We start from the raw sequence: 114,567 nt of genomic DNA on the forward strand, positions 1-114,567 counted from the left end.
CAGCTAAAACTTCCCCGAGGATTCAAACACTGGCATGGTCTCTGGGGCTGGGAGTAGCTTGGCCTATTGGAGAAACTGGAAAAAAGATGCGGGCTCTGAAAGAGTACAGTGACAACGAAGAGGCGTGTATTCAGGGGCATACCAACAGGGCCATCAGAGGAATGGGGAGTACGGGGAAGGGCATAATTAGATCTGCATTTCTGGGAGATCACAGACGAGGGTGGTGTCACTGTGACGCCGGGCTGGGGTTGGGGCGGCTGCGCGCAGCACGCAGGATTCCAGACAAGGCGCGCGTGCAGGCGAGGCAAGGCCAGAAGTGGGGCTGTGAGCTTCATCAGGAAAGGGAGCTGCAGGTGGAGGCCGGGAGGCGGGCGTCGGGAAGGCCTCTGCAGGCACGGTCTGCAGCAGCTCGCAGCCGGCTGAGCTTCCCCAGAAAGGTGTTCAAGCCAGACGTCAGGAACTACGCGTTCCAACAGCGCCTCTCCATTCCCGGCTGCGCAGTCCCGGGCCCTCCGGGCCTGTTTCCTCACCACTGGGTGAGAAGGCTGGCGGCTAGTTACCACCCCCACTACCGGGACGAAAGAGGATTGCTGTAAGACGGGCTACCCGGTCCACCGGCGCAGAAACAAACCACAACTCCGAGCCCGGGAGTCTGCCCAGGTAGCCGGGGGCGGAGTGGGCGTGCCCCTCGTCACGCGGCCCGGTCATCACACGCCCCGCCCCGCGGCGCGCACGCACGCGCTCGCGCACGCGCAGCTCTGGGCCGCGCTCCGAGCCGCCCTTTGGCGCCGACTTGCCGCGGCGGCCGCACGGCGTCGCGCACGCCTGGGCGGGGCCGAGGGAGCTTCCTCGGATCCGCGGCTTCGACGCCGCAGCTGGGTCCAAGATGGATCTCCCGGCACTGCTTGGCGCTCCCACCCCGCGCGGAGCCCAGCAAAGCGGCGACGGCGGTCCCGGCCCACTTCGCCGAGGTCCGGGGCCGCCGCCAAGCCCGGGCCCCGCGCGACGCCGCCTCCTGCTGGTGCGGAATCCCGAAGATGGCGGGTCGGGGCCGCGGCGAGGGGAGGCCCGGGCGGCGGCGGCGGCGGCAGCGGCGGCAGCGGCGGGCCCCGAGCCGAACCCGCCGCCCTTCGAGGACGGCGGCGACTCCTTCGTGGTGCTGCTGGAAGTGCCGCGCGGCGCCGCGGCCGAGGCCTCCGGGCCACGGGAGGCTGTGTCCGGCGCCGGCGCGACTCCAGCCAGCCGCCCGGAGCAGAGCTCCCGCGGCGCGGCCGCCGCCCCCGGGCCCGGCGCTGCCCTCGCGGACACCGTGACCATCAGCAGCCAGGACTTGCTCGTGCGCTTCGACCACGGCGTCTTCACGCTGGCCGCCGCGCAGCCGCCGCCGCCTCCCGGCCCGCCGCCCCGGGTCCCACCCGCGCAGCCCGGCGAGGAGGCCGCGAGCCCGGCCGAGGGCCGCCGCGGGCCCCCGGGCCCTGGCGCGCTCGGCTACCGGTGCCCGGAGCCGCATTGCGCGCTGTCCTTCGCTAAGAAGCACCAGCTGAAGGTGCACCTGCTGACGCACGGCAGCAGCCAGAGCCGGCGGCCCTTCAAGTGCCCCCTGGACGGCTGCGGCTGGGCCTTCACCACCTCCTATAAGCTCAAGCGGCACCTGCAGTCGCACGACAAGCTGCGGCCTTTCGGCTGCCCGGTGGATGGCTGCGGCAAGAAGTTCACCACCGTGTACAACCTCAAAGCGCACATGAAGGGCCACGAGCAGGAGAACTTGTTCAAGTGCGAGGTGTGCGCGGAGCGCTTCCCCACGCAGGCCAAGCTCAGCTCCCACCAGCGCAGCCACTTTGAGCCCGAGCGGCCCTACAAGTGTGATTTTCCCGGTAACCCAGGGGCTGCGGGCAGGCTGCGGGGGGGTGAGGCTTCCGGGCCCCCGGCCCAAAATCGGTAGCTCAGGGTGGGTCGGTGGCGCCCTGCCTCCGGCTGCTGGGTTGGGCAGGGTTTAAACTCGGTGGGCCGAGCATGAGGGGCGGGAACGGAAGGGCTCCGGTGTTTGGGGTTTGTGTTTTCCCTGGGTACCTGAACCCTGCAATGCTGTGGGGTTTCTACACCGAGGGAGTGGAGGTGATCACAGCTGTCCTTACCCACAGCGGAGGCCGCAGATCTCTCTGAAGTTGCTTCTGGTTAATGAAAGAAAGAAAAGAATGTATTTTCCCAGAGACTTGCTATGAGAGGCTTTATTTTCTTTGGCCTTATCATTTAGAAATATTCACTCCTCGGATAGTATGGGGCACACACTCGGGGCAGAAGGAAAACAGATGAGTGGCCAGATGTAAAAGCTTAAAATGGGGTAGGACAGATTTTGTGTCTTTGGATACTTTTCTGTGGATTTCACAGTTTTATGAAGTTCCTAAAATTATCCTCATTTTACTGATGAAGCAAATGAGGCCGAGCATTGTGGAAGAAAATCCAGTCGTGTTCTTTCTCCACAGAGATGATCTGCAGCAGTGGGGAAAAAGACTTCAGCCCAGCGAACTCTTTACCAGGATAGGAGGGTTTTAGGTGAGAGACAGTGCCTCCAGGGAGTTAGAGAAGACCCTCCCTGGGAAGGAGTTGGCTTGGAGAAGTAGGGTAGGAGGCATTGTGGTGGGTAAACCTGCAGATCCGAGGCAGGAGTGTGGGCTGCAGGGGGCCAAGCAGAAGGTAAAGGACCTCCCATAGCCGGTTCTTGAAAACAAAAAGGCAAGCGTGCCCCGAGCACGAGCCTTACGTGTGCGTTGGCATCTTATATACAGTCAGTGCTCTCCTAATGTATATGTTGTAAAATATACTCAAGTCTAGGGTTTTGAAAGAATGAAGTGAAAAATACAAACAGGTTCTAGTGTTTTCTTCCCACATGCTGTGAATTGTTTTGTGTGCTCTCTTTCATGGAGAACATGGCTCTAAGCCACTGATTGGAAACCTTTTTCAGTCATACACTCTGGGACTCTTGACAGTGATTTTAAGATTGCTTTAAGTAAAATGCACAGAAAGCATGTTTCTGAGTATAACAGTAGGAAAATCAGGGACCCAGCCAGCATTAGGGCATGAGGTCTTCCTACGGGTTTTGTGCTAGATGATCAGTGGCGTGTCCGTGTTCAAGATGTGTAAAAGCAGGAGAGGAATTAGTGAAGCCCCCAGAAATGTTCCAGATATGAGTGTCCGGAGGACTGATCTAGACAGTGGCAGTGGGAATGGCGAGGCGACTCCAGGTGCAGAGGCAAAGTCAAAGGGCTGGGTTGCGGAGGAGGAGTGGTGGTGGTGGATTGTCCTCATGTAGACAGAGATTCAGCATGCTCAGATTTACCTGGCCAAGTGTATCACCACACCAAAGCCCCAAGCAGGGAAATGGGGGGTTGGGGCATGGAGTGGATTTATGGCAAAGAGGTTGATTTTCCCAGTTCATTGTTGCCAAGAAGAACAGGGTTCCTTGGGCCAATATTTTTAAGTGGTGTTGTGCATTTTTATCTGTTGGGTAGTTTACAGGCATTGTGGTAGCATGTTAAAGGTTTTGGGAAGAGCTGCAATGAAGATACCTGATAAGCTTCTTACATCCGGCTATTTTCCACCCTATTTGAGCTCTGAATGTTTTTGTCAAAAGAGAACTATTGGTGGAAAGTCTGGGAATTGCTCCTTTAGCTGGTGGCTCAACTGGGGGCTGAAGATGGAGGTGATGAAAAGACAATGTGATTGAAGATGACCCTAGTAACCTTTGACAGAGCAGGGAGCCCTGATGAAATGGGCAAAAGGAAAAAGAGAAGCAAGGTGGCAGAGGTGGGGGCTACCAGTTGCTGAGGATGTCAGGGAGGACTTTTATGATGTAGAGCAGCGGTAGTCAACCTGGTCCCTACCGCCCACTAGGGGGCGCTCCAGCTTTCATGGTGGGCGGTAGCAGAGCAACCAAAGTATAATATAAATAAAAAGATAGATTTAACTATAGTAAGTTGTTTTATAAAGATTTATTCTGCCAAACTTAGTGAAAATCTGACATAAAGTACTTGGTAAGTAATTATTATCATATGCTTTAACTTGCTGTAACTCTGCTTTATAAATTTTATAAAGTTACTTCCCTACTTTATAAATCACCATTACTGTGGAACTGATGGGCGGTTAGAAAATTTTACTACTAACAGATACAAAAGTGGGCGGTAGGTATAAAAAGGTTGACTCCCCCTGATGTAGAGGATGGAGCATTACCCCAAGAGATTAAAAAGTCTTGGCTGTTATGATGGTCTGTGGTCCTTCCAACCTCAACACTAACAGAGAACATCTTGTTCCTTAGTATCTAATTTCTCTCATTGTATTTTCTTGGGTCTCACACCTGCAGCATTGACATTTGAGTTCACAAAATGTATGCAAGATTTGTGCCACAGAAGTGGGAGCAGATGTCTGTGATTGAAGACTTTCCCTTGATCAGGTCCTTTCTTAGTCACATTAAAACAGGTGACTTGCATGTGACAGTTGGCTGCCCTTAGCCACCCTTGCTGTAGCTATTACAAATGTCAGTGGTCGTATCTTTGCAGAGGTGCTTCGGACTCATTTTCTCCCTTGTCCTCCTCAGTGCCAGCAGTGTGGGCGGTGGCTAGGGCAGCTGAGTTCTGTGATTTTTGCCACACCAGTGAGCAGGTTTGTGTTTTCTCTGTTCAGGCTGTGAGAAGACCTTCATCACGGTGAGTGCCCTGTTTTCTCATAACCGTGCCCACTTCAGAGAGCAGGAGCTCTTTTCCTGCTCCTTTCCTGGCTGCAACAAACAGTATGACAAAGCCTGCCGCCTGAAAATTCACCTAAGGAGTCATACAGGTAATGAGCTAGAGACTGCGGTGTCACTGGGACCCAAGATTTATAGTAGCTCACATTTATAATGATGTGGTGTAATTTTTTCTCTTCTAAGGTGAAAGACCTTTTATTTGTGACTCTGACAGTTGTGGCTGGACCTTTACCAGCATGTCTAAACTCCTGAGACACAAAAGGTAATCTACAAATTGGTTGAATTATAATATAAGTTTTGGAAATGAATGGTTTCTTAGTAACAAGCCTCTGGATAAAATGTCTGTAGATTTTTTTAAGCTATAAGAAAAGCCAAATGGGCCCCGGCCGGTTGGCTCAGTGGTAGAGTGTTGGCCTGGTGTGCAGAAGTCCGGGGTTCGATTCCCGGCCAGGGCACACAGGAGAAGCGCCCATCTGCTTCTCCACCCCTCCCCCTCTCCTTCCTCTCTGCCTCTCTCTTCCCCTCCTGCAGCCGAGGCTCCATTGGAGCAAAAATGGCCCGGGCGCTGGGGATGGCTCCTTGGCCTCTGCCCCAGGCGCTAAAGTGGCTCTGGTCGCAACAGAGCGACGCCCCGGAGGGGCAGAGCATCGCCCCCTGGTGGGCAGAGCGTCGCCCCTGGTGGGCGTGCTGGGTGGATCCCGGTCGGGCGCACGCGGGAGTCTGTCTGACTGTCTCTCCCCGTTTCCAGCTTCAGAAAAATACAAAAAATAAATAAATAAAAAAATAGAAAAGCCAAATGTAGGTAATTTGGAAAATTTAGAAAGCTATAAGAAAAAAACAGTTGAGAATTTGATCATCTGAAGTCATTATTTTGGATATATACTTGTTTTTAAGTTTAATTGAGCCCTGGCCGGATACTTGGTTGGGTGGTGTATTGTCTGGACATGCAGGTTGCTGGTTTGATTCCTGGTCAGGGCACATACAGGAACAGCTCTAAAAAATTTTTTTTAATTGATACCCTTTATATACAATTCAGTATTTTCAAGAAAGTTAACATGTGGAATAAACTTTCCTTATGTCAATACAGACTTTCCACGGTGGTGACAGCCGTGGAGGGCTGAGCCTCCAGAAGGTGATGCTCAGTGTGTGTGCATCTTACTGACTCTTGACAACAAGCCTGCTGTTCTTATTCTTCCTGTTTGGCATTGAGACTCAAGAGTTGAGTGCTTCGTCCATGGTTGCACAGCTGGGTTTTGAGGGATTTAACTTAAAAAATGTTCCTCAGGAACAGACAGTGTTTTTGTGGGGGCTTTAGAAAGTCCTAGCATTGCAGTGGGTTTTCTGTGCACACTGCTCGTTGCCCTCTGTGGGTTTGAAAGCTTGCTTACTGTCCGGATTCCTAAACAGTGGGAGTAGCGTTATCAGTGCATTGGGACTCAGCTGTTTCTAGATTGAACAGCACTGACTGTTCTGTGTCTGGAGTCCACTGTGTCATTGAAGTAGAATTTGCAGATACCGGGTGGTTAAACTGTACATCTGCCCTTTAAGCTGGAGACACAGTTAAGATTTCCTGAAATATACAGATTATTTTTTTTAAATGCAGAGGGTTTGGAGGTGCCTCCAGGTTGTGTTGAGTAATCGGTGTCATGATTTTCTGTTCTGGCAGGAAACATGATGATGACCGGAGGTTCACCTGCCCCGTGGAGGGCTGTGGGAAGTCATTCACGCGGGCGGAGCATCTGAAAGGCCACAGCATCACCCACCTGGGCACAAAGCCGTTCGAGTGTCCTGTGGAAGGTACGTTTTAATGTGTTACTTTGAGCTATAAACTAGCACCACATCCGCATTGATGTAGTAATTTTTAGCTATTTAAAGGTAAGTTTTGGTTGCTTATAGACAAGATGAGTGTGTTATAGCATTAAATATTTTGTAGTTTATTGCTGTATTTTGGGAGCAGTATTTTGGGAGGAACAGACTTCAGAATCAGACCTGGTTTGACTCTTGGCCCTGCAGTGCACTCACTAGATACGTGACTAATTAGTTACCTGTTTGATTTGGTGGTTGTGAGGATTAGGTGAAATAACATGGAAAATGCCAGTTCTGGTCTCTGGCACACATCCTGGACTCAGTCAGTGAACGTTCTTCCCACTGCGATCACATAGCAGTAAAGCGAGGCTGGCTTTCTTAAGATGGTGTTGAGATTTTTTTCCTCTAAAATCTGAAAGTATGATTCATTCACCGAAAGTCTGCTGTGTGGCTCGGCTGTGCAGACCTCATTCTGGCGCTGCAGAGGCCCTGGGGGGTGGCCTGCCTGGTCAGTATGGCCGTGAACTCCGGTCCTGGCTCTGCCCTTCCCTGAGTGACCTCGGGCAAACTTCTCTAGACTTCAGTTTCTTTATCTGGTTTATCTGGAAACGGAGTTAATAAAGACTCATTTGTAGCTGAGGATAAGTCCTACAAGGTAATCAGTACAATACAGATGGTGTAACCAAGACAGTGTTTTCTTCATCAGAGCTTACTTGGGGTATGACAGGTAACCTGAGGGTGCGGTGGGCACAGAGGTGGTCACCCAGACTGTTCCTGGGGCTTGGAGCTGAAGAGGGAGGAGGAGCTAGCACCTGGGGTGGGGGTGGCAGGAGGCCAGTGTGGGGTCTCCCAGTGCTGCCAGATTAGCAGCTCTTGAGTGCTTAGGGCAGGGGAGGGATGGGGTCATACTGAGTTGAGGCTTGCTCTGGATTCCTGGGGAGACGACCCTGGACTGGGATTTGGGGACAGGAAGGGAGAGAAGGCATAGATGGAAGAGAGAGGAGTTAGAGTTAACAGTGCTTGCTGAGGGATTTGGAAGATGGGGGTTGTGAAAGATGTTGGAGTCAGCATCTCAGTTCAGAGGGAGACACAGGGCAGGTGGTTAGAGGAAGAGGAGTTCGCATTGGTCATGCTGCACTTGAGGTACCCGTGGGCTTTGCAGGTTCAGGTGTTCAGAGGGCAGGGCTCTGTATTGCTGTGGCTTGGTGAGTAGTAGGCTGGTGTGAGGCAGACAACACACCAGTAATCATTTAAACCGTGGAAATGGATGTAATTCTCAAGGAACAGTGTACAGTTAACCCTTGAATGCCATGGGTCTGAGCTACGCGAGCCCACTTACATGCAGTTGTTTTTTCAGTGAACTGCAGTTCAGTTGGCCAGCATAATTCAAACCCATGTTGTCCAAGGGTCATTTCTGTGGTTGGGAATATGCACGGGTTTTCGACTGGGCAGGAAGTCAAGCCCACCTAACCCCTGCATTGTCAGGGTAAACTCTAAATCAGAGAGAAGCAGTGCAGTAATTGAGAGTTACTGCTAGGGTCACACTGCCTAGAGCCAAATCCCGGGTCTTCCCGTAAGTAGCTCTGTGACCTTGGACAAGCAGCTCAAGCTTTCGTTGCCTCTTCTCTTCATCTGTAAAGTGGTAATAAAACCTCCTAGAGTTGTGAGGGTTTGATTAGTTAATGAATTTAGTTAAGGCACATATAAACTGTCAGAAAAGGTCACCTGCGGTTGTTGCAGTGACTGTTAACAAAAGAAGGCCTAGGACAAAACCCTGGGACTGCCTCAGATTCAGGTGGTAAAGAAGAAGGGGGCCCTGGGAGGAGCCCGAGAAGGAGTATCAGCAGTGATAGAGTTGCTGGACCTGAGGCCAAGAGGAGGGTGTTTGAGTGCCGAGTGCTGAGGTGTGGTGGGCTGGTGCGGATGTGCAGGGACTCTGGCAGGCAGGCTCCCCAGGTCTCCCTGCTTACTGTGTGAGGTGTGAGGTTCAGTGGAGTAGCTGAGGCAGAGCCCTGGGCCCTGAGAGCTGAGCTGAGATGAGGCTGGAGATGCTTGCGCCGTTCTTTTCTAGAAGTGGTTGCAGATAATGGAGAGAGGGTGACGGGCAGTGGCTGGTTGATAGTGCTTTTAGGGAGTGACAGTGAAGGCAGGAACTTGGGGGAGGGGTCCCAGAGCCTGCTTTCATTTTTGGTAAGTATTGATAATTCTTGAGTCTGGGTGACTGTACCATTTTTTTTGTAGCTGGTCTAGGATAAAAACTGTCTGTCCTCCATGGAAACAGGAGGAGGGAGAGGATGGAGGGCCATCAGTAGTAAGCATGTTTGAAGGAGGACAGGTGCGAGACTGAGGACATTGTGTAACAGAGTGGGAGCTTCTCCAGGGCACAGGTGCTGGCGTCTCTGTCCCAGAGCATCTCACAGGGGTCAGGCTTGGTAGATCCTTGTGTGGTCACTGTGCAGATGATGCAAGCTGAGCAGATGCCTGTGGAGTTCGGGGCTTGGCGGGGAGCTGTCACAGGGACTCAAGTGGCACCTGGGTGCGGTTGTTTGGTATAAAGGTGGGTTGATATTTATTAGTATATCTGATTTGTAAAGAACTGACACAAGTCTTAATAGATAATGGTGAAATTAGGAAAGAGAGCTGTTAACACATGAAAAATCTGTCATACTTCTGGTTATCAAAGGAAATAAAAATTCACTGCTGGCAAGAGTGTAGCAGACGGCCTCACTGTGGTTGACCTCTGTCCTAGGGAAAGCAGTGTGATGAGAAGTAGATTCAGCACCCTGCTCTGCGAGCTCCCTCCAGAAGTCTGTGCTGTGGGCTCCCAGCTAGGAAGGGGTCGGGAACACGGCAGACGGTGTTTCCCTGAACCACCGGAGGGAGCACAGTAGGCACCATAGACAGGGCCTGGGCGCGAGCCTGCAGCACCTCTTCTCTGTTGTGTTTGCCAAATGTTCTTTCATGAGCTGGACTGGGAAACAAGTTTGAAGCTTTGTGTGAAAATGAAATAAGTTCAAAACTCCTCTCAGAGGCAGCCGAAATCCTTCCTTGTCTGGTCATATCCTATCTTAGCCTCTTTTCCTAAAATAGTCCTCCTCCTCGCTCTGGACTCCAGCAGCCCACCTCACCGCCTCGCGAGTTCCCACAGTGTCACGTGCTCCTTTCCACTTTGCTGTGCACTGTGTGAGGGCGCTGTGGGTTGGTGTTGGCTCCTGTTGTTTCCATAGCCGCTGGGAGGTTGGTGCCATTCCTACTGACAGAAGAGAAGGGAGATTCCAAAAGGATAAGTAAGGCCACACACTAGTAGGGTGCTGAGCGAGTTAGGATCCAGTCCTGCCAGCTGCAGAGCAGGCTCTGCCCACCTTGTCCAGCTACCCCTCACAGTGCCCATGCCTTACTGTGCAGCTCCTCCGCCGGATGCCCTTCACGCTGCTGCAGCTGGCATTGTTGAGGCCCAGTCCCTTCGTGTGCTGTCTGCCTCCTGAAACTTTCCTCATCCTCAGGAGCTGTGCGGTTTCCTCAGCTTCCAGCACACATCATGGCACTGGAGGTGGTTTCATACTGCTCTTTATTATGCAGCTGGTTGTTTACCTGTCCCTCCAGGTCACAGTCGCCAAGACTGCCACTTCCTCTTCTGTCCCCATGGTGCTGAGTTCCAACATTGGACAATCAGGGCATGAAGAAAGGTGGCTATATTTTTGAAGCTGTGTTTTCTCTCTAACCTGCATGTGGGTCTGTGTTCTTAATGTCTTGCTGAATAGTCAACAAGACAGTACCAGCTCCAGGCTCCGCTCAGGCCCCCAACTTGGGCCATTTGCTTGGTCCCTCTGAGTATCAGTTTCCAGTGGTAAAATGAGAGGAATTGGCCTTGCTGATCTGCTGAGATAGTTTCTAACTGTGAATATTATAGGATTATGGTTGTTTTCATAGTATAGTGTATTAGCTTAGTAGAGATGATTAGTATAAAGTTTTAGCAATTAAACATTTAACTTTTACTACTTAATATAACTTAATCTTTCCAGCAGCCCTGGGTGAAGAAACAGGCTCACAGTTAATTTGTCCAAGGTCACACATCTTCTGCTCAAATGATGTGGGACTTCAAATCCCCTTTTAAAACAGTTTGCTTTCAAATTTAATTCCTTATGATGCTGCTCCAGGGAGTCTTCAGTGTATGTCTCTCGCCAGTGGCTGAAGCATGGACATGCGTTGTCTCATGACTGATGAGATGAGGAAATGGCAGCATTGTTCCTTGGTAATTCACAGGTTTAACACTCATCATTCCTTTTGTTCCAGGGTGCTGTGCCAGGTTCTCCGCTCGTAGCAGTCTCTACATTCACTCCAAGAAACACCTGCAGGACGTGGGTGCTCCAAAAAGCCGCTGCCCGGTCTCCAGCTGTAATAGGCTCTTCAGCTCCAAGCACAGCATGAAGGCGCATGTGGTCAGGCAGCACAGCCGGCGCCCAGGTCTGCTCGGTTATGACCCAGCTCGGCCTGTGTCAGAGAAGCAGAAGTGGGCCATTGCTTTCTTAGCTCCTTTCAGAAATCGGCCGAGTCCTAGGTTAGGGGAATTGGGGGCAGTAATGTCTTACCAGCCCAGGGAGCATGGCTGCTAAGCCTGGGGCCCCGTTTGGACTCTCCGGCCACTCTTGCCTCTGCTTCCCTAATCTCTCCTTGTCTGAAGTGCTTACCTCGAAGAACATTCAGTCTTCTACTTTGGTGGCTTTTCCTAGCATGTGTCTCCTAAATCTGTATCTTCTGTGACCTCTGTCCTCAGCTCTGAGCCTGCTCCTCCACCATTTCTAATTCCGCTCTTCTTGCTAAGTTCTTAGGTTCTTTCTGAGCATGTCCTTCTCTCTCCTCTTCTCCGTCCTGCTGCTGAAGAAAGTCCTTGAAGACGAGAACAGAGTTACTTCAGGGCAGGGATGGGAGCAGAGGCATGAGCACAGAGGGAACCACAGGCGTTCTCTAGAGCAGGGGTCTGGACACATGAGGACTTGTTCCTTTGGCCACCTGGTGGCATGGAACTGAGAATTCTGCCTCTTGAGGCTGCATACACAGACCTACGGTCACTATGTTGAGGGGCCTGGGAGGAGGCCAGGGAGCTGCATCCCCTTGAGCACTCATGTCACCCTGCTGTCTGGGTGTGGTCAGGTGGCTGCGCCTGGCAGGTCCTGGCTGGTGAAATCCTAGCCAGCTATAGAGTTACCTGAGTTTGTTGCTAACCAGGCCCTGCTCCTTGCCAACTGTGTAGCAGGTAGCACCAGCCTTAGGGCGCACCCACTTCCCGTCTGTCCTGGGCAGGGCACAGGTCTGCTAGCCTTGGTGGTCCCATCTGTTTTCTTTTTTTTTTAAATTTAGTGAGAGGTGGGGAGGCAGAGACAGACTCCTGCATGCAGCCCTACTGGGATCCACCTGGCATGCCCACTAGGGGGTGATGCTCTGCCCATCTGGGGCGTTGCTCAGTCTGGCTATTTCAGCGCCTGAGTTGGAGGCCATGGAGCCATCTCAGCGCCCACAGGCCAAATTGCTTGAGCCATGGCTGGGGGAGGGGGGGGTAGAGAGAGAGGTGGAGAAGCAGATGGGTGCTTCTCCTGTGTGCTCTGACTGGAAATCGAATCAGGGACTTCCACATGCCTGGTACCAACTGGCCAGGGCCTTTTTTCTTTTCTTGTTAAAGATTTTATTTATTGATTTTATAGAGATGAGAGAGAAGTGGGGTATAGCAAGAAGTATCACCTTGTAGTTGTTTTACTCTGATTGTTCACTGATTGTTGTATGTGCCTTGACCAGGCAAGCCCAGGGTCTCGAACTGGTGACCTCAGCGTTCTAGGTCAATGTTTTATCCTCTCCGCCACCTCAGGCCAGGCATCCATCTTTCAGCTATGGAACTTGGTTCTCAGAATGAAACGTTCTGTTAAAGTGCCTAGAGCAGAGCTTGATGGGAGTTGTTTCAGTGAGTGAGTGTGCCCTTCCTCTGGCTTCTGGTCCTGTTTAATGTGTCTCTTCTTTCCTCCTTTGGCTAAAACAGTAATTGCTATTCATCTTTGTATTTAACAAGTCTGTCCCTGACACTAGGTGTCTTGAGGATTCATGTTAGAGGCTGTCACCACAGTTCACAGAGGCCAGTCAAGTTTCTTACACTGGCATTCAGTGATTGATCAGGTTCCTGCCTCTGTTTCTAAAACTTAACCTGCCTCGCCCGTCTCTGAGCTGGTCTGTGAGGCCGTGTGTGCCTGGTCTTTCTGCTCCTTCCCCTTTCCTAGCCCGGCTCATTCCCAAGTCAGCAGTGCCCCCACTTATTCTCAGGTGTGAGGGCCTCTCAGGTGCCTCCACAGTGCCTCTTTTCCAGGCTCCCTATTGATTTCTTTTTATTTTTATTTTTTTTCAGGCTTCATATTTATGATGTGACGTTGACTTAACTTGTTTGTCGTTCTTCCCTGCCACATGTTAGGGATAGATAGGCCAGTGCTCGCCTCATGAGAAATAGCTGCTTAGAAATATCCATATATTGTGGACTGACTTTGCCAGGGGCTCTGCAGTCCCGGGATTAGCTGTTTGAGTTCCTCCTCATAGGTGGTCCTGGGATGGGGGGTCCTCACCACTGTGTCACTGACAGAGAAGCTGAGGTGGAAACGAGAATTTGCCCGAGGTGTGTAGGCAAGGAAGGGCTGGAGCTAGGTCATCATTGTAATTTTATGCTAGATGCTCTATTGTTTATTTAATGATTTTTGAATATTGGCTTTTGCACATAGCAAGTCTCCAGTAAATATCTTCGGAATTAGTAAAGTGCTAAAAAGGAAATTTATGAGCAAATTGAAATCTTTTTTTTTTTTTTTTTTGTATTTTTCCGAAGCTGGAAACGGGGAGAGACAGTCAGACAGACTCCCGCAGGCACCCGACTGGGATCCACCTGGCACGCCCACCAGGGGGCGACGCTCTGCCCCTCCGGGGCGTAGCTCTGTTGCGACCAGAGCCACTCTAGCGCCTGGGGCAGAGGCCAAGGAGCCATCCCCAGCTCCCGGGCCATCTTTGCTCCAATGGAGCCTTGGCTGCAGGAGGGGAAGAGAGAGACAGAGAGGAAGGAGGGGGGGAGGGGTAGAGAAGCAGATGGGCGCTTCTCCTGTGTGCCCTGGCCGGGAATCGAACCCGGGACTTCTGCACGCCAGGCCGACGCTCTACCACTGAGCCAACCGGCCAGGGCCTTTATGATTTTTTTTTTTTTTGAAATCTATTTTGCATTAAGATTATTATTAATTTTTTCATAGGGTGCTGGATCCTTAAGATTGTCAGTGGAATTTTTGGGAAGTTTTAATAAAGTGACAGTTTTTGCCTGACCAGGTGGTGGCACAATGGAGATAGAGTGTCGGACTGGGATGCGGAGGACCCAGGTTTGAGACCCCGAGGTCGCCAGCTTGAGCGCGGACTCATCCGGTTTGAGCAAAAGCTCACCAGTTTGGACCCAAGGTCGCTGGCTTGAGCATGGGGTTACTTGGTCTGCTGTAGCCCGCGGTCAAGGCACATATGAGAAAGCAATCAATGAACAACTAAGGTGTCGCAACGAAAAACTGATGATTGATGCTTCTCATCACTCTGTTCCTGTCTGTCCCTATCTATCCCTCTCTCTGACTCTCTCTGTAAAAAAAAACAAAAACAAAAAAACCAAAGTGACAGTTTTCATTTTAATTTCTCCAAAGAATCACCACCATTTTTTTTTAAGATGTTTCATTGGTACTAAGAGATACTTAATGAAGTAGCAATAATATACTGATCCTATTTTTAAACTTTGAAGTAATATGAAAACTAAAGAAGATATATTCCAAATTTGGTTATTTTTAAATTTAGGGGATTCTAAAATAGATTCTTTCATAGGTTTGCATGAGAAATGTAATAAGCATTCTTGACATGGTGTCCACAACCAGAAACTATGTACTGGTTTGGGATTACACGTAGTCCCTGGGTTACAGATGAGAGAGGTTCTCTAGGTTTGCTCTTTAGTTGAATTTGTACGTAAGTTGGAACAGGTACATTTACCTATTAAATGCAACTTAAACAGATGTTGTCTTAATATATTGTAGTATTTATTTTTACTTTTCTGTGCATATACTATAAATACTTAAACATTTTCAAACACAGCCTTAAACAGTCTTGGGTGCTGCAGAAGATGATGGGCTTGTTGGAGAGGGTGGGACTGGTGATAGAGAGTCGGTCTGACTCTGCTGCTGGAGGCAGTTTCTTGAAGCAGCATCAGGGAGGTTTGTGCAGAGCTTTCCTTTGTCCCATCATAAAGGGCCCAGTAGCATCTCAGACCCTCAGTAACTGTTCGGTAAACTCTGGTGAGCCTCTCTGTGTCAGGATCCTGCTCCTCTAACTTTGCCATTCCCGCTTCAATGAGATGAAAAGCATCAGCTGACTCGTTTCTGGAGTTTCTAGGTCCCTGTTTTCTTTCCTAATTGCTGTCATCTGCTCTTGTTCCATAAGGTCTTCATTGGTTAGTTCTTCGCCATAGGAATCGAGTAACTCTATGATACCATTTTTCACTGATGTCCAGCTGCAGTTAATTACCAGTAGTCCTTGTGGTTCTCTGTTCTTAAGTACGAGTTCTATGTAAGTTGGCTGTTTGTAACTCGGGGGCTAACTGTAGCAGATGGTTGGTGTGGGAAGAGACCTGGGAGCTGAAAGCCTTTCCCTCTTGCTGGGCCTTAGCACAGTCTAGAAACTGCAGGGAGGAATTTCCTAAGAAAGAGTAGCATCAGGTCCTTGTTTGGCCCTGGCTTTGGCATGATTGGGTATATTTGTGTATAAACCCCCAACTTGATGAATATTCATTGAAGTTTTTAAAAATTATGCTAATGTTCATTATTCCCCTGAGGGTGTTATGATTATTTAAGTGAGTTAATTGGATAACATATAATCAAATAATTAAAGAGTATTGGGACCAGTAAGTAAGACTGAATGAAGAGAGATCTACTAGAATTGGTTTTGGTCTTATTAAATGCTGCTTGAGGGCCAGGCACTGTGGCTGGTGCTGAGAGAAAGACGGTCAGACTCCACCCTCAAAGTGGTCCTAGCGGGGACGACGGGAGTGTGTGATGGGCTGGGAACAGAGTGGTGGCAGGTGAGGAGAGTCCATCTCTAGAGAGCCAGGGGCCGTGATCTCAGGTCTCTGCGGCTCTAGAGCTGAGGCCACAGGCCAGTCTTTCCGCTGATTCCCCCAGATGACTCCCGTGTGTTGTGCAGTGGCGGTTAGTTGTGGAGTGAGGCATAGAGTATGATGAGACATGAGCTGATACGAGCCAATTCCAAAAATACCCTCAGAACCAGAGTTCACCTCGTGTCTGACTCTGAAGATTGGTGTGCCGTGGAGTTTCAGTCTTCTTGTGGGTAGCTATTGTGGTATAGCAGAAAGAGCACAGGATTTGATGCCAGGAAGATTCAAGTCCTGTTACTAATTAACGGGACTTTAGAAAACATGATTTAGATGCTTGAGTCATTTCCTTCATCTGGAGAAATCCTTGTCAGCTCGAGGACTTGGGACAACACATGTGAAATTCCTGACATGTCATCATGCTGCCATGGTTCCGTGTGGCCGCTTTTGACCTGCCAGGCAGCAGTGTCAGGAAGAAGGCAGTAGATGTTGCCTCTGGGTCACCGGACATCTTGAGTACAAATAAAACTTTTTAGTCTTCAAAGGGCATGATGTAACTGGAGTATTCCTTTTTCCCCCAGATCTCTTCCCTCCGCTCGGAGCTCCGAGTTCTCTTGCGCTCGGCAGTGAGCTTGGCAGCCCAGGCCAGAGCGAGCTCAACAACCTAGACCTGGCGGCGCTCTTCTCTGACGCACCTGCTGATGGCACCGGTGCAGCTGGGGCCTCAGATGAGGCGCTGACCTCTGGAATCCTGACTATTGATGTGAATTCTGTGAGCTCCTCTCTCAGAGGGAGCCTCCCCAATAGTAGTACCTTGGGGCCAATGGACCCACTGGTCTTGGTGACTCACAGTGACGTTCCTTCAAGCCCGGACAGCCCTCTTGTTCTTGGGACAGCAGCCACAGTTCTTCAGCAAAGCAGTTTCAGTATGGATGATGTGCAGACTGTAAGTGCAGGAGCATTAGGCTGTCTGGTAGCTCTGCCTGTGAAGACCTTGAGCCAGGACCCACAGGCTCGGACATCCAGCAGCAGTTTAGCAGCGGACACCACCACACTGACCTCTTCGAGCGCCCCCTTGGGAAATACCAGCGTCCCGGGACTGCTGACTTCAATCAAAGTGGAACCAGACTCGCCTCCTGGCTCCGGAGCCGCCAGGCAGGAAGAAGGAAGCAGAGAGCTGTCCCCACCTGTGTTCTCCAGCCCCCCGGAAGAGCACAGGCCTCAGAAAGACGAAGGGCTCAGTGCAGGGCCGGGCAGCTTCTATTTGGTATGAAGTGCTCTATTTAGTCACTGCCACATAGGTCACTTCTCTTATACTCAGTTTGAGGGTGTTCTAGGTGAATCTCTTATGTGCAGACATTTCTTACTCTGTGCAGAGAGGCTTGGAGCCCTGGACGACAAGTTTGGAAATCTGAATTCTGGTCCTGAGTCTGAACTGACTGGTTTTTATGACCTTGAGCAAATTACTTAACTTGTCTGAGCCTTAAATTCTCTTTTTTAAAATGAGGGGGATTGGCTAGATCTGTGATTGTGTGATAGTGTTTCTTTTCTTAAAAAAAAAATGGGAGTGTTTCATAATGTTGAAATACTCTGCCTTTTTGCTTTTCACTTAATAACAAGCCCTTAGACTTATAATAACCTGAGGAAGAGGAATTGTGATGTCACCTGTCTTTACAGTTTTAATGGAAACTTTAAAATCGTGCAAAACATTTTTTTTTTAAATAGTAGAATTAAGGGGGTGAAGGGAGTAGTTTGTGAACATTTGTTTTTGGAGGGTTATGAGTAGTTATCCAATTTTGATACTCAACAGTTAATATAATTTATATTTATGTCAGTTATACATTTAATATAATTTAACTTAAAAATAATTTAAAGATTTTGGGGTAGTATGACTTTCCTCAGGCTCACATGGGAAAGATATCAGATAGGTTTTTTCTTTATGGCACAAGTTAAATTTGATGGTGATATTGTTAAAAGTGTTAAATCTTATTTTACCACAATTTTTAAAAAATGTTTAGTCCTTTGAACTAGGATCAGTTTTGAGGACTGAGGTAACTCATCTGCCACGGAGCCAACTTTTATGTCTTTGAGACCGAGAGAAGCTCCGTCTCTGTCAGGCTTCTGGTGTCTCGTTTGTTGTGGGCCCATCACCGCATGTGCTAACCTGCTTCGGCGGCTGCAGCAGCTGCCAGGTGTGCGGGTGCCTTGGCCTGGAGGAGAGATGGCCAAGGCTTAGAGATTTGTGGGCAGTCAGTGCCTAGGGAAACAGCAGTTCTCTGCTCCAACTGCATCATCGCAGAGGCCTTACTGTGGGTGGAGGCCAGTGGAGCCACCATGACCTTGATCCTGCCCCTTGTTCATTTTCTTGCTCGCTATGTGACATTGTGCTGCCTCGATTCTCTGAGCACAGATGGGGGAGGGGGGTGAATGGGCTCCAGGTATGCCTTGTTTAGGGTGGTTCTTTCTGCTTTTGTAGTGATAAGTATTAAACTATTTGTCTTATAAAACGTTCACAAATTTACAACAGTTGAAGTTCTGTTTAAATACTTCTTGGATCCCTCAGTAGACTTCCTGAATTCATAACCAATATGGTTTTGGTCTGTAAGACGTGAGTTGAGTGCCTGCCGCCAGCGCGGCCCCCGCAGTGGGTATACGAAGCAGGACTCCCCAGTTTGCCCTGTGGGTGTTCTGGCGTGTGTGGAAACGTTGGGATGTGCTGCAGTGAATAAGCCTGAGTCTGAGGGAAGCTGGTTATTTGTTTCAGACAGCAGAGAAGTATGTAATTTATTTTTTAATGTAACTTAGTTTCTGTATAAAATGTTTCAATGTTTTAGACTTTGGAGGAATAAACTTTGCTTCTCTGGTTAATAAAATGATGGATATTCCACTTCTGATTTCATTCAGCTACCACTGTAACTGGACAGAGCATTCTCAGAGCTCTGCACTTCACTCTGGTCAGGAAGCAGACTTGTTACGTGTCAGTGTTCCCTTGCTAGCCTCCCATTGCTGTTTGGGTCAGTGACTGACACACTTTTCTTTGATCTCAGGAAAGTGGGGGCTCAGCAAGAACTGATTCCCGAGCCATTCAACTAGCCAAGGAAAAAAAGCAGAAAGGAACGGGGAACAACGCAGGTGAGGCTGTGTGTACTGCAGTGCTGGGAGGGTTCCGACAGTGACCTTGGGCTAATGAGGGACAGAAGACAAACAAGATGGGTGTTCCTGTGTTCTCTGTGTTACTTTTCTGTTCAGAATGCCCTTTCAGCAACTCCTTAGTTTTATGTGAATTTAAGAAAAAATAAGTTACCAGGAAAATTCCTGGCATCAGTGTGGACATGTTTTATTTACTCAAGAAAAGCTGAGTGAAAGGCGGTGCTTGCAGACTTCGGTGTCTGTTGTCTGGTAGGCAGGTGAAAGGCGGTGGTTGCAGACTTCAGTGCCTGTTACCTGGTAGGCAGGGAGGTAACGAGCAAAGCAGACCAGGTGTCAGGAAAGTAGAGGTGGAGATCTGGTGCTGCTGCTCCCAGCCCATGCACTTGTTTTTGGGAGACCCTGAGGACAGGCTGCCACTGTCCCTAGAGCCAGCCTCTGGTTGGCATGACGCTTTATGGGTACCCAGTTGAGAGTTATGTTGAAAGCCTCTAATTTTAAAATGTCAGCAACTTTTTTTGAATTTTTGTTTTGTTTTGTTTTGTTTGTATTTTTCTGAAGCTGGAAATGGGGAGGCAGTCAGACAGACTCCGCATGCACCCGACCAGGATCCACCCGGCATGCCCACCAGGGGGCGATGCTCTGCCCATCTTGGGGCATCGCTCTGCCGCAATCAGAGCCATTCTAGCGCCTGAGGCAGAGGCCACAGAGCCATCCTCAGTGCCCGGGCAAACTTTGCTCCAATGGAGCCTTGGCTGCAGGAGGGGAAGAGAGAGACAGAGGAAGGAGAGGGGGAGGGGTGGAGAAGCAGATGGGCGCTTCTCTTGTGGACCCTGGCCAGGAATCGAACCCGGGACTTCTGCACGCCAGGCCGACGCTCTACCACTGAGCCAACCGGCCAGGGCACTTTTTTGAATTTTTAAAAACACTAAGTGGACCCAACAAAACCTGCCGTTTTGTGGCCTTATGCATCCTTCCATCTGTCCATCCTGAAAATAGAATGGTAGACACAGTGCTTAAAGGGAACCATGATGAAATCTTTTGTGAAGGGAACAGTGAATTATTTTTAATATTATTATTTTGTATGTTTCTTTTGCCTTTTATACTTTTATATCTAAAATATATTTTAAAAATATCAGTGAGTATATAGGATTAGCAATGTATTTTTATATCTTTCTGTTCTTAACAACGTAGGACTTTTTCTTTAAAATGACAACTTCCTATTTTCTGCTGATCAGTTTTCTTAAAGCAAATATTTGCCCTGTAAGAAGTGTTGTACATCTCAGTGCTCATTGTGACTGAGGAAGTGTTACCTCCATAGTTCACGAAGTACCCAAATGGGACTTTCAGAGATGATAAAGTATGGTGGGGGTGATATATAGAATGAAAGAATCAGCACATATTAGGCAGAGTTGATGAAGAAAACCAAATGTCTTTATTTAACCTGTTAACCTCACCTTGAAGGAAAAAAAGTCACTACAAACATTCAGGTGTATAATACATGGTACATACATTCCGTTGCTTTGGAGTAGCATCTATAGATGGGATTTTATATTTTTATTACTGTTTTTTAGAATATTGTAGCATCTTAAAAAATATCAACACTATAAAAACATAGCTACATATTAATCATATTGCCTCGTTACATATCAACACTATTTTCTTTATATTTAGTAAGTGTTCAAATTTTAATTGTCTTAAATCCCATTTTTTTTTTTTTTTAGCTAAATAGAGATGAGAAGCATCAACTCATAGTTGTAGCATCTTAGTTGTTCACTGATTGCTTTCTCATATGTGCCTTGACCAGGAGCTCCAGCTGAGCCATTGACCCTTGGACTCAAGCCAGCGACCTTGGGGTCATGTGTAGGACCCCTCACTCAAACTGGATGAGCCTGCACTCAAACCAGCAGCTCATGGTTTCGAACCTGGGTCCTCAGCATCCCAGGCTGTTCTCTATTCATTGTGCCACCGCCGGTCAGGCCCCATAAATGCTTTTTATAACTGCTTGGGTCAGAATCCAAATAAGGCTCATATATTTCTATGAGTTGACATGTTTCTACGTTTCATTTACATGATAGGATAGGTTTCTCCTTCCAGATGTCTCCTGCGTGTTTGTTGAAGAATCTGGCAGTGTGGGCGTTGCTGATTGTATCTCTGTGGTGTAGCTTAACAGGTTTCTGTCTATTACGTTTCCTATAAATTAGTAATTAGACCTATAGGTTTGATCTGATTGACGTTTGGTTTTTGGGGGGAGCAGTAAGGTGGGGGTGCCCTGACTTTTGGCGGTCTATCCTGTGTTGATCAGAGAGGTTCTGTCGTTCCTTTCTTGTTAATTAGCTAGACTACTACTGGAAAGAGCAACTTCTCATCAATTTTTTTTGCCCTGATATAGTTCATACAGGAAAGTCAGGATAAATGCCTGAATCTTTCTGTTCATCAGTTTTAAAAATAATGAGCAGGTTTCTTACCATCTTCCAAGAGTGGTCAAAGTGTTTTTTTTTTTGTTTTTTTGGTTTTTTTTTTGTATTTTTCTGAAGCTGGAAACGGGGAGAGACAGTCAGACAGACTCCCGCATGCGCCCGACCGGGATCCACCCGGCACGCCCACCAGGGGCGACGCTCTGCCCACCAGGGGGCGATGCTCTGGCCCTCCGGGGCGTCGCTCTGCCACGACCAGAGCCACTCTAGCACCTGGGGCAGCGGCCAAGGAACCATCCCCAGCGCCCGGGCCATCTTTGCTCCAATGGAGCCTTGGCTGCGGGAGGGGAAGAGAGAGACAGAGAGGAAGGAGGGGTAGGGGTGGAGAAGCAAATGGGCGCTTCTCCTATGTGCCCTGGCCAGGAATCGAACCTGGGTCCCCCGCACGCCAGGCCGACGCTCTACCACTGAGCCAACCGGCCAGGGCCAAAGTGTTTTTTATACATGCTTTTTTTTTTTTTTTTTTTTTTTTTTTTTTTTGTATTTTTCCGAAGCTGGAAACGAGGAGAGACAGTCAGACTCCCGCATGTGCCCGACCGGGATCCACCTGGCACACCCACCAGGGGGCGATGGTCTGCCCCTCCGGGGCGTCACTCTATCGCGACCAGAGCCACTCTAGCGCCTGGGGCAGAGGCCAAGGAGCCATCCCCAGCACCTGGGCCATCTTTGCTCCAATGGAGCCTCGCTGCGGGAGGGGAAGAGAGAGACAGAGAGGAAGGAGAGGGAGGGGGAGGGGTGGAGAAGCAGATGGGTGCTTCTCCTGTGTGCCCTGGCCAGGAATTGAACCTGGGACCCCTGCACGCCGACGCTCTACCACTGAGCCAACCGGCCAGGGCCATATACATGCTTTTTTTTACTGTTGATTTTTATTTATTTATTTAGTTTTAACTTTTAACTTACTGTGTTGACATGATTTCAAGTGTCCCACTCAGTATAAGATCATCTACACCCTGCATTATCTCCTCACACGTATACATGCATTGATTACACATTTTATATAGACTTTGATGGGAAATAGAAAACTGGAATCTGGCAAGTATTCTGCCTTCATATGTGAAGGCAGTAGAAGAATTTTCTTGTAAGTGCAAAGGCTCTAATTTTGCCACCCACATACCAACCTTGGAAAGCCATCTTGCTTTAGTTTAACTGGCCAAGAGAGAGGGGACTGTAAATATAGGCTCACAGTCCTTTTTCTAAAACCCTTGGGGCTAGGCCTTGGCCGGTTGGCTCAATGGTAGAGTGTCGGCCTGGCGTGCAGGAGTCCCAGGTTCGATTCCCAGCCAGGGCACACAGGAGAAGCGCCCATCTGCTTCTCCACCCCTCCCCCTCTTCTTCCTCTCTGTCTCTCTCTTCCCCTCCTGCAGCCAAGGCTCCACTGGAGCAAAGTTGGCCCGGGCGCTGAGGATGGCTCTGTGGCCTCTGCCTCAGGCGCTAGAATGGCTCTGGTTGCAACAGAGCGATGCCCCAGATGGGCAGAGCATCACCCCCTGGTGGGCATGCCGGGTGGATCCTGGTCGGGCGCATGCGGGAGTCTGTCTGACTGCCTCCCCGTTTCCAACTTCAGAAAAACACACAAAAAAACCCCAAAACCCCTTGGGGCTAACGGTACCCCCCTCCCACCACCATTTTGTTTTTTGGAATTTTAGGGTTGCAGAAAAATGCGTTCTTTGGCAGATTGCATACACAGTGTCACCTGTTTGTGTCCTCCATTTGTGGTGTTCTCTACCCAGTTGCATCTCCCACAATCATGGCTCATTTGCCTAGCTCATGATCCCGGCTGCCACTGCTGTTCTGTTACGTGGACTGCAGGCTTTATTTGGATTTGACCAGTTTCCCAGTAGTGTCTTTTCTGTTCCAGGATCTCACATTGCATTTGGTTGTCATGACTCTTTAGTCTCTTCCTGTCTTTGTCTGTCCCTCAACCCTTCCTTGCCTTTTATGATGCCTGTGAAGAATGCGGGTGTCTTAGTCTGGAATATTCACCTGTTTGGGCCTGTCTGATGCTTTTCCTTGACTCGACTGAAGTAATGAGCCTTTTGGAGCCAAAGTGAGGTATCCTCGTTGCATCATATCGAGGTATCAATATATTATTATTACAGGTGATGCTAACCTTGATCATTGGGTTAAGGTATTATCTGACAGATTTTCCCATTGTGAAGTTACTCTTTTTCCCTTTGTAATTAGTAAATATTTATTTTGAGGTAGATACTTTGAGATGTGAGCATCTGTTAAGGGTCTGTAAGATAACCCTCACTTTTTACAACCAGCTGCAAGTTTGATGGTTTTCAAAAGACTACTCTTTTCTCTTTTAAACAAGAGAGAGACACAGAGAGAGGGACAGACAAGCAGGAAGGGAGAGAGATGAGAAGCGTCAGTTATTCGTTGTGGCACTTTAGTTGTTCATTGATTGCTCTCATAAGCTTTTTTTTTTTTTTTAAAGAGATCTTTTGTTGTTGTTTGTTTGTTTTTTATTTATTAATTTTTAGAGAGGAGAGAGAGAGGGAGAGAGAGGAGAGAGAGAGAGAGAGAGAAGGGGGGAGGAGCTGGAAGCATCAACTCCCATATGTGCCTTGACCAGGCAAGCCCAGGGTTTCGAACTGGCGACCTCAGCATTTCCAGGTCAACGCTTTATCCACTGCGCCACCACAGGTCAGGCCTTTCTCATAAGCTTTGACCAGGGGGCTACGGCAGAACGAGTGACCCCTTGCTCTAACCAGCAACCTTGGGCTCAAGCCAGTGTCCTTGGGCTTCAAGCCAGCAACCTTTGGGCTCAAGCCAGTGAGCCTGTGCTCAGGCTGGCAGCCTTGGGAACTCGAACCCAGTTCCTCTGCGTCCCAGTCCGAAGCTCTATCCACTGCGCCCCTGCCTGGTCAGGCCAAAAGACTGTTCTCAGTTCAGTAATTTTCTAGAAGGACTCAGAACTCATGGCTATGGTTTATCTGGTGAAAGGATACAGAAGGCGGCCAGCCAGGGAAATTGGGGTGTAAGGCAGGGTGCAGGAGGCTTCCTGGAGTGAAGTGCCCCGTGGGCCTTTCCCTGGAGTTGTGGACAGGATTGCTTTCTCCCACTGTGTGTTAACGTGACGCAGGGTATTGCCAACCAGAGACTTCACCTGAGTCGTGCTCTCCAGCCTTTCATCAGGGCTCCTGGGTAAACAAACAGCAAACACCTACACCAGGAAGGACATTACAAGGACCTGCGGGTCATTCTTACACACTGCTGGTATCTTGTTTTACCCTCAGCTTCACTGATTCAGCACTCAAGGGCGGATTTGCCAGCGGTATTATTACTGTGATATTAAGGTGATTTTCTGTTTCCTTCATTTCTTACACATTTATTAATTAGAGTTCTTCTCTAATGAAGAATTGTTCCTTCTCTCCCATTTATTTATTCAGTTAAATTAGGATGCAAAGATACTTATTTTATCCTTTGAAAACCACTGACCAGTTTGTGGACTGGTGTTGGTCCACCAGATATTTCGTGGCAGTCTGCGAAAGAGTTAACCCCCCGATGTTGTATGAAGATTTTAGACCCAGTGACTAAACATCAGGGTGGTTGACTTCTTTTGTGAACCAGCATGAAATTTTTTGGCAGACTGCACTGGAAGAACAGGTTATTATAATCAATATTATATTATTATCAGTATTTATTTTGCAGCCCAAATTGTTCCAGCTTTGGCCATCAGGTATTTTGATTGTATTCTTGTGTCTTTTGACGTGCTCTCATGCTGTTGTTTTGGGAAGACACTTCATTGTTAGGCACTACCAACAGAGAGAGGGACAGACAGACAGAAAGGGAGAGATGAGAAGCATCAATTCTTCATTGTGGCACCTTAGTTGTTCACTGATTACTTTGTCATATGTGCCTTGACTGGGGGGCTACAGCAGACCGAGTAACCCCTTGCTCAAGCCAGCGACCTTGGGCTCAAGCTGGTGAGCTTTGCTCAAACCAAATGAGCCCGCACTAAAGCTGGTAACCTCGGGGTCTCAAACCTGGGTTCTCTGCATCCCAGGCCGACGCTCTATCCGCTGCGCCACCACCTGGTCAGGCGAGCCTGTCCCTCTTATTGGAAAGTGACACCAGAAACAGGTCTGGGCTGAGGGTGTGCTCGTTGCTCCCTGCTACCAAGGTATAATTGCATCAAGGCTCTCAGCAGAGGGTGCTGAGAAGTGATTTATTACATTATGTACCAATAGACTATACTAAACCACCCTAGCTATGTTTGAATACAGAATTATTTCACATTTTAGAATGGAATATGGTGCGTATGTTCTATATTTGTTAACATGCCTAGTTACTGCATTGGCACATTTCATTGAAATTAATTCACTTAAGTGGGATCAACTAATACTAAATAGCTTTAAAAAAAAAGACTAGCTTCGAGTTCAGGCCAGGTGTTACTGGAAAATTAGTTTTGTCACCAATTTTAGGGCAGGGCAAAGGTAGGTTTTGAAGCTTTCTAGGTTTTGGGACTGTGATGAAGGGATTGTGGTGTAAGTCCAAGAAGAGTGAGGTTGCAGGGCAATAGGGCTATTAATGAGTTAAGTAATTTAAACAGAGATTGGATTTCATATTGTCAGTGCAGTAAAGTCCAAAACACATGCCGATTCTTAGAAAATGTATGATCTGAATGATTTGAAAAATGAGTTATAGGGTCTAAAATCTAAGACCCTTCCTAGGGTTGCTGTTGAGTATAAGAAATATTTTTTTTTCTTTTTTATTAAGTGGAGGCAGGGAGGCAGAGAGAAAGGCTTCCACATGTGTTCTGACCAATATTTACCTGGCGAGCTCCCTACCAGGTGATGCTCTGCCTATCTGGGGCTTCTGCTCTGTTGCTCAGCAACTGAGCTATTTTAGTGCCTGAGGTGAGGCCATGGAGCCATCCTCAGCGCACAAGGCCAATTTACTCGAACCATTTGAGCCACAGCTGCGGGAGAGGAAGAGGGGAGATTGGGGGAGGGCTGGAGAAGCAGCTGGTCACTTCTCCTGTGTTCCCTGACCAGGAATTGAGCCCAGGACTTCCATATGCCATGCTGACACTCTATTGCTGCACAAACTGGCCAGAGCCAATTACCACTTTCTTTGTCTTTAGTATTGACGTCTCTCTCTTAAAATAAACCAACAATAGTTTTTCAGTGTAAAAAATAAGAGAAACTTTTATTCTTGAAGTGAATAGTTAGCAAAATAAGCTTTAAAAAAATCGTAACCAATTTCAGAACTATAACAAATGTCTATTTTTCTGCTCTCCAGGGCAGGGGAAAGGGAAGAAAATACAGTACTTACTGATCAAGATAGTAAACAACAAACAAAGGTATCAGGGGAGTCACACTCATTCGCTTTTACTGTAAATGAATGTGACTTGCCTGAGAGCAAAATCCCAACTACATGTTGTCTGGAGGAGGCACATTCTAGACAGATATTGAGGAAAGTTAAAATTAAGAAAAGAAGAAAAACAAGCAAAAATTACAAAGCAGTGATTTCTACGACTAGTATTAAAAGCATTCAATTTACAGAAGAACACTTGGGGCAGAGAAGATTTTTTCTGTTTTGGGTTGATGTTCACATATAATCAGAACTCTTAAGACTTGTGACCATTTATATGAATATGTATGTGAAGGCTTACAATATCAAACATTAGGAAGTAAAAACTGATCTAGAATTGGGTAAAAACCTAGCAATATCCACAGTGGTTAACTTAACTCATTTGCAGAAAAATACACAGAAGATGTTTACAATGAGTAATAAAGTTGACTCAATAGATCCTACTCCATGACCATGGAATATTAATGGAAATTAAACTGAACAAATTTGGCCATCAGGAAAAGCATTACTAAGTCTTTAGGAAAAAATACCGCATCCTGAGACTATATGTCTTTTACCATAATGTGGTAAAATCGGAAGTAAAAATTACTTGGAAAACAATAGATAACCTACCAAACTCTTGAATAAAAGATGAAATAAAAGTTAATTACAAATAGTTAATAGAAGAAATGGATAGCCACGTGGTTATAAGTTTGGAATCTGGGTAAGCAGTTTCTCTGTGCTTCAGTTTTCTTTGTAAAATGGTAACGGTAGCAGCTCTATTGGATTCTTGTGGTGAAGTGAGATAATGTAGGTCAAGTGCTTATAAGCACTTGGAATCTCAGCTACTTCTGCTGTCAAGGATGAAAGGTAAGGGACATGGCTGACGCAAGGTGCAGTTTATGCTGTGGATACCTTCCTATTAAATAAGAGAAAGAAAGCTAAGTGAAATAAAACTCATGTCAAGATGGGAAAAGAACAAATCTAAGAAGAATCAGAAATCTGGATTTTGATCTTGAGTGTGACAACCTGTTCAGATTTTTAAAAATCTGGGCGTGCCGCCAGGTGGGTCCTGGTTGGGCGCATACAGGAGTCTGTCTGTCTGCCTCCCCCCTGCTTCTCACTTTGGAAATAGACAAAAAAACAAACTCATTCTGTGTGAGCCAAACAAAACATCTTTATGTGAATACAGCACCTAGCTTATAAGTTTCTACCTCTAAGCAGTTTTACCAAGAAAAAATTTTTTTTCACAGATTCAATGGAAAATAAGTATCATGTAAACTCTTAAAAGAAATTGGAATGTTTACAACAAAATGCATATTGTTCAGGGAAACAAATCATCATTACTCAGAAATGGTCAACAGATGTGGAAGAGGTTGCTATCCCAGAGCCTCATGCTTGCCCGTTGGTTCTGCAGCATCCACCAACCCAGGGGACATGTGGGAGAGCTGTTGCTCTAGCTTTGTGGGAAACGGGAGGCTCCCCAGAATCTGAATGCCGAGTCCTGGCAAGGATACCCCCCAAAAGGAAAACTGTAGGTTGATGATTTATGAAAATGGATGGAATGTTCTTAAACACAGGGTCTGGCATACATTTAATATTCTGATCAGTAGGGTTCAGTTCCATAGCTTCAAGATGGTTTAATGTCACTTGGTTTATCACAGTAGGTTGGTGAAGAACTTTTTCTCAACAGTCTGTTTTTATCTTAAAAATTGATACCCATTACTGATGGAAATAGAATGTAATAAAGATTCCATAGCCCAAACAGAGCCAACTGAATGGTGCGTTACCAGAGGCATTCTACATGCACACAAGAATTAATTTTTTTACTATTATTACCCTTGGTATTATTTTGTTCTAGAGAGTCTTGCTATTGAAATAAAGCAAGAAAGAAAAATAAAGTAGCTATAGGGAGTAGATTTAGGTATGATTTGGTTGTTTACTGAAAAATCCAAAAGAAGCAACTGAAGGATGAATAAAACTTAAAAGATATTTAAGTGTCCAATTATAAATGTATAACCATCTGGAGTTTCTGTGTGGTAACAATAGCTAATTAGGAAATACAATGGAGAAAACACCTCACAATAGCAACGAAAGTTGCAAAATTTCCAAGAGGAAGTGTCACAAGTGTGCGGGTCTGACTGGAGGAGTGTGAAAGGACCTGGAAAGAGCACGGTGACTCCTTCCTTCCGACAGTTCCCTGTGCCCGGAACAACACACTACCACTGCTTGCGTTCCAGTGCGTGGGCGGGCGGGAGCTTCTGATAAACAACAGAAACAGTCATCAGATGGTGAATGTGAACAAAACAAGGAAAGGGGTCTGATGGTTTCCGGTTTTAAAAAGTTGGGGGCCAGCCCTAGTCGGTTAGCTAATTCAGGATGAGCGTTGTCCCAAAATGCCAGCGTTGTGGGTTTGATCCCCAGTTGGGCCACATGGAAATCAGTGACTGCAACTAAGTGGAACAACGAATGTCCCCCCCCCATCTCTAAAAATCATTAGATAATTTTTTTAAAAATTAAAAAGGTAGAGGCCTCACAGAGAAAGTGCCGTGCAAAAGATGGGGGGGGGGGGGGAGAGCTTGGACAGCTGTGGGTGAAGGACCCTGGGGGCACCTGAGGCTGGAGGGGCTGTTGGTGGAGAGGCCTTTGGTGGCAGAGCTGTGTAGCCCTTGAGGTCTTTGTCAGAACTTACTCTTCTTTTTTTTTTTTTTTAACTATTTTTTAAATTTTATTCATTTTTAGAGAGGAGAGAGACAGAGAGGGAGAGAGACAGAGAGAGAGAAGGGGGAGGAGCTGGAAGCATCAACTCCCATATGTGCCTTGACCAGGCAAGCCCAGGGTTTCGATCCGGCGACCTCAGCATTTCCAGGTCGATGCTTTATCCACTGCGCCACCACAGGTCAGGCAGAACTTGACTTTTCACTCAATCAGATGGGGAAACATTAAAGGCATGATTAGAAAAATGACATTTTTAAAAAGGATTATTCCAGTTGCTCTTCTGAAAAAAAGGGCAGAGGAGAGCAGAGCAGGTAGAGGTGTCTTGTGGCCCTCAGGCAAGAAATGAAAGTAGCTGAGATGGGAGTGGGTCTGAGCAGAGGGTAGAGGTGGGTAAATTCTGGGCCTGTCTTGAAGGTGGAGCCAGCTGAAAGTTGCTGGGAGATGTGAGTTTCCAGAGAGAAGCCACTGCAGACATGCTAACTTCCCGCAGTATTTTAATGCCTTTCCATTAGAAGTTCCTGAGAGGTTTCAGAGTAGTTGTGTAAGGAACATGGAAAAACTATCCTAGAAGATTAGCACTGTGCTTGCTAAAACATCTCACAAGCTACATCAAAACGGGGTGCTGGTACCCTGTAGGCAGGCCAGGACACCAGTGACACACACCGCAACAAACCTGAAACCACACTGTAAAGGTGGCTCCAATTATTGGCAAATGAGTGATGGCCTTTTAGGGAAGGGACCAAAGGCTGGGTATGTTGATAGGTTTGTGTCTGTTTGTGTGTAGAAACAAGTGGTAGAACATATTAATGTGTGGATAGTGTTGTTTTTCTGACAAGTTTGTGGATTTTTCAATCACTTTTATTTTTTGTATTAAGTGTACAGTAATTATGTAATTTAAAAGTGAATATCAATGCCCCTCCCCATTTAAATGTGAGAAATAGAGCAGCAGTGGTCCCTGGATGGAGCACCGGTGGAGGTTTCTTTTGTATTTTTCTGAAGTTAGAAGCCAGGAGGCAGAGAGACAGACTTCTGCATATGCCCGACCGGGATCCACCCAACAAGCCCACTAGGGGGCGATGCTCTGCCCATCTGGGGCGTTGCTATGCTGCGGCTGGAGCCATTCTAGAGCCTGAGGCAGAGGCTATGCAGCCATCCTCAGCACCTGGGCCAACTTTGTTCCAGTGGAGCCTTGGCTGCAGGAGAGGGAGAAACAGAGAGAAAGGAGAGGGGAAGGGGTGGAGAAGCAGATGGGCTCTTCTCCTGTGTGTCCTGGCTGGGAATCAAACCCAGGACTTCTACACACTGGGCTAACGCTCTACCACTGAGCCAACTGGCCAGGGTCCTGTGGAGGTTTCTTAAGTTGTAGTGGGGCACCTGTCAGCTAAGATGTTTGGCCTGGATTCAATTTTCCTTCCTAGGAGAGGGTGAGGGGAGAGCTGGAGGAAGCAGGCCAGGGCCTGGCAATATGGGTCTAGGCAGCTCTGTGGTTCCTGCCTTGAACACAGGTCAGCTTGTCAGACACGAACATGGGCAGATGGTGAGGTGATGCTGCTGTGCTCGGTGCTACTGGTCAGTCTGCGCTGCTGGCATGTTGGAATGAAGAATCGGGTTGAATTGAGCCCTGAAATTAATTTTCACGTGAAAACAAAAATCTTTGGGCATGTGAGTCCCAAGGCGCTTCTTCCTGTGGCTGCCTTGACAGCAGAGGACCACACTGAGTGGGCTGGGGAGGTGCTGCTTGCTCAGCTAACTAGGCCGGTACAGGAAGCAGTTGTGACTTTTCTGTAGAAGAGGATTCTAGTAACCTTCATATGGACACTGAACTTGAAAGCCCAATGGATAGTGAAGCCCTGGGTGAGTCTGGATGGGGGGAGCCTTGGCTACATTTGGAGAAACACTGCCTGGTGGTGTAGAGGGGGCTTTTCATATCCTGTGGACCTCATTTAGGCTCCCTGGGGCAGAAGGTGATGGGGAAGGACGGTGGCCTTTGGCCTTTTGCTGACGTGAGTTGGGGGCCTCTGCTCTGGTCTTTGTTTTACACGAGGGCTGAATTTGTTCCACCTGTCACAGTAGTTCTCCGTGCTGAGCTCCACCTGCCCAGGTTAGAGTCCTTCAGGTCAGGGAAAGCCTTGGAAAGCTACCCGTAAAGTGAGCCTCTTGCAGCACACTCATGGGCAACACCGCAGTCCTCTCTGGAATTGTTCCTTGGGCCCAGGGTTTGTTTCTGTCCCTGAACTCAAGTCGTAGTTTTGAAGGCTGGCATAATTGGAAATCTCGTGAACCAAGGTAGCAGTTTGGTGGCAGTGACCTTCCTGTTGTTCTAGTGAAGAATTATGACTCCTGTTCCTGAAAGGCTGTGAATTGAGCTGTCCTGTACCTGTACCATGAGCGATGACAAGGGTTCTCACAGTCTTGCTCAGACAGGTCTGTCTGCTGGCGGAGCCGCCACTGAACTTGTTTCTGTTAGCCGTATGCCTGCCTGTGGTCTCTTGTGCGCATCCTGGCCCTCTTGTCTCCTGTAGACACCCATGTTTCCTTCTGGTCCTCCAACCTTGCTGCCTAGGGACTGACTGAGCATGTAAGTCTACCTGGCAGCCTGCTAGAAAGCCCTTTTTAGCAGGTCTCTCACTCTTGTAAGGAGGAGCCTCTGTTCAACTAAAAAGCTGTCCATGTGCATTCGATGACGTGGGTCAGGGTGACGGTGCCAAGCGGCAGTGTCTGGGGACTCAGAGCACCAGTTCTGGAGTCAGGAGTGAGGGCTGCGGGCTGCGTTACTGGTTGCAGTGGCCGTGGGTTCAGCCTCTGACTGCAGCATCCTCTGTGAAAGAAGGACAATACGGGAGCTGCCCTTGTAGGTGGTTGAGTCACGTGCATAGATTCTTTCAAAATCCTTGATCCGGGGCTGCTGGGAGCCCCAGTGACGAATCCAATTAAATATGTTTTGTTTATCACATCTCCTTCTGTGCATTCATTTAATGTTTGTGTTGGAGCGAAACAAGGAAGACATTGGCAGTGCTGTGTGTGTTTTCAGGTCCCTGACCCTGGGAGCCCAGCTGACAAAACTGGGTCCCATGCCCGTGGGCAGAACCCTCGCTCCATGTAGGCGTGCTCTCCCTGTTCCCTGTCCCACCTCCTGCCAGACGTGCTCTGGTGGTCTTGATATACCTGATGGTCCTGGTGGTCCTGATGGCGCCTGGCTTTGCACTCCGCCCTGGGCCAGCCCTGGCGTCTCTGTTTGCTCTGGGAGTTTCTGTTCAGCCTTTCTCTGTGGGTTGCTATCAATAGATTGGCCTGTCCCAGCTGTGCCATTGGACTTTCCCATCCTTGGCGCCTCCTTCCCAGGCTCTTCCCAGGGTTGGGCAGTGGGGGTGCTGGTAGATAGGCAGTTGGGGGAAGGGAACCAGGCCCTGTCTGTGCTCTGCTTTGGTAGGGGTTTTATAATAATGTCACCTCTCCCGTGGTCCCAGTTCTTGCTGGGTGGCCCCTGATGTAGTTCTGGTTACTGTACACTGTTCTTTCTGGACTCTAGTGTGGTGGTGCCTTCTTGCTATACCCACCTGTTTTCTCCTCAGGGCATCATCGCTGCTATGCCCTGTGTATGAAGTCCCTCTGGATGTAATAACCTAGAGTGTTCCTGGGGTCCTGATGGACACTGGCAGATTCCCCAACTATTGATAAAAACAGTTTGTCAAGAGCAATGACTGCATTGTGACTGCAGTATACCCAAACCCTGCCCCAGGCTCTAGGCAGTAACCCCTCCTGGTCCCAAGGGTGCCCTGTATTCCTTTACCATTGCCTTTTGATTATAAGCTTGTCTGTATCTCCCTGAAAAACACACACATTTGCACTTAGCGCACGCCAGCCCTGGAAGCCCCATGGTGACTTGTCATACATAGCCCAATATCCAAGTAGTGAAGTCCAGTCAGGATTCGCGAGAAGAACATGAATAGCAGATTTTCCTTTGTCCTTTTATTTTTTTAAGTCTGTTTTTATGAAACCAATGAAGTGATGATTTTTGTAAAGGAAGCTGGGCAGAAATAGCCTGAAGGATGGTGTGACAGCCAGTTAGCGTGCGCCGAGGTGCCCGTTGGCGGGCTGTGGCAGCCTGCTTACTGCCCTCTCCCTTTCCGTGGCTCCGCCGCGGGCAGTCATTGGCTTGCTCAGTGGCCCGAGAGCGCATGCCTGGACCTGCTGGACTCGGAGGGTAAGAACGGGCGGCTGGGTCTGACTGCTGTGTGTCCAGGAGACATGTATGGTGTATGTGTTAACCATTTTCCTGTTTCTTCTCCTCTTACCTTTTGATAACCCCTGTTTGGTGATTTTAATGTTGCAGGACTGTGCAGAGTGACAGGTCCTGGGAAGGCTGTCTCCCCCAGAGTGTGGCCTCTGTGCAGGCAGGGACCTAAAAGTGCAATGTTCAGTGCATTGTTGGTTTGTTTCATTTTAGGACCCTCAGGGTCTACTCAGAGAAAAGTGAAAAGTGGCAAAGTCAGTCCTGCTCACTGGTGTGCAAGCCAGAGCAGTTGGTTGTATGGGAGCCTTGTGGTCCCCGGCGGAGACCCTCCAGGACCTCCAGCAGCGGCGGTGCAGTGTGGCCAGGACCAGTTACTGCAGGTAAGAGCCATCTAGTTGGGAGGAGACGGGCTACAGAGTGTCCCGGTGAGAGCTGTGGGCACGGCCTCAAGCTGTATGTCCCTGCGTGCTCCTTCCTGTCAGTGGAGGGCCCTTCCCCAGCCCTGCTTCTGAATTGTTGCCAGTCCTGTTTTATATTCTATACGATCTCTCTGTAAACCCCGTTTCTGTCTTCTTCCTGGCCGTTGTACTACATTTGTTCAAGCTTTCATCCCCATTGGGATCGACACTTCGAGTCAGAATGCTCTCTGTGTGTTTGGTCCCCCTCCCATGCGGCCTGTCTTTGTACCTCACCGGGAGTCCTGTGACATGTAGACACGCCCCTGCTCCATCCCTGTAGCTGTCTTGCAGCTGCTTGGGCTGCCCGAGGCTGTCCACAGACGGGCACTTCCCCTGTGGGTGCCCTGTGGCCCCGGCTCCTCGCGCAGCCTGCCCTTCCCAGACCTCCTTTCAGGGCTGGGGTCAAGGGGCAGCCTCAGGCAGCGCTGGTCACCTCCATCTTTGGGTTCCTTGCCACAGTGTAGCACACCAGAGGCTGTAGCTTTTATATATTTAAGGTGCTAGCTTTTTCTTTCCCTGTTTTCTTCTTTACCAAACTGAGCTGTTCAGTCAAGGCGAGCCACCTCTTAGGCTAAGCCCAGGGCCCAGCAGATGATCTGCAGTTGGCAGCTGCTGAGTGGTAGACACATTTACTGCCACACCTGTGTGTACACTGTTATTTCTAGTCTCGTTTTTGAGGGGTCAGGATAGGGAAGTAAGGTACTTTGGGTTCTAGGACAGAAGAGATTGAAAAGCTGAGGATACGTCCCTCTGACCTGACCCGGTCACATACTAGCTCTTCTGTGTCCTGGGTACTCTGGGGCCAAGGAGCACCGTGTGGGAGGGGGCGCAGCTAGAGATTTCGTAGGACATCTGAGTCCTGAGCCGATCTGGAGGGAGGCTTGGGTTGTCTTTGGGGGCTCAGGAAGGAGAGCAGAGTCTGCAGGGTGCGGACAGGTGAGGGAGTGAAGCGAATGGCCTGGGCAGAGCCCGGAGGCCTGGGAGACAGGCCCAGGGAGCCGCCATGCTGCTCACACAGAAGCTGGTGTGAGGGTTTCATGGGGGTGGGACTTGTCCGTGCAGCGATGTAAGATTCTCCCCAGATAGAGGGAGTGGAGGGGGTCCGGCCCGGGCCTGCTGGACGTGGTTCAGGCCAGCAGGTCAGACGTGAAGAAGGCAGGACCCGCGGTTCAGCAGTGGAGACTGCAGGGAGCTAGTGGGAGGGACAGGAGCAGAAGCAGAGTAGCGGCTATTTTTCTAAGAGACGTCCAATCAAAAATGTCAGCTTTGAGGTGGAGAAACCTGGCTTTTAATCTTTTCTCTTTCCCTCACTGGCCAGTGTAGTCCTGGGCAAGCTACTTAACCATGCCAGGCCTGCGTGTTCTCACATACAAGATGAGAGGGACACCGCTCAGGGCTGGCACAGCCGCCTTGCAGTGTGCGGGGGAGGGAGGAGGGAGCTTTGGTGGGAGGGCTGTGGATGGCCCTGTGCTGGACGTGCACGGAAAGACCGGTGAAGTGTGAAGCCGTGTCCCTTTTCTGATCTGGATGCTTAGGCACCTGGTAGCCTCCCCCTCTTGGGAAGACCTTTCATCTCTAGTTCCTTCCAGCTTGTCTGTGGGCTGGGTCCAGGACAGAGGTAGCCTGCCTGTGAGGTCTGAGAAGGCTGCTGGGCAGCAGTGAGGACCCTCGGGGAGGGATGCCGGCAGCCTTTGCCAGAGCTCAGTAACCCGCAGGACAGAAACTGGCACTTGCCCGGAGGGGAGGTGTTTGAGCGTGGGAGAGGACGGGAAGTTCCAGAGGGGCTTGGCAGGGAGGAGCAGCCAGACGGCAGGTGGTTCAGGCCAGCTCAGCCTGCTGGCCTCGGGCTGGGGTCAGGGTGAGAGAGTGAGGACCACAGGGCGGGCAAGCGGCCTCCCGTCCTGATGCCAGTTCCTGTTGGGTTCTCAGGCCTTTCCTGGGTCCAGGTCGTGCCCCGCCTAGAATACAGTCAGGTGGGGCCAGCTCGACGGCAGAGCAGTGACAGAGCTCCTGGCTGAGGTGAGGGGTGCTGCTGTGCCCAGTTAATACAACGTGTGCTGTTGCCTCCCCAGGACGACCCCTCAAGTGAAGGAGTCTCGCCGTTGGTGCTCAGTCCGCAGCCGTCCGCCTTCCGCCCCCTGTTTGCCATCCTTGTGCCCACCTGTGTCCACCAGGTCTGCTTCCTAACACCCTTGGGGTCTGTGGGTAGGACTGTCATGAGGCGTCCAGCTTCTGAGGCATGTCACTCAAGTGAGCCTTGGGTAGAGTCATTGGGTTGGTTTTCAGATTGTGCCCCTCTTTCTAGGAAAGGTAAGTAAATGGCCAAGAAATAAAAGGCTAAGACTAAAGCTCAAATTTGCTGTCATTATAGCTCCTACTTGTAAATAAGATGAAACCACTCTTTAAAATATTTTATGTTTTGGAATTCTAGTCATTTTCTTCTATGGGAAGTTAATTTTTAACCTGTCGGACAATAGACCCAGGTGAATTAAATAGTTTGCTTAAGCAGGTGGTCAAGCTGGGCACAGGTGGCTGTAGGGAATTCAGATTTAGATGTGGAATAATGAAAGTATCAGCTTACTAGGTTTCTAACAGTTAAGCTTAAATATGTATTTAAAATCCATACAAATAGTAATTTTGGCTTTCTTGTATTCAAATAGGGCTAGTAAACATTTCCCTTAATGTCAAAAATATATATTGGATAAAGCAAAGCACTGGTGTGATATGGGGTGGGGGTGGGGGTCCGGACTGCTGGAATGGGATAAACTGGAGGTGGTTTCGTACCACAATCCGGCAAGCCTTGTGAGTTGTCTGCTGCTTCTACCTGGTGTTCCCACTCACAAGATCCCTCCTACAGAAGTCAGGAGGATGCAGATAGCCAAAAGCTGGTCATCATGGCTTTGAATCTAATGATGCAGAAATGTTTCTCTGGCAGGAAGAGGTGGATTAGATGGGTGATGATTGTGCAGCTGTGGGCCTGGTCAGCCACTGATGACACAGGTGGACACCTGTTGTAACTGTGAAACCTTCCCCTCCCCCTCCCCTTCCCCCTTCCCCTCCCCCTCCCCCTTCCCCTTCCCCCTCCCCTTCCCCTTCCCTGATACAGGCAGAGGTAGAGAGAGAAATGAGAAGCATCAAGTTGTAGCTGCAGCATTTTAGTTTAGGTGTTCATTGATTGTATCTCATGCGTGCCTTGACCAGGGGCCTCCAGCTGAGCCAGTGACCCCTTGCTCAAGCCAGCAACCTTGGGCTTCAAATCAGGGACTTTTGGGCTCAAGCCAGTGGCCATAGAGTTTCAAACCTGAGTCCTCAGCATCCCAGGTCGACACTCTCCACTGCGCTCCACCAGTCAGGCGGACAGTTTTATTTTTGAGAAAACCTATAACACAGTATTGAGTTTATTTTTCCTGATTTTTGTTTATATTTAAATTTCTTTCTTAAAGGAACATATGTTTAAAATAAGGGGAAAACAAGTCCTTTCTGAGGAAAGTCAGAAGCACCCTATTGGCTAGCCCACAGGTCCTGCTGCCAGCTGTTGGTGGCTGTGTGGTGGCCTCTGAGGTGGTCCTTCCCCGCCCAGCTGTCCACTCTGCCCTCATTACTCTGTTTGGTTTTGCAGGAAGTGCCTCCTGCAGCGGGAGGGGCTGCTGGCCCTGAGGACACACAGCACACGGGCATCGCCGCCGGCCTGCAGGACCCGCAGTGAAGCAGCCTCCCTGGGGGCCTGGGCAGCGCCGCCGGTCTGCGAGGCTCTGGCTCATGGCCTTGCAGGCCGGGGTGAGAACCCACTGGTTCTGCTCAGGCCAGCCTCGTTCTTCAGAGACTTTTGGGAACACTTATTGAAAATGTTTTTCTTACAGTCTATCAGGAACCAGTTTGGGGCTGTACTGTTTGAAACTGCCTTCTCCAAGCAGAGTGCACCGTGAGGCAAGCATTGCCTTCCTCAGAGAGCACGCACCTCTTCGTATTTGCCTGTGTGCGTGCGTCCCTTGTCCCGTTTGGTCTGAGCCATGAAGCACCAGCTGCATGTATAACGACGGACTGTGCAGGGAATAGAGTACAGGTACCCTAGTCAACTTCATCCGGAGTGAAACCAGGTGGATGAGGTCTTTCAGCTTGGGTATTAAAGCATCTGCCCTGAGAGAGAACAATTTCCATTTGGCCCAGCCCCTTGGATGGTGCTCATAGTTGGGTTAATTTTGTCACCCTGTGGGGTAGAAGTGGGGTTGTTGTCACAGAATGCCAAATTCTGATCTGTGTTCTGGCAGACCAGGCAGGCGCTAGTGTGAGAAGAGAATACTGAGGGTGAAGTGGGCACATCGGGGGCCCTGTTAGCGAGCCCTCTGTGTAGACTGAATTTTGAGCTCCTAGTTTGGGGATGGTAGAGTTAAAACATTCAAAATAATTTTTCTAAATTCTGTATTTGGCTACTAATGTTTAATAGTAACTTGACAATGGTGTATAATGTTCTGAATGCTATAAATTATGTGCAAGACTGGGGTAATGGCATGTATATGTTTTTGTAGAGGTTGAGGATGTACATATCATGTTTCACCATATATTTCACAGAGGAAGTTCTGTCTTGCGGAAGGAAACAAGTTGATAACCTTGCACATATTTATTTGTTAATTGGTTAGTGGACTGGACATGCTCACTCAAAATGCTGTTTTTGCCTCGTGCTTTTTGAAGTGTTTATTCACATGCTGTTTTGGTTCTCAGACTAGAATCATTCAAACACTGCCCAGTCTGTGTCCTTTTGTTTCTTGAGTGTTTGGACTTGGGCTTTTGGAAGTGACCCCAGCGTTCAGGATTCCTCTCTGTCCTGTTCTGGGGTGCCTCCTGCTCCTGCTCCTGTCAGTGCTGCCCCACCCAAAGGAAACTAGGCCCCGTTGGCAAATGGTTCATGCAGAGCTCTGTGCTGCATCGCAGCTCAGGTCTGTGCCCCCGGCACCTGCGTCTCCAGGCCCTCCGAACCCCTCTGCCTCTCCAGGAGCCAGGCTGTCTGCCACGTGGCCGTGCCCCGGCCTCCTGCAGGAGGATGGACCGCTGGACCTCTTCCCACACATCCCCCGGGGAACGGCCACTACAAATGGTTGACACTGGCTGTCAGTTTTCTGGGCAGTGAGGTTCCCTGCTGTCAGTGGACCCAAACAAATGAATAAAAGTGTTTGTATAGTTATGTACTGAAGGTTTCGCTTGGCTTAATTTAAGGACTTGTGTATGGTGCTGCACTCACTCTTCCTCGTCAGTAGTAACCATCCCTCCACCTGCCCAGCTGGAGGCTCACTCTTCTCAGTGTTGGGGCTGGCCCTTACTGTATACACCCCGCAGGGACCTGGCTTTGCTCTCTCAAAGCAGTTGTAGACGGGAGCAGATGCGCTCCTTCCCTCAAGCATTCGCTTAGGGTTCGATGATGAAAAAGAGGCACATTTGGGAATAGGGTCTGCCTTCTTAGGCCATAAACACCAGTCATGGGGTTTATTTCATGTGAGTAAGGAGCTGTACAGCAGGAGGCCATAGGGGCACGGTAGTGGCCGCGTACGGGTCCTGACAGCCCAGGTCGCTGCGTACTGCGGTCTTCCCTGCGCCCGCGCAGGCTTAGGTGAAGAAGAATAGCTGCTCCTCCTTTTCCTTGTCCAGCAGCTCGAACTCGGGCTCCTTAGATTTCATGGCGGGGGGCTTTGAGCAGCACACCAACCTCCTGCCTCTCTGTATAGGAAGAGGACTCAGTGACCGTTTGCCTGTGGCCTTAGCACACCAGAAGTGCTGCCTAACTGCTGAAGTCACACCCCGCTGGGAGGCTGCGGAGCTGGAGCTGTGGGGCCTCTGGGCACTGGGTCCAGCTGTCAGCTGAGGGCTGGAGTTGCCCAGCTGACTCGGGAGTGTGTCTGTTCAGCACTAAAGCCTGTGCCCTGAGGTGTCAGCCCCTACATGTGTGGGGGTGGGATACCTGGAAACACGGATGGCAAACACCAGGCTAAACAGACCCATCTCTTGCTGCAGGGATTACGGGGACTCTCCGCTGTGCACCATTCCTCATGGGACAGAGGAAGGAGTGCTGGTCTATTCTGGGAAGCCTGATCGGCCTTGTTTGTCCATTAGGTTCAGGCTCGGGGCTGCGTTATAGACCACACCTCCTGTTGCCAGGACCAAAGCAACAGGCTGCTCCTGCTCGTTCTTTGTGGGTGGATGCCTTGGGACGCAGCAGTCAAGGGGACCCTAGTGCTAGGTGACAAGCTTGACCTGAGTGCAGGTTGTGTAGTGGGACTCTGGGCAGCTAAGCTGTTCGTGCTGGCGCTCTGAGCCTAGGGCTCGCTCCTGGGCAGAGCTGGTCGGGCATGACCAGGCCAGTCACTGACGAGGAGTGTGTGCAGGAGAGCTAGTAGCCCAGGGGAGGCGCCCTGGGGGTCGACAGCAATGGGAGACTGCCGTTCCCTGGCCTTGCTCTCCTGGCCCTAGGGCCCCTGCAGCAGTGTCTGCAGAGGGTTCAGGAGAGCAGGCTCGGCTGCAGGCCCTATGCTTCCCCAGCCCTGCTGTGCCTGTCGTGGGACTCTTCCCCGGCAGTAGCTCCCCAGAGCCTCCCTGCTCACCTTCTTCTTGATCTCGGCCTGGGCGCGGGCCTGGGCCCGTTGGAGACGCTCCTCTTGCAGCTGCTTCTGCACCCTGGCTTTCTCCTCCCTGAGTCTGGATGGCGATGGCAGCAAGAGATGGATTAAGGACTAGAGGGCCCAAGGGAGGCTCTCCAATCCCCTTCCACCTCCTTCTTCCACAGCTCTCGGGCCATGCCTGCCCTCTTCTGAGACGACTTCCCACTGTCTCCACCCTTCCTTTCCAGGGCAGGCCTTGTTTCTGCCCCTGCTCCTGGGAAGCTTCCCAGCTCTGGGCTCCTCTGCGAGACAATCTAAGGGTCATCATCTCATGCCCTCTGGAAGCCCAGGTTCCTAGGTCCTCATCCCTGGTCACATCCATAACTTATGTGCCTATGGCTTCCCTGTCATGACCCTTGAAGGCCTGGACTCCAGCAAGGTTAGTAGTTTTGCCTCATTTCTGTGCTTTGGTCCTGAAACCTTTGCCCAGTGTGTGCCCTGAGCAAGGTACCGGGGACACAGAAGACGAGCACTTTTGCTCATGGGAGAGAGAGATGGCTGTCCATAGGTGGTGTGTCTTGAGGCTCTGCCCAGGAGTGAGTGAACCAGGTAGCCGCCGGGCAGAGGAGGCCTGGCCCAGAACTCACCTGTACCCCGCTGGGTCTCTGAGCAGTTCCCCAGGCCTCCCCTCAGAGGCTGGGCCCATGCCCCCCACGTTGTGTTCTGACACCACCAGTTCTGCCCGTCTGTTCCTGCCAGTGGACTGTGGGCTTCCCCCAACTGCTGCCATCGTCTCTGCCTTTTCCCTGCCCTGGGCTCTGGCGGTGCTATCCTCTTTCCCTCCAATCCAGTCAGGAAAACGTCCCCTGGCCTTGGTGGCGAGGCTGTGCTAGCCATCCCTTCCTTTGGCTCCTGGGCTCCCTGACTGCACGACATCCCCTTCTCCACCAGAGGGGCTTCCCTCCCTGGGGCTGAGCCGGGTGTCTCCTCCACCAGAGGGGCTTCCCTCCCTGGGGCTGAGCCTGGTGTCTCCTCCACCAGAGGGGCTTCCCTCCCTGGGGCTGAGCCTGGTGTCTCCTCCACCAGAGGGGCTTCCCTCCCTGGGGCTGAGCCTGGTGTCTCCTCCACCAGAGGGGCTTCCCTCCCTGGGGCTGAGCCGGGTGTCTCCTCCACCAGAGGGGCTTCCCTCCCTGGGGCTGAGCCTGGTGTCTCCTCCACCAGAGGGGCTTCCCTCCCTGGGGCTGAGCCTGGTGTCTCCTCCACTTCCCCCCCGGAACCCTGGCATGGCGAACCAGGGTCCTGTCCCCTGGGCTCAGGAGTTCTTGGAAGGCAGGCCAGCAGGGCCTGTCCAAAGCGGGAGCAGGGGTGTGGGGGGCAGCTTGCGCGCTCACCTCTGGCGCCGCTCCTTCTCCTTGGCCTTCTCGGCCTGCTCGATCTTGACCTGGGGCACACGCTCCAGGTTCTCCAGCAGCTCGTCCAGCTGGTGCTCGATGATGGTCAGCATCTGCACGGTGCCCAGGTTGGACTCCTGCTGGAGGCCGGCACACTGCCGGTACACGTCCAGCACCTTCTGGTTGAGGCTCTCCAGCAGCTTGTCCTACGAGTGGGCATCACACCCGTGGGTTCCCCCTGGTCCCCGCTGGGTCTGCCCCCAGTCCGTGGTCTGCCCTGTAGGCTTGGCACATGTCCCAGGGCCCTGCTCGGCGCTGTGAGCACTTGGGAAGTGTGGGGAAAACAGAACTTGGACACCTGGACTTGCATGGCCAGAGCTGTGACCCCCTTGCTGTTTTGTTGTCAGCTACATCTTAGGTTCCAGTGCCCCGGGGGGCTCATGCCTGTGGCTTGGCACCTCTGTCCTCCCCACGGGACCGCATCCTGTGACCTACTTTCTGTGTGGTCTTGGCCTGATGCACTCCCCTCTCTGAGCCTGTTCTGGCATTCAGAAAACAGCCCCCCCCCCCACAGCTGACACACAGGTGTGCCTAAGGACTAAATTAGGAATAGCAGGCAGAAAGACCTGTGCAGGCACAGGGCAGAGCCAGTGTGCACTGACAGCCAGCAGGGGGTAGGGCACATGGGCCTGTTCATCGCAGCTTCATGGACCTGGCCCCAGGCCAGGCATGCAGTAGGAGCTTACTAGGAATCTGGGTGAATTAGGGAACGGGCTACTCAAGAAGGATGTGTGCCACATCCTGGTCCCACTGCCTGGAACGTCCCTGGCTTTCTGTGCCCTTGGAATTCACATTCTCCCAGCCGAGCCTGTGGACGGCCCGTCTTCCTCCAAGCAGGGTCACTGGCTGGGCACATTGTACATATTTAAGAAACACATATTTGTTGAATGAAAGAAGGAATGGAGAAGGGGTTTTGGGCAGCTGACCAGTCATTGGTGCAGAAAAACACAGGTTGCCTGGGGTTTGGGACCCAAGGGCCTTCTCTAGCCAATGCACTAGAGAAGGTCAGGCTGACAGAGCCTAGAGGGGGTGATGAGCTACGGCAGCCCCAGAGCACAGCTGAACTGCAAGCGTGCTCTCCCACTGTCAGAGTTCCAGGCACTGGACCTCCTAGCAGATGCCTGTAGTAGCCCCCTCACTCCCGGTGCCAGCCTGTGGCCACCGGCAGAGGCAGATTAAGGTTGGTTGAGGCCCCGGACGCAGAAGAAAAGATTGGGCCCCTTAAAAAAAAGAGGGAAAATAAAAATACATGTTAATCGCCCTGGCCGGTTGGCTCAGTGGTACAGCGTCGGCCTGGCGTGCGGAAGTCCCGGGTTCAATTCCCGGCCAGGGCACACAGGAAAAGCACCCATCTGCTTCTCCACCCCTCCCCCTCTCCTTCCTCTCTGTCTCTCTCTTCCCCTCCCGCAGCCAAGGCTCCATTGGAGCAAAGATGGCCCAGGCGCTGGGGATGGCTCCTTGGCCTCTGCCCCAGGTGCTAGAGTGGCTCTAGTCGCAACAGAGCAATGCCCCGGAGGGGCAGAGCATCACCCCCTGGTGGGCAGAGCGTCACCCCCTGGTGGGCGTGCCGGGTGGATCCTGGTCGGGCGCATGCGGGAGTCTGTCTGACTATCTCTCCCAGTTTCTAGCTTCAGAAAAATACAAAAAAAAAAACAAAAAAAACCCATGTTTACCATATTTTTAAATAAAAAATATTATGTACTCTTAATGTTAAAATTGCACATATGAAACCAAACTTGGTGGCATTAGAAAAAGTGTAAAGTTGGGGTTTTGCGGGCCCCTTCAGATGTCGGGGCCCAGGGCGCGTGCCCAGTGTGCCCGCCATTAACTCCGCCTCTGGCCACCTGCACTCCTTCCACACCCACTGCCTGCTGGCTGCGGTCTGGGGGCCTACCTCCTGAGCGCCCTTGTACTCGCCGAAATGGAAGACTCGGGCTTTGAGCTCCAGCTCAGCAGCTGTCTCCTCCTCCTTGGCGATGGCCATCGTCAGTGTGGTGACCAGCTGCTTCAGCTGGGTGACCTCCCTGTCCCTGGATGGGAAACCAGGAGGGCCCTGCTCACTCAGTGGCCCAGACTATGACTGCTCCCGCCACTGTCCCAGGGCTAAGGGACCATGAATGTCAATTGTCTGCATGCCCGAGGGTCAAAGGAGCTGGGAGATGCAGGGATAGACTTTAAGATCTTTAACAATTGACATTAAGGACAAAGTTTAGTATATTCACACAACTGCACAATCATTGCCATAACCTAATTTCAGAAGATTTTTATCACGCAGAGAGAAAGCCAGTATCCATTAGTGGTCACGCCCTATTCTTGACCCCCACTTGATGTCTCTTTCCTGGACAATTGTATAAACGGACTCATATGCATGTGGCCTTTTGTGTCTGGCTCTTTCATTCAGTACAGTGTTTGCAAGGTCCACCGATGTGCCATGTGTCAGAACTTCCTTCCTTATGACCTCATATAAGTAGTTCATTGTGCAGACAGACTACGCTCTGCTGACCCACTCATCTGTTGAAGGACACGTGGTTTCTGCCCTTTGAGTCGAGGGAATAATACTGCTATGCACATGCACAGACAGGTGTTTGTAGTTCTCTTGGGTGTACATTTAGGAATGGAATTAAAACAATTTTTAAGTGATATAAGAAAAAATTTAAAAATAAAAATCTTTCACAATCATGGCAGACTGACCATTATACAGGAATGGGTAAAGTAGGTTTGCACTTATATGGAAAAAGGCATGCAGGTTACAGTTATAATACAGGAATAAACTCTGTTTCATGTACTCACAACTGTAAGTCTACATTTTTTTTTTTTTTTTTTTTTTTACCAGAGACACAAAGAAGGAAAGACAGGGACAGACAGACAGTAAGGGAGAGGGATGAGAAGCATCCACTTGTAGCTGTGGCACCTTAGTAGTTCATTGGTTGCTTCTTATATGTGCCTTGACCAGGGGACTGCAACTGAGCCAGTGACTCCTTGCTCAAGCCAGTGACCTTGAGCTTAAGCCAGCGACCATGGGGTCATGTCTATGATCCCACGCTCAAGTCGGAAACACCGCACTCAAGCCGGATGAGCTCGCGCTCAAGCTGGTGACCTTGGGGTTTTGCACCTGTGTCCTCAGCATCCCAGGTCGGCGCTCTGTCCACGGCACCACCACGTGGTCGGCTGTGAGTCTACTTCTGCCCACCCTGAATGCTGAGGTTTCCCAATCTGGAATCCCAGCGCTTAGTAAGGCTGGCATGGCTTCACCCAATGCAGGCAGCAGCATGCAATTCCTGGTCACAGTGACTGCGTGGACATCAGGCCACTTCACCAGCAGTGCCTGGGTGGCCCAAAGCTGACCCCCTACTCCCATAATGATTTTGTGGCTGTGTCTCAATTTGTTCATAGAACCTACTGGCATTTTCTTGGTCTTAAGCAAAGTGCCATAGGCTGCTGCTCTTTTTTTTTTTTTTTTTTGTATTTTTCTGAAGCTAGAAACGGGGAGAGACAGTCAGACAGACTCCTGCATGTGCCCGACCAGGATCCACCCGGCACGCCCACCAGGGGGCGATGCTCTGCCCATTCTGGGCGTCGCTATGCTGCGACCAGAGCCACTCTAGCGCCTGAGGCAGAGGCCACAGAGCCATCCCCAGCGCCCGGGCCATCTTTGCTCCAATGGAGCCTTGGCTGCGGGAGGGGAAGAGAGAGACAGAGGGGAAGGAGAGGGGGAGGGGTGGAGAAGCAGATGGGCGCTTCTCCTGTGTGCCCTGGCTGGGAATCGAACCCGGGACTTCTGCACGCCAGACCGACGCTCTACCACTGAGCCAAACCGGCCAGGGCACTGCTGCTCTTTTGCCCACTAGGGGTCCCAAGGTCTGTCACCTGTACTGCCATAGGGCCACAGCCCCACAGCAGTCCCCAGACTGCATTTCCCAGCTGTGGGGACAACGCTGAGTCCAGAAGACTGAGCGTGAGGGTTACTGAGCTGGTCTGGCTGGTTCTCTTGGGCTGAGTCTCAGAGGTCGTGTCCAGAAAGGCCATATGCAGCTCACAGACACCCCATCTGTCAGGGTGCTGGTGGAGCGCAAACAGGTCACCTGGGGTGACAGCAGAGAGCACCTTCTGGCATCAGGTCCTGCTTTGCCCCAACCCCGAGCGCCCGCTGCAGGGATGGGTGCTTTGGGATCAGTAGTATGTCTCCTAAAGGATACATGATTGCATTTGGCTTTAACCTGGGGTTTAATACTTCCTTCACTTTTAATGCCTTAACTGGTCAGTGTGCTGTCATCCTACAGATCCTACCATCCGACCGGTGTTGCTCCTCTACCATCCTTGTTATCTGAATATGGTGGAGGTGACTGGGATCATTTCTCCCTACTAGTTCTCTTTAAATGTAAAATTCTTAGGTCACAATCTTTTTTTTCTCAACTAGATTCCCTCCTCTAATTTACAGGAAATGCAGAGGCACAAGGGCCACACTGTTCGTTGTTGCTCCTCAGACTGGTGTGGGCATCACCTGCATGTTTGACAAAGATGCAGAGTCCTGGCCTCAACCAGGACCTGCCCAGGCAGAGACTTCGTTTGACAAGGTTCCCAGGGGAGTCCAGTACCCACAGAGTCACAGGAGGACTTTGCTGCCAGAAAAGTTACCTGAGTTCTCCTCCACACATGGACTGCAGGGGGACAGTCGGATGGAGAGGGAGCCTGGAGATCTAAAGGGTTTAAGGACAGCCAGCTGAGGAGTGGGAGCTTAGCTTGGATTCTGATTCAAATTACCAGCTTAAAAAATGCAATCACATATGGATTATGGGTATTAAATATTGAAGATTGCTGGGGTTTTTTTTGTTTGTTTGTTTTTTTCAGGGACAGAGAGAGAGTCAGAGAGAGGGATAGATAGGGACAGACAGATAGGAACGGAGAGAGATGAGAAGCATCAATCATCAGTCTTTCATTGCGGCACCTTAGCTGTTCATTGATTGCTTTCTCATATGAGCCTTGACCGCGGGCCTTCAGCAGACCGAGTAACCCCTTGCTTGAGCCAGCGACCTTGGGTCCAAGCTGGTGAGCTTTGTTCAAACCAGATGAGCCCGCACTCAAGCTGGCGACCTCGAGGTCTCGAACCTGGGTCCTCTGCATCCCAGTCCAACGCTCTATCCACTGCGCCACCGCAGATTGCTGGTTTTGTAAAGATAAGATGATGGTATTGATGTTATGTTAAAGAGCCCTATCTTTTTAGAAATATTTAATATTTACAGATGAAATAATGTAATGCCAGGAATTTGTTTAAAAATAATAAGGAAGATGGAGAAGTGGATGGGGTCTAGTTGGAAGGAGATTGGCAGTGAGCTGATCACTGTTGAAGCTGGTGGTGGGACTGGAACTCATACTATTTAATATATACATTTGAAATTTCCTTAAAGTTATTGGGCTGAATTGGAGAAGTTATAGGAAGTTTTTTTAAAATAACAAGAAAGAGGATTCCTTTATAAATATATACTTGGGAACAATCTGACCAGGTGGTGGCACAGTGGATAGAGCATTGGACTTGGATGCAGAGGACCCAGGTTCAAAACTCTGAGGTTATTGGCTTGAGTGTGGACTCATCTGGCTTGAGCGCGGGCTCCCCAGCTTGAGCGTGGGGTCACTGGTTTGAGCGTGAGATCATAAACATGACCCCATGGTCTCTGGCTTGAGTCCGAAGGTTGCTGACTTGAGTCCAAGGTCACTGGCTTGAGCAAGGGGTTACTTGCTCTGCTGGAGCCCCTTGGTCAAGGCACAAATGAGAAAGCAATCACTGAACAACTAAGGTGCCACAACAAAGAATTGATGCTTCTCATCTCTTTCCCTTCCTGCCTGTCTGTCCCTATCTGTTTGTCTGTCTCTCTTACTAAAAAAGAAAGAAAGAAAGAAAGAAAGAAAGAAAGAAAGAAAGAAGAAAAGAAAGAAAGAAAGAAAGAAAGAAAGAAAGAAAGAAAGAAAGAAAGAAGAAAGAAAGAAAGAAAGAAAGAAAGAAAGAAAGAAAGAAAGAAAGAAAGAAAGAAAGAAAGAAAGAAAGAAAGAAAGAAGAAAGAAAGATGTGGGGACATATAACCAGAAAGTTTAGTAGACTGGTAGTATTTAAAAAAAAGAAAAAAAAAGGAAAAAAGAGTTAGCATCTTTCTGCGGAAATAGAGGGAGAAGCACTAGGAATCTGTCTCCCACCCGGACAATAACTGCACAGGCAGAATCCGATGAAGCCATTTGGAATTCTGGGGTGTCGAAGCTTGCAACTTCTAGGGGAAGCCTGGACAGTAATTGCAATTAATTTCAGCAAATTTCAACTCAGAGCATAGTAGCAACTATCCAGCCTTTGTTCAGAACCACTGGCAGGCACCTGTGTACGTTTCCTGGCGCGCTTGCATGGCCTGTGGGAGCTAGCTAGGGTGGGCAAAAGGATCCTGTCCAAATATTGGACATCTGAGCTCTGATCACTGATTGGTACTTTTTTTTCTTTTTTTGGTTTTATTTTTATCTTTTTAATTAAAAATTTTAATTTATTGTACTAATACGGATTCAAGTGTCCCACTCAAAATAACACCCTCACCCCCCAACTACGTGTCCCCCATTACACCCTTTCTGCCCCCCTGCCCCTAACTCCCTCCTCCCTTCCCTCCATTCCCTCTGGGATTTGCTGTCCTGTTACCTGTATCTATGTGTTACATATATATAATTTCACTAATCCCGTCACCTCCTAGTGGTTTTAATTTGCATTTCTCTGATTGGTGACATTGAACATTTATTCATATGCCTATTGGCCATCTGTATGTCCTCTTTGGAGAAGTGTCTATTCAGTTCTTTTGCCCAGTTTTTAATTGGATTGTTTACCTTCCTGGTGTTGAGTTTTACAAGTTCTTTATAAATTTTGGTTATTAACCCCTTATCAGACGTATCAGTGAATATATTCTCCCATTTTGTGGGTTGTCTTTTTATATTGCTAATGGTGTCTTTTGCTGTGCAAAAGATTTTTAGTTTGATACAGTCCCATTTGTTTATTTTGTCCTTTATTTCACTTGTCCATGGAGATATATATATATGGGCAAAAATATTGCTATGAGAGATATCAGAGTTTACTGCCTAAGTTTTCTTCCAAGATGTTTATGGTTTCATGCCTTATATTTAAGTCTTTTATCCATTTTGAGTTTATTTTTGTGAATGCTGTATGTTGGTAGTCTACTTTCTTTTTTTTGCATGTACCTGTCCAATTTTCCCAACACCATTTATTAGACTGTCACTACTTCACTGTATGCTCTTTCTTTGTCAAATATCAATTGTCCATAAAGACGTGGGTTTATTTCTGGGTTCTCTGTTCTGTTCCATTGATCTGTATGCCTGTTCTTATGCCAGTACCAAGCTGTTTTGAATTCAATGGCCTTGTAGTATAACTTGATATCAGGAAGTGTGATACCTCTGGCTTTATTCTTTATTTTTAAGATTGCTGAGACTATTCATGTTGTTTTTCGGTTCCGTATAAACTTTTGAAATATTCTATATCTTTGAAGAATGCCACTGATATTTTAATAGGAATTGCATTAAATCTATAGATTACTTTGGGTAGTATAGACATTTTAATGATGTTTATTCCTATCCATGGACACAGTATATGCTTCCACTTGTTTGTATCTTCCTTGATTTCTTTTTTCAATGTCTTATAATTTTCCAAGTACAAGTCTTTTACCTTCTTGGTTAAATTTATTCTTAGGTACTTTATTTTTTTTTTGGTGTAGTAGTGAAGGGGATTGTTTCCTCAATATCTCTTTCTGACAGCTTATTGTTGGTGTATAAAAATGCCACTAATTTCTGAATATTAATTTTATATCCTGCCACCTTGCCAAATTCATTTATCAGGTCTAGTAGTTTTTTGACTGAAACTTTAGGATACTCTATATACAGTATCATGTCATTAGCAAATAATGACAGTTTTACTTTTTCTTTTCCAATTTGGATGCCGTTTATTTCTTCTTCTTGTCTGATTGCTGTGGCTAGGACTTCCAGAACTATGGTGAATAAAAGTGGTGAAAGGGGGCACCTCTGCCTTGTTCCTGATCTGAAGGGGATTGTTTTTAATTTTAACACATTGAGTATGATGTTGGCTGTCGGTTTGTCATAGATGACCTTTATCATGTTGAGGTATGTTCCCTGTATTTCCAGATTGCTGAGAGTTTTGTTCATAAATGGGTGCTGAATTTTAACAAATGCTTTTTCTGCATCTAGTGATGTAATTGTGTGATTTTTATCTTTCATTTTCTTCATGTGATGAATCACATTTGTGAATTCATGATTTGTGAATATTGTACCAACCTTGCCTACCCGGAACAAATCTCACTTGATCATGATGTATGATCCTTTTACTGTGTTGCTGGATTCAGTTTGCTAATATTTTGTTGAGAATTTTAGCATCTAAGTTCATCAGGAATATTGGTCTATAGTTTTCTTTCTTTGTAGTGTCTTTACCTGGTTTTGGAATGAGGATAATGCTTGCCTCATAAAATAAGCTTGGAAATCTTCCCTCCTTGAATTTTTTGGAATAGCTTAAGAAGGATAGGTGTTAGGTTTTTTTTTTTTTTTTGAATATTTGGTAAAATTCGCCTGTGAAGCCCTCTGTTCCAGGACTTTTGTTTGCTGGGAGTTTTTTGATAACTGTTTCAATTTCATTTGTTGTAGTCAGTCTGTTTAGATTTTCTGATTCTCCCAGATTGAATTTTGGAAGATTGTATGTTTATAGGAATTCATCCATTTCACCTAGGTTGTCCAATTTTTGGCATATAGATCTTCATAGTATTTTCTTACAATCCTTGTATTTCTGTGGTTTCAGTTGTTACTTCTCCACTTTCATTTCTAATTTTATTTATTTGAGTCCCTCTTTATTTCTTGATGAGTCTGGTTAAAGGTTCATCAATCTTGTTTACCTTTTCAAAGAACCAGCTCTTGATTTCAATGATCTTTTGTTTTTATTTTTAGCCTCTATGTCATTTATTTATTCTCTGATTTTTATTATTTCCTTCTGTCTACTTCCTCTGGGCTTTATTTGTTATTCTTTTTCTAGTTCTTTTAGGTACAGGGCTAGGTTATTTTTTTTGAGTTTTTTCTTGCTTCTTAAGGTATGCCTATAATGCTATGAACTTCCCTCTTGGGACTGCTTTTGCTGTGTCCCATAGATTTTGGGTTGTTGTATGTTCATTTTCTTTTGTTTCAAGGAAATTTTTTATTTCTTCCTTAATCTCATTGTTAACTCATTCATTATTTAATAACATACTATTTAGCCTCCAAGTGTTTGAATGTTTTTCAATTTTTCTATTGTAATTGATTTTTAGTTTCATGCCATTGTGATCAGAGAAGATGCTTGATGTGATTTCAATCTTCTTAAATTTATTGAGACTTGTTTTGTGTCCTAACATGTGGTCTCAAAAAAAAAAGTGTAGAAAATGTATCATGTATTAGAAAATGTATCATGACCACTTGAAAATAATGTATATTCTGTTGCTTTGGGGAGAAAAGTTCTGAAGATATCTATTAGATCCAATTGATCTAGTTTGTCATTTAAGGCTGCTGTTTCTTTGTTAATTTTCTGTCTGGAGGATCTATCCATTGATGTTAGTGAAGTATTAAAACCCCCACTATGGTATTGCTGTCAATCTCACCCTTTATGTCCATGAAAATCTGCTTTATATACATTTAGGTGTTCCTATATTGAGTGCATAAATATTTAAATGGCTATATCCTCCTGTTGGATTGCTCCCTTTATCACTATGTAGTGACCTTCTTTATCCCTTACTACAGCCTTTGTTTTAAAGCCTATTTGTCAGATAGAAGTATTGCTATCCTAGCTTTTTTTCATTTCCATTTGCCTGAAATAGTATAATATTTTCCATTCCTTCACTTTCAGTCTATGTGTATCTTTTGTTCTGAGGTAGGTCTCTAGTAAACAGCATATATGTCAGTCCTGTTTTCTTATCCATGCAGCTACCCTATGTCTTTTGATTGGAACATTTAATCCATTAAGTTAAAGATTATTATTGATATGTACTTATTTATTGCCATTTTATTCTTTGAACTAGAGTCCTCCTACTCTCGATTTTTTTTACCCTTTGCTCTTTTCATAGCAGGCTCCCTAACATTTCCTGCAGTACTAGTTTGTTGGTAATGAATTTCTTGAGCACTTTTTTGTCTGGGAAACTTTTTATGTCTCCTTCAATTTTAAATGATAGCCTTGCTGGATCAAGTAGTCTTGGTTGTAGTAGGTTCTTGTTTTGCATCACTATTTCTTGCCAATCTCTTCTGGCCTCAAGTGTTTCTGTTGAGAAGTCAGATGTCATCCTTATGGGGGCTCCTCTGTAGGTAATTATTGCTTTTCTCTTGCAGCTTTTAGTAGTCTTTCTTTGTCTCTTAACTTTGGCATTTTAATTATGATGTGTCTTGGTGTAGGCATCCTTGGTTCCTCTTTAATGGGACTCTCTGTGCTTCTCGTAGTTGTGTGACTTTTTCTTTCTTTCATCAATTTATGGAAATTTGCAGCTATGATTTCTTCAAACAGGTTCTTTAGCCCTTGTTCACTCTCTTCTCCTTCAGGAACCCCTATGATGCAGATGTTGTTTTCTTCATGTTGTTGTAGAGGTCTCTTACTGTTTCCTAAGCCTTTTTGAGCCTCTCTCCTTTTTCTGCTCTGCTTATGTACTTATGTTTATCTTTTCCTCTGAATTGCTGATTTGATCCTCCATTCAGCCTCCTTCTGTTTCCTTCTAGTGCAGTCTTCAGTTCTGATATTTGTCATTTCTGACTGGTTATTTTTGTATGATTTCAATGTCTTCTTTGATGCTTGCTATCTTTTTAAGTTCTCATTGTGATCATTCATTGTTGTTCTAAGATCCTTAAGCATCCTAAAAATCTTTTTTTTTTTGGTAGCAGAGACAGAGTCAGAGAGAGGGACAGATAGGGACAGACAGAGAGGAAGGGAGAGAGATGAGAAACATCAGTTCTTCATTGCAGTTCTTTAGCTTTTCATTGATTGCTTTTTCATATGTGCCTTGACCAGGGGGCTACAGCAGACTGAGTGACCCCTTGCTCGAGCCAGCGACCTTGGGCTCAAGCTGGTGAGCCTTGCTCAAACCCGATGAGCCCATGCTCAAGCTGGCGACCTTGGGGTCTCAAACCCGGGTCCTCTGTGTCCCAGTCCGACGCTCTATCCACTGTGCCACTGCCACTGGTCAGGCTATTATTTTTTAAAATTTTAAGATTTTATTTAGAAAATTAACTTTAACATGGTGACATTGATCAATAAGAGTACATAGGTTTCAGGTAAACATTTTTATGGCATTTGAACTGTTAATTATGTTGTATACCCATCACCAAAGAGAAATTATTTTCCATCACCTTATATCGGTCTCTCTTTATACTCCTCCCCCCAACCCCCTCTAACCCCTTCCCCCACGTACCTGTCCCCTGGTAAGCACTTCACTTTTATCTATGTCCATGAGTCTTCAGTTATATATCCCACATATGTGTGAAATTATACAGTTCTTAGCTTTTTCTGATTTCACTCAGTATAATGTTCTCAAGTTCCATCCATGTTGTCATAAATGTCACTATGTCATCATTTCTTATGGCTGAGTAGTATTCCATTGTATATATGTACCACTTCTTCTTTATCCAATCTTCTATCAAGGGACATTTTGGCTGTTTCCATGTCTTGGACACTGAATAATGCTGCGGTGAACACGGGGGTTCATGTGTCTTTTTTATTTTCTGATCGATTAAATTTAACAGAGTGATGTTGGTTACAGGGTAAAAGTCATAGTTAACATTGTTCAACTAGAGTCCATAGATTTTTGGGCAAACATCTCCACATCATTTGGACAGTCGATTATGCTGTATACCCATCACCCAAAGTCAAATCATCCTCCGTCACCTTATATTTGTCCCTCTTTATGTCAATCTCTTCCCACTTCCTCTAATAACCACTGCACTCCTATTTCTGTCCAGGAGTCTTAATTTTATGTCTCACCTATGTATGGAATCATACAGTTCTTAGCTTTTTCTGATTTACTAACTTCACTCAGTATAATATTTTCAAGGTCCATCCATGTTGTTGTAACTGATACTATGTCATCGTTTCTTATGGCTGAGCTGTATTCCATTGTACATATGTACCACATCTTCTTTATCCAATCCTCTAGTGAAGGGCACTTTGGTTGTTTCCATGTCTTGGCTACTGTGAATAATGCTGTGATGAACATGGGGGTGCATGTTTTTGAGTTTTGGGGGTATATACCCAGTAGAGGAATTGCTGGGTCATATGGTAGTTCCATTCTTAATTTTTTTAGGAACCACCATACTTTCTTCCATAGTGTTTGTACTACTTTACATTCCTACTAATAGTCGATGAGGGTTCCTTTTTCTCCACAGACTCTCCAACACTTATTACCTGTCTTGTTGATAACAGCTAATCTAACAGGTGTGAGGTGGTATCTCATTGTAGTTTTGATTTGCATTTCTCTGATAGCTAGTGAAGATGAGCATCTTTTCATAAATCTATTGGCCATTTGTATTTCTTCTTGGGAGAAGTGTCTATTCATGTCCTTTCCCTATTTTTAATTGGATTGTTTGTTGCTGAGTTTTGTGAGTTCTTTATATATTTTGGATATTAGCCCCTTATCTGAGCTGTTGTTTTCAAATATTATCTCCCATTTAGTTGCCTGTTTGTTTTGTTGTCAGTTTCTTTTGCTGTGCAAAAACTTCTTAGTTTGATATAGTCCCATTTATTTATATTTATCTTTGCCTTTACTTCTTTTGCCTTTGGGGTCAGATTCATAAAATGTTCTGTACAGCCAAGGTCATGAATTTACTACCTATGTTTTCTTCTATGTAATTTATTGCTTCAGGTCTTATATTTAGGTCTTTGATCCATTTTGAATTAATTTTTGTGCAAGGGGACAAACTGTAGTCAAGTTTCATTCTTTTGCATGTGGCTTTCCAATTTTCCCAGCACTATTTATTGAAGAGTCTTTCTTTTCTCCATTGTGTGTTTTTGACTCCTTTATCAAAGATGATTTGCCCATATATATGTGGTTTTATTTCTGAGCTCTCGATTCTGTTCCATTAGTTTCTGTGTCTCTTTTTCTGCTGATACCACACTGTTTTGATTATTGTATCTCTGTAGTATAATTTAAAGTCAGGTATTGTAATACCTCCATCTTTGTCTTTTTTTCTCAGAATTACTTTTGATTATTTGGGGTTTTTTATGGTTCCATACAAACCTGATGACTTTTTTGTTCCATTTCTTTACAAAAAGACATTGGAATTTTGATGAGAATTGCATTAAAATTTGTATATTGCTTTGGGTAATATAGCCATTTTAACTATATTTATTCTTCCTATCCAAGAACATGGGATATTTTCCCATTTCATTGTGTCTTGTTTGATTTTCTCTAATAATGCTTTGTAGTTTTCCATATATAGGTCCTTTTTATCAGGAAAGGAGAGAGATGAGAAGCATAAACTCATAGTGGCAGCACCTCGGTTGTTCACTGATTGCTTTCTCATATGTGCCTTGACTGGGGGGCTCCAACTGAGCCAGTGACACCTTGCTGGGCTCAAGCCAGTGACCGTGGGGTTATGTCTAGGATCCCATGCTCAAACCATTGAGCCTGTGCTCAAGCCGGTGAGCCTGCACTCAAGCTCGATGAGTCCATGCTCAAGCCGGCAACCTTGGGGGTTTGAACCTGGATCCTCAGCATCCCAGGCTGACGCTCTATCCACTGCACCACCACCTGATCAGGCATGCATGGTTAGATTTTAATCAAATGCTTTTTCTGCATCTATTGATATGATCATGTAAATTTTTTCCCTTTAGCTTGAAGATTGCTTTTCAAATTGATTTTCAAATGCAGAACCAGCCTAGCATAACATACCTGGGGAAAACCTCACTTGGTCATGGTATTTAATTCTTTTTATATATTGTTGAATTCAGTATTTTGTTGAGGATTTTTATATCTCTGTTCATGAGAGATACTGGTCTGTAGTTTTCTTGTAATATTTTTGTCTGGTTTTGGTATTAGGGTAATACTGGTCATATAAAATGAGGATGTGTTCTATTGCCTGGAAGAGAATGTACAGAATTGGTATAATTTCTTCCTTAAATATTTGCTAGAATTCATCTTTGAAGACATCTGGATATGATGCTTCCTGTTTTGGAAACTTACTAATTGTTAATTCAATTTCCTCAATAGATAGGTCTGTTTAGATGGTGTGTGTGTGTGTGTGTGTGTGTGTGTGTGTGTGTGTGTGTGTGTCAGAGACAGAGAAATAGAGAGGGACAGATAGGGACAGACAGGAAGGGAGAGATGAGAAACATCAATTCTTCATTGTGGCTCCTTAGTTGTTCATTCATGATTGCGCTCTCCTATGTGCCTTGGGAGCCATCGCAGAGCAAGTGACCCTTTGCTCAAGCCAGCGACCTTGAAGTCAAGCCAGCGACCTTGGGCTTCAAACCAGTGATCCTTGGGCTCAAACCAGCGACCATGGGGTTATGTCTGTGATCCCATGCTCAAGCCAGAGACTCCGTGCTCAAGCTGGATGAGCCCGTGCTCAAGCTGGCTACCTTGGGGTTTTGAACTTGTGTCCTCTGCGTCCCAGTCTGACGCTCTGTCTACTGCACCACTGCCTGGTCAGGCTGTTGTATATATTTTTTAACTTTATTTTTCCTTAGGGAGGTTAGTAGAGTTCATGGAAGTTAAAAGCATACATGCTGTGACTCCTCTGTAAATAAAGTGTTGGTGCTCTCGTGATGGCTCAGCTGTGGGGGTGGTTCAGTTGGCCAAAGCCCAGTTACTAGACAGCACCTCCAGGAGTCTGCGAGATATGTGTGAATACGTGTGTACTCTCACCAGGTTCTTGGAATCTGGGAGGCTGGCTCTCTCCAGCTCATCTCTGTGTGTGTCTCTGCTGCCTCCCAGCTTTTTAGGAAACACAATCTTTCCTGAGAGCTGGTGGTTTCATATAACTGTGGAGACTTCCAGCAGGAGTTTCTTTGTGGCAGGACATGGGCCAACAATACATGGGTATTCAGGAACATGGTTTCTCCATGAGACAGCAAAGCCTTGAGCTGGCTTCTACCTCAGGGCCTTTGCACTTGATTTTCCTCTGCCTGGCACCCTTTTCCCAGATCACTGTCTCGTTGGCCATCACTCAGGAAGTGCCTGGCTCAAATGACATCTTCCCCTGGAAGCCTTCCCTGCCCTCCTCAATCTGTGCCACTGTCCACTTAGCCCAGGGGTCCCCAAACTTTTTACACAGGGGGCCAGTTCACTGTCCCTCAGACCATTGGGGGGCCAGACTATAAAAAAAAAACCCTATGAATAAATCCCTATGCACACTACACATATCTTATTTTAAAGTAAAAAAACCAAAACGGGAACAAATACAATATTTAAAGTAAAGAACAAGTAAATTTAAATCAACAAACTGACCAGTATTTCAATGGGAACTATGCTCCTCTCACTGACCACCAATGAAAGAGCTGCCCCTTCCGGAAGTGCGGCGGGGCCGGATAAATGGCCTCAGGGGGCCACATGCGACCCACGGGCCGTAGTTTGGGGACGCCTGATTTAGCCCCTTCTCATACCAGTCTCTTAATTTTCTTTCAAGCCTGTGTCAGTATCTACAAGTCAAATCTGTGGGCCTGTCTGTTGTTTTTGGCCTCCACGGAATGTTAGCTCCATGAGGCAAGGCCTTACCTTATCCTTGGAGGACTTAGACCCAAGACTGACCCAGAACAGGTGCTCAGACTGTGTTTGGGAGTGAATCCCTTGCTCCGAACAGGCCTCATGTAGTGCCCCAGCCTGATCCTGCCCAGCCCAGCTCTCCTGGGCTTGCCATCAGCAGAATTCACCTGGGGTGGGTAATAGGTCCTTAAAGATGTCCCTTCTGGCTGCAGATCGCTCCAGTTTGGTGTGGCTCCACCTACGTGACCTACTCCCAGGCTGATCCTGGGTCTCCATGCCCTCAGCGTCCCTGCCCAATAGGACACGTGACCTCACCAGAGCCAGGCACAGACTTCAAATGGAGTTTTCCAGAGCACAGAGATCAGGGCAAGGCCAGGGCTGGAACAAGGAGGGTGAGGGGGTGCACACCGTCTGGCTCCCAGTGGTTGTGGGTGGCACAGGATGACAGCCGGCCAGAGAGCCCACTGCTCACTGGCCTGGGCAGCCCCTCTCGAGACTTACATGCGGGCCTGGGTGTTTTTCAGGGAGAAGCTCAACTCCTCCAAGGTCTCCTCCATCTCCTGCGTGTTCTGGATCAGTGAGAGGTTCTGCTCCTCCAGCTCCGTGAACACGTCCAGGAGCTGCTGGGGCTCCGTGAAGTACAGCTCCAGTGCCTGCAACCAGAGCTGTGGGTGGGTGTGCAGAGGCAGCGCGCTGGCTCCCGCAGGCCCTGCCCCTGTGGGGCCACTGACCTCCTCCTCGCCGTCCGGGTCCTCTTGCACAGGGACAGCCGAGCTGGGCCTGTGGAGAGAGGGGAACGCAGGGCCCCGGGCTCAGCCTGGGCTGTGGTGCCCACCCCGGTGGTGAGGACTGCAGCATTTCTACAGAGTCTCTCCACCCCCAGACCCTTTGTCCCTTGTCCACTTCACCAGTGCCCAGGTGGTGGCACCAGCTTCCTCTTGGTCCCCCAGCTCTTACACCACAGGTAAGGGGATATTTTCAGGTTTCAAAGAACTTATGTCCCTCCAGTTAGAATAAAAGTAGGCCTCCACCCGGGAGCTGCCACCCTCCCCACCCTCGCCTCACCCAGAGCCCGAGGTTACTCTGCTCCTGCCCTACAAGCACCTTTCTTGTCTCTGTAGGTGCTAACCCTGCCTCAGGGCCTTGGCACTGTGGCTCCCACTGCTGGGGCTGTTCCTCTCTATTTGCTATCCTGCTTTAAGAAACCACTGGCACGGGCTTTTCTGTCTATCTCCCTATAAGGCCAGGAGCCGCCATCATGGCCATTCACATGCAGGTTCCCATTGGATTCGGACAGACGGTAATGAAACAACGGAGCCAATAACTGGTGGGCCATCAACTTTAATCCTAGCTTGCACCCGACGGGCAAGTAAAAACACACACTAGGCTCCAAAACCCACTCATTCAGTGCTCACAAAGCTACTGACTTATCCGAGTTTCCTAGAATCAAAGGTTTCTAGCTCACCAGCCTTATTCACCTCTGCAGCCTGCTAGCTTGCCCACAAATTGCATGAGCCAATCAAACTCTTTCTCTGCCCTGGCTTCAGGCCTGCCAGCCACCTGCCCAGGCTCCCACGCGGCTCTCCAGGCCCTCACCCCGCTGGCCCAAGGCGGTCCAGACTCCACGGGGCAGGTGAGCACCCTGGCGGTAGCCCTGGCACTGTGAAGGCAAATGCCAGGCGACCATGAGATGCTGTGGTCAGTGCCCTGTCCCATATTCACATCTTGTGAAGCTTACTCCAGCAAGCATCGAGAGGCCAGGGGTTAGACAGGCGTGAGCCCTGGCTACAGGACTGCCCGGGACCCCCTGGCACTGTTGCTGATGGAGAGAGAGTGCGGTGGGTAGAGTCAGCTCCCTTGTGAAAGGAAGGGTGGGCATAAGAAAATCGCCTCTGCTTATGTTGAGGTTGAATCATAAACACATGCCAGTACACCTTTGCCCTACACAGCCACCTCGTGTGATTTAACATGCTGTTTACTTAAAAAGAGCTGGAAGGCCACGCGGGAAATAATGAAACTCCTCACAATGCTGCCCAGGGTTCCCTGGGCCGGCAACCTGGAAGGAGGTGCGCAGGGACTGGGGTTAAGACTCCTTAGCGTATTCCTTCTATAGAACTGTAATCTGTGAACATTCCAGTGAGAAAGGAGTGACCGGGTGACCCAGCAGCTAGCTAGCCACGTGTCTGTCCGTCCTATGAAGCAGGTGGGGGGGGGGGGACAGCTCTGGCTGCAAGCGGAAGGCTGGAGGGACAGGTTTGCACCGGCCCAGGGATCTGCTGGGGGTTTCTGTTTGTCCCTCACCATGTTTTTAGAAGATTTGAAAGTAACTGTCACACTTAAATCTGGGTAATTTTATAAAGAAGCCTTAGACTTCCGGCTTCTCTTGAATGGCTCTGGCCTGTTCCCGCCTGGGGCAGCACCCCCTGGCCACAGAGGGCTGGTGGAGGACACGTGCCATCCTGCTCCGTGTGCCCACCTGGCTGCCCTTACCTGTTCCTATTTGACTAGTCGATCAGCACCCAAGTGGGCCACCCCAGGCTTAAGTTTCCCGAATCGCACAAAAACAAACCTTTCTTAAGTCAGACTATATACTCGCCAGGCTGGCAACAGCCCTTCCTCACACTCACCCCTTCGGGGAGTCTAGGCCCCTTCTGGGCGCCTCTGTCTTGGAGCCACCAGGGGACACCCCCCACCACCCCCCAGCCACCTTGGCAGCTCCCCCAAGCCCACTCACCCATTGGGCTGACTCTCCTGGTCGAGGCCGATGGCGCTAGACAGGATCCTCCCTGCCCGTATCACCTGCAGCACTTTCCAGAGTTTCTTTGGGCCTTGCCCCATTGGAGGAAGAAGGGGAAGAGTTTCTATGTGCCCCCACCCAGGGTGGGGCCCCTCCAGCCTGGGGTGACCACATACCTTTGGAGCTTGTCTTGTACCTGATCCCTGGTCCTATAAGAAGCAAAGAAAGGTCCCAGATGGCCATGGCTGCAGCCAGGCCTACAGCCACACTGCTCGGGACCCCTCAGGAACAGAAAGAGAGGCGCGTAGGATGAAAGCCCCTTGGGTTTGAGTCGAAAGCCAGCCCCGCTTCCCCAAGCAGGTGCGTGGGCTGAGCCACGAGTGGCTAAGGGGCAGCTGCTGCCCCAGCTAGGGGTCTGCAGAGCATGGAAAGAGCCACATCCACAGCCTGGACACCTCCAGGGCTTTTGCTAGCTGGGCACAAGGTGTAGGGGGACCAAGGGGTCTGTCTTCTCTTTTCGACTACCTCTGTCCCCTTGTGTGGAGATGACACTGTTCTCTTTGGGGACCTTGGCTGCCTCCTTGGCCTGTTTGAGAGCCAGTTGCTTCTTCTCTTGTCCTTCCAGCCACTCCTTGGGTGACAGCTTGTACAGGAAATCCTTGTAGACCTTGAAATGATGCAGAGTGTCTTCAAGTTTGGAGATTTCACTAAGCCGGGGAAGGGGACGAGTCAAGTCAGGCTCGCCCACTGGGAGGCCCTTCCAGGGGGGACCGCAATGCTCCCTGCCTAAGAGGGGCAGGCACAGAAACACCGCTGTGCCAGGGAGAGGATGCCCACCCTGCAGGGACCAATGTGGGTTGTACCTCGCAGAGTGACAGCCCTCCCGGGGCTGAACCTGGGGGCCTTAAAGCCATGTGAGCCTTGTGTCTTGGCGGTGTGGCTTTGGGCAAGTCACTGGACTTCTGGCCTTAGTCACCTCGTTTGTAAGATGGGTAGCAGCTTGGCAGGGCTTGGAAGCCCTGAGATGTTTAGGGTTCCGTGTTAAAATGATGAGTGGATGAGTGTGTGTTGTGAGGGGCCCCTTGGACTAGGGAAGACGTGATGGAGGAAAGTGTGGGCAGGCCAGGCCAAGCCCAGCCTGCCTCTGACCTCACCTTTTCATGTTCATGATCTGGGTGGTCAGGCCTCGGATTTCGGTGACCTTCTCCAACTTCAGTTTGGTCTCCTTCTCTGCCCTGGAGGGTGGGGTGGGGGCAAGAAGCCAGTCTCAGATTGTCAGAAAAGGGATGTCCACACTGTCCTGCGGCTGGCTGGAGGTGGGGAGCTCCCAGGGACCTGGCGTCAGGGGCAGAGGGGAGACGAGGGCTGGGGCCGGGTCCAGGCTAGGCTGGGGGGGGGAGCTCCCAGGGACCTGGCGTCAGGGGCGGAGGGGAGACGAGGGCTGGGGCCGGGTCCAGGCTAGGCTGGGGGGGGGGTCCCAGGGACCTGGCGTCAGGGGCGGAGGGGAGACGAGGGCTGGGGCCGGGTCCAGGCTAGGCTGGGGGGGGGGGGTCCCTGGGACCTGGCGTCAGGGGCGGAGGTGGAGACGAGGGCTGGGGCCGGGTCCAGGCTAGGCTGGGGGGGGGGGAGCTCCCAGGGACCTGGCGTCAGGGGCGGAGGTGGAGACGAGGGCTGGGGCCGGGTCCAGGCTAGGCTGGGGGGGGGGAGCTCCCAGGGTCCTGGCGTCAGGGGTGGAGGGGAGACGAGGGCTGGGGCTGGGTCCAGGCTAGGCTGGGGGGGGGGTGTCCCTGGGACCTGGCGTCAGGGGCGGAGGTGGAGATGAGGGCTGGGGCCGGGTCCAGGCTAGGCTGGGGGGGGGGGGGGGTCCCAGGGACCTGGCGTCAGGGGCGGAGGTGGAGATGAGGGCTGAGGCTGGGTCCAGGCTAGGCTGGGGGGGGTCCCTGGGCAGACGGTGTGCGGCCAGCCAGCCCCTCTGGCCGCAGGCTCACGCTCTCAGGGACCTGGCGTCAGGGGCGGAGGGGAGACGAGGGCTGGGGCCGGGTCCAGGCTAGGCTGGGGGGGTCCCTGGGCAGACGGTGTGCGGCCAGCCAGCCCCTCTGGCCGCAGGCTCACGCTCTCAGGGACCTGGCGTCAGGGGCGGAGGTGGAGATGAGGGCTGGGGCCGGGTCCAGGCTAGGCTGGGGGGGACCCTGGGTAGACGCTGTGCGGCCAGCCAGCCCCTCTGGCCGCAGGCTCACGCTCTCAGGGACCTGGCGTCAGGGGCGGAGGTGGAGACGAGGGCTGGGGCCGGGTCCAGGCTAGGCTGGGGGGGGGGGTCCCTGGGACCTGGCGTCAGGGGCGGAGGTGGAGACGAGGGCTGGGGCCGGGTCCAGGCTAGGCTGGGGGGGCCCCTGGGCAGACGGTGTGCGGCCAGCCAGCCCCTCTGGCCGCAGGCTCACGCTCTCAGGGCCTGCACCGAGTTGCGGTCATTCTCCCTGAGGAACTCATCAAACAGGGCCGAGTCCTTCTCCAGGGACTTCTCAGCCCTCTCCAGCTTCGCCTCCTCCTCGGCCTCCAGGAGTGCCAGTCGCTGGATGTCACTCTGCTTCATATTCAGGGCACGCTGAGGGCCACAGAGCAGGGGTCACTGTCCTCACTGGGGTAGCCCACCCGGGTCCCCTTCACGGGAGCAGATGGGCCTACCTGGAGGAGGAACATCTGTCGTTTCTGGCTGATGTACTTGTGTATGCTGTCGGACTCCCATTTTCTGTCTGCAGTGAGAGAAAGGAGACATCTGGGGGGTAGGCAGGCAGTGGGAGGGGACCAGGCTCGTGGCTGAGGCTGGAGAAGGTATCGTGAGAAGTGAGGAGCCAGCCAGCTGCTCCTGGACCAGTGCCGTGAACGGGAGAGCGAGCGCTGTCTCCAGCAAAGGGAGAGAAGGCTCTGGGCTGTGTCACAGCTCCCCGTCTGGAGACAGGACCAGGTGGGAAGAGCCTCTCTTGAGGTCGCACTTCCCTCACCTGGAAGAAGACTCTGGACACTTTGCCCTGGAGGCTTCACCCAGCTGAACTTAACAGAATGCCTATTGCTCAGGAGCCGAGAGCAAAGGGGAGCAGCAGCATCTCTAGCTGGGGTACCCAGCTTGGGCAGAGTCAAGTCTACACCGCCGGGGGAAGCCAGGTGCGAGGAAATGAAGGAGGGCGCCTGGAGGACCTTCCAAAGAACAAGCAGGGAGGCAGCTCCAGGGCCGTGGGGCCCCCTCCTTGGCCTTTCTGGAGAGGAAGACCTAGACACTCCCCACCTTTGAAGAGCTCAGGGACTGTAGAAGGGACTGCAGAAGCACGCGACGCTCTCACCTTAGTTGTCTCTCAAGTCCTCTTTTCTAAGAGAAGCCGATGAGGCACAGGAGTCCCGATTTAAGGCTGGATGCCTGGCAGTGAGCCCAGCAGACCCCTGTCCGCCTCCTCGGCCTACCCTGGGCAAGGCCCTGTCCTGAAGGAGACCCAGTTCTTCCCTGAGAACCAAGGCTGGAACACTGACAAGTCTGTGTCCAAACCCCCTGGGTCCAGCCTTCCCCACCCAGTGCCACCTGCCTCTCCTGGGTCTCGGGAGTGGAGGCTGGGGGGGGGGGGGAACAGCTGTGCCGCTCCCCCCATGCAGCGCGTGGCACACCTTCATCAGAGCAAGTACAGGGCTCCCACCCGAAGAACAAACCGCGCGTGTCCGGGGAGGCTAGCAGCTTCCTTACGTCTCTATTCACATTCACTACACCTGTAGTCCCGGGGGTTCCAGGGCTCCGGTCCCAACTTCTTCTTGCTAGCTTTGTGATACACTTTATCCTGTGTACTTGCTAGCTTCGTGATATACTTTATCCTGTGTTCTTGCTAGCTTCGTGATATACTTTATCATGTGGTTGCTAGAGTATTAATGGATTTTCCACTTTTTTCTATCTACAGCAGTGGTTCTCAACCTTTCTAATGCCGTGACCCCGCAATACAGTTCCTCATGTTGCGGTGACCCCAAACCAAAAAATAATTTGGGTGGCTACTTCATAACTGTAATTTTGCTACAGTTATGATTCGGAATGTCAATACCTGATATGCATTATATATTTTCCGATGGCTTTAGGCGACCCCGCTGGGGTCGCGACCCACAGGTTGAGAACCACTGATCTACAGTGTCTGACAACATTGAATCCCACAGCCATGAGGTTGCTCCTGTCATCAGCCAGGAGAGGAAACTGTGGTGCAAAGGATTTAGCTAACTCGCCCGGGATGGTGCAGCCATTAAAGCTGAAGCTGAGGTCCCAACCCGGGCAATCTAGTTCTACATTGACTCTACTTATCTCCAAGTTAAATGCCTGTATTTTATATGGCCTGCATTCACTGTGTGCCTAGTCAACACTCACTCAGAATGCATGCAGTACTGGGCTTCGAAGGCTTTTAGACTTACAGTCCATCTGGAATTGATCTTTGTGATGCTGAAGGTAGGGGCCAGAGGACAGACAGAGAAGACCCCCCCACACACACACACTGCACCCCAGCCCTTCCTCTCTAAATGCATTTTTTTTTTTTTGACAGAGACAGAGAGTCAGAGAGAGGGACAGATAGGGACAGACAGGAAGGGAGAGAGATGAGAAGCATCAATTCTTTGTTTCAGCACCTTAGTTGTTCATTGACTGCTTTCACATATGTGCCTTGACCTGGGGGGGGGGGATATAGCAGGTGATTGACCCCTTGCTCAAGCCATCGACCTTGGGTCCAAGCCGGAGATCCCGGGTTTCAAACCTGTGTCTTCCAGGTCCCAGTCCCACGCTCTGTCCAATGCGCCACCGCCTAGTCAAGCTCCAAGCGCTTTTAAAGCACGGCCCCATCGGGGGCGCAGATCAGACATTGGGGAGGGAGGAGCAGCACCTTTGGTCATGGAGAGCTTCCAGGCCGTCTGGTCCTGGAAGCTGCGCAGCTGCTCAGCCTCCGCGAGCGCCTCCTGGTCCTCAGTCTCGTCCTCCAGCTGCATCTCGCGCCGCAGGCTGGTGTGCCTGGCCAACACTCTGGATGAGTAGGTCATCTTCTCATGCACCCGCAGCGTCTTCTTCCGCTCCCGCTCCTGGGGGCAGGTCACATGGGGTCCCGCAGGACCTGCCTCCACCCACCCGCTCCCGCCCCACCTGGACCGGGTCTCCTGTGGCGTCACCCCGCTCCAAGGTCATGTGGACTTGCGGTGGTGGCGCGCATTTAGCTGGGACAAGGTGGGCGAGGGGACGAGGTGGGGTGGGGGTGCGCACGCGTGCGCGCCAGCAAGGCTGTGGCACTGTGTGCACGGGGGAGCGCCCTGGGCTCCTGTGCACCGCTGCCCCAGGTTGAGAGGGAGCACCCCGCTGCTGGGGTGGCAGGAGGGCCACCGGGTGAAGTCCAGTCTTCCCACCACTCAGATGTGCATCCTAAATCAGTAGTTCAGGGACGTACACACTAAAAGATGATTCCTGGTTTATCAGAAATTCACACTTAAAGGGAATGCCTTGTATTGTGATTTGCTAAATCTGACACCCCCTAGATTCAGGGAATCTGTCTTCTGAGTTTCCAAAAGAAACTTAAAAACCTGAGTTTGATCTTTAGTCAGTGCTGGGGCTCGTGCTGTCTTTGGGTGTGTGCGACCCCCCACCTAACAATTCTCCACCCTGCCGCCCCAGCCTTTCATTTGGGCGGATCCCAGAATGGAGGGGGGAGTTTGGGGCCTCTTCTTCCTGGAGGCCTAGTGAAGATGTCTGGCTACTGGGGTGCCCAACCCCTTCTGCTGTGCAGGCCCTGGGGGAGGGGTCTCCGTGTCCCTCACAGGCTGGGTAGCCCAGCCCACCCCGTCAGATAGCCCCTCACGTGAACTCTTCATTTGGCTCTTTTCTGGGCCAGAGCTATTTCCTGTGGGGCCTGGCAGGTGCAGAACCCGATGCATCCTTTGAAGAAGACCGCTTAGGGAAAGCCCAGCTGTGCACGAGCCAGTGTGAAACTACCAGTTTGTACACTGCTATATAATAACGAAGCTGGGAAAATGTCACCCTCTAGAATCCCAGGGGCAGAAGGTCTGTGTTTAGAAGCTATTGGGCTTTTGGTCACAGTGAGGGTGGGGGCTTTACGGAGTGGGGTGGGGGAAAGTGTGAGATTGGGGGTCTGTGCTGGAGTGTGAGGTTGGGAGTGCTTTTGGAAGAAGGCAGTTAGCCCCAAAGCAGGGCCAAGTTGGGAAAAGAAAATCAGATCTACATTGGTAAGGAAAGAGAAAGGTCTCTCAGTCAAGGTCAAAGAAAGTCTGCGTGTGTGTGAGCAGCAGCTCCTACTCTGGGGGCCGCAGGGAGGCCTGAGCTGCTCAGTGTGGCTCTTCGTGGGTGCTTCCTTCCAGGGCGCGAGTGGGTGCACAGCGTGGCAGAGGGGGAAACAGTGATGGAGGGCTGGTGCCCCCCCAGAGTTTCTCGGCTAGAGGGGTGTCATTACTGGTTGGAGTTGCAGTGGGAGTCATTGCTCTCAGGCAGTGGTTCTCAACCTGTCTAATGCCGTGACCCCGCAACACAGTTCCTCATGTTGCGGTGACCCCAAACCAAAAAATAATTTTGGTGGCTACTTCATAACTGTAATTTTGCTACAGTTATGATTCGGAATGTAAATACCTGATATGCATTATGTATTTTCCGATGGCTTTAGGCGACCCCGCCGGGGTCGCGACCCACAGGTTGAGAACCGCTGCTCTAAGGAATCTCAGACTCCGAGCTCTGAAGTGGGGTGGACAGGGTCAGCCCAGGAAAATACTGAGGACACTGGCCATGAAAGTCTGACCAGGAACATGGCCTGTGTTGGCCACCTCCTAGGGGATGTGCGCACTGGGCGAGCTCTCTCAGCCTGGCTGCAGGGTGGCTTCGTCAGTGGCTGTGGTGGGGCGGGGCAAGGGCGGGTGGGGGTGGCGGGCTGTACGGGCGCATCGGCTCTTGGAATGAGGAGGAAAGAGAGAGACTGAGCTAGGAGGCAGGGCTGTCCCCAGGGACACGCTGATGTGTATGTGCACTTGTGTGCATGTCTATGTGCACATCTGGCCTCTAAGAATCCCAACTGGAAGGCTGTGCAAGGCAGAGCAGCTGTGGGAGGGGGTTCATTTCCTGGGGGAGGTAAGAGGGTCCCTGAGATGAGCCTTGAAGGACAGGGAGAGCCCAGGGAGGGGATGGCATCTTACGCAGAAGCCAAGGGCTGGTAGCTGAGGCTGTGGCCACAGCGGCTCCAAGGAGCCCAACCTGACAAAGGCCCGGGCACAGTGGTGATGACAGTGGGTATGATGACGGCACAGGTCAGGGACCCGGGAGCCAGGCTGAGTTTAGAGTTGATTCTGCAGGAATGGGGAGCCATTCTAGAGTAGAAGAGTGACATGAATGCTCCTCAGAAACCTGGCTGGCTGTTGCCTGTGTGAGGGAAGAGAGAGCTGGGGGCAGGCCTTGGTCCTGGATACTCACTGAGCAGGACTTCTTCTGCTCCTGATCTCTGAGCAGGAAGAAATCCATATCCCCAAACATGTGGAAAGGGTCAGCTGACGGGTGGGAGCCAATCGCAGACACTGGGGAGGGAGACACCTCATTGGAGAGAAGAGCCAGCGCTTCCCAGCTGATTTCTGTGTCCCTGGGGTCCCAGTGCCCTCCCAGCCCAGCACAGAGAGCTGCCACCAAAGCGCGAGTGAGCGGCATGTGCTGAGGGTCTAGCCCTGCCTGAAGTCTAGCTCCATCAGCCCACCTGTCTGGGTGAGCCTCGTTGGAGTTAGGCTTCTGTCCCCGGCATCTGAAGGAGACCTCGTGAACACAGCCCCTCCGGTGTCTGCTATGTCCCTGGCACTCTGTCCTCACCCATTTAAGTCTCAGGAGGTGAGAGCCTATCGACGCCTGAGTCGAGGTGCCTGCCTACGCATGGGAGGTGGGCACTCAGCTGACTATGCTTTGTCCTTGCAGGAGTCTCCCTAGCCTCCCAGGGGAGACTGGGCTGGGGGTGGGTGAGGGAAATGTACCCGAGGCCTGGGGGGGGGGAGGCAGACCAAGAATTTGGGATGTGGAGGCTGCCCAGGTCCCCCGTTCTGCTACCACCGCTCCCAGGGCTGGGAGAGAGGTCCCCACAGTTCAGTTCATAGCGTGTCAGGGAGGACAGAAGCCAGAAGGCACCAAATGAAGGGCTTAAAAATATGGTTGCTTTCTCCCCTTACCCTTGACTTAAATGGAACAGAGTTCATTAAAAGCAAAGCAAAACAAAAAATTCTTGAAAATGAAAGGGAATGAGACTAAACACACACACACACACACACACACACACACACACACACACACACCAAAAAATAACCCCAAAACAACTTTTGCTTTGAATCAGCTGCTGGTAACATTTCGGGTGTATTTTCTTCAGTACTTTTCAATGCACATTCTTAATAGTTTCATATATTCCTTTATAAAAACACTCTACCATCAGTAGCTGCCTGTGAAACGATTATCTGTGGACCTCAGAAGCAAACAGGGAGGGCTGCAGCGACACGCCTCTGTCACTAGAGTGCACCTGCCACGACACGCACAGCAGTCCATGGCACCCAGATGTCCCCAGGACACTGTCGGCCACCACTGACTGGTTCTTGCAAACGGATTTCCCAAAGGGAAACAAGAGGCCAAGGGCTGTAGGAAGCGTCCAGGCTTCCGAGACGTGGTGACCCTCCTTCCAGAGGCCTGTCTCATTGTCCACCCTTACCAGCAGAAAGAGGGTACAGTTACAGCAAGTCCAAGTTAGGATTGTCTTAAAATACCTGCACACAAGATAGTTATTAATTACCAAGACCCAGGGGGCTTTACTGTGGAGAAGCCTGGCAGGAGCGTCACTCAAGAGACCAAAGGGAACGCTGGCAGGAGAGAGGCGAGCTGGCATTCTCCCCAGAGGGAGCCCAGCACTTCCCTCAGACACTCGTGCCTAGGACGCTTCATTCGCAGTCTGTCCTGACAAAGTGTAAAAAATTAAGTGCGAAGGAGAAGAATAAAGGTTGTTTGCTCCTTTGCCCAGCTGACAGGAGGAAGTCAGAAGGGGCTCCGGTCAGTTCTTAGCCTGGCTCCTGAGGAGGGAGTGGGGCGTGCACTGTGGCCGGAGATGACCCACAACAGGGAGGGGCGCTAGCAGTGCTTGCTCCGAGTCCATGAGGACCCACAACAGGGAGGGGCCGCTGAGCAGTGCTTGCTCCGAGTCCATCAGGACCCACACAGGGAGGGGGCAGCTGAGCAGTGCTTGCTCCGAGTCCATCAGGACCCACAACAGGGAGGGCGCCTGAGCAGTGCTTGCTCCGAGTCCATCGGGACCCACAACAGGGAGGGGAACTGAGCAGTGCTTGCTCCGAGTCCATCGGGACCCACAACAGGGAGGGGGCCGCTGAGCAGTGCTTGCTCCGAGTCCGTCAGGACCCACACAGGGAGGGGCGCTGAGCAGTGCTTGCTCCGAGTCCATCAGGACCCACAGCAGGGAGGGGCGCTGAGCAGTGCTTGCTCCGAGTCCATCAGGACCCACAACAGGGAGGGCCGCTGAGCAGTGCTTGCTCCGAGTCCATGAGGACCCACAACAGGGAGAGGCGCTGAGCAGTGCTTGCTCCGAGTCCATGAGGACCCACAACAGGGAGGGCGCCTGAGCAGTGCTTGCTCCGAGTCCATGAGGACCCACCACAGGGAGGGGCCGCTGAGCAGTGCTTGCTCCGAGTCCGTCAGGACCCACACAGGGAGGGCGCCTGAGCAGTGCTTGCTCCGAGTCCATCAGGACCCACAACAGGGAGGGGCCGCTGAGCAGTGCTTGCTCCGAGTCCATCAGGACCCACACAGGGAGGGGCGCTGAGCAGTGCTTGCTCCGAGTCCATCAGGACCCACAACAGGGAGGGGCCGCTGAGCAGTGCTTGCTCCGAGTCCATGAGGACCCACAACAGGGAGGGCGCCTGAGCAGTGCTTGCTCCGAGTCCATCAGGACCCACAACAGGGAGGGGAACTGAGCAGTGCTTGCTCCGAGTCCATCAGGACCCACAACAGGGAGGGGAACTGAACAGTGCTTGCTCCGAGTCCATGAGGACCCACAACAGGGAGGGGAACTGAGCAGTGCTTGCTCCAAGTCCATCAGGACCCACAGCAGGGAGGGGGCAGCTGAGCAGTGCTTGCTCCAAGTCCATCAGGACCCACCACAGGGAGGGGCCGCTGAGCAGTGCTTGCTCCGATCCATGAGGACCCACAACAGGGAGGGCGCCTGAGCAGTGCTTGCTCCGAGTCCATCAGGACCCACAACAGGGAGGGGGCAGCTGAGCAGTGCTTGCTCCGAGTCCATGAGGACCCACAACAGGGAGGGGAACTGAGCAGTGCTTGCTCCGAGTCCATGAGGACCCACAACAGGGAGGGGCGCTGAGCAGTGCTTGCTCCGAGTCCATGAGGACCCACAACAGGGAGAGGGCGCTGAGCAGTGCTTGCTCCGAGTCCATGAGGACCCACAACAGGGAGGGGCGCTGAGCAGTGCTTGCTCCAAGTCCATCAGGACCCACCACAGGGAGGGGCCGCTGAGCAGTGCTTGCTCCGAGTCCATGAGGACCCACAACAGGGAGGGCGCCTGAGCAGTGCTTGCTCCGAGTCCATCAGGACCCACAACAGGGAGGGGCCGCTGAGCAGTGCTTGCTCCGAGTCCATGAGGACCCACAACAGGGAGGGCACCTGAGCAGTGCTTGCTCCGAGTCCATCAGGACCCACAACAGGGAGGGGCCGCTGAGCAGTGCTTGCTCCGAGTCCATCAGGACCCACAGCAGGGAGGGGGCAGCTGAGCAGTGCTTGCTCCGAGTCCATCAGGACCCACAGCAGGGAGGGGGCAGCTGAGCAGTGCTTGCTCCGAGTCCATCAGGACCCACAACAGGGAGGGGCCGCTGAGCAGTGCTTGCTCCGAGTCCATCAGGACCCACAGCAGGGAGGGGGCAGCTGAGCAGTGCTTGCTCCGAATCCATCAGGACCCACAGCAGGGAGGGGGCAGCTGAGCAGTGCTTGCTCCGAGTCCATCAGGACCCACAACAGGGAGGGCGCCTGAGCAGTGCTTGCTCCGAGTCCATCAGGACCCACAACAGGGAGGGCGCCTGAGCAGTGCTTGCTCCGAGTCCATCAGGACCCACAGCAGGGAGGGGGCAGCTGAGCAGTGCTTGCTCCGAGTCCATCAGGACCCACAACAGGGAGGGGCGCTGAGCAGTGCTTGCTCCGAGTCCATCAGGACCCACAACAGGGAGGGGGCCGCTGAGCAGTGCTTGCTCCGAGTCCATCAGGACCCACAACAGGGAGGGGGCCGCTGAGCAGTGCTTGCTCCGAGTCCATCGGGACCCACAGCAGGGAGGGCCGCTGAGCAGTGCTTGCTCCGAGTCCATGAGGACCCACAACAGGGAGGGCGCCTGAGCAGTGCTTGCTCCGAGTCCATGAGGACCCACAACAGGGAGGGGAACTGAGCAGTGCTTGCTCCGAGTCCATGAGGACCCACCACAGGGAGGGGCCGCTGAGCAGTGCTTGCTCCGAGTCCATCAGGACCCACAACAAGGAGGGCCGCTGAGCAGTGCTTGCTCCGAGTCCATGAGGACCCACAACAGGGAGGGCGCCTGAGCAGTGCTTGCTCCGAGTCCATCAGGACCCACAGCAGGGAGGGGGCAGCTGAGCAGTGCTTGCTCCGAGTCCATCAGGACCCACAACAGGGAGGGGCCGCTGAGCAGTGCTTGCTCCGAGTCCATGAGGACCCACAACAGGGAGGGCGCCTGAGCAGTGCTTGCTCCGAGTCCATCAGGACCCACAGCAGGGATGGGGCAGCTGAGCATTGCTTGCTCCGAGTCCATCAGGACCCACAACAGGGAGAGGGCGCTGAGCAGTGCTTGCTCCGAGTCCATGAGGACCCACCACAGGGAGGGGCCGCTGAGCAGTGCTTGCTCCGAGTCCATCAGGACCCACAACAGGGAGGGCCGCTGAGCAGTGCTTGCTCCGAGTCCGTCAGGACCCACAACAGGGAGGGCGCCTGAGCAGTGCTTGCTCCGAGTCCATCAGGACCCACAGCAGGGAGGGGGCAGCTGAGCAGTGCTTGCTCCAAGTCCATCAGGACCCACAACAGGGAGAGGGCGCTGAGCAGTGCTTGCTCCGAGTCCATCAGGACCCACAACAGGGAGGGGGCAGCTGAGCAGTGCTTTCTCCGAGTCCATCGGGACCCACAACAGGGAGGGGGCGCTGAGCAGTGCTTGCTCCGAGTCCATCGGGACCCACAACAGGGAGGGGGCGCTGAGCAGTGCTTGCTCCGAGTCCATCGGGACCCACAACAGGGAGGGGAACTGAGCAGTGCTTGCTCCGAGTCCATCAGGACCCACAGCAGGGAGGGGCCGCTGAGCAGTGCTTGCTCCGAGTCCATCAGGACCCACAACAGGGAGGGGCGCTGAGCAGTGCTTGCTCCGAGTCCATGAGGACCCACAACAGGGAGGGGCGCTGAGCAGTGCTTGCTCCGAGTCCATGAGGACCCACAACAGGGAGAGGGGCGCTGAGCAGTGCTTGCTCCGAGTCCATCAGGACCCACACAGGGAGGGCCGCTGAGCAGTGCTTGCTCCGAGTCCATCAGGACCCACAACAGGGAGGGGCGCTGAGCAGTGCTTGCTCCGAGTCCATGAGGACCCACAACAGGGAGGGGAACTGAGCAGTGCTTGCTCCGAGTCCATCAGGAACCTCTGACAGGAAGAATAGAGTTAGTTGTACAGGGGTCATGCAGGATGAGAGGGGAGTAACAGGAGACCATTACAGGGGTCATGCAGGCTTGGTTTGGGGAGTGGGTTCTTGTCTTGTGCCTATGCATGATTTTCTTTTGCACACTGACTTGGATTCTGACAGACTGCAGAAGAGACTTCCAAATGGCCCCTCTGTCAGCCTCAGGAGGCTAGGGAGGTTGATGGAGAAGGTGAACCAGACATATGGCTATTCTACCCAATAGGCCCCTCTCAACCCCTGGAAATGACGTAATAAATTGAGGAATGGCAGACAGCTCTGAACAAAAGGGTGTCCCTGGGGAGCAGAGCTGACAGGAGCTTAGGGGTAGGAAAGGCAGGCAGCGTGGGTTTACTGGGGGAAGTACAGCTTTAAGAGCAGGGCGTGGAGGGCTGAATGGCTGGGGCAGCAGAAGAGGGCAGGGGACCTGAACAGGTCGCCACAGCCATTCCCTTCCCCAGGCCTCCTCTCACTCTCTCGCTCTCTCTTCCTGGCCAGCACCCAGGGCAGAGACCTTTGCCCTCAATTTAGGATGGTGCAGATGGAGTCTGGGTCACAGTGGTGGGTGAACTAAGAGTCTTAATGACCCCAAACTGTCCGGCAACACCTGGGCTGTGTCCCTCAGTCCCCATCAGAGAGAGATTAATTATGATAGTTAATGCTGAGTATCTCCCTTGGTCAGAATAAGGACTTTACATGACTGAACTTTCCTAACAACCTATGAAGTAGAAATGATTGTTATCCCAATGAGAAAACTGAGGCACAGGGAGGTAAGAAGCTCACCCAAACCTATGCTGTGTGAAGGCTGATTCCGAAAACAGAATTTGCAATCAAGTTAGTAGGAAGATTTAATACCAATATAAAGATAATCAGGATGTTAATGTGAAGATATGCCCACAACCAAGAATGGTAATCACTTGAAGCAAACCACGCCAGAAATGCACAATTTGACATTTATAAATCAATTAATGTAGACTACCCCATAGCAGAATGAGAGAGAAAATAATATGGTCATTTAAATAGATGCAGTAAAAGTATCTGATAATATTAAAAACTTATTTTGAATAAAAGTCTTAGCAACCTAGGAACAGAGGGGGCTTTCTCAGTCTGATAAAGGGAAGTGGGGTAGACTGAGGAGTGTCCCTGAATTCCCCAAGCCTGTGACTTTGTCCTCTTCCATGGTAAAGGGGGCTTTGCAGATGTGATGAGGACTTGGAGATGGGGACATAGATGATCTGGGATTATCCAGATGGGGTGCTCAATTTAACCACAAGGGTCCTTATAAAAGGGGGGCAGGAGGGTCAGAAGCAGCAGGAGGAGGTTTGATGAGAGAAACAGAAGTTGGAGTGATGTCATAGACATTGGAAAACGCTGCCTACACTGCTTGTTTTGGAGAAGGAGGAAAGGGCCACAAGCCAAGCAATGTAGGCGGCCTCTAGAAGCTGGAAAAGGCAAGAAACGGGCTTCTCTTCCAGAGCCACCAGGACGAACGCAGCTCCGGGACACCTTGATGCTAGCCCTATAAGATTCATTTTAGACTGCTGACCTCTAAAGGTGTAAGATAATATATTTGCGTTGTTTTTAGCCACTGAGTTTGTGGCTAATTTTTTACAGCAGCAATTGGAAATAAAAACAAGCGTGTATAAGAAAGCTCTAATAAATATTGAATGCCTCCCCCCAACCAAGGTCAGGAACAAGGCACGGATGCCATCTTTGCACTTCTATTCAATGTTGTGGCAAGGTTAGAAAAAGAAACAAAGCATATCAGATTGGAAAGGAAGAGAAAATAATGTCATGCAGGGTGACATAATTGTATAGCAGAAAATCCAAAATCTACAAACAAAATGGTTACAATTAGATCAACTAGAATGGTTTATAAATCTTACTGTGGAATTAAATGAAAACTTACAGATGATACAGTAAACAGAAATCTTAATGATTTGTTAGGGGTCAGAAAATAGTTTTAAAACGGCACAAAATGTACTAATTATGAGGAAATAATCATTAAAAATTGAACTACCTTAAAATCAAGAACTCTTGTTCACTGAAAGTCACCACCAAGAGAGAGAAAATGCAGTCCACAGAGTGGGGGTAAGTATTTGCAGTACTTATATCTGGAATATGTAAAAGAGTTCTTAGAAATCATTAAAATGAGACAGACAACCCTGTAGAAAAGTGAGCAGTAGACAGGAACGGGCATTTCACAACACAGAATCATCAATGGCCCATTTAAGAGGTACTGTAGTCACCATCGTTGGTTACCAGGGAACATGAGATACTATTACATATCCAAATGGCCATGTAGTATTAAAAGGATCAACAAAGTGCCAAGGGTTGGAGAAGACATGGAGCAACTGGAACTCACACCTCTTGGTGGGATTGTGACTTGGTATAACTGCCCTGGAAAACTGTCCAAGTATATTTATTAAAGTTAAACACATGTTCCTAACTCCTCTCCTTTGTATATACCCAGGGGCCATGGGCGCTGTGCCCCCAACATAGCCTGTGCAAGAAGATTCATAGCACCATTCTTTGTAATGGCTGAAAACCAGAAACCCAAATGTTCACCTCCCCTAGGAAGAATAATACATTGTTTGCCTGTGTGTACAACAGAGTACACATAGCAACAACGGGAAAGGGACTCCTGTTCCATGTGTCTCACAGAAGTGATGTCGAGCGAAGGAAGGCAGACTAAAAGAACACAGAGTGATTCCATGCATGTAAGTTTCAAGAACAAATAAAACGATTCTACGACGGTAGAACATTGGCCATCTTTGGAGGAAAGGGAATTGAGCAAATGAAAACGAGACAGTGGATGAGTGGAGGGTAGAAGTTGTATACGTTTGTCAGAACTTATCAAACTGTATAGTTGAGATTTGTTCTTTGCACTGTGTATGAATTATATCTCAGTAAAAGACAAAACAAATCCAAAACCCAGACTCTTCACCCTTAATTTAACAGTCAGTTCAGCACAAGTGGGACAAACTATTGGCTGAATGGCTGATGGGGATCTGTAATGGTCAGTCAGGTGGTAGCCACGTGACCCTACTATTGCAGCGTGGCCGACAGTGAGGAAGGTGGCCACGTGGGCTTCCTACGACAGATGGTATGAAGCACATAGCCCATGGAGGAAGGAGTCTGTGGGCAAAGTGGAACATGGACCCATCCTATCAAACATCTAGTATCCCCTTAAAGAAAATACGGGTAACAAAGAGTTATAGTGACAACGCCAGGAAGCAGACACATCACCAAGGCCATTCTATAGGATATCACCATTTTTCAAAACTCAAGGCAGGGCCTGAGCAGGTGGTGGTGCGGTGGATAGAGCGTTGGCCTGGGAGGACCCAGTTTTGAAACCCTGAGGTCGCCGGCTTGGGTGCAGGCTCACCAGTTTGAGCACGGGGTCTCTGGCTTGAGCATGGGATCATAGACATGACCCCATGGTCACTGGCTTGAGCCCAAGGTCACTGGCTTAAGCAAGGGGTCATTGCAGAGCTGGAGCTCCCTGATCAAGGCACATACGAGAGGCAATCAGTGAACAACTAAGGTGCCGCAACTATGAGTTGATGCTTCTCATCTCTCTCCCTTCCTGTTTCTTTCTCTCAAAAAACAAAAACAAAACAAAACAAAAAAAAACCAAAATAAAACCTCAAGGCATGGAAAATGAACAGATGTGGGAGAGTGGCTGTGCTGGGTTAACAGAGACTGCAGATGTTCACATTCCATTTGAATCACTATGAAAACACATCTTGAGGGAGCCATTTCTTAGATAATTGGCTAAATCTGATGATTGTCTGGTTAATGTCATTGTGGACTTGTAAAAAATAAAGTCCCTATTTTCGAAAAATATACATTGAGGTATGTAGAGATGAACTGACATGTCTGGATTTTACTTTAAAATATTTTGGCAAATGTCATTTCTTGGCTAAGATCAAGTGTACTGTCTGTTCTTATCAGTTTAACATGTTTTGGCAAAGACTGAAAAGACAAGGAGAAAAGGGATAGACGAAGCCAATGTGGCAAAACCTTGTCTACTGTCTAATCGGTGATAGCATGTGAGTCCACAGGCCTTTAGTCTCTACTTCTGGGCAGGTTTGGATTTTAATAATTAAAAGAAAGGAGACAGGGGCAGGGCGGGATGAGGGGCGGGCGCTTGGCCTGCGAAGGACGGGCACAGGGTACATGCTCACAGCTGCACAGCTCCGCAGAAGGACCAGATCGGCCTGTAAGCCCAAGGGTCTCAGGGATGGGTGGGGGCAGGTCGGGGAAGCCAGGGTGTGGAGTAACCCAGGGTCGGGGAGCAAGGGCTCAGGGGCCGAGTTACTTGCACCTAGCTGCCTCCCTTCTTCTTTCTAATAGGTGGCAGCCATGTGTCTAGCTGAAAAGCTATATACTTCGTAGCCTCCCCTGCAGATGCTGATGGCCCTGTGGCAAATAAAATGTAGTCAGAAATTGTTGGGTGGAGCTTCAGGGAAATATCTTTTCCCAGGTAGGGTTGAGTTGGTGGGTGGGTAATTTTGCCCTTCTCTTTGGTCTTTCTCCCTGTCTGGAATGAGATGAGATGCGATGGCTGGAACCGCAGCAGCCATTTTGTGGTCATGTGACCACCTGTGGTTGAAAGCCCTACAGATGAGAATAGCAGAGGAGAAAGACTTAGGGTATGATCCCCTGTCTGATTTTGTAGAACCGCTGTTGGTGGAGCCTCAGGGAAGTGTGGACTGCCTCCCACATGTCCCGTTACCACAGGAAACATATTCTACTTTGTTTCTGTTTCTCAGGTCTCAGTACCTCACTTCCTAATGGAAACGGAAGCATTTCCCTCTGCCCTGTACACCTGAGACGAGGTCTGAAGGCACCTGGTGCTGAGGGGGAGAGTGCCCCCCACTGGGGACCCAGCTCCCCACTCCCAGAGCTACCTTTGCCTTTCTTCCTCTGTTTGTTTTCCTCTTCAGTGATTGGAGAACTGTTGTCTGTGGGTTTGTCTGTGGGTTTCAGGCTGTTCTCTGGGGAGACACAAAGTGAGGACACAGCAAATGACATATTTTGTGATAGCTGTGGACACAGTGTGAGGACGGGGAGAGACTAAGCAGCACTATAGGGCTCCAGCTCCATGCTCTCACCCGCCTGCTGAGTGGGCTTGGCAAGTCACACAACTTTTCTGAGCCTCAGTTTCCACATCTGAGATAATCATGCTGACTTTGTTGGGAAGTTGTTAGAATTATGCAAGAAAATGGACACAGAAGTACCTAGCACATGTACCCATACCCAGAAGGTGATGGTGTGCCTTCCCTCTCACACCCTTCCATCTGCCCCTGAACAGCCACTCAGGATGTCCAGGGAGACCGTGGGCCTGCACTCCTTCCTCCTGCCCTGAGCGCTCCTGCTGCGAGCCGCCCAGGGCTCCGTCCGGGTTATACCAGGAAACCCAAGACTCCCACTTCCTTGCTCTCTCTTCAGCTGGTACCCACAGGGAAGGAGGCACTGGGCCTTCTCCTTCCTCCCACCGCAATTCAGGAATCTTTTGGAACTTGGAGATCCCAGTCTGTGCCAGTCTGGGAGGGCAGCCACCTCAGGGGGCAGGCGGGGTGGGGGTTGCTGGAGAACACAAGGAGGCGCTGTGGTGGGAAGTTCAGGGAGTGGGTCCTCCTGGATCAGTGTAGGGGCGGGTGACCTGGGATGATGGAGTGAGAGTGAGGGCTGGGAGATGGGGTGGAAATCGCCAAGGGCCAGGCCCTGAGCCGGTGAGTCTCGGGGCGTGCGGAGACCGAGGAAGAAAGAAGTCCTGTGGGAACAGCAGGAAGGTTGGGACATAGGGCTGAAAACTTCAACGCTCCAGGACCAGGCAGCATATCTACTGGTAAAGGAGAAGGAGGCTGTAAGGAGTGGTGAGGCCTGTGAAAAACTCAGGGGCACAAGTTACTGAATCTTTATTTTCTAACTATCTTTCTTAGTGAATACGTGATTAAATTTTCAGGGAGTAACCTTTAATTAACCATATAAAAATCAGAAGATACCACTGTAACTTAAATAGACCAACATAAAAAAAATAAGCCAAAACCCTAATGGAATTTAATTTTTTGTTAATTGAACAAGCAATGCACATACATAGGAAGTTTTCTAACAATGTAGGTTTGATGTGTTGATATGATGTCTTTCTATGATAATACTTACCTGAAGCCCTTACTGCCAGACAGATTCTTGTGTATCTACTCAGAGGTATTTTATATATAAACATTCTTAGACACCACTAGTTTTCATTAAACATGCTTCAGCTTACATGCTAAGACAGGGATATACACATATATATATATATATATATATATATATATATTTTTTTTTTTTAACAGAGACAGAGAGAGAGTCAGAGAGAGGGATAGACAGGGACAGACAGACAGGAACAGAGAGAGATGAGAAGCATCAATCATTAGTTTTTCCTTGCGACACCTTAGTTGTTCATTGATTGCTTTCTCATATGTGCCTTGACTGCGGGCCTTCTGCAGACTGAGTAACCCCTTGCCAGAGCCAGCGACCTTGGGTCCAAGCTGGTGAGCTTTTGCTCAAACCAGATGAGCCTGTGCTCAAGCTGGTGACCTTGGGGTCTCGAACCTGGGTCCTCTGCATCCCAGTCCGATGCTCTGTCCACTGCGCCACCGCCTGGTCAGGCTATCATATCTTTTCTTTACAAGACCTTTTACTGTTTGGTTAAGGAAATGCTTTGACATTTTGTGTCCTGCTTTAAAAGGCATTCCTGATCTGAAGGTTAAACACAACAAAAATACTTCTTTTTCTAGTGCTTTAGCAAAATTAAACATTTTCAAATGAAGACATTTTTAAAACACAAACTTAATTTTACGGTAATTCTTCAGGAGAAACAGGAAAAAGGTAAACTGGATGCAAAATATTCTCATAAAAAGTGACAGTCCCTCGCATCCCGGTGGGAGATCAGGTGTGCCCCGCCCCCGCCGCCTCCGCCGCTGGCAGCACAGCACAGCGCAGGGTCTGCTGCTCATGGCGGGGACACCAAGGCGGTGCCCGCTCTCTGAAGAGCTTCCTCAGGCCTGCCGCTGACCTGCTCCCCCAAGCCCAGCTGTTTCTCCCCACTCCGCTCCTCAGAGCCATCTTCTCTGCACCCTGAGGCTGTGGCCTCCAGCTGCAGGACAGGCAGCCACTGCAATGGGCCCCATTTTCAGTCCTTCTTCTCTTTCACTCTGGGACTCAGCGAGCTTTAAAGAGCATGGAGCAGGAAGGTGTACAGACAGAGATATATCTCCAGCACCTCGAGTGAATGAGACCCGGCATCCCAGCCTGAGGGCAGAGGCAGCGAGGACGCCCCACTCCTCCCCAGGGCCTGATCTGTCCTCTCTTCTACCACCTCCTTTCCCTCCCTCTGTTCCAGCCGCTCAGTCTCCTTGGGGTCCTCACACAGGCCCCACAAATCCTGCCCCAGGACCTTCCCACTGGCTGTTCCTCTGTCTGGAATGCACCTCCTTTGGCCCTTTGTACAGAGGGCTCTGTCTCTCTCAGCTGCTGCCCACACAGAAGGGTCTGCCGGACACGCCACCGAAGACAACCCAGTCGACACCACCTGAATTCACTCGACCCTCAGCCCCTCTCTCCTTGTCCGAAGGCCTGTGAGTCAGCTGGGCGTTGCTCACTTTCTGTCTTCTCCTCCTAGACCAGGGGGAGTCAACCTTTTTATCCCTACCGCCCACTTTTGTATCTCTGTTAGTAGTAAAGTTTTCTAACCACCCACCGGTTCCACAGTAATGGTGATTTATAAAGTAGGGAAGTAACTTTACTTTATAAAATTTATAAAGCAGAGTTACAGCAAGTTCAAGCATATAATAATAATAATTACTTACCAAGTACTTTATGTCAGATTTTCGCTAAGTTCGGCAGAATAAATCTTTATAAATGTTGGGCAGATAAAATATATTATGTTCACTTTGTTAAAGATGGCGTTGCCCAGGTGAAATTAATGTGTGTCTGTGGGCAGGCAGGATCGTTGTAGCCTGGGGCTTGGTTTTGGGATTAAGCCTTTCCCACCCTTTTTGATGTGGGGTGGTACAATCCAATCATGCCTCAGAGAAGTGACTTTGTATTAGAGACTTCCCTATTTTGTATATTGGATTAAAGGTTTGGATTTCTACACTATAAAATAGGGGCAGAACAGGAGCTTGCTCTCTTGGTTCCTGGGATGATTAGCATGAGAGAGCAGAGGGAGCAGAACAGAGAGCAGAAAGAGGCCATGTGGCCAGGAGAAGCAGCCAAGATGGCAGAGTGCTGAGTGAGATGCCAGTTTGTGCAGTTTGATGCTGGAGAAGGAAGGAGATGGGGAACTGAGGAGAATAAGGCTGGTGAGCTAGAAACCTTTGATTCTAGGAAACTCGGATAAGTCAGTGGCTTTGTGAGCACTGAATGTGAGTGGGTTTTGGAGCCCAGTGTGTGTTTTTACTTGCCCGCCGGGTGCAAGCTAGAATTAAAGAAAATGGCCCACCAGTTTTTGGCTCCATTGTTTCTTTACCGACTGTTCGAATCCAATGTGAACCTGCATGGGCTGGGCGGCTGCTGTGATGGTGGCCCTGGCTGCTGGCTTTACATTTGGCGTAGTCTGTGGCAGGATTCAATACAGTTCGGTATGGAGCCACTACCACTTTTGAGTGGTGGAGTAGAGGACTGGCTAGTGTTATGGTTCCCCATGGCTGTCCTTTTGGGGACCGTAGGCTGGCTGACTTTTACAGCCATGCATGAGGAAACTGAGAGCTCTGTGGAAGAGGCTGCCCGGGACCTGCCTACCGAGCAGTGGAAGGAGCTGGAGCAAACGCAGGAGAAACCGATGCTGACCCTGGAGCTGGAGGAAGCGCTGGAGGAGGAGGTCGACCAGGTTTGCGAGATTCACCTGGAAAAGGAACAGCTGCTGGAGGAGGATTCACAGGTTCGTGAGTTGCAGATTGCCCTGGATGTTGTGGAGAGCCCGCAGCGGCAGGAGGCCAGAGCCAGGGCCGGGGCTGAGGCCTGGGCTGAGGCTGGGCCCAGGGCTGCAAGCCCGGCAGTGGGAGCTGGTGTTCTCAGTTCCTCTTTGGAGGATGAGGAGAATCGGGCTGGAGTTGCAATCCGCAGTCTCCATAAGATGGAAGCCCAGCTGGAAGGAGCACCTACTGCGGCCCCGGTAGGTCTGCGATTTTGGGACATAGGGCTGAACACCATCTCTGGAGCAGAGATGGAAATGCTGACTGCCATTGCCATGTGCCCCTCTTTGGGACAGTGTAAGACCTGCCAGGATGGCAGGGATGGGGGGGGGTGGCTGAGGTCTTATGTGTATGGACTGATTTCCTGGACTACGACTGGAGTGGGCACTGGCTCCTTTGTTGGATGGACTTATGGATTATGGATTTTGGACAATGTGAAATCCCCTGATGGGGGTGGGGGATGGCTTTGCTGGAAGCACTCCCCTACCCAGGGAAGCTTTTCCCATGGCTAGAAAGAAGGCTGAGGACATTTTGCGCTTTGGGCAAAGTGCTCAGAGACTGGTGAAGTGTACCTTTGTAATTGTTGAAATTGTATGATTTGCCATGTTGTTGTAATTTGTGTAATGTGCCTAATTTCCTTGCATGGGGATGCCGGTGATGTAGATTGTGGATAGTAAAGTGAGCATAGGGGTGGATTGTTGGCAGATAAAATATATTATGCTCACTTTGTTAAAGATGGCATTGCCCAGGTGAAATTAATGTGTGTCTCTGTGGGCAGGCAGGATCGTTGTAGCCTGGGGCTTGGTTTTGGGATTAAGCCTTTCCCACCCTTTTTGATGTGGGGCGGTACAATTCAATCATGCCTCAGAGAAGTGACTTTGTATTAGAGACTTCCCTATTTTGTATATTGGATTAAAGGTTTGGATTTCTACACTATAAAATAGGGGCAGAACAGGAGCTTGCTCTCTTGGTTCCTTGGTTCATGAGAGAGCAGAGGGAGCAGAGCAGAGAGCAGAAAGAGGCCATGTGGCCAGGAGAAGCAGCCAAGATGGCAGAGTATTGAGTGAGAGGCCAGTTTGTGCAGTTTGATGCTGGAGAAGGAAGGAGATGGGGAACTGAGGAGAATAAGGCTGGTGAGCTAGAAACCTTTGATTCTAGGAAACTCAGATAAGTCAGTGGCTTTGTGAGCACTGAATGTGAGTGGGTTTTGGAGCCCAGTGTATGTTTTTACTTGCCTGCCGGGTGCAAGCTAGAATTAAAGAAAATGGCCTATCAGCTTTTGGCTCCGTTGTTTCTTTACCGACTGTCTGAATCCAATGCGAACCTACATGGGCCGGGCTGCTTTGATAGTGGCAGCCCTGGCTACTGGCTTTACAGTAAAACAACTTCCTATAGTTAAATCTGTCTTTTTATTTATACTTTGGTTGCTCCGCTGCCGCCCATCATGAAAGCTAGAATGCCCACTAGTGAGTGGCGGGGACCAGGTTGACTACCACTGGCCTAGAATCTAAACCTTATAAGGGTGTTTAATTTTGTTAAAGCACTAGAAAAATCAGCTGTGCCTACAGCGTCCTTGGTACCTAGTCAAAATACTTGATGACTTGGCAAGGGCAAAGGTGTCCCTGGAGGGATGTGAACATTCCTTCACGACCCTCGGGGCAGGACCCGTCCCAGACTTCCACGGCTCTGCTTGGTCTCCTGCCTTATTCCTGCAGGCAACTCCGCCCCAGTCACTCAGTCTGCCCCGCCCACCTTGGGCTTTGCAGGACGGCAGGAGAGGGCCCTGAATCAGGCTGTTTGCCATTGAAATCCCAGCAATTGCCAACCTGCACAAGTGGGAGGCAGCAGGGAGCCAGCCTAGAAGCAGGGCATGCTCACCCTTGCCTCTGTGTCCCCTGCCTTCCCTCTTGCTCAAGAAACCTGGCCTCATCAGTGCCAAACACTGGCTTCTCTTCCTCCCTCTCTGAGCCTCTCTGTGAATCCCCCCCAGACCTTCAGAAACACAATGCTATCCTCTTTCCTTGGTAAGTGTGGAGAGAGGAGATTCTACCCTCTACCATAAGCCCTACCATGACATACATGTCACACAGACATCAGTATACACACATGCACACATGTGTGCTCACACCCATCCTCCTCCCACCTTCTCTGTGTATTTGGCCCCAGCTAAACACAGCTGGTGTCGTGAGCCTGCCGGTCTGCCTGGCGCTCTTTGAGGCTTGTGATAGCACACCCACCCCACACCCCACAGAGCCCTGTCCTCAAGATCCAACCATGTTGTAGCACATGTCAAAATTTCCTTCTTTGGCCCTGGCCGGTTGGCTCAGTGGTAGAGCGTCGGCCTGGCGTGCAGAAGTCCCGGGTTCGATTCCCGGCCAGGGCACACAGGAGAAGCGCCCATCTGCTTCTCCACCCCTCCCCTCTCCTTCCTCTCTGTCTCTCTCTTCCCCTCCCGCAGCCAAGGCTCCATTGGAGCAAAGATGGCCCGGGCGCTGGGGATGGCTCCTTGGCCTCTGCCCCAGGTGCTGGAGTGGCTCTGGTAGCGGCAGAGCGACGCCCCGGAGGGGCAGAGCATCGCCCCCTGGTGGGCAGAGCATCGCCCCTGGTGGGCGTGCCGGGTGAATCCCGGTCGGGCGCATGCGGGAGTCTGTCTGACTGTCTCTCCCCGTTTCCAGCTTCAGAAAAATTAAAAAAAAAAAAAATTCCTTCTTTTTGAAGGCTGAATAATATTCCTCTCCTGACACACACACAAAAAAGCAATTTCATTTATAATGGCATCTAAAAGAATACAGTAACAACAGTGATATCATGGGAGATGGAAGAGTAAGAAGACCCAGGAATTGATCTCTTCACCAAAACAACCGTGGCGCTGGCAGGAACTGTCAGAATCCCAAATAGGAACTCTGGAGTCTGGTTGAACACTCAGAGGAGAGGTGGTGAAGAGGCTGGGAAATCCTGGCCACCAGCCTCTAGAGCAGCCTCAGTGGGGAGAGCAAGCACAAACTGGGGCTATGTGTTTGACTGCTGAGGGTCTGCACTGAGGCTGGTCATTATTTCAACCCCCAAAAGCTGAAGTGACTTACCTGCCATGTCTGTCAATGGGGATTTAAAGAGGTAGGACCTTCCTTCTTCATTCTTTTGGGAGCCAGACATTTAAAGAAGTCTTTGACAAGAGACCACTATCCAGGATATATAGAGAACTCCTAAAACTCAACAACAATAATCGAAACCAAACACCTCAACTCAAAAATGAGCAAAGGATTTAAATAGACATTTCCCCAAAGACATACAAATGGCAAATAAGCACATGACAAGATGCTCAATATCATTCGTCACTAGAGAGATGTAAATCAAAACCATGATGGTGTATCACTTCACACTTACTAGGATGGTAATAGTAAGAGAGAGAGTGACAAGTTTGAGTGAGAATGTGAAGAAACTGGAACTCTCCTGGTGGGAGTCAACGGGTTCAACTTCTGTGTTAGACTGCTCTCTGAGAGCGGGCACCCCCTCTGTCTCACTGACCTCTGCACCCCCAGTGTAACACAGTTCCTGAAAGACAGTCGGTGCTCAGTAAACATCAGTCAAGTAACTAAGTGACTGTGGCTTAAGAACAGTACTTGACACATAGTTTATGTGGCCACCAGGGTGGGCTTCAAATGGCCCGGTATTGCAGCTCCCCAGATGAAGCGTGGGTCACTTAAAATCATAATTTTAAAGTTGCCAAATTCAACCTCTGTATCTGGCTTTAATGCACCTCCAGAGCCACACAGAGGCCTGGGCATCTATCTGATTCAGAAGTCTCTCGGGACCCCATACTCTCCTCTGATGCTCCCAGCATGGGAAATGTGGGCTTCAAGGGCAGCACACCTGTCTGCTCAGTACTTGTACCTGGTGAGAGAGGCTTCTTAAGCAGGGGACAGCCTCTCCCCTCCCTCATCCTAGTGTCCACAGCCTAGCCTCTTGGGAAATAAATTCAGCCACTCAATGAACAGCACCCGCTTGGCCCCCATTAGGCTCATCTGGATTCCAGCCAGGATGTCAGGAGCCCCAGAAATGGAGGGACCAGAAGTAGGCCAGGTCTCCCCGAGCTGGCTGTCGGTGTAGGGTGCAGAGGGTATGGGGGCAAAATTGAGGGCATGTCCTGCAGCCCCTGCACCTATCAGCCCTGACTAGAAAGACTTGGAGTCTGCTCTGGGCTTTCCCTGGCTCTTCTGCTCGGCCAAGGTCTCTCAGTGTCTTCTCTACTTTGCATCAGGGTCGAGGTGTCTTGAGAGAGGCTGTGGGTAAGTCAGTTCTTCTGTCTGTATCACAGGGAATGGTACCTCTAGTCATAAAAGTCATACAAAACAGAAACTAGGCATTCTCCCTGCTTAAACACTTCCGGTCATCTCAACAAAGATGTTCTCCTTTTTTGTCCTTTAGGATGTTAGTGTAGGTATCAAGTGTCACCACCGCCTAGAGGCCTTCCCTGATCACCTTTTTTTCATTTAAATTATCCTTTGCCATCTGCTCAAAGCTTCCAGTCGTTTTTCCTTTCTTCCACTTTTTGGCTGTTGTAAATATAAACTGGTTGTTTGTTTTTAAGTCCCATAACAGGGGACTCCATCTGTTTTCCTCACCCCTGAATCCCTAGTGCCTAGAATGCATGCCTGCACACAGTTGGCATTTGTGTTTGTGAATGAAGAACAAACCCAAAGCTCGCTCCTCTGAGTCAAATTCCAGCTAAGTCTTTATTCAGATCTATCCTTCTGCCCTCAGCCCTCTGGCTGGAGCCAAGGTGCAGACATCCTATATGTATCTGGTCCAGATTTGGAGCTCGATGTCCCAAGTGCCTCACCAGCCAAGGGTTAGGAGCCTTCCTGGTACCCCCACCTTTGTCCCTGGCTCCTATTGCTGAACCCAGGATGTCAGGTTCAGCAATCTCCCTGGCTTAAGCCCTTCTCCGGCCAGCGCGTCACCTCACAAACAGACATCACTCAGCTGCCTGGCTTGTTGCCCTGCACGACCCCATCTGCTAGTGTCCTTGGGCATGTCAGCTCAGCCTGGTTTTCTCCCAAATGAATGGACCAGGCTACCAGCTCAGGGAGGCCTCCTGTCTGCATATCACGTTCTGGGGAGACGCTGTACCCAAACTGGACAGTCACAGAGTATACCCTATCACCACCCCGATACTACAGGATGAATCAGTATAACTTACACAGCCTTCAATTGTCTTGTGATAGTACAATTATATTGCATTTGTGTGTGTGTATGTGTGTTTAGAGTTAATTTGTTACCTGTAAATTATATTGCATTTGTGTGTGTGTATGTGTGTTTAGAGTTAATTTGTTACCTGTAAATTTCAAAGCTATCGTTTTTTTGGTAACCTTATTTCAACCTTCATGTTTCAATTTCCTCTGGAGCATTGTGAGTGAGAGAGAGTGAGCACACAAATGTAATAGTGGGGACAACTGTTGACAGCAGTGTACTTTTTGAAATAAACTAAATGCCCATTAACAGAGGGCTGTCTAGATAAATTAAGATACGATAGATTACTATTGTGCTCGAAACACTGGAAATGTAAGGTAACTCGTAACTGTATGTGCACGAAGCATGTGCACAGAGCACCCTTGGGAGGATAGGAGGGACATTGTGGACACTGGCTGCCTCCAGGGAGGGGCGCTGGATGTCTGGGGACAGGTGGGGCTAGGCTCTTCACAAGGCAGGCTTGGACACGCTTCTGAAGTTTGAACCATGGTAATACTTTACCTGTTCAATACCAATTTAAATTAAAAGCTGAAGGTGATTGAGAGTATATGACAGTAGGTGGTATTGCCCCATCTGCCCGCTTCAGCCCAAGCAGCCCCAGATGTGCCTCTGCAGCCTCCCTCTGTGTGCCCAGGTGGGAGTGCCAGGCAGCTGTGTGTGTGTGTGTGTGTGTGTGTGTGTGTGTGTGTGACTCTGGGGAGGCGGGGAAGGGAGATGTTTCACACAAGGACTGGGGCCTGCTGGCACCTCCTCTGGGCTCAGTCGGGGAGCTGGGGCTGTAGGAAAGTTGAGAGAGGCCACCTCTGCTATGGCACCTTCTTCAAGGCCTGTTATGGGGTGAATTGTGCCCTTCCAATTCATGTTTTTGAATATTTGACATCCTAACTTCTAACACCTCAGAATGTGACCTCTTTTGGAAATGAGGTGGTTGTAGATGTAACGAAGATGAGGTCCCTGTAGTGGTGTGGCTCCCTAATTCAGTGACTCGGGTCCTTAATGAAAAGGACAAATTTGGCACACACACGTACAGACAGAACAACACGTGAAGATGAAGGCAGAGACTGAGGGTCTACAAGACAAGGAACATCAAAGATTGCCAGCAAACTGACAGAAGTCAGGAGAGAGGCCGGGAACAGATTCTCCCTCGTGGCCCTCAGACGGGACCAACCTTTGATTCTGAACCCAACACTTTGATCATGGACTCCCAGACCCTAAACCATGAAACAATAAATCTCTGTTGTTAAAGACACCCCCTGTCTGTAGTAGTATTTTGTTCTAGCAACTTTAGGTCATGAATCCATGGGGTTTGAGGGAACCTGGCAAACAGTGATTTCTGCCTCATACTTTATTTAGCATCCCCTGACCCGTCGATTAAGTTGAGACCTCACTGTCCCAGGCTGCCTTTGCTCTTTGAGAGAGCCCGTGCCTGCTGAGTACTTACTGTTGTATGTTATGTTCTTGGAGACTGTAGTAGGCAGGACTTTGGACATCCTGGCAGAGGAACAAGGGCTTGCTGCAAAACTTGACCTTGGCTAAAGGAAGTTCCAACCTGGGGAGTGACACAGTGCTTAAGCCTGATGGTTTCCAGGCCCACAGTCTCCCTTCCCCTTGGTGGCTGAGAACAGCCGGCATTTAGTGAGGGTTCACCATGTGGCCACAGCAGCAGCTCCCTGCCGCTCCTCTCACACCCCATCTTCTCTCCCCTTCCTGACTTAGTTCTAGCTTTCCTGCCTACTCTGCCTGTGGCCAGAACACAGCAAACACGGTCTGCCTCAGGGCCTTTGCTGCCTCCTCAGTCAAAACGTGTTCTGCCATTCTCAGCTCCCACTCTCTCCAGAGCATAGCTCAAAGATCACCCCTACAGAGCAGCTTTTCCTCATCACGTCACCTAAAGTGGGTTCTTAACCCCCGCTCCCATATGACCTCACTATTTTTTTTCTCTGCAATTACCCACTGTCTGATTATTGCTTTAAAACATCGGTTTATTGCCTACGAACGGGTCTTTTCTAATTTGAAGCCCATGAGCTTAATCAAAAATGCCTGGCACCTCCTTAACATTTAATGTCTTTTTATTTTTGCAAAGGGGGAAAAAGGAGAGATTTGGAGAGTTGTCCAAAGTCACACAGCAAGGAAGGGTGGAAGCTAGGATTCCAGCTCAGGATTCCTGGACTCCAAAGCTTGCGAGCTTCCAGCCACATTCCTGCTACGCTGCCATAGACACGGTTCCGGGTCCCAGTGAGGCGCGGGTTAGGGCCTGGCTCCCCAACCCCACTGGGCGGGGCTTGAGGTCGGACTTGGGACAGAGGAATGACTAGAATGAGTGACAAAGCAAGTATAGTGGCCAGAGAGGAAGGGCAGGGAGCCTGGCAAAGGGGCCTTGTGCTTCGGTCCGGAGCGCACCTTCATCCCGCACCCCACACCAGCACAGCCCCGCGCGCTCCCCCAGCACCCCGCCCCCAGCCTCTGCCCCGCTGCCTCCCGCCCCGCCCCCGCTGCCCAGCACAGCCCCGCGCTCCCCAGCACCCCGCCCCCAGCCTCTGCCCCGCCGCCCCCGCCCCCGCCCCGCGCTCCCCCAGCACCCCGCCCCCGCCCCCGCTGCCCAGCACAGCCCCGCGCTCCCCCAGCACCCCGCCCCCAGCCTCCACCCCTGCCCCCGCCCCCGCTGCCCAGCACAGCCCCATGCGCTCCCCCAGCACCCCGTCCCCTGCCCCTGCCCCGCCACCCCTGCCCCCGATGCCCAGCACAGCCCCACGCGCTCCCCCAGCACCCCGTCCCCTGCCCCTGCCCCCGCCCCCGCTGCCCAGCACAGCCCCACGCGCTCCCCCAGCACCCCGTCCCCTGCCCCTGCCCCCGCCCCCGCTGCCCAGCACAGCCCCACGCGCTCCCCCAGCACCCCGTCCCCTGCCCCTGCCCCCGCCCCGCTGCCCAGCACAGCCCCGCGCGCTCCCCCAGCACCCCACACCCAGCCTCTGCCCCGCCACCCCTGCCCCCGCCCCCGCCCCCGCTGCCCAGCACAGCCGCGCGCTCCCCCAGCACCCCGCCCCCAGCCTCTGCCCCGCACCCCCGCCCCCGCTGCCCAGCACAGCCCCGCGCGCTCCCCCAGCACCCCTCCCCCAGCCTCTGCCCTGCCGCCCCCGCCCCCGCTGCCCAGCACAGCCGCGCGCTCCCCCAGCACCCCGCCCCCAGCCTCTGCCCCGCACCCCCGCCCCCGCTGCCCAGCACAGCCCCGCGCGCTCCCCCAGCACCCCTCCCCCAGCCTCTGCCCCGCACCCCCGCCCCCGCTGCCCAACACAGCCCTGCGCACCCACGCTTGCTCCCAAGCTTCTGTGCTGGGGTTCCAGACTCACCTCACTTGGCCCTTTGGTTTACGTCGTCATGGCAACCATTCTCCTGCCTGCTGGGGCTGTGACATCACAAAAGCCTCCGAGGCCGGCCACTTTGGAATGGGGCCTGTGGGCCTAAGGGTGGGGTGTGTGGCAAGATGAGTCCCTCCACTTCAATTCTAGGGGCCGCCAGGACGGGATCTAGTGATCAGAGATCACCTTCCTCTGCCCTTCATGGTCATTCATTATGGGTTTTTTTGTTTTGTTTTGTTTTTTGTGTGACAGGGACAGGGACAGAGAGAGACACAGATAAGGACAAACAGGCAGGAAGGGAGCAGATGAGAAGCATCAGTTTTTCGTTGCGGCTCCTTAGTCTCCTTAGTTCATTGATTCTTTTGCATATGTGCCTTATGGGGGGGGGGCTACAGCAGAGCCAGTGACCCCTTGCTAAAGCCAGCGACCTTGGGCTTCAAGCCAGCGACCATGGGGTCATGTCTATGATCCCACGCTCAAGCCAGGGGCCCTGGGCTCAAGCTGGTGACACCCGGCTCAAGCCTGAGACCTCAGGGTTTTGAACCTGGGTCCTCTGGGTCCCAGTTTGATTCTCTATTCACTGCACCACCACCTGGTCAAGTTCCCCCCAGCTCTTTTTCACAAGGCAGGCTTGGACACTTCTGAATTTTGAACCATTGTAATACTTTACCTGTTCAAAACCAAATTAAATTAAAAGCTAGAGGCGATTGAGAGTACGTGACAGTAGGTGATATTTCCCTGCCTGCCTGCCTCAGCCAAGCAGCCCCAGATGTGCCTCTGCAGCCTCCCTCTGTGCCCCTGGGTGGGAGTGCCAGGCAACTGTGTGTGTGTGTGTGTGTGTGTGTGTGTGTGTGTGAGAGACTCTGGAGAGGTGTGGAAGGAGATGTTTCATACAAGGACTGGGGCCTGCTGGCACCTCCTCTGGGCTCAGTCCGGGAGCTGGGGCTGTAGGAAAGCTGAGAGAGGCCACCTCCACTATGGCACCTTCTTCAAGGCCTGTTATGGGGTTCTTCATTGTTAGTCATTGATTCAAATTGCGCCATCGGCCGCACATGGTCCTTTCTGCAGAAGTGTAGTCCTGGGAACTGTAGCTTCAGAAATACTGGGAACTCGTTGGAAAAGCAAATGCTCTGCTTCTGCAGTAGAAGCTCTGGGGTGCAGCGGTCAGTCTGAGCTGTAGCAAGCCCTCCTGGTATTCGCATGCGAGACAAAGAATGAAGACACAGAGTAAAAGTTTTACCAATAAACGGAGGGGAACAGATGAGGTGATAGAGCTGGGATCCAGTTTCTATCATCCAGATTCATCAACTGCTGTGGCTACAGGCTCTTTCCTTCCCCAAGACTGTGGGCCCACAGAGCAGCCAGAGATCCCTCTTTGAGTTCCGATCATGGCTGCCAGATTTTTTCGTGTATTTAGGGGATTTATGGACAGACAAAGGCTGTTTTGAGTTAGGAATAGTCAAGGCTCTTCTTTCTCAAGAGCAGTCTGCAGGTGGTAACGTGGTGACGGTGAGAATGCTAGCAGCTCCTAGCTCTGCCCAAGGCCGGTGTAGTGGGTGGGAAACCAGTCTCACTGCAGGATCTCTGGTAGAGCTCAGGGTGGGAGTGTGGAGGAACTCCGGAGGTGGAAGGAGCAGGATTGCTGGAATCACCACTGGAGGACACAGTCCCACCTGCAGTGACAGCATTCCCCTGGAATTATGCACAATGGGCTGTGTACAGGGAGGAAATAGGTTGTGTTCCCGTGTGTGTGTGTGGGTGCAGATGGGTATGGGGGAGTGTTTGTTAAAGCAGCCAGCATTAAATATCCTAAACAGGCAAGCGGCTCCCCTAACCTCCAGGATAGAGACTCCTTACATTGTCCCTCAATGTCCTAAGCGATCTAGCCGCGCCTGTTTCTGTGGCCTTGCAGCCCTACTAACTGTCACACAGACCAGCAGAACAGGAAGTTGTGCACTGGAGTTAGGTCTCAGCAAGCACTCGCTAACTAGTGACTGAAGTAGAAAAGCAAACAGTTCTGAAATTATTTATCTCAAGCACCAAGAGTTTCAATAATGACTTCACCAGTTAACATTCCTACCAACAGTTCACCAGGGTTCCCCTATCTCTATATCCTCACTAATGTTTGTGATCCCTTGTCTTTGATGATAGCCATTCTGACAGGTATGAGGTATATCTCATCATGATTTTCAAATCAGGACTTCTCAGAGTGATATTGACCACGCCCACTGCTTTCTCTTTACCAACTACATGTAGCCATTAGCCTCTTAGAGCCATGATCTGCCATATGTGAGGGGAAGCTGACAAGTCCTGAAAGTGAGTCTGAAGCTCCAGCCTTTCCCTCTCTCAGGACCCTCTCCCCACCGCAGTGCCTTCACCTGCCCTTTGGTATTTTGGTCTGGCACACTTTTTTTTTGTCATGGTCATCAGACTGCTTTCCTGCTAACTCAGATGGGCGGATAATTTGATTGGCATCTGGAGAAAAGATGGGTGGCTTTGGCATCTACATTTAATACAGCACAAAAGAAAGTGTTATATAAAGTAATAAAGAAGGTCTTGGAGCCCGGAGGTGATTCCGTGGGCTTGAGTCATTAGCAAGGGCATCCTGGGGGTGGCGTCATCTGGCCTGGGTCAAAGCTTGCATAGGATCTGAACAGGCAGAGGGAGCCACGAGTAAGAAAGGTGGAGAGCACAGAAGACTGAGCCCGAGTCCAGGAAGCAAGAGCAGCCCCGTGAGGCTGGGGCGTAGGGTGTGTTGTGGCAAAGGCAGTGGTAGGATTGGACCGCATGTAGGGGCCCCAGGCAGTGTCCCCAGGTCACTGAGGACCAGAGTGTTGTTCCGTAGGCAAGGGTGGTGGTCTTTTCTCACTCCAGTGGAGCATAGAAAAGGCAAAGCCACTGCCAGCTTTGGTGTTTAGTTTGGTCTTGAGCTTTGTGGAGAGGATGGGTTGGAGAGAGACACTAGAAAGCCATTTCTAAGCAAACGATAATGTTGAACTGACACCGGATGGAGGTGGTTAAGATGGAGAGAGGCTGACAGAAGTGACATTTGAGAGACTGGCTGTAGGGTGAGGGGAGGGGAGTGGACGTAGGCAGCCTGAGTGCATTTGCTGAGATGGGGAGTGGGGGGAAGTGTGTGCTCAAGGCTCCTTTCCAGAGAGCAGCTGTGAGGGGAAGAGTGGCTTCGCTGGGGCCTTGCTTCACCAGGCCACCCCTAGCCAACGGGCACGGGACCTCCGTCCCCAGAGTGCACCAGCATGGAGTGTGGCTGGGGAAAGAATTACGTGGTTGTAGATGGGCTCTATGTGATTTAGGCTGTAGATGGGCTCCACGTGAAATGCCTGCGGGCCGTCCTTGGAGCAGGTGTGAAGATGCAGGGAAAGGGTGGTGTGAAGGTCACAGGCAAGCTCGCCATGAGGATGTCTGGAGGGGGAGGACAGGGCAGCCTGGGGGAAGAGGAGTCTCACAGGAGAAAGGGAAAGAAGCGACAGAGAAGTGGGAAGAAAGCCGGCAGCCTTGTTCTTTAGGAAAATCACAAATATAGAGAGTTTAAAGAAGAAAAGTGGATGCCAGGACAATTCAATGGGGAAAGAATGGTCTTTTCAGCATATGGTGCTGGCATAATTGGATAGCCACATGCAAAATAATGAAGTTGGGCTCCACCTCATATCATACACAAAAATTAACTCAAAGTGAATCATAGACCTAAATGCAAGAGCTAAAACTCGCTCTTTCAAAAAAAAAAAAATCCAGGAGTAAATCTTTGTGACCTTGATATATAAAAAGTAAATGACAAAAGGAAAAAAAATAGATTGGGCTTCCATAACAATTAAAAACTTTTGTCCTGTAACAATACCATTAAGAAAATGAAAAGAATGGGAAAATATATTTGCAAGGTATATATCTGATCAGGGATTTATATCTGGAATATATAATGAAGTCTTACAACTCAATAAAAAAGCAAATGATCTAATTACTTGGCAAAGACGTTGAGTAGATATTTTCTAAAGGAGATATATTCCAAGGGGCTTGTAAGCACATGAAAGATGCTCAACTTTACTAATCTTTAGGGAAATGCAAATCAAAACCACAATGAGGTATGACTTCAGACACACCAGAATAGCTATAATCAAAAAGTCAGGTAACTGGCTGATGAGGATGTGGAGAATTTGGAATCCTCATACAGAGCTGGTGAGAATGTAAAATGGTGCAATCACTTTGAAATCAGTTTGCAGCTCCTCAGAAAGTTAAACAGAGACACACCATATGATCCAGCAATTCCTCTCCTAGGTGTATATCCAAGAGAGATGAAAACATATGTCCACACAAAAACTTGTACACAAATATTCATAGCAACATTCTTTCTAGCAGCCAAGAAGTGGAAAAAATAGAAATTTTCATAAACTGCTGAGTGGATAAATAAAATATGGTATGCTCATGCAATATAATATTATTTGGCAATAAAAAATGAAGTGCTGATAAATATTATAACACAGACAAATTTTGAAAAAGTTATGCTAGATGAAAGAAGACGGTCACAAAAGACCCCACATCTTTGATTCTCATTTGCAATGTTCAGTAGACAAATTCATAGAGACAAAAAGTAGGTTAGTGCTTGCCAGGGACGGGAGGTGGGGTGGTGTTTGGGAAAAGTGGTAGTGATAGCGAAGGGGTATGTGGGTTTTTCTTTCAGGTGGTGAAAAAAAAATTTTTTTTTTTTTTTTTTTTCTGAAGTTGGAAATGGGAAGGCAGTCAGACAGACTCCCGCATGCGTGCGACCGGGATCCACCAGCATGCCCACCAGGGGGCGATGCTCTGCCCATCTGTGGCACCGCTCTGTTGTGACCAGAGCCATTCTAGCGCCTGAGGCAGAGGCCATGGAGCCATCCTCAGAGCCTGGGCAAACTTTGCTCCAGTGGAGCCTTGGCTGTGGGAGGGGAAGAGAGAGACAGAGAGGAAGGAGAGGGGGAGGGGTGGAGAAGCAGATGGGTGCTTCTCCTGTGTGCCCTGGCAGGGAATCGAACCCGGGACTCCTGCACGCCAGGCCGACGCTCTACCACTGAGCCAACCGGCCAGGGCTGAAAATTTCTAATATTAGATTATGATGATGGTTGCACAGCTCTGTGAGTTTACTAAATATACTTTAAATGGGTAAAATTTTTGGTATGTGATTTATATCTCAATAGATATGCTAAAAAGAAGAGATGCTCTCCAGTAGCTAAGAGATTGAAAAGTATTCATTGGATTTGTCAGATAGAAGACTACTGGCCGTTGGTGAGAGAAGTTTCAGGAAGCACTGGGGGTGGGGCAAGTGTGAATGGGTGATGAGAAAGAGAATTCATGAGGATTTGGGCCTAGGCCCTTTCTTGCTCTCTGAAGTCCCACCGACGCCCAGTGGGACAGGGAGACATGACCAACTTCTTCCCTGCAGCTCTGGTGGAGACTAGGTCATTAAAGCCAGACTGAAGGCCACAGCTCAGGAGCCAGATGGCAAGGCTGGCGGGGTTCCAATACAGTGTTACAACTTCATTATACCAAATAGAGATCAGCAGGGAAAAAATAATAAGCCATAATTCTACTGGCACTGTGCTCAGCCAGGAAGAGGGGTGAAGACTAGGCTATGCCTGAAGGCACGGAGGAAACAAAAGACAGAGAGAGAGGGAGAGAAAGAGAGAGAGAGGAGAAAGTAGAGGAGGAGGAGGAGGAAGAGGAGGAGGAGGAGGAGGAGTAGGAAGAGGAAGAGGAGGAGGAGGAGGAGGAGGAGGAGGAGGAAGAGAAAGAGGAGGAAGAGGAGGAGGAGGAAGAGGAGGAGGAGGAGGAAGAGGAAGAGAAGGAGGAGGAGGAGGAAGAGGAGGAGGAGGAGAAGGAGGAGGAAGAGGAGGAGGAGGAGGAGGAAGGAAGAGGAGGAGGAGGAGAAGGAGGAGGAAGAGGAGGAGGAGGAGGAGGAAGAGGAGGAGGAGGAGGAGGAGGAGGAGGAAGAGGAGGAGGAGGAAGGGGAGAAGGAGGAGGAGGAAGGGGAGAAGGAGGAGGAGGAGGAGGAGGAGGAGGAGGAAGAGGAGGAGGAGGAAGGGGAGAAGGAGGAGGAGGAAGGGGAGAAGGAGGAGGAGGAGGAGGAGGAGGGGGAAGGAGGGGGAGGAGGGGGAGAAGGAGGGGAAGGAGGGGGAGGAGGGGGAGGAGGAGGGGGAGGAGGGGGAGAAGGAGGGGGAGGGGGAGGAGGAGGAGGAGGAGGAGGAGGAAGAGGAGGAGGAAGAGGAGGAGGAGGAAGAGGAGGAGGAGGAGGAGGAGGAAGAGGAGGAGGAGGAGGAGGGGGAGCGGGAGGATGGGATGGGTGGGCCATGGTGTTGAGGAGGCCAGGGTGTGGGGGGTCCAGATATGCAGGAAAAGGACATTCATTCCATTGTGACAGGAGATTTGAGGTGGCAGGGTGTCATCTTCAAGATTGTTCCCCACAGGAGGGTGTCACTTAGCTTCAGGAGCCCAAGATGAGAAACTTCTCAACAATAGTTCCCTAACATGATTTAGGCTGCATTTTGATGCAAGAAACAGAAGTTGGCCCAGGCTGGTTGGCTCAGTGGTAGAATGGCCTGACATGTGGATGTCTTGGGTTCAATTCCTTGTCAGGGAACACAGGAGAAGTGACCATCTGCTCCTCCACCCGTCCCCCCTTCTCTTTCCCTCCCACAGTCATGGCTTGATTGGTTTGAGTACATTGGCCCCAGGCACTGAGAGTGGCTCTGGGGAGCCTCCGCCTCAGGAACTAAAAATAGCTTGGTTGTGAGCTTGGCCCCAGATGGACAGAGCATTGGCCCCAGATGGGGGTTGCTAGGTGGATCCTCAGTTGGGGTGCATGCAGGAGTCTTTATCTTCCCTCCTCTCACTTGGAAAAGAAGGAAAAAAAGAGAAAGAAACAGAAAGCTGAACAAGAAATGACTTAAATGATAAGGCAATATCACTTCCTAAAATGAGAAGCCCCCCAGAGCACTTATTGTCATATTTGCTTACCAAAAATATTTTTCCATTCATGCCTAATCCAGTGCAGGCATGGGGATGGGAACTCTCTGGGAGACCTTGCTTTGAGGCATTTGGTCCCAGGGACAAGTCAGGTGACTGGACTTCATCAGTTGTGTTAACAAGGAGAGGGGGTGATTCAAATAGATGATGGGCTGTTCCCCAGTGGCATCTGATGTGTCCACTTCAAGATATCCTTAGAGTGGGGCATCTGTGAGACCTTGAGGAGGGGCTGGGCTTTGCTCACTGTCACTCTGGCACCTGGCACTGAGGACCATGGCACAGGCTGCCCCACGGATGCACAGGAGGGCTCCATACATGCACGTACACCAAAATATTAGCTCTGTGTGTTAGAATTATGGGTTGTTATTTTTCCCCTGCTGATCTCTATTTGGTACAATGAAGTTGTAGACATGTATCAGTTCTGTAAAAAATAAAACAGCTTGAAAGTATAAAAAACTCTTTTGTGGCACAGCTAACTGGGGTGACATCTATGTCCTTCGAGGGGCTGACAGGCCTTGTGGGTTTGGCCTCTCTTCCTTTGGCTCCTTCACACCCTTTGCTCAGAGTCCACTTTGAGGTGGCTCTGGCCTTCCTCCTCCTGTTTGCCTGGTTCATCTCAGCCACTCTTTAAAGCTCAGCTTAGAAACTGTTTGCTCACTTAGCTGTGCTGGGCTGCCAAGTCTGGGCGGATACATCCTCATAGTGCTCCTTGAGCGTTACGGTCATTTCACAAAGGCCTCTCTGGGTGTGTCTCCTCTGCTACTCCACAGGTCCGTCCCATAAGGACCGGAAGTGTCCTGTGACCCCTTGATCCCAGTGCTTTGTGAGGGGCCTAACACACAGAAGATGTTCCATAGATATTTTGTAAAATGACTGGAAAGATGAATATTTACCCGAAAAGATGAAAATTCCAGTGGAATGGTGACCGGATGGGTGAATGAATGGAAAGAAAGTGGATGTAAGGCCAAGTCACAAGTGCTGGGAGGGTGTGTGGGCGTGCGATGTACGGGTGCACGGGTGTTCTGCATAGACGGTGTATGGTGTGCGGAGTGCAGGTGTGGAAAGAGTATATATACACGTGGGTGAATGGTGTCATGGGTGAATGGATGAGTATGCGCTGTCTGAATCGACCACAAGGTGTCGCCCTGGACCAGTTTGAGTACAGGGTTCTGGTCAATGCCCTTTCTGACCAAAATGAACTTTTTTAAAAAGGAACCTTTTGTCCCAGGCAGTGGTGAAAGGTTCCCGAGTGACGCAGGCTTGTAAACAAGTTGAAAATATGCTGCGCAGAGAGCCCACGTCAAAGCGACACCGCTCAAACAGCGCAGCCATGACCTTGGCGCTGCCAGTGTCCCGCTGCTCCTACCTCGTGGGCCCCGGGGGTGGGGTCGCGGGTGAGGATAGCACTCTCTGAGCACGGGGTCAGGAATCCTACTGGCTGCTCCTGTGCAGCTGCAGACGCGGACGCAGCCACCTTCCCTTGGCCACAGTGTCCTGCAGGGGGACTGCAAAGTCCCCTTCCTTGGGCTGAGGCGGAAAGCCGCAGGGAGAAGCTGGGGTTGGGTTAGGAGTGGGAGGCTCTCAAAGCCTAAGCAGTTCCTTTGGCCAAAGGCGCACAGTCCAAAATTCTAACCTGCCTTATTTCAAACATAATTTAGAAATCTACATCTTATCTCAAACTCCAACCCCGCCTGAACCCTTCCTAGCCTTCTCCATTCAATCCAAACTTATTCCAAATCTTGATTCAGACTCACCTTCTGAACCCTATCCTTCCCAAATACTAACCAAGCCAAGCCATCTTCACCCTTGCTCTGCTGAGCCTTTCAGTGCAAATGCCATTCCTAACCCCAAACCCCAGTCTTCCGACTCTAATCACAGCGCCTTTTAAACCAATAGCAATAAAACCTAGCCAACACCAATCTGAACGAACTCCACACCCAACCACGGATTCACAGACACTTCAAAATGCTGCTTAAAAAAAACAGGTAAGAGGCCCTGGCCGGTTGGCTCAGCGGTAGAGCGTCAGCCTGGCGTGCGGGGGACCCGGGTTCGATTCCCGGCCAGGGCACATAGGAGAAGCACCCATTTGCTTCTCCACCCCCACCCCCTCCTTTCTCTCTGTCTCTCTCTTCCCCTCCCGCAGCCAAGGCTCCATTGGAGCAAAGATGGCCCGGGCGCTGGGGATGGCTCCTTGGCCTCTGCCCCAGGCACTAGAGTGGCTCTGGTAGCGGCAGAGTGATGCTCCAGAGGGGCAGAGCATCGCACCCTGGTGGGCAGAGCGTCTTCCCTGGTGGGTGTGCCGGGTGGATCCCAGTCGGGCGCATGCGGGAGTCTGTCTGACTGTCTCTCCCCGTTTCCAGCTTCAGAAAAATACAAAAAAACAAACAAACAAACAAACAAAAAAAAACAAAACAGGTAAGAAATGCATGAATACTCCTTGGTATAAAAATCTCAATGATACAAATGAAGGTGATCAAACACAGATGTCCCCTTTACCAGCCACAGTGTCCTCCCCCACAGTCTCTTCAGTCCTCTCAGCTTTGTAGCTGGACTTGCGCCCTTCCACCAGAGGGCTCATCCTATCCATGCTTCCCTGCGACCTGCTTTCTAGACAATGCTGTTATGAAACTCTACTCAGGTGACCTTTGAGAGGCTGTGGCAATGGTCCAGGAGAAGGAGGACCATCATGGTGAAGCAGGAGGTAGCAGTGTATGTGGTGCAAAGTGGCCTAGTCCTAGATACACTGTGAACGACTTGCTGGGTGTCGGTCATGCGGCAGAGGAGCGTGCGAGGGCCTCAGGAATGATTCTGGCCTGAGCTCCTGGGAGGGGCCAGAGCACGTGGAGAGAGAACTCTGGGCCCTGGAAGTGCTCTCATTTCCTTCCAGGCCCCCAGAGCCTGCTCATCACTCAGCGGGAGTTCAACTCACCCATGCATTCCCGTACTGAGGACTCGGAGCTAGACTGTGTGTTTAGTCACTTATTCACTCAGCAAATGTTTATTCAGCTCCGACTATGTGCCAGGCATGTGGCAGGAGCTGAGGGTGTGACATGGTCTCTGTCTCCATGGGAACTATAGCCCAACAGGGGGGAGGGAGGTTATTCCAATGCAGGAAAGCAGCACAGTGAGCGAGAAAGGACAGGCCAGGAGGCCCTTCCCACACTACCGCTGGCCTCTCCCTGACTGGGGAAGACGTGGGAGGCGCCAAGGGGCAGTCCCTCCACTCACCACCTCCAGTCCAGTGCAGGCCTGGAGAGCACAGGATGAAAGGAAGAAGGTAGAGGTGTGTGCAAGTGACAGGGAATACGGGGCTGGAAACAGACAGAAGGGGAGAGGAGAGGGACCCCCGGGAGCTTACACAGAGGGAGGTCAGAGAGGCTTCTGCACAGAGATGTTTAAGGGAAGGGTCAAGGCTGAGATGGAGTGGGCATGATCAGGGTGAAGCTGGACCTAGGTGGGCATGAAGGCCCAGAGGTTGGGATGGCCTTGGCCACCTGGGGGGACTCCACCACAGTGTCAGCCAGCTTTTGCTCTCTAACAGATCACCCCAAAGTGAAGTGCTTAAAACAACGACCGTGAGCTGGGCCTGGCTGAGTGCACTGTGAGGCCGACAGGGAGGTGGGCCGGAGCTGGGGGCCCCGGGAGACCTGGGATGAGAGGGCTTGCCTGTGCGCCCCCAGAGCTAGCCTGAGCCTGTCTCCTGGCAGCTGAGCAGGGGAAGGAGAGGAAGCTGCAAGGGGAATGAGAGGAGCAGGGGTATGAGAGGGAGCTGCAAGGGGTATGAGAGGAAGCTGCAAGGGGTATGAGAGGAGCAGGGCTATGAGCCTGTCTCCTGGCAGCTGAGCAGGGGTATGAGAGGGAGCTGCAGGGGTATGAGAGGGAGCTGCAAGGGGTATGAGAGGAGCAGGGGTATGAGAGGAAGCTGCAAGGGGTATGAGAGGAGCAGGGGTATGAGCCTGTCTCCTGGCAGCTGAGCAGGGGTATGAGAGGGAGCTGCAAGGGGTATGAGAGGAGCAGGGGTAGGAGAGGAGCAGGGCTATGAGCCTGTCTCCTGGCAGCTGAGCAGGGGTATGAGAGGGAGCTGCAGGGGTATGAGAGGAGCAGGGGTATGAGAGGAAGCTGCAAGGGGTATGAGAGGAGCAGGGGTAGGAGAGGAGCAGGGCTATGAGCCTGTCTCCTGGCAGCTGAGCAGGGGTATGAGAGGGAGCTGCAGGGGTATGAGAGGAGCAGGGGTAGGAGAGGAAGCTGCAAGGGGTATGAGAGGAGCAGGGGTATGAGCCTGTCTCCTGGCAGCTGAGCAGGGGTATGAGAGGGAGCTGCAAGGGGTATGAGAGGAGCAGGGGTATGAGAGGAAGCTGCAAGGGGTATGAGAGGAGCAGGGGTATGAGCCTGTCTCCTGGCAGCTGAGCAGGGGTATGAGAGGGAGCTGCAGGGGTATGAGAGGAGCAGGGGTATGAGAGGGAGCTGCAGGGGTATGAGAGGAGCAGGGGTAGGAGAGGGAGCTGCAAGGGGAATGAGAGGAGCAGGGGTATGAGAGGGAGCTGCAAGGGGTATGAGAGGAGCAGGGGTAGGAGAGGAAGCTGCAAGGGGAATGAGAGGAGCAGGGGTATGAGAGGGAGCTGCAAGGGGTATGAGAGGAGCAGGGGTATGAGAGGAAGCTGCAAGGGGTATGAGAGGAGCAGGGGTATGAGCCTGTCTCCTGGCAGCTGAGCAGGGGTATGAGAGGAAGCTGCAAGGGGTATGAGAGGAGCAGGGGTATGAGAGGGAGCTGCAGGGGTATGAGAGGAGCAGGGGTAGGAGAGGGAGCTGCAAGGGGAATGAGAGGAGCAGGGGTATGAGAGGGAGCTGCAGGGGTATGAGAGGAGCAGGGGTATGAGAGGAAGCTGCAAGGGGTATGAGAGGAGCAGGGGTATGAGCCTGTCTCCTGGCAGCTGAGCAGGGGTATGAGAGGAAGCTGCAAGGCCAGGTGAGCCCCAGGCTCAGAGCAGCACAGTGTCACTGGTGCTACTTTCTGTGGACCAAGGTGAGTCACAGGCCAACCCAGACTCAAGTCATTCGGCAGTCTCCACATTCGGACAGGAAGATGATGGCCGTGGCCAATGGGCTGGAGCTGAGAGTTAGGAGGGGTGTGGATTGGAGTCTTCACATAGCTCTAAATCAGCGGTTCTCAACCTGTGGGTCGCGACCCCAGCGGGGTCGCCTAAAGCCATCGGAAAATACATAATGCATATCAGGTATTTACATTCCGAATCATAACTCTAGCAAATTACAGTTATGAAGTAGCCACCAAAATTATTTTTTGGTTTGGGGTCACTGCAATATGAGGAACTGTATTGCAGGGTCACGGCATTAGAAAGGTTGAGAACCACTGCTCTAAGAGCAAGGGGAAACTGCTTAAGTGGGAAAGACTTAACCTAGTTAAACATTTCCACGAACCAGGTGGATTGAGTGGACAGGAGTAGGTGTGGGAGGAGCTGCTGCTCTGTCCAAGGATGAGAGGATGGTGACTTGGATCAAGTCCCAGGGACTTTCTCAGAAAGAGAATCTGCTGGACTAGGTGAGAAGAAGGAGAGTTGGGGCTGACTTCTCAGGTTTTGGACCCTGAGAGTTCCCTGCCTAGATAAGTAGGAGCCTGCCCCCAGGCCTGACTTCTCAAGGGGGGCTGTGCCCTGGGTGTGTGTCCCCAGGCAAGGAGGCAAGAGGCGCTGTTTGCAGGGGCAGACATTGGTGTGTACGGAGCTTGGACTTGACCCTGGGTGTCAGGCACAGTTGAGCGAGGCCCCACAGCTCTGCATGGAGCTGGGTGCGGAGAGAGCAGGTGCTCTGGGTCTCACAAGTGTTAAGGGTGAGCCTGACGGGGAAGAAGGGACCCGTGATTGAGGTTTGCCTGTGTCTGGGAGTAACCCACATGGCGACAGCAGACAAGTGGCTGAGTGCAAAAAATGGGGGACTCAGGGACAGATCCAAGCAGAAGATAGAAGTCTGGAAGTCACTGGCAAAGCGATGGAATACAAGCCGTAAACACTGATGAAGTTACCTGGAAAAGCCCCGTCCCGGGGCATGATGCAGTATCAGCGCAGGAGAGGTGGCTGAACCAGTGATTCAACTGCACGAGGGAAAGAAATCCTGCTCTTCGAGTGGCTATGTTACTGGAAACAGAAGTAACTATCAGAAAGTGGCTGATTTCATTACTTATTGAGATTTTTAGAAAGGCCTTCAAATCCATAACACATAAGCATGGAAGATCAAAGCTGAGCCGTCATACTGGAATAATGACTACACCTGTGGAAGTGAGAGATGAACTTGACAAGCATCGGGAATGAACAAGAGACTGGTCGACAGTGGAACCTAGGCTACCCGGCCACGTCTGACACAGGTTCTTCTTCAGGGCAAGAGAAATGGTTGCACCTGACCAGACAGTGGTGCAATAAATAGAGCATCGGATGGGGACGCGGAGGACCCAGGTTCGAAACCACAAGGTTGCCGACTTGAGTGCGCGCTCTTGAGTGCGGGGTTGCTGGCTTGAGCCAAGGCCGCTGGCTTGAAGCCCAAGGTCACTGGCTTGAGCAAGGAAGGGGTCATTCGCCCTGCTGTAGCCCCCCAGTCAAGGCACATATGAGAAAGCAATCAATGAACAACCAAGGTGCTGCAACCAAGAATTGATACTTCCCATCTCTCTCCCTTCCTGTCTGTCTGTTCCTATCTGTCCCTCTCTCTGACTCTGTCTCTGTAAAAAAAAAAAAAAAAAGAAGAAAGAAAAAAAGAAAGAAAAAGAATAAAAAAGAAATGGTTGCAATTTAGACCCCAAGGTCTCAGAGCAGGTAAAATTAGAAACAAAAGAAGCCAGTATGTATTAGAATATACCCAGCAATGATCTAAGTAAAATAAGCATGAAAACTCGGTGCCAACATACAGCTGAGCATTTTTCTGTATTTCAAAATAAATCACCAAACCCCCAAAAGTTTCTGGCAGAAATAGACATTACTTTCAAAGACTTGAGTTCCAGATTTATGCTCAAGAAAGAGCCTCAGAGAGACGGAAAGCCTCGGGGGTGGGGAAGAAGAGACAGAAGGTTTTCACCACCAGCTGAGTGAGCTGCTCAGGTGTATAGCTGTGGGCACCCCGGAGCTGGCATTTTGCTTCTGTTTTACAACAAGAAAACTGAGGCCTCGAGAAGTCACCTATATCAAGGACGCACCGCTGGCGAGCCTCTGAGCTGGGTTTGTCTGTCCAGGGCGTCATTCCCAGCATCAGCCTGGTCAGTAATCTCTTAGGGACCCTTAAAGCAGGCCCAGCTCCATCATCAGGCATCTCCCTGGTGACCATTACTTCGGGCCCTTCCTGCCAGAGGCTGATCCCAAGTCCTGTTGACCAGGCTCCTCCTGCCTGTGGTCGCACCGCTCCCAGCCCTACCCACTCAGCGGGGCAATCTCTGCGATCTCTATGGATGTCAGTGCGGCACCCTCTAATGTCTGCGGTGCTTGAGCCTCTGCAGCGCCCTGACAGGGGCTGCTGCCCAGCCCCCACTTCCCACAAGATGAGAAGGATGTTTGGGGAGCGCAAGGGGCTTGCTGGCCTTCCTCTTCCAGATGAGGGGGAGAAGGTTGCCTGGCAGTCAGACCAGAGCCTGGCCTTTGTTTCTCTGCTGACCCCTCTGTCTAGTGAGGGCCCAGAGTTCTTTCTATTTTCTTTAGAAACATCTTCTTCCCTGGGCTCTGGCTTCAGACAACCTGGGTTCAGTTTGGGCTCTGCCACCTTTGAGCTGTGTCGCTTAGCATGAGTTACTTCACCTCTCTGTGCCTCAGCATCCTTCTCTAGACAACAAGGGCCATAATAAGAATACCTTCTCTATGTCGGCCTGGCATGCAGAAGTCCTGGGTTCGATTCCCGGCCAGGGCACACAGGAGAAGCACCCATCTGCTTCTCCACCCCTCCCCCTCTCCTTCCTCTCTGTCTCTCTCTTCCCCTCCCGCAGCCGAGGCTCCATTGGAGCAAAGTTGGCCCAGTGCTGAGGATGGCTCTGTGGCCTCTGCCTCAGGCGCTAGAATGGCTCTGGTTGCAACAGAGTGACGCCCCAGATGGGCAGAGCATCGCCCCCTGGTGGGCGTGCCAGGTGGATCTCGGTCAGGCACATATGGGAGTCTGTCTGACTGCCTCCCCATTTCCAGCTTCAGAAAAAAAAAAAAAAAAAAAAAAAAAAAAGAAAGAAAGAATACCTGCTCTAGAGGGCTGCGTGACATTAAATAAGCGGGTCACATGGCAAAGCACTCGGAACAGAGCCTGGCTGAGGCCAAGCTCTTGGTTTCACTGAGGGTCTCGGTACAGAGTCACCCGGCAGCTGCCGCTCTGCCTCAGACACCGTGCCCAGATTGCTGACAGAGCCTTCCACGGGTCTCCTGGCTTCCGCCTCCCCACCCTGATCCTGTCCTCTGACCCTCCCTGTGCTGCTGCAGTGGTCTGTCCTGACACCTTGCTTTCTCAACTGCACCAGACTAGCTGTGTCGGGACCTTCCACCGCCCGTTGCCTCTTCCATTCACCCTCGAGAGGTTGTCACCTTCTCAGTGAGGCCTGCTCTTCGTCTGCTGCCTGGGACTCCTGAGTGCCATGACCTTCGCCAGTTCTCGTTTCTCAACCGTGTGTCTCCCTCCTGACCTCCCCACCATTCACTGTTCGAACTTGTCCGTTTGTCCTCCATCTTCCACTGATGGACTCTAAGCCCTCAAGAGCAGAGAGAGGTCTTTGCTTCAGTATTCTCTGCCGGGACCCGAATGCCTAAACGGTCCTTAGCACACAGCAGTGACTCTGAGTGATGCTGACTAAACTGTGGATTTCATAATCAGCTGGGTGCTTCCCGACAATGCAGATTCCTGGGCCCCCAAATCAGCATCTCCGGAGGCGGGGCTCCAGATCTTGTGTTGGTCACCTCCCCGCCCCACCCCCCCAGCTGGGTTTGACGCAGGCGGCGCACGTTGGAGACTCACTGCGTGGAAGCGGGAGTCCTGCACCACAGACCCCAAGCTGACTGACTGCTGCGTGTCCCAGCCCCCAGACCACAGACCACATCTGATTCCTGGGTCCCCAGCTGCGTAAGCCCCTGAATCTTCCTGGCCTCTTGAACAGTGGCAATATGCCCAGTGCTGTAAGAGAAGCATTTGCTTTGGCCAGAGTCATGGATAAAAGTCCCAGACAGGACCGGGATCAGAGGAGGGCCCGTTTTCAGGTGGCTGAAGAGCCCGGAGCCTTGAGAAGGGCGGAGGGCCGGAGGCTGGGGTGGGGCGGGGGCGCTGTTCAGGGAGATGCACAGAACTGGGTAGGCCCAGAGAATGGGGGTGAGCCTGGCCACGGAGGAGGCCTCCAGTCACCCCAAGCAGAGAGGGGAGCTGGCGGGGGTGATACAGTGCACCCCTCCCACTGCCCTGCAAGAGGGACTGGGGCTGAGGCAGGGCTACAGGTATGCTGAGCACTGCTAGGCAAAGGGACTGAGAGTCAGCTACTCAGCTCTGTGATCCTCACATCCAATCCAGCTTTAAGAATGCAAATACTCTTGAACTAAGGAGCCCCTCTGTCCACGTTCCCCCCGCCCCCAGACAGAGTATGCTACAGACATGCTGTCCTGGTGAGCAGAGGGGTCACAGGGCTCGCTGCCCTGGCGGCAGCGGGGTGGGGGGCGCTCTGGGGGGGGGGAGGGGCGCTCTCCGGGAGGGCATGGATGACATGCGCAAGAGAGCTGCTTGCAGAATCGGGGTAGGTCTCCAGTACCTATATGGCCGCTCAGAAAAACGAAGTGTGGGTGTGCGTGTTAGAATCCATTTTGTGTTGTCAGAATGACACTTTATTTTGCTTAGCATATCCGTGGACATGGCTGCAGGGAACGGGTGCTGCGGAAAGCGGTGCCCAGTAAGTGGGACACTGGTCCTTCATTCAACACCCTTTCCTACCATTTGGCTTATTCATTATGTGCACGAATTACATAGAAGAGCCTGCTACACTGAAAACAAACCCGTGCGGTCACTGCTCCAGCAGTGAGCCTGTGGGCAGTGTGCTCACCGCAGAGCCCTCTCCTTCTTCCCGCCCCAGGGGGGTCTGTCCGCATGGGGCTGCTGCGCACCGTGCGGTCTGTTTTGAACTGGGGAGAGCTTAATCCTGAGAGTCCCTGGAAAGTAGGGTGTGTGAGAACATGGCTGTTCTGGACCACGGTGGGCCCAGGACCATGGATCTGGGCTGATCAGGGTAGCAAAAAGCTTTGCACGTGGCTAGAAGCAAGTCCTCCCCCCCTGACCTGCTGACCTCCACTGCACTACCTGCACTGGCCCCTTGGCAGACTGTGCTCTGGACACACTGGCCTTCTCTTAGTCTATCTCACCTCAGGGCCTTTGCACGTGCCTAGTTGTCAGCCAGGAATGCTCTCTGTGACTCTTGGCCTAGCTAGGCCCTATCATTCTTCGGGCCTCCACTCAAATGTCCTTCTGAAAGATGCCTGTCTTGACATTTCAGCCTAATTATGCCTCCTGCTTCTCTTTCTTATTCTCTGATTTTCTTCAATCATATTACAAGTAAGTTCCCTTCCTAACAGTTATCTATATAAATGTCAAGGAGCAGGGACTGTGCTGGTTTTGCTTGCTGCTCTCTGCCCAGAACCCAGAACAGAGCCTTGGTAGGACTTGACGCCCTTCCTCGGTCGTGGCTCCAGAGCCCAAGGAGCCAGACAGGTCCTCTCAAGCCTCTGATTTACTCTGACTTCACCAACGGTGTGCCTCCCTATCTACTGCTCCTCCCTCCCTCTGACTGTCCCGTGGAGACAGCCCTGGGGACTGTGCCTGCACACTCAGGCCGTGCAAGCGGCTTTGAGGTCCTACTAGGTGGTCCTGGACAGGCCATTCTCCGTCCCGGACTTCAGGGCCCTTATCACTAAAACAGAGACAAAAACAGGCAAAGATGATGCATTGAGCCTGAGGAGGGAAGAACCAGAGAAGGGGAGAGTTTGCACAGGTCCCGAGAGAGGGGACCGAACAGCCTGGGAAGCTGACCATGTGGAACGCAATATGCAGGTGGAGAGGAGAAGCGAGGACACTTGAAATGCATGACTCTCCATTCTCCCGTCTGTCACCCAGTGAAGGAAGTGCAGCTCTGAGAGGCAGGTTTCACAGAACAGTCCTCACCTCGCCATCTCTTATGAACTCTGATAGTTTCTTTCCTTTTCATTTCAATTTTATTCTTTTCTTTGACTTTTGTTTTTAATGATGCTGATTGCACTTTATTAAATGGATTCCGGGACCCACAACTGGGTTACAACTTGCAGTTGGCAATGGCGATAAAGAGATCTCGCAAACGACTGTCAAGAAAGCGCATCAGCCAGGCCCGCCTGTGCCCCAGCCCCACATCCCTTCCCTGAGCATGTTGGGGTGGAGGAGGCAATGAGTGTCACCTGTCTTTCTACGTACTGCTGGCTTGGGCTGGTCCTCCACCCCGATGCCACCCCAAGCTGAGCTCTGCCTCTGTTTTCTGCTTTTGTAATCAGAATATTCCAACATAATCCCAAATGACACACCTGAGAGGTGACATAGCCAGTACGCCCTGGCACAGATGGACCAGCTAGGAAAATATGCAGCTTTGTGTTAGGAGCCCTGCCCCACCCCCACAAGGGCCTCTCCTCCCAGCCACTCCGCTGCTCTGGGCCCGGATCTGGAGCCTAGGAATGGAAGAGGCACCTCACACTGCCAGCTCCGCTTCCTTGTTCTGACCAGCGGGGGCCTGCACCCTTCCACTGTGTAGGTATTTTGAATGTTCTCCCTGCTGGACCAGAGCTTGGTACCAGGCCTGGGTCCCTCGGAACCTGGTATCTCTGCTCCACCCAGTCTGGTCTCTCTCTTCACCATAGTTATGCATCTTGGTTTGTTTGTTTGTTTGTTTTTTTCTTTCAAAGAGCCACCATGGAGGAAACAAAACCTTTTCCTCACCCACATCCAAGCCACTGGCTAGTTCCCAGCTTCTGCCATCCATATGATCAAGGTCACTCACATCTCCCCTTGCCACACTCTTCTCTGCTCTCTGCTGTGTCCTGGAGGCCCCTTGGGTCTCACCCTGGGTGTCTGGTTTGGTCTGACAGGTAGGAGGCCCTGGCAGGCAGGCAATGGGGGTGGCAGCAGAGAGAGGTCAGGGGTTCCCCTACTCCTGCCAAGCTTCTGGTATTGCTGCGGGCACCCCTCCTCCCCACTCCAGTCCCCGGCTATTTCTGGTCTCCAGGGGGAGTAACTGGGAGCTGCACTGCCCCCCACCTGCCCCACCTCTGTCAAGAGCCTTGTCTTGAATTCATTTTTCAGCCCATTTGAGTGCATTGTCTTGTCTCTGGGATGCTGGTTAACTGCTAGGCCTCAACAACCCTTTCTGCGTACGACAGCAGAACAGACTTCTAAAAACCTAAGTCAGCTCCTCCCTTGCCCGAGTACTTCAGTGGACTCCCACTGCTCTGAGAATACAAATAAAACCCTTTATTACCATTTATAATAGTGTCGGTTTCACTGCCAGTTGCATTTCCTTAGCAGGTCAGGAGGTTAATTGATGAGCTGCGTTTCTTTCCTTTCTCTTCTCCCCCGTCCTTCTTCCGAGGACATTAGAACAAGTGGAAGGGTAGGGGTGGAGAGCGGCAGTGCTCACGGCCAGAGCCTGGGTGAGGGCTGTGCGGCTGAGTCAGAGGCGACGTCTTTCTGTGGCTGTGGGGCCGGACGCTGGGGACCCGTGGCCTCCGTTCAGTCCTCTTCATGGCCTCCACCTCACCCACCATGTCCACCTGGCTTATAGCCTTAGCTTCTTGTCAGTGCCTCAAACATGCTCTTTCCCACCTTGGGGCCTTTGCACCTGCTGTTTCCCAAGCCTGGATTGCCCTTCCCTCTTCTCTTCCCGAGACTCCTCCGTCTTATTCCAACATCGCCTCCTCAGAGAGGCTCTCCCTGGTCGGCCCGCCTGCAGCAGCTTCTTCCCTCCATCTTCCTGGTTTCTTCCACAGAACATTGTTTTATTAGAATCTCCAAGAGGATGTAACGAGTGGTTAGATGAAGAATACTACCTGTTCCTAGCACTTCTTATCATCAGGAGTTACCACGCCCACTTACTCGTCTCCTTGCTTTTCCCCGCGGGACTGAAAGATCCCAGAAGGTAGGCCCTCACCTCTCTTGTTAACTGCTGCACCCCCAGACCAGTATCTGGCCCACTCTAAGTGCTCAATAACTGCCTGCTGAGTGACTGAGTGAGTGAGCTCTGTTTCTGGGGACAGACTGATTTCAGAGACGGACTTTCCCAGGATGCATCGCACAATTGGTAACCCCGGACAGGGGATGGGATTCAGAAGAGTGGGTTCGGGGTGGGGGTAGACAACTAAGGGCCCTTTCCTGCCCTGGGCCCTGTGTGTGCCCTACCTGGTCCTCCGCCCCGTCAGCCCTGGCAGTGTGCAGTGTCCAAGCTCTGAACGAGCCAACAGCCGGAGCTCTTGCCAGCTCCCATCTCCAGGCGCCTGGTCGCAGAGGTACACACCAGGAGAGCCTCCCCTCTCCTCTGCCACTGCTGTGTTGTTATCAGACTCACTCCTCTTGGCAGCCCAGCCCCTCAGCTAAGAAACTGAGATAGTAATACCTGTTGTGAGGAGGAGATGAAGCCATGTGTTCGGCAGTCAACCTGCTGCAAAACTGACGCGAGGCTCACACTGATACCGTTTGCCGTCCCCACTCAGTCATGGTGGAAAGCGTCAACACTGGTTAGCCAGAGGGAAGAGAAACTCTACGTGCCACGATGGCTTGTCCATTAAACATAGGATAGTGGAGTGTCTGCAATGCCACTGGCTGGGCCCCCTCACCTGGTAGCCTCTCCCGAATCCTCTGCAAAATCGCAAAGGCTTGCGGGAGAGGCTGTGCAATAGCGTCCAGCCCTCAGGGCGGGAATGTTTTCTTCTCCTTGCAGGTGGGGTCATGGAAAAGGCCACTGTGTTCAGGAGAAAGTGATGGGGGGCAGGAGGGGAAGGACAGGAAGCCAGGGCTGGCCTGGCCCTGACTTTTAGATGTAGGAAAGATCCTTATCTTAGCACACACTCCTCAGAATAAAGTCCAACTGGATTGAAAAGGGTAATGGTAACAACTGAACCATGACCACTCTGGAAGGGTGATGTGTAACTATGCAGCCGCATGAAAATGTGACCAAATTCCTCAGATAGCCCAGAGAGAGGGTAAGTTTCTAAACATGACACCGGAGTCAGAATCCATGACTGCGTTTGGCTACATAAATATAAACGAACCCTCCTACAACTCAAAAAATGTGGTTGGCCACGTCTATGATGCCTAAAGCTCAAGTTCCCTTCTTCTGCAGGAGTTCATACACATCAGTGAGGAGAACATGAGGGTCACTATCCCAGGCAGACATTCCGAATAGGCACTTCACAGAAGAAACAACCTCCAGTAAAAGATAGACAAGCGTATGAAAAAAACATTCAACTTCAATAACTCAAGAGACAAAAATGAAAACCATGGCATTTTTTTTTTTTTTACCTGTCACACTGGCAAAAACTGACAAAAAGTCACTTTTTATAGAGTGACAATTCTCACTGTTGTTGAGGACATAGGAAATGGGCATTGGGATATATTGATGGCAGGGATCTAAGTTAAGATAATTTCTAAACGATGAGTTGGTTATAAATGGTAAATCTAAAAACGCCTTGAATCATAAATCTCATTTTTCAAATTTATCTTTCAGAAACAGGATAAGTATACAAAGACATGTGCATTAGGGAGGTTTATTGAGGTTTTTATATAATAGTGAAAGTTAGAAACAAAATGAATATTTTTCAAGAAAGCATTTTCTAAATAGATTATGATGTGGCTCCCTCTGTGAAATACTAGGTAACTTCTAACAATGATTGTTATCAATCTATTACTATTGGCATAGAAAAAAGTTCACAATGCATTCTTCTGTTTTAAAAAGGCTCCAGAAACACCCATGTTCATGGATTGGTGAATGAATAAACAAAACGTAATCTATCTAAGCAATGGAATGTATTTCAGCCTTTAAAAGGAAGGAAATTCTGACTCATGTTATACTGTATGGATGAACCTGAGGACATTATGTAAATGAAATACGTTAGTTACCAGAGGACAAATATTATATGATTTCACTTATATGGGGTCCCTAGAGGAGTCAAACTCATAAGGAAAGTAGAATGGTGGTTTCCAGGGAATGGGAAATTAGTGTTTAATGAGTATAGAGTTTCCATTTGGGAAGATGAAAATCAGATAGTGGTAATGGTGGCACAACATTGTGACTTTACTTAACATTATTGAACCGTATACTTTGTTAAGATGATAAATTTTTAAAAATTTTATTTTTATTTTTGTATTAAGTGAGAAGCAAGTAGGCAGAGAGACAGACTCCAACATGTGCCCGACCAGGTTCCACCCAGCAAGCCCACTAGGGGGCGATGCTCCACTCATCTGGGGCCGTTGCTCTATTGCAACTGGAGCCATTCTAGGCCATGGTCTGAGGCCAGGCCATGAAGCCATCCTCAGCACCCAGGCCAACTTGCTCCAATGGAGCCTTGGCTGTGGGAGGGGAAGAGAGAGATAGAGAGATGGGAGAGGTGAAGTTCCTTCTCCTGTGTGCTCTGACCGGGAATCAAGCCCATCACATCCACATGCTGAGTTGACACTCTACCGCTGAGCCAACTGGCCAGGGCTTTATTTTTATTTTTTATTAAGTGAGAGGTGGGAAACAGGGAGGCAGAGAGAGACTCCCACATGCACCCCAACCAAGATTCACCCAGCAAGCCCACTGGGGGCGATGCTCTGCCCATCTGGGCTGCTGCTCTGTTGCTTTGAACGGAGCTATTTCAGCGCCGGAGGTGAGGCCATTGATCTATCTTCAGCACCCAGGGACAAATTGCTGGAACTATTCGAGCCATGGCTGCAGGAGATGAAGAGAGAAAGAGTTAGAGAGAGAGAGAAGGGATGGAGGAGTGGAGAAGCAGATGGGCGCTTCTCCTGTATGCCCTGACCAGGAATCGAACCTGGGACTTCTATATGCTGGGCTGACACTCTACCGTTGAGTCAGCTGGCCAGGACCAAGATGATAAATTTTTAAGTGTTTTTAGCCCTATTTTTGTTTTAAAAAGGCACCAAAACAATATATATAATGTTTCAATTTTTTGTAAGAAAGCAAAAAAAAAAAAAAAGCTAACTGTGATGAAAATTGTTAATTTCTCTTTTTTTGTGTGATAGAGACAGACAGACAGGGACAGACAGGAAGGGAGAGAGATGAGAAGCTTCAACTTGTAGTTGCAGCACTCTAGTGGGTCATTGATTGCTTCTCATATGTGCCTTGATGGGGCAGAGTGGGGACTCCAGCCAAGCCAGTGACCCCTTGCTCAAGCCAGTGACCTTGGTCTCAGGCTAGCAACCTTGGGCTTCAAGCCAGCAACCATGGGATCATGTCTATGATCCCACACTCAAGTTGGCAACCACATGCTCAAATTGGTAAGCCTGTGCTCAAGTCAGATGAGCTCGCGTTCAAGCTGGCAACCTCAGGTTTCAAACCTTGGACCTTAGGGTCCCAGGTTGATGCTCTATCCACTGCGCCACCACCTGGTCAGGCGTGAGGTTTTTTGTTTGTTTGTTTTTTCCTTATAGTTGTCTGTATTTTCTGATATTTGTGCAGT

At 50.6% G+C, this 114,567-nt stretch overlaps 2 protein-coding genes across 3 annotated transcripts; one reads left to right on the forward strand and one right to left on the reverse strand.

Annotated features, from left to right (window-relative positions):
* The first annotated feature begins 785 nt into the window (after positions 1–785).
* Positions 786–39,207, forward strand: ZXDC (ZXD family zinc finger C). Of its 2 annotated transcripts, XM_066353565.1 has the most exons (10): positions 788–1,874; positions 4,678–4,830; positions 4,922–5,000; positions 6,405–6,535; positions 10,838–11,008; positions 16,271–16,956; positions 18,737–18,821; positions 33,780–33,946; positions 36,097–36,198; positions 37,644–39,207. In XM_066353565.1, the coding sequence occupies exons 1-10, from the start codon at positions 887–889 to the stop codon at positions 37,728–37,730; spliced, it is 2,649 nt and encodes an 882-aa protein (XP_066209662.1). In that variant the 5' UTR covers positions 788–886; the 3' UTR covers positions 37,731–39,207. The 2 variants fall into 2 exon arrangements, with proteins under 2 accessions (XP_066209664.1, XP_066209662.1); XM_066353567.1 differs by lacking the exons at positions 33,780–33,946; positions 36,097–36,198; positions 37,644–39,207 and adding an exon at positions 27,943–28,399 and having other exon boundaries at positions 786–1,874.
* A 223-nt stretch (positions 39,208–39,430) lies between these two features.
* CFAP100 (cilia and flagella associated protein 100) lies at positions 39,431–90,924 on the reverse strand. Its single transcript, XM_066352725.1, has 17 exons — positions 90,857–90,924; positions 88,951–89,058; positions 78,207–78,293; positions 68,005–68,105; positions 65,432–65,624; positions 63,222–63,289; positions 62,978–63,141; positions 61,694–61,774; positions 61,065–61,246; positions 60,716–60,748; positions 60,537–60,630; positions 58,534–58,582; positions 58,304–58,455; positions 43,957–44,092; positions 42,003–42,208; positions 40,615–40,708; positions 39,431–39,733 (listed from the first exon to the last, which is right to left on the reverse strand). The coding sequence occupies exons 2-17, from the start codon at positions 88,997–88,999 to the stop codon at positions 39,623–39,625; spliced, it is 1,800 nt and encodes a 599-aa protein (XP_066208822.1). The 5' UTR covers positions 89,000–89,058; positions 90,857–90,924; the 3' UTR covers positions 39,431–39,622.
* Positions 90,925–114,567: the final 23,643 nt, after the last annotated feature.

Source organism: Saccopteryx leptura, chromosome 11, assembly GCF_036850995.1.
Source record: "Saccopteryx leptura isolate mSacLep1 chromosome 11, mSacLep1_pri_phased_curated, whole genome shotgun sequence".
NCBI lineage: Eukaryota > Metazoa > Chordata > Mammalia > Chiroptera > Emballonuridae > Saccopteryx > Saccopteryx leptura.

Excerpts from the sequence above, each read along its gene's own strand:
- ZXDC (XM_066353565.1), top strand. The coding sequence starts at position 887 with ATGGATCTCCCGGCACTGCTTGGCGCTCCCACCCCGCGCGGAGCCCAG. Across the intron at positions 6,536-10,837 it reads GTTCGAGTGTCCTGTGGAAG|GGTGCTGTGCCAGGTTCTCC; the intron begins GTACGTTTTAAT and ends CTTTTGTTCCAG. Across the intron at positions 18,822-33,779 it reads AGGAACGGGGAACAACGCAG|GACCCTCAGGGTCTACTCAG; the intron begins GTGAGGCTGTGT and ends GTTTCATTTTAG.
- CFAP100 (XM_066352725.1), bottom strand. The coding sequence starts at position 88,999 with ATGTCCAAAGTCCTGCCTACTACAGTCTCCAAGAACATAACATACAAC. Across the intron at positions 44,093-58,303 it reads AAAAACACCCAGGCCCGCAT|GGACAGGGAGGTCACCCAGC; the intron begins GTAAGTCTCGAG and ends TTTCCCATCCAG. Across the intron at positions 39,734-40,614 it reads AGGCCGAGATCAAGAAGAAG|AGAGGCAGGAGGTTGGTGTG; the intron begins GTGAGCAGGGAG and ends CTTCCTATACAG.